At 36.9% G+C, this 144,179-nt stretch overlaps 1 protein-coding gene across 1 annotated transcript; it reads right to left on the reverse strand.

Moving 5' to 3' along the window:
* Nucleotides 1–27,866: 27,866 nt before the first annotated feature.
* Nucleotides 27,867–97,952, reverse strand: LOC131680971 (uncharacterized). The gene is made up of 4 exons (XM_058961678.1): nucleotides 97,127–97,952; nucleotides 60,568–61,748; nucleotides 28,568–28,623; nucleotides 27,867–28,521 (listed from the first exon to the last, which is right to left on the reverse strand). Exons 2-4 carry the CDS (start codon nucleotides 61,450–61,452, stop codon nucleotides 27,867–27,869), a joined length of 1,596 nt encoding a protein of 531 aa, XP_058817661.1. The 5' UTR covers nucleotides 61,453–61,748; nucleotides 97,127–97,952.
* Nucleotides 97,953–144,179: the final 46,227 nt, after the last annotated feature.

Consider the following 144,179-nt stretch of genomic DNA (forward strand, 5'->3'; position numbering starts at 1 on the left):
AAATTATAGCTAGGCTTTAGGCTGTAAAATATCCGAGACATTCTCGATCTAAGAAAAAATGTATTTAGATCGATTAAATTCAAATGTTATAATATAATTGGATTGTAATAACTTGAAGGATGGAATTAGAACATTAGCTTGAAAATTACTTACAGTTAGCGGAACAGATTGTTCAAAAGTTACCTGAAAGAAAAAAAAAATCAAGGTTAATCATAGGATTTGGTTGGTTTTTCGAAAGTTCATAATGAAGCAATATTCAATATAAAACATTTGCACCAGGAATGGTCTATATTAACTATAGACCACATTTTGTCAGAATTTTTGTGGTTCTCTTTGAAAATTTTAGTCAGTCTATTTATTAATTTTTTGTCAATGCGTTCGGCGTATGTTCGAGTTTCGACCTTACCAGTGAGTTCAAATACCATTCGATCAATGCTATTTATCAAATACTAACTAATACCCGCCGCGCGTTGCTGCGACTTTCACCGAAATAGGAGGAAAATACAATTTGTTCCGAAGCGCCATCCATCTGGCGGGCAGATACTCCCCAACCAATAGCACACAAACACGCTCCATAACAAATGCCTACTAATACAAATTTTGACGGCAATCGGTTAAGCCGTGTGTGAGTCCATAAATCATATACATACAAACATTGACTTTTATGTATGTAGATAGCTAGATAGATAAAATTACGGTTGGAGGTGTATTGTTTCTTCTTTCGAACTTCTTTGCACCGTGTATTTTGACTTTGACGCATTTATATCTAGTTTAATCCGCTTTGCTTCAACATCCCGTCGGCTTTATGCTTCACCATTGTCTCAAAGTGTAATTTAGTTCAGTGGCTGTGGTCCAGTAGGATATTCATAACAGTCTACAATCATACTCTGGACAAATGTAACCTAGAGGCCGTGTGGTTAAGGTATATCAGCCAAGAATCTAGTTAACTTCTCTTCCGGTCATCACATTGTATGGGTGTTCTTAGCATGTTTACATGTGCACATGATGGAGGTTTTTAGTGTTTCGGGTTCTCCTCGTCAGTAACTAACACCATCTTGATGCTAGTTAGATAAGTAGAATCCAGCACTAAATTGGTGCTAGTTAGTAACATTTAGTTGGTGTTAGTTACTGACGAGGAGCATCCGAAACTCTTAAAGCTGTACGTTATGTTAGGTCTTGCACAACCCGTAAATTGAAGAAAATCGCCAGTCCCTATAAGGTCGTGTCGCTGTTTTGTTGTTTTTACTGTTTTGCAATCATATTCGCGAAGTACTTGATCCAGCTCTGACAGATCGCAACATACATGTTGTGGTATGTGTGCGTAGATCTATGCGATATTATTACGTGTTATCTGGGTATTTTTTAGCAAAAACATTCAATCGCGAACTGGTTGAATTTTGGAAAAACCGTTTGGAGTTACTCATTCGCTTTTACTCAAATCGCTGACTCTCGAGTGAGAGTTACAGCTGATTAATAGTTATAGGGCTCAGTACCGTCTTTACGCATGGGCACACTGGGGTCCCGGGCTTTTAGGGGCCCCCAACTTAGAATGAATATAGAATCATTCTGAAAGCTATGTTCCAAAAATAGTAGCATTCAATTCTTTATGGGGTAGTAATGGATCAGTTGCTCATATTTGCACATTGCACCTTAACCTATGTATCGTTTTAAGAGCATCAGACAATCAAGCGGAGTGATGGTAGCGGTAGAAATCGAAGTACTGCTTGACCAGGATGGTATTGGACCAATTTAAACGTCATTCCAGCATTTCAAATCAAGTTTCAATCCATTTTGAGCAAAAACAATTAAATGTTTTCTACAATACGTATAGAAAGTTTGAAAGGCACCAAGCAGGAGCGGCAACCAACAAGGTGGCAAAAATTTGCACAAAGATGCTTTACAGAAAGAAGATGTCGAAATTTGGTACACAATCCTTGTTTGGCAAGCGATCCGCGCATGTGGAAAATTTTCATTTCTTCATCACATCAGGCATTGTGAATGGACAAATCTACCTGGAAACCTCTAAAAATGACTCCTGGACTTCTTGAAATCTCATGCTTCCGCAGCCAGATTAGGCATTTTCCATTATACCGTCGTAGTCTGGTACAGTACCAAATAATTTATTTTTGTGCGACGCTCCGTCTAATCAAAAATATTCTAGACCGTCAGGAATCAGAATATTCTGGCTCAAATGGAACGTATCCCGTAGGTAGCCGAGAATTTGTGCCTCACGGCAGCGTGCATTCGACGTGTTTCTTATTTCGACTGTTTTACAGGACTGGTATTGAAATTATTTTTTTTACTTAAATTTTTATTCATTTATGTTTAAGTTTACATTTTGTATAATATTGCAGTCTAAGTGATATATCCTCCAAAAATAATGAAATTTGAACGACATATAAAACAATACCTTTGAGTATTGTACCGACTGGAAGTAAAATTTTCTGTGAATATTTACGGCTTTTTCAGTCAATTTAGCTTGAGCAAACGATTTCTGCAAACACGCAACGACCACAACTGCAAAATTTCTCACTGAACACCAAGACGTCTGTATCCTCGAGGCCGACAAAGGTAACAGAACGGTCATAATGTATAAAAAAGAATATGACAACAAAATGTATACGTTATTGAATGAACCAGCATACCAAACGGTATCCAAAGACCCCACACCTTCCGTCCAAAGACAGAATAACTCGCTCATTACCAGATTGCTCAATCTCAAGCTCATCGACACCAACACATCTATACGCCTAAAATCAAACACAGCTGTATGCCCACGCATATACGGACAACCCAAAGCGCACAAACCCAACTTGCCACTGCGCCCGGTGGTTCCCAATATCACAGCACCGACATATCAACTTGCCAAGTTCATAGTCAGTATACTAAAATCATCATTACACAGTGAGTACAACACACCCGACAGTTTCCAGTTCACCGAGTATATACAACAGGTCACCCTTCCACCTGACTACGTCCTAGTGTCGTTTGATGTGGTCTCTCTGTACACAAACATACCAACAGAGCTGGTCACTAGAGTGGCTCAAAAATGACATTTTTCAGCACAGCACTTTTTGAGTTCCTTTTGTGGTCCCAAATGCCTGTGAAAAGTTTGGGAGCGGTCGGTTGCTTCCCGGGTTTGCGCATTACGTTTAAAGTTTGTATGGGATTTTATATGGGGAAATCAATTATTTTGCATTTACGTTAATAAAGATCGCTATTTCACTCAATATGAAAAACCAGGTTTATAAAACGATAATTCAAACCTTGGTTAACAACTTTGTCGAAACCGGTAACTAGCTACGAGTTTTCAAAAAATAGTTATAACGATTTTAAAACTTATGGTTCAATCCAAATGCAGAAATCAATTATTTCTTCCAACACTGTCAGTACACCACGACACCGATACTTTAAACTTGAACAAATGAGAATATATTCATCGCAGAGACTTGGTACCTGTGAATGAAATGTTCAGAATGAATTGCTGAATAACACAGACGTAGTCAGAAAATGAAAAGAAGAGGGAGGGGGAGGCTTGTGTACTCCCCAGTTCCCTTTTTAGATAGTTTAGTATAACATAAGAAGCACATCTTCACCGCAGGTTTGTACCTTTGAATTAAAAATTAATCTTACGTGTTTGAGTGCTACTATTTAAGGGCTCTACTGTTATCTCATTTAATATGGTACAACGGTTTATAAGTTTTACATATTTTAAAACTCTATTTCTTAGCCGTTCAGAGTCAGAATTTAAAAAAAATGCATATCCTTAGATACCTTGAAGTCACAAGCCACCCCCCCCCCCCCGCTTCTTTTCATTTTCTGACTACGTCTATTTTATTCAGCAATTCATTCTGAACATTTCTTTCAAAGATACCAAGTCTCTGCGATGAATATATTCTCATTTATCTAAGTTTTTAATGTCGATGTCGGTGGTGCAACGGCAGTGTTGGAAAAACTAATCAATTTCTGCATTTGGATTTTACCATAAGTTTTAAAATCGTTATAACTATTTTTTGAAAACTCGTAGCTAGTTACGGTCTTCGGCAAAGCTGTTAACCAAGGTTTGAACTATAGTTTTATGTAGCTGGTTTTTCATTATCAGTGAAATAGGGATCTTTATTAATTAATATGCAAAGTAATTGATTTTCCCATATAAAATCCCATGCAAACTTTGAACGCAATGCGCAAACCCGAGAAGCAACCAACCGCTACCAAATTTTGCACAGGCATTTGGGACCACAAAAGGAAGTCAAAAAGTGCTGTGCCCGCTAGTTTAAATCATTTTGAAGTTTTCCCATACAACCGCGAGCCACTCTACTGGTCACCCATGATATCATCATGGACTGGCGTAACATTAAAATTCACACCAATATTAATTTGGATTTGTTTCTCGAGCTAGTCGAGTTTTGTATTAAAAGCAGTTACTTCAGATTCCGGGAAAAACACTACAAGCAAACGTTCGGCACATCCATGGGCAGCGCCCTATCGCCCATTTTAGCTGATATTATTATGGAAAACTTACTACAAACTTCAATCAAACGACTTCCATTCGCCATTCCGGTAATCCGCAAATATGTTGACGATCTATTCTTGGCGCTCCCCAAAGACAAAGTACAACAAACTCTAGATACTTTTAACGCATACAATCAACATCTACAGTTTACAAAAGAAGAGGAGATCGATAACAAACTTCCGTTCTTAGACACAGTAGTAACTCGACATTCAGACCAAACACTATCTACACGCTGGTACGCAAAACCGATAGCATCAGGACGTCTTCTGAACTACCATTGTTTCCACCCGCTATCGATGAAAATGAACGTCGCTCAACAATTCATTAAAAGAGTGACTGGTCTCACCATGGATAACTGCCCTAACTTGCAGCAAAATATAATCTTTCAACATCTCCGTAGGAACAATTACCCTCATCACTCATCAACAGACTTATATCCCGCAATGCAAAAATATTCTACCCTTCCAATAACTCTCAACAACCGGATAAAAATAAAAATGTATCTAACACAAGAGAACCACCCAACGATAGCAGTCCGTCCACCGACCAGGTTTACAGATCACTGCCATACGTACCATCACTCGGTACATCTATAGCAAGCATTCTAAAACCCGATTACCCAAATGTTAAAATAGCATCAAAACCAATCAGCACCACATCCAAACTAATGCTGAACGTTAAAGACCCCGTAGATCCTCTGTTGCAATCTAATGCCATCTACAGTCTGCCATGTGGGAACTGCCCAATGTACTACATAGGAATGACACGGAATCAGTTCAAAACAAAAACCGACGGCGCAATCACCACCGACGAACAGCTGATCAGTCTCGGTGAGAAAACCGCTCTCATCGAACACGTGATCAAAAACGACCACAATTTTGATCTCACCAAAGCTAAGATCATTGATAAAACCTATCGATCGACGGCTCTACCAATACTTGAAATGTGCCACATCTCAAACACCGCCAACACCGTCAACCATCGCATCGATGTAGATGGTCTCAACACTACCTACACCGGCATCTTACACACACTGAAAACGACCAGCAGTCGAAGGAAAAGAAACACAGAAACCAGTGATGACAGTTGTTTTGGCTCGCAATTGCTATCAACCCCTCCATACGCAATCAGTGGGTCACCATTTTCAAACCAGACGTTGGACCACTTCGTGCACACATAGAGCTCCGTACCGAAGATTTTTTCAGATGACTTTTTCAGCACAGAATTGTCATCTCCACAACCATTTCGGCCAGTGCAAAAACACCCAACATCCCACCGTTGGCAATCAGCGACTACGACAAAAACGACACGATTAAAGTGAGTCACACAGCACTGCAATTTTGTTTTTGTTTCGTACTTTTTCATATATGTTTTTACTATGCTTTACCTGTTCACTCATAATAAACAATTATTTTAGTTTCCCTTGAAAAAGGCCGCCAAACACGGTCGAAACGTCGGGCAGTTTTAAAAACAATACGAATGTAAACAAACAAAGCTTGAATCAGCTACTTGATTGAAAATTAAGTTAAAATCAATACATTCAATTGGAACATAAAAAAAGCTTATAATTTCACACTTCTATTCGTGTTGTATTCAGAGGTGGGAAAATACCGGTTGAGTACCGGTATGGTAAACCAAATTTCTACACATGTTTGTGTTTCTTTTACATTGTGTGCGGTCTTACCGCTGGTTGTGTTTGAACGAGACACGAAAACTAAACCGAGTTTCGTTTACACAGCACCGCGGTTTAGTTTTGATTTTCGTTTACCAGTGCACGAGTATGGGAAGGAAACAGAAGAATAACGAAACCAAACTTCGGTTGTGTTGCGGTTGTGTATTCGGGTTGATGTTTATCGGCTATGGTAGTGCTGCTAGTATTTTTATTAAGAATTCTAAACAAATTACTTTTGGGTTTACAGGTAAACTTCGATATAACGTACATCTCGGTTAAAAAATTGTACGTTATATCGAAGCATGCAAAATGTTCAAAGAATTGTTGTTCGTAGTACTTTATTTTGTAGAATTTTGATAACGCGTAACTAATTTTGAAAATCTTACCTACCTAGCAGTGCGAAACAACTTTTCTAATAAGAAAATTATAGTAGATCCATAAAAAGATGCCATAATCATGTTTTTGCTTATATGAATTAAATTTATTGAAAATATTTTTTTATTTTTATTTTAAAGGTTTTAACCTTAGGGTCATTCGCCTCTTTGTTGGGTTAGAGAAATCTCTTTAGAAAAATCTCTAACACTATGTGCGGGGTTGGGAATTGAACCTAGATGAGCGTACAAGGCAATCGAGTTACCAACTACGCTATCTCTACCTCCGAAAATATTCTCTATTCTGACTCCTTTCCTAATTATTAAATCATTAATTATTGTTTTGTCTGGGCTTGTAAAGTGATTTTAATATTCCCACCGTCTGCGCCTCGTACAATAAAAGCAATTTATGAACTTTAATCATTAGAATAGAGTATAAAGATCCACTTGTATCCACGATTCAAAAATTTCTGAAGATATATTTCAGTCCGCTAACCGATTTCCTAAATACCCCAAACCGGTCGTGAAACGTGCAGTTATCCGTGTAACTACAAATATGACCTCTCATTCTTCTTGTGGCATAGCATGCCGTGGAACTTAAACTCATTCGGCCCAAAGAATCAGATTCCGCAGTTCCGAAACCAACCAACAATGGTCATACAAATATTATCAATTTTAGTTTTCAGTTAGAACTTAGGGGAGACCGGCGCTAGTTGGCTGTGTTTTCAGTTTTCATTTTTTACCGCTTTGATGTACCTAGATTTTGCAAAATAGAAAAAAAATGTTCATTAAAGTGTTTGATACATTGTCTCCATTTTTAGAGACAAAAATATGTGACGCGGAAAAACCGCCAACTTACCCCGGCCCCGGGGTAAGTTGGCGATATGTATAGATACACCATAAAATAAGCAATCAAATGGAGAATCAAATACTTCATGGGTCCTTTTGGAACATGTTGAATGTCTTTTCAAGAAAACTGTATATTAATCGACATTTGCTATTATATTTCAGGCTCAATATCCCGGAATATTGACATTGACGCGTACTCCAAAGCAAATTTTCATAGCAAGCAATAGCAAATTTTCGAAATTCTGCAGGTGACTAGCCGAAGTAAATGTTTCCTGCATTGACAAGATACACAAGAAAAAGATTTTCTTACTTTGGAGTGAATTCCAGAAATAATTTTTGCATCGTAAATAGTACCGCAAACTTGCCCCGCGAGCAGCACCGCCATCACCCTAAATAACACAGTGTTTAAAATTTAGGAAATTTACTAGGTATGCTCGAAAACACAATTTCGCCCAGAACTTCCACAATACAAAATGTTTTGCAACCAAAACACATTGGATAATGGGTTTCACATAACTTGAGGTACATAACGAGAGGCAGTGCTATATGTCTAATAGAAACGGAGAAAAAGGTATTCCGCCAACTTACCCCAACCGCCAACTAGCCTCGGGCTCCCCTACTGATATTGGGCTATTTATTGAGATAAATGGTTGGTTTTAATAAATCACGATCATACGCAAATGAAACTAAAAAAAATCGCTCTCGTAACCTTCAATGAAGTAGCCAATTCCTAACATGCTCATTAGAAGCCCAATTAGTACGTTTTAAGATTGTGTATAACATACTGAATTCTTAAAATAAGGAATACATGCGTAATTGAAGATAAATTTGGACCTGAAAAATAAATTAAAAAATATGTACGTTATATCGAATGACGCTATATCGAGGGTACTTTGTATCGAAGATTACCTGTAATATAAGGTATTTTTTCGGTAATTGAAAAAATGTCTTCAGACATATTTCTGTTCAAATAAATTATGTTCGTGGTCATAAATGGCGTTCCTTAACTCAATATTTCGACCTTTTCATAATGATTTATCATCAGGAAGTTTGCAATATGAGTATGTTTGGTATGGGAAACTGCCCAAAAATCGAAAGTAAAAGGAAATTTAAAGGTCTCCGCTATTTTTATATTTAAGATAGCAGATCAAAATTAAAGATGACGGCATATTCAAGATATTCTGTCATCTAGAATCATGCGACATGGAAATTTTTAATATAGGAAATATGTTGAAAGATCGCAAATTGATGCCTGCCGTCATTTAAAATATGATATGGCGAGCTATATTCAATACTACTGGCATTCAATAACGTTTTAATGGAAAAAAAATCATGAAACAAGGGTATTTTGAAATCAAAAAGTTGTCTAGAGATTTAAAATTGTTATTCGTCGCCAATTTGCATCCCAATATGGTGATATTTTCACGACGATTTAGCATTTAAAAGCATACATATTTGAATAGGAATATAATTCCAAGGAAACGAAACTTGAATTGCGTCATAAATTAGAAATTCAAAATGGCGGAATTATATTAAAAATTATGGCCTATTCATGATGATTTAACAACTAGCATAGTTACAGTATGGACCAATATCCACATTAATGATTGAAGGACGTTTTATATGTTTTGGTGTAATGAGCAGGCAAGTTCGTGATTGGTTACAATGTGAATAATTTTTTTTTCATTCGAATGTTTGCGCAATTTTTTTTAAAATTTGATTGTTCTGCAGTAGATTTGTATACACACATCGACTGGTATCACCGGAAATATTTATTCCTTAAAGAAACTTTGCTTCCAACGGCGGCCTATTAAATGAAAGTATTCTTGCTATTCGTTAGTTGGTTGCTGTTCTCAATTAATTAAGTTTTTTAGCAATTGAATAATTGAGTGGTAGTTTTCTCTTTACTCGAATGTTCGCGACCAAACCTTCTAGAGGACCTCCATAATGTGTCAAAACGATGTACAGTAACAGCAACAATGACCGAAATATGTTTTACCAGTACTCAGTAAATAAGGACCTAATCGTTTAACAGTGAGTTTCCCCCACTTGCGTCTGAGTTGCTTACCATATATGTGAATAACACACACATACACGCAATTGCCTCTGTGCAAGGATATATGTATCAATTCGATGCGCCATACAGTAATAATAAGGATATATGTATAGGTAATGTGACTATGTGCTCGAGATTATTCGAGAATCGCCTAACCAGGACTCTTTGAATGAATGTGAAGTTATTGATTTCATTAATTTAATGGATTTTATTGTTTTTGTTATTTCATTGACTTCGCTGATATCATTGTTTTCATTAATTTCAATTTAAACATTTCGACATTAACGTCAATTTATATGCTCTAGACAATTTAGCCGAATCAAATATATCTACATTTCTCGGTTTCATGCAATTATTCGCCTAGACAAGGTATCGGTTTTTAGTTTGGTGTACGCCATCTTGGTTTTCAGCATTGAAACAAAAATCAATTGTTGAACTGTTAACAACTGCTCAGAATCAGCCAGTTCGATATTGCCCCATCGACTCTCAACAAATTGAACTCAATTAAGTTGTCTATTCGGCAGCACTGCATACGAATTTACTGCTTCTTCTTTTAACCGCAGCACCGTGTATAGAAAAAACCAGGTTCGGTTTTCTAAAGCCGAACCGAAATCGCTGCTAAGAATACATCAACACAAGTAGAAACTCGTGCACACATGTAAACGGTGCTGAGTGACTCGGTTTGGTTTTAGAAACTGAGACCCGGTGGAGATTTTGACTTCGTTTACCGTGTGAACGAAATCAAAACCGAATACGATGTGCATCACTCGTTTACACGTGTGGAGATTTTCACAACCATACCGGTGAATATACGTACCGGTTGGTTTTCTTACCCACCTCTGGTTGTATTACATGTTAATTATTTTACAGCAATATTGGGATAAAAATACATTGAAACGCATTGATTTTTCGATTAATGAAACTGTAATTTTCAATCAACGTGTAAAATTATAATAAAATTCGTCTCGGAACGCACGACAAGTCTTGTGTATTGGAATTTAATTTTACATTTATATTTTTGCCCCAAATATATGCATGAAAATAAATGTAAACTCACAAAATATTTTTTTTTGTGTAGCATTTGCTTTTCGTCTTTGATGAGCTTCGTTGGTAGATGGTCGCATTTCTGTTTGTGGCTGATTCTGAATGAACTCCTGAAATTTGTGGTAGTGAATTATTGCAATAAATTGTGTTGCTCATATTAATAGGTTCGAGTGATTTCGCGGTTTCCCTATGTTCATTTTTTTACGTAACAATGGAGGTATTGAACATTTGTACTTTCGAAAGGTGAAAAGGCTAATTATTGTTAATTAATTTTTTCCTTCTCTTTCCTTATCTTTTTTCCGGTCTCTTTCTGCATGAGTGCCTATCACGGACACCAGATAGGCGAATGTACCATCAAAACCCTAGACTTGCCACTTAACTACCGGTGGCGTCTTTGAGATACTCTTTCTTTGAATATGAAAATACTAATATTACTTATAATGAACTTGTTTGCTATCTTCGCCTCTCAGAAACGTTCACTATAAAAGAAGGCACAAATCTTCTGTCAGAATAGATGAAAAAATCTACCTCACCTACAAATTGTGGATGAAGAGGCACTATTTCAAAGAATCGTTCTACTCCTACAGCGAAAAATGTGAATAGCTAAAATGAATGAACTTCAAATCGTGCACTTAGGTTCGACATAATATAGATTGATTTCAATAGCTGCAATGTTCAATATTGTCATCTGTAAATGTAGTTGAATTATGATTAAAAAAAATGTGGCTTTTTTTTTTAAAGCTGGCAATTGCCTCATTCCAGCTGCATCACATCAGGAATAGTAATAAACTGAGAACAACATTGACGTATTGCTAAATATTTTTACTAGATTGTCATAGTGTAAGGATAGTTATTGAATGAATCGTCGACATTGTAGTGTCGTCGTTTAACCCGCCGTACTCCATCTTTCCTTATTATTGATGGAGACACTCAAACAACGTCTTATAACAATGAAGGTCAGATTATATCATATGAGGAGGGAATAACGCAGCTAGTAGGTCCATTACACTGTACGCAGCTCATCTGAGTTCGAACTCCCACAACCGCATATAGTGTCTTTACCACTTTCGGTTAGATTGGTCAGAAATGCTAATATCTTTTTTTCTATCAAAATCATCTTCCGTTTTTCGACGGAATCTGGACATTTACAATGCCACCTATAGTGATGGGAATCTAAAATTTTCTCTCCATATATTTTGATTCCTACAGTATTTTTAATACTTTCACTGAATGATTTCCTGGGGACCATTTTTTGATCATTCTAATCTACAGCAGTTTAGTTCAATTATAGGGGCCCCTCAGCTCAGTTGTGCCCAGGGGCCCCAAGTGGTCTTAAGACGGCCTTGATAGGACGCCTTAGATTTAGTTGTACCGTGAATAGATTAATATAAATAGAGTGTGGGAGTGTGAGAGAGTCTGTGCAAGGATTTGTGTGTTTGTGGATGGATAGGCGGAGATGAACAAGTTGATCTGATCTCCGTACTCAAAGTAAACACTGTAGATTGTATTGATAATAGTCAAAGCGGGTTTTGACAGGATAAACTAGTTTGTGATTTCGTTCAACGCTTGTGATGATGGCTGAAAACTTTAATCTGACGCAACAAAAAGTTTCGATATTGACACTTGGCAGAACGTTTAATGTTTGATTGAGGGCACTATTCTTTCTGATTTTGACCTTTATCCCTGCATATTGTACGAAACAGAGAGTGGACAGGTTCACTCCTCTAGAGTCGCGTAACTCGTAGGAAAGAGATCCTCTGGCCTTTGGAAAAATCATTTTGCGAGTTAAAACTGACACTGGAGAAGAAGTAGTCGCATTCGAAGTCGGCAGTACAGGATGAAAAAAACCACTTCATTTTTTTACCCCGAGTCCAGAAAGATTGTGACCTGTGTTTCGTTGGTCACAATAAATTCGTGGTCACTGGGCCAGCATCACGTTTCCCATTCGAATGTAGAACCAAAGCTTTGCTTTTCTGTTGCGATTATTCATACAATCGAACGGTTTGTTGAGTGGTATAAAAAACCCCTGAATCATGTAATTCAAAAAATGGCTCGATAGCATTCGCAGGGACATAGTTCCTTTACACTACATACGGTAGCATAAATTCTGAAGTCATCAATCATGGAATGATGAATGCAAATTGCTCACTTCAGCTCACTGCCCACATTCCACAACGGTCACTAAGGTATTCTTCGAATCATTCCTTTCCGTCGAACGACTACTGGCACCCCAATTGTCCGACCGACCAATCGCTGAAAAACTGGGCCACGCTAATAGTCTCCTTTTAAAGAGTTCTTTCCTTCCTGATGCCGATGCCCATTCAAAACCTTTTCAAAACTGCACTGAAGAGCAAGAAAAAAAACTTCATTTGCCTATACCTCAATTTATTGCCCTTCTTGCTCACTGACCGAGAAAAGTGCACTCCACAGAATGACTTTTGAATGGGCCCCGCGGCACACATTCACCAAAAGGGACCTCATCTGTTGATCTTAGGCAAAAAAAACCGGAGGATTGGTACTCCTACTTATCCACATCATCCATCGATGCCACTTAGCTCAGATTTCAATGGTACTCTTCCGCCACCTCTGTTTGTTGATCACGGAAGAAGGTAGCTTATGGAATTTCGGTCGATCAATGCGATGGCAGATCACGGAACTTGACGCCATTTCGCCTCCCGTAGGGCACTCAAACAGACACACACACACCAAACCGGCAATCGACACCTTCCACGAACCTGCGAGTTGTACCTTTAATGTATATAATATGCACTGCTGGCGGGAAGATGCGATGCGATCAACGCTTATTAGCGAAGGTCTGATGCTAACGGTTCCTTAAGCTAGAGCTGGGTCGAACTTATTCCAGGCACCACCGGGAAGAACATTAACGCGTTGAATCGTATTTCGATCCGGCTGGCCCGTCTCGTTTCTTGGCCAGAACGGGCAAAAATTACCGTACGGTTCATCACAGTGATCACTAACGGATGCGATACGGTGTACGGGAGAGCGACGGCGGCGGTGAGATGCTGAGATCACAAACGCACGCAATGCCCAGTCTGGTAACCCGAATAGAAAGCAATCATAAAATTTGATCTTCAAAATATTGTGTTACGATTATTACAATTTTCCCATTGCTTTATGAAGAGTTATTTCAGTAGATTCAAAATTCATGTTACAATTAATTTACACTAAATTTGAATACTTTTAAAAACAAGTGAGATTTCTTAAAAAATGAGTCTTTGTAAACTTTTTATTTATTTTTTTTATTGTAGAGGTTTTAAACTTAGGGTCATTTGCCTCTTTTCGGATAAGAGAAATCTCTTTTGGAACAATCTCTAACTCTATGTGCTGGGTTGGGAATCGAACCCAGGTGAGCTGCGTATAAGGCAATCGATTTACCATCTACGCTGTATCTGTCCTCCAATTTAATTTTTTATATTGTTTTACTGTTAAAATAAATTTAGCAACGTTATTATTGGAGGTTTTTGTATTTTGCATAATATAGGCCTTTAAAGTAAATTGTTTAAAAATCACTGTAGTGTTACTGTGAAAATTATCGTTTTATTATTGTACATTTCTATCAGGGAAGTACCCCGTGTTTGCGTTGGAGGCTCCGATTGATTTGTCATGCGCGTTTTCGATTACTTGTCGCAGTTAAACTCGCAACGACTGTGACGGCAATCGTTATGTGACGAAGGAGTATGATTCGTATCTATTCATCGCAGCTGTGAAATTTTGATTCTACCCGAGCAAACGGAAAGCCCATAATACCCCCATGCTCATGGGGCTTGACATGGGTGTTTGAAATGGGTTCAACCCATGAAAACACCATTACCATGGTCCGTTAGATCCCATATAAAATACCATATGTTGGTGTATTTATAGGTTATTGAGACCATTTTATGGTGTCTTGATGGTTGGGAATTTTAGCACGGACCATGTTTAAGGTCTTTTCAAGGGGCTTTGTGGTGTTTGAACCCATGAGCATTTGCTCGGGTATCCAGTACATATTGTGAAACGGTTAGATCTATCAAGCTAGCGATAATTGGTGTAAATTAAGTGAAAATTTCTCAATGAAAAAATATGTTTCATTGTGTTTGGTTAAAATGTTCCTAAATAAAAAAAGTATTGAGAAAAAGATATACCATATAGTTCAAAATTGTTAACCTTCTTAAAATCTGCAGGTATTAATTTTATCTAATACAACTTGCAGCAATAAACGAACAGTTTCTATTTCTTGATTACAGAAAAGGCAACAACAATCATCTATCAGTGCAAGTCTTTTTATTTGGCAGAATTTTCCGACACCAGATTGATTAACTTTCAAGAGTTTCAGATTCAAACTTTCCAGATACAATCATTTTAGATGGCAATGAATTTCTACTAAAAGGGCTCTGATAAATTTTATACACACTTAATTCTGTTCGGTAATTTTTGCACAACTGAACTGTTAGTGAAATTTTTAAACTGATAGCTCAGCAAAGTGGTTTTAATTTACTAATTTTCAGCGATATATTTTCAGAGTTTCAGCTAAACAAACGTCATTTCTACAGAGATATAGGTAAAAGCTTTGTTTGCTGAATGCTTTGTGGTTGTGCACAACTCGATAAAAGTTGTGAAAAAAGCTGAGATTCGGTAGAATAAAATTAAGTGTGTATTTTGAAGAGAGGTAGAGCCACAATGTCAGTTGATTTTAGGTATTGCAAGATGTCCCTCTATTCGTTAGGTGGAATATTTATTGAGGAAAAAACTGTTTATTAGTTTCGCGAAAGTCACCTTTATCATGTATATCATGTTTCATCGTGTATGACTTGTTATACCAATTTAATTTAAAATGTTCGCTAACACAGGAAATCGAAATTAATTGAAATATGCAAAAATGGTGCATAAATCAATATCTGCATGATTTTACACCCAGGTGTAGGTGTCTCAATACAAAGGCTCAAAGCCGTAGCATGGTCTTCTGGCACCCTTGGCGGAGTCTCAGTTCTGCGCCTCTAGCGACCAACCATTTTTTTAAGATGGTATGATTTCTATAAAAATATGCAGGAGCAAATTTTCGGAAAATCTTCCAAAAGCGACACGTGGAATTGTCTTGCCTATTTCGGGCAGAGCCATCAATATGGATCACCAACAGAACACTATGGTTTTGTGAAATTGTAATTATTAGTTTGCTGCGAATTTGTCTGTGATATCGTTCGAGGTCAGGTGTTTGAAGATGATGAAAGGGGCATTTCAGTAGATCGGATTATTGAGCAGACGATTTGTTGGGATATTCAACATGCCTCAACCATTCAACAATACAAAGAATTTATATGAATATTTGTTCCTTCACCAGAGCCGCCTGATGAACTTTAATTGAGTAAGCAGTCACTGGCGGCTCCAGGGGGTAACACGAGGGGGCACGCTCACCCCCCCCCCCCCTATTCAACCAAAAAGTTTTCCATCCTTAGAGGATTCCTTAAGGAACATATAAAATTATTTCTGTATTTCATTTGACAAAATTTTCGCTACACTCCACTCCACACCAGGAAATGCGTTTCCAAGATTCGAAATTTCATTTTCCAAATTGTGCATCAGACACGTTTTTTCATGAAGGCGTGTCCCTTCTTTACCATCCGGCTGGAGCCGCCTATGAAAGCAGTACAAGAATGGTCCTACTGATTCCTTTTAGGCCCTTAGTAATTGTGCCAATTTTGGTACCAATCGGTTGTGTCTACGGACAATGTTTATATGGAAATTAGTATGAAAAATCGGTCAAAATTGAAAATAAATTCTTAAAAATCAACTCATCAATCAATTCATGAGAACACTATATATTTCCAAAGGTATTTTTCTACTTAACACATTCGTGGAACATTTTAAGTTTGCGAAAATTGGCTGAGAAAAGTTATTAACTAAAGAAGCAGCATGACTTCAAAACAAGTGGAATTTATTATTAATCATAGCAACCCTGTTTGAATAGTTACATCTGCCATACGGGAGCGGTGGGTGGTAAGCCTACTTTACATTTGTATAACGGTGGAGCTCTTCCAACAGGGTTGCTATGATTAATAATAAAATCCACTGGTTTTAAAGTCATGCTGCTTCTTTAGTTAATAGCTTTTCTCAGCGGTTTTTCACAAACTCACAATGTTCCCCACGAATGTGTTCAGTTGAAGAATATCTTTAGAAATGTACAGTGTTCTCATGAATTGATTGATGAGGTGATTTTTTAAGAATTTATTTTCAAGTTTAACCGATTTTCCATACTAATTTTCATATAAACTTTTAAATTTTTGGAGGGTCCGTAGACACAACCGATCGGTACTAAAATTTTCATAATTACTAAGGGCCATAAAAAATCAATAGAGCCTGGTGGAGCTAAAAGTAAAATATTGAGCCAGTCTAATGCATATAAATTAGAGTGACTCATTTAATTAAATATAGCGTAAAGTTAGGGTTGGTATGTGTAGATACTTTCACAAGGGCATTTCTAAACTTCTTTCTTGGGATTTTACGATCCTTTGTCCTCATTGCGGATTTTTGTTTTTTAAAGCGGCGTGTAGAGCAAAAACAGCACTATTGGTACTGTGTAAGTCTACTGACCGAGCAGAGTAAAACTAAATTCGGCCAAAAGTTGTCGAGTCTTTCTTTCGAGACCTCATGAAGTCATTTTTGGACGCTTCCATGTGGATTTGTCCATTAACAGACCCGGATGTGACGAAGAAATGAATATTTTGCCACATCCTCATATCGCTTGCCAAACAAGAATTTCTGGTTGGTTGGCAAAGGTACGTTGCCTTCCATACTTTGTATACGTGGTGTACCAAACGTTTCACTGTTGTTGTTGAAAATAAATTGGAACTTGAAACGAAACGTTGGGTTGACGTTTGAATCGATTCAATAGCTATGTAGTGCCTCGTTTCCAGTCGCTTTGATGCTCTTTAAATATTTTGATCGATGGAATACGGTGCAATGTGCGATTTCGAGTGGACTATTTTTACCCCCAAAATAAATAGTTCTAGTTTGAGTTTTTTTGAAATACAGTCTTTAGAATTATTTTATATTCATCCTAAGTGTAGGCCAAGGCTAGGGGCCCGCAAAAGCCCGGGGCCCTTAGCCTTGGCCCTATGAGCCAATGCTTAAAGGCGGTACTGTCCTTCACCAGCTGCCATTTTTATTTCCGTTAAACTACCAGAAAAATCAGCTTTCAAAAGTTCGTTCATGATAAAATGTCGCTCATTTCAAGTAAACTCCAGTCGGACACCTTGAATTGTATATTTGTAAAATCAGTTGACGCTAGGAGTTTGAAGGAGACGAAGGGAGTTAACTAATGTGTCAATGGCATGTAATGGGAAAAAATGCCATCGAATATTATAAACACCTCGAAAAAACGTCTAAAATATCTGACTCCTGACTCTGACTCCATCCGACATAATTAAGGGTTCGCGCAGAACGATCAAAGTTCAAAACTTTTCACTGTTAAAAAAATACCCTATGAAATGTATAGTAATCTATCTTGGAATGCCATGAAACGTGCCAAAGATTTTTGCCTTACCTAATACACGATTTTTCGAATAAATAAAATCGTTTTGGTTAAAATTATCGGCACGTTGATATCAGTGCTTTTCGAGTATTTGTGGAAATGCAAATGCGGCTTCAATCGTCTTAGCAGCAAGTTCCGGAATTACATTACATCGATTTGCGAGAACCCTTACTCAATTTTATTATAATATTATTGAAATCGGCCCAACCATCCCTGAGAAAAATGAATGAAATTATTTGACATATACATATATGCACACTAGAGTGCCCAGAAAAATGATGAATTTTTGAAAACTCAATCGGCCCCCTGAGTCGATTCCTACTTGTTCCACATTTGAAGCAAAGCGGACAAGTCTAGCTGCCGGACCAACGTGCCTCAAGTTTGTATGGGATTTTTCGACAAGTTACATGGAGAAAAGTTATTAAACTTTTAGTCTGAGTCAGTTTTGCATGAGGCCTAGCAGTGCTTGGTTGTGTATCGGTACTTGATTCCCACGAACTATACATTTTTGTGAGATAATGGTTTGATTTACCTGAATAGTATGTTCAGAAGAATTGTAGTACATAATACGAGTTATGTTTTGGTTATAGAATTTTAGTTTCATCTATGACCGCATAGAGGGCGCTAGCACTAACTTTTCATAGAAGTGAGATAGAGTATCGAGATGTTCGGGAGAATTATATAAAAATACTTGTTCTACAACTTTGTTGAAGACACTTAATCTCTATTTCTTTCCGTTGAAAAGTTAGTGTTGGCGCCCTCTATACGGTAAAATGTGTAACTAAAATTTTCTAACCAAAACATAACTCGTATTACTTACTATAAATCTTGTGAACATACTATTGACCTAAACCTAACCATTATCTCACAAAAATGTATAGTTGGTGGGAATCGAGTACCGATACACAACCATGCACTGCTAGGTCCCATGCAAAACTGACTTAGACATCACATCGTTAAAAGTTTAATAACTTCTTTTGACAAAGCCGGATTCACCAGCAGTCTTCAACAAAGTTGTAGAAAATTAAATGATGTTTCTTATTTTCACTTACAGTGATAATACGATGCATAGAGTGCCGCCTAGCGGCGAAAATGCGAGTTAGTGAGTTTTCTCCATTATAATTGTCGAAAAATCCCATACAAACTTCAGGCACGTTGGTCCGGTAGCTAGGCTTGTTCGCTTTGCTTCAAATGTGGAACAAGTACTCCTGTTGGCACTAGAAATCGACTCAGGTATGGGCCGATAGGGGTCATTTTTTCCTGTCACTCTAATGCACACACACACATTTTCCCATCTCGGAGAAACTGAGTCGAATGGCATAAGAGACTCGGTCCTCCAGGCCTTGGTTAAAAAGTCGACATTCCAAGTAATTCCGTATCCTTTCTATACTGCCCATAAAAACCTAAGAGTCCCATATGGATTTTTGTCGAAAATGAGATATCTGTTGGAATGTATTCTGTATCACCACTGAATCATAATGCACAAATAAGATTATCAGGTTTGTTTAGAAAATATCGAAAAAAATACCAAAACATGGTTTTCCCATCCATAAGCCTCAATGAAAATGTAAATTTTGAACAGCGTTTTTCTCGGCTTCCTGTTTTTCAATATGGGACTCTTATACATATGGTCAAGGCTCCGAAAACGGCAACCACAGGCGAAATTATTTTTTATCAAATTTTGCGTCAAACTGTTTGTTTTCCGTATGTATAGAACCTCTAATATTAAAAAATATGAATAGTGATCCCAGAAAAAAAATTGCATGTCTGTCATTTATGAAAGTTTGTTGATGCTACTTGCATGACCTGTAAGTGACTAAAAACTGTAAGGAGATAAAAAGGTAAACAAAATCCATATTTTCAACTTTTTGCTTCCAACCACATTTTTCTATTGCAGTTCAATTTAAATTTGATGATATTGCTTGAAATTTTTTAATGAATATGGATTATTCAGAATATATTGGCTCAAATGGCACGTTCCCCGTACATAGTCGGGGATTTGTGCCTTAACTTGAAACGTGACAGATCAAAAATTCAAAAAAGTTTTGTGGACCACGCCAACAGCATGCATACAATGTCTAACCTGCATTTTTTCTTACTACTTTGAGTCTACTTTTTGAAACTGTATTGTGAAAATTTTAAAGTTTTATTAATTTTTAAGAAAACACAGTTTATCTTATGTAACGTGACAGATTTTTTCTGCTGTAACGCAATTCTATCAAGTTTGATTCAATTGCGTCAATATTGGTGACCATCTTTGATTCTGATGAAACCTTTTACGTTTCATGTATATGGGAGACTAAGTATTTTTCAATATTAAACAAGCAATTTTAATTCAAGAGTAATATTTAAAAAGGGCGTATGAGATCTTGAATGCACTACTTTCAATATATATTTTTCGAAAATCGCCATTTGAGCAGCAAAACTATATGATAGCTAGTTCTAGGGAATTAATTGTTTTGTGTGAATAATTTTTGGTGAAATTTTTCAAAAAAAAGAAAAGAATTTTAAAAATACAAATATGTTGTTAAAAAAACCAAAAATAAAATGAAAATACAATTACAGAAGAACAATGTTTTTTTTTGCTAACGAAAGCCAGTAAACTGATGAAACTATAATTGCACTATTAGGAAGTTATTGTAACAAAACATTTTTAACTTCAAGTATTCTTCTAATTTTCTTAGTATTTGCCAGTCATAAATATAATTTTCTTATACAATAATAATACTAAATATAATTTCGAAGCAAAATGCTCTTACGATTTTTTTCGAAATATTTTGATTTTTTTTTTCAACAAAAGTATCTAGTAGTGAAAGTACTCCCTTTTAATAAATTGCTCACAAATACCAAATGCAAAAAACATAACACGTTTAAAATTTAATTGCAAATAAAAAAACTTTAAAATATAATTGCATCGTAGAGAAAATAACAATAAAAAGTTTTAACATATTGCAATATTTCTTTTAATTTTGAATTTTCATTTAATTTTTTTCTTTAAATAACTTAGTTATAGAATGTATTTCAAAATGGGTTTTCAATTCAAAATGCTCACGAAAAATTATCCTTCAAAATGCAGATGTTTTCAAGTTATTTTCGATGGATGACAGACGTATCAAAATGACAATAAAGTGAAAACGGTTCATGATAGAAAAAACTTTCTGTGGCATAAAATGTGCGGTTTAGTGACCTTAATAATGTGCAGTTGTGATAGAATATGGTTTTATTGTTTTTGCTGATTTATCTTATGAAATATGCGTAAAAATGTAACGTGACAGACAGAAGCCTTGACCATATGCACACACACATTTTCCCATCTCGGAGAAACTGAGTCGAATGGTATAATAGACTCGGTCCTCCGGGCCTTGGTTTAAAAGTCGACATTCCAAGTAATTCCATATCCTTTCTATATGAGAAAGGCGAAAAGCTTCTGATGTCGTTTTTCATTGACAAACACCAGTGGATTGCATTAGTTTTGCACTTTCTAGCAGAAGTTGGAATGAAACACGTCTAGTGGCCTGCTCTGCTGCTAGAAAATGCAACACCAGTGCAATCCACCACCCCGGGGTTTTTCAATGAAAAACCCGATGAGAATCTCATGTGTAATCGCACTCTTTAACTCTTTACTCCGGAACCGGAATTCCGATCAATATCTATATTAGCCATCTCGGAGAAAAATATGTGCATTTAATTGAGGGTCTTTGACACTTCTTCGAAGCTTCCGGTTCCGTCGTATATACAAGATTTGGGGTCGTTTGGTTAGGACTTGGCGTAGCGGATTGCGTATGGAAAAACCGAGGTTTCAACATTTTCTTTTCACCACAACTTTTCCTGCAGTATGCATCTAATTTAAGCTGCATTGTTTGGTTGAATAAATCGATGGTTACAACGGTCGTATGACTTGTTATCACATCTTGTTTAAATCAAAGATTTTCCAAATCTTGTGTAACAATCAGTCTTCTACCATGTATCGATACTGTTCATCAGTGATGGTAGCGTTAGCTCCAGCTAACTATTTTGTAAAAAAAAATTGGCGGAGGTTGGTTCATAGACATTTCATAGGGTGGTGCTAATATCACAACAATATGCTCGCTCTACGGACAAGTAGAACGTATAAATCATGACGCAGATAATTGAAGTTATCACAAAATTATTTATTCCCATTTTTGTAGTAGTAGTACATTTCACGGACTCCGTCACAAATTTTCTGCAAATATTTCCGATTAGAGCTCAAAAATTTAGTTGGTTCAAAAAGTACAACGACAATTTTTCGCATTCCAATACTGGTAAATTATGCCAGTAGAAAAGTTTGACACTGGACGTTAAAAGTATTCTACTTAAAAATCTAGTTTCCAAATGAAATTAACTGCTGAAGACACAAAGCCTCTATTTTTTATAAGAAATGTATATTCTCCATAATAACGTCTAGGAGGATCGATAAAAAAATAATTTTATCGGTATTATGTACTTCGAAAGTACTAAAATAACAGTTTCAAAATTATGAGATGTTAATTGCAAAAAATTGTTTTTGGGCATTTGTTTTACTTTTCTTCAATTGAAAAGTTTACAACTTGAGAACATGACCTTGTATGGAAAATGTAATTGCACCATTCCATTCAGTACTCAAATGTACCTTCATTTTCAGTTCCACTGGGTGGAAATTTCAATGATTGATAATACATTCCTCAAATGCTCATAAAAACAAACCCTGGTGTACGAAAGACAAACGGAAAGCGCCATTTTCCAATTGTTGAGCTTGAGCTTGTGCGACCATCCCTGGCTGCTAGTCCGTTATTGATCGGGACTAGCTGAAACTGCACATCATCAATTGATGATATTGCCTGGGAGTAACAAACCATCCTTTGTAACCGTTGGTTCCATCGCTTAGGTTTTGTTATAAATATTATTTTTCTGTTAGTCGAACCTTCACGTTTCTTGTACTAAAATTCACAATAACAGTAAGCAGGGTAGCTAAAGGGTGGGTACCGCTGTCACGAGAGTTTGTCATCATTATGAGAGCGTATGGCATATCATGGATGGCGCGAAACTTTTAAAAATAGATTGCGGATAAGGATAAAGGAATTGGAGGGAAATGTAACCTGAAATTCTTATAAAAGGTCCAGCAGTTCTGGCCTCTTTTAATATCAGGCGTCCGTGTGCTGTAGTTTATTTTAACTGGTGAAGTTAAGTGTATAGACCCCCCCCCCCCTTGGGGCGGGAAGTTGGTTTAAATTGTTGCGATTCGTTCAGGTAGTAAAAGTTTTACCCTGTGGAATCGATGGAGTTGTTTAGTATCTTTGCGTTGGAATTTTCTTCACCAGCGCGACCTCAAATTGTCCAGCACACTATTCGGCCCGCAAATCCTGGAGGATTCCGCGCCTAATCCGTAAAGGATTACCGTACGTCATCCGGTGCTGCGCGCCATCGTTTCATACCCTCGGGCAAAGGCCCTAATCGCAAAAGAGGGTCGCCTCTCGGTGTTGGCCATTGCGGATAGCCGCGGTCACGCCGATGCTCGCCAAGGAGGGAAGACGCCTGCCTGCATCCAAGCAAGCAACGCCCGCTGGTCCGTCCATCTGCCTTCTAAATCACCATCGTACCGGGGCCTTCATCCGGCCAGTTTCGCCGACGTCCGCGAGGGGATCTCGCCCGTCGGCATCGTTAGCGTCGCGACGCCCACAAACAGAAGCAGCAACAGTACGGTACGTTGAGTGATAGAGTAGTGTACACGCCACCTTAGAAACAATTGTAAGTAACACCCCACACCCACACAGTACAAATACATGTGTATAAAAAAGTGTAAAAAAAGTGAATGTTCTTAGATCTTTGTTCTTGATCCGCGTTGCCCTTGATTACCCGGTAGCTAGCCGACCCTGCGATACCAGCAATGGAGGTGCTTCTTCCATTACAGCCTTGTTCATCGTTAGGTTACACCTTCAATGTACAACTTCTGGAAATCCCATGTTGTACATTGATCAATACCGGCGCCGATCAGGTCCGAACGTAGATCGCAGTAGGAAAGGGAAGGAATGTTAGTCCGAAACTTGCTTTTACTAGAGGCCGTATATACCACTGCGCAATCGATAAGTGTCTTGGGATAGGGAGATTGTTAGTATAGATAATGATATGTTGGAGTTCGTGCGGGATTTAAGATTTCTTTGGGCATCCGGCCACCAGGAGATTTATTAGGTGCGTAAATTACATTCTAGAATATCGTAAATTTTATGAAAAATTCTGAATTTTTTGTTAATTTTTAATTGGAAAAAGTAAAAAACATGGAAAAGTGAGCTTACCCTATTCACAGGGCTCTAGAGAGCCACGGATCAAAGAACTTTATTATGCATTGTTACTATGTTTTAATTGCCGCAAGGTTCTACTGTATCGATTTTGTTGGTTATTTTCGTCGACGGTAAAACGGCATCGGCGGCAAAACATGATGATGAGTTATGTTCTACCATAGACCATGCGGTAGACTTGGGAGCAACGCCCAACTCCTACTTAGCCGAAGGCAAAGTATTCTTCACACTTCCTTTCGATCATGTCCATATGAGCCTGCCTAGTCCTAGTTTTCCGTTCTAAGTTTATAGCTGATTCGCTAAAGAATACCTATCCGTCTTTCAATTTCATTGCTTTCGTTTGTCTTAGTCTCAAATTTGCCGAAAATAACAACAAAATCGATACAATTTATTATGCATTGTCTAGACAAAGTGCATGTTCGTGCATTTTAAAACATGTTAAAATCTTCAATAACTTTGAAACGAATGAGTATTCTTACATACAGTCTTCAGCAGTATTATGCAGTTTTAATGCCTCCATATTTCTCTGCACTCGTTTTCGCGAAAAGTCACAATGGAAAAAGTAATATTAAAAAGAAACTAAATTTAAGGGGGTTGCCGTAGAAAACGTTATATCAATCGATAACCTTTAGTCCTACAAGTTCAAGTTCTTCAACAAAATTCTTCATATGAGCAGTTCTAAAACTTTGTCGAAGACACTAACTTTCTACCTCTTCAGTGTAAAAAGTTATTTTTTAGTCCGATCATAGTAAGCCATGCTCAATTTTATCAGATTATGGGGAATATTAATACGAACAATTCCTATAAAGACACCCTGTGAATATATTCAATGGTTTGGTCACTAGTGAATTAATTGTTCACGTTTTTGGCGTTTCCGACCACTGTGCATTGTTGACCAGAACCAATCGGGATTGCAAAATGTTCATTGGAACAACATGCTTGGGAATAACATGATGGGCCACATTGTGCAATCTATATTGATCCCTGTATGCTGATCAATACCGACGCCGGCCACGTCCAATTGCAGATCTTCTGGGAAAGGATGAAATGTTAGTCCGATACATGTCGCTGCCAGAGACCGAAGAACCCTCTGAATCTCCACATGTACTAAGGGAAGGGGAGAGTTGTTAGTAAGTGTGTCAAAAGCGTTATCATGTAATAACTGCTCTGGGCAGCCGGTTGCCAAGAACATGGGAAATTCATTCTTTGTCGTGGTATTACGATTTGCCAAACAAGCAACTACGATGGGCAGTGCTTATAGTTTAATAAATCGGTAACGCTCACTTTTCTACCTAGTAACAAATTTTCCGTAGTTCGGTGCTGATTTTACCCGGCGATCGTTTGAATACAACACGGAATCTTATACAAGAGGTATTTGAGGGCGTCATATTTTTGTTTCTTGTGTCAGGTACTTGTACATAGTATATAGTTGGAATTGCACATGTATAAAGGTTTCGTAGTTTCTGAGTGAAGATATAGAATACAGTTAATTCAGATATTATTCCCACAGAAGACAAACCCGCAATAGGAAAAGTTACAAAAAAAATCCCGAATAGAAAAAAAAGAGCGGAAACGAAATGCCTCTACTAAACAATATTGACCGTATTCGCGACAGGGATAGGAACAAATTTCTTCGTGTTGATGTGATGTGAGAAAAATCGATAACTGGCATTCGATCCCTCTAGCGAATAGTCAATTCTCAAACCTCATACCTGACTGAAATCACCACTCCACGACCATGCGTCCTCCCCACGCACATTTAATGCCCCGTGTATTAATTACCTAGTTGGGCAACTACCAAATAAACATAGAAATTAGTCTGCTCAGTCCAAGCAATGTTAGCCCGATTGGTATCACCCGTTGGACATGGTAGCAGGTACCCAGTGGGTCTACTTACCCTATCTTACCGTTCAGGCTGGAGCCTTGTTGTCTCTTGCTGTATGTAGAAGCCGTCTCCACTCCACTTGGTCCATTGCTGCTTGTCGCCAGCCTCGCAGTCTTCAAAGGGTCCGCAGGTCGTCCTCTATCTGGTCGATCCACAGTGTTCGCTGTGCGCCCCGTCTTTTTGTTCTTGTTCTCGTCCGACATTCTTACGACGTGTCCAGCTCACCGCAAGGGTCATATTTTTTCGGCATGCGCGATGGATGGTTCTTCCAGCAGCTGATGCAACTTATGGTTCATTCGCCTGCGCCACGTTCCGTCTTCCATCTGCACATCTTTCGTTCGAAGATTCCAAGGGCGCGTTGGTCCTCCACTAGCATTGTCCAGGTCTCGTGGCCGTAGAGGACCACCGGTCTAATCAGCGTCTTGTACATAATCAACTTCGTTCGGCGGCGGATTTTGTTCCAAAGTAGGCACGATTTCCCGCCAAGATCCGTCTCTGAATTTCCCTGCTGGTATCATGGTCGGCGGTTACCAGTGAGCCCAAATACACGAATTCGTCGACCATCTCGATTTCGTCACCGTCGATCCGAACTCGGGATGGGTGGTTCACATTGTCGTCTCTAGAACCTCTTCCTCTCATGTATTTTGTCTTCGAAGCATTGATGGCAAGTCCAATCCTGCTGGCTTCAGCCTTCAGTCTGATGTACGTTTCCGACATCGCCTCAAAGTTCCGTGCCATTATGCAAATGTCGTCGGCGAAGCCAAGAAGCTGGACGGACTTCCTGAAGATCGTGTCACTTGTGTCTATCCCCGCTCTCCTTATTACACCTTCTAACGCAACGTTGAACAGTAGGCACCTTGCCCCAACCGTCTTCGAGAGTGTCCCTGAAACTCGAACAACGCACATCACCCGATCCATGGTGGCGCGGGAACCCATGAGTCCCGCTTGGTAGTGCCCCTAGAACTCCCTTGTAAATGGTGACAATCGGCGGCAACGAATTTGGGAGAGGACCTTGTAGGCGGCGCTAAGTAGTGTGATCTCGCGGTAGTTGCAGCAATCCAACTTGTCACCCCTTTTGTAAATTGGGCAAACGACACGCTCCATCCACTCCTCCGGAAGAATCTCCTCCTCCCAAATTTTGGCGATTACCCAGTGCAGCGCTCTAGCCAGGGTAGTTGATCTACACCGGCAGCTTTGTTGGTTTCCAGCGGACCGATCTCCTCCTTGACTTCTTGGAGATCAGGAGCCGGCAGCCTATCGTCTTCTGCGCGTGCTCCAAGATCCGTTGCAATACCGCCTTCGTTCTCTGTTGCTTCACCGTTGAGGTGCTCGTCATAGTACTGCTTTCACCTCTCAATCACCTCATACTTGTTCCTAAGAAGGTTGCCGTCTAGTCTAAGTCCCTGCACATATCGGCTTGCGGAACGTAGCCTTTGCGCGAACTGTTCAGCTTCTCGTTGAACTTCCGTGTGTCGTTTACGCGGTACAGTTGTTCCATCGCGTCGCGATCTCGTTCCTCCTGTTGGCGCTTCTTTCTCCGGAGAACCGAGGTTTGCCTGTTCCGTGCTTGTTTGTATCGCTCCACATTCTGTCTCGTTCCGTGCTGCATTATTCTCCTCTATTAACTGCTTACATTCATCATCGAACCAGTCGTTTCCTCAATTCGGAATCGCTGTACCTAGTGCCGCTATAGCAGTACTTCCTATGGCGGAATGGCTCTTCCTCCAGCCATCTTCAAGAGTTGCCGCGCCCAGCTGTTCTTCCGTGAGTAGTGCTGCTTTCAGCTGCTGTGCGTAGTTTTGGGCAATCCCGGCGTTCCGAAGTTGTGCGATGTTGGACCTTGGCGTCCGACTACGGCGAGTGTTGTGCACCGTCGAGAGTTTTGAGCGCATGCATACTGCAACTAGGTAATGGTCCGAATCTATATTCGCACTGCGGTAGGTACGAACGTTGGTGATATCAGAGAAGAATCGCCCGTTGTTTAGAACATGATCGATTTGGTTTTCGGTGCGTTGGTCAGGTGATCTCCAGGTGGCTTTATGGATATCTTTGCGGGGGAAGAAGGTACTTCGGACTAGCATGAAACGGGAGGCTGCGAAGTTCACGCATCGTTGGCCGTTGTCATTCGATACAGTGTGCACACTGTTTGGCCCGATTACCGGTCTAAACATTACCTCCCGTCCTACCTGGACGTTCATATCACCGATGACGATTTTCACGTCCCGTTGCGAACAGCCGTCGTACACCTCCTCCAGCTTCGCGTAGAACGCTTCCTTCTCATCGTTGGGTCTCCCATTGTGTGGCCAGCGTACGCTGATGATGCTGTAGTTGAAGAAGCGGCCTTTGATCCTCAACTTACACATCCTTGCGTTGATCGGAGTCCATCCAATCCGCGTTGACGCATCCTCCCACGCACTACAAAGCCGGTTCCCAGCTCGTTGGTGGTGCCACAGCTCTGGCAGAAAGTAACCGCCCGATACCCGCTTTTCCATACCTTTTGTCCTGTCAAGCAAAGTTTCCAATTGTAGTTCTTATTTCGTCGCGTATGTCTTTGCCGATTGTTCCGATTCGTATTTTCTTCTGCACTGTTCGTAACGGTTAGTTTTCCAGGGCGGCTTGTTGAGCCTTCCCCAACCCCCTGTCTCGCCGGAGGACCATCGTGTCAGCTCTGTTTAGAGTCCTATGCTGACTCGAGGACGATACATCAGCCGCCTCTAACATGGAGAACAGACGCTCGGATGGACTCACCCCCCGAAAAGAGGAGCCCCCTTTCCCCTTCAGCATATGACCATGGTCCCACCGGGGTTAGTTACCCGATCTTTCCTATGGTTACTCGTACCCCAGCTAGCACCGCGAAGAGTTAGGAATAACAGTTACTGGAGAAGAGGCGAAAAGCGCCATTTTTCTCATTGTTTCCGAAAAACAGTATGCGGTTTCATCATATTCTAGTTTGTTTTTTGTCGAACAGTGCAATAATCGCGTCGAATTTTAATCAACACTCGGATTTAGATACTTATTCACGACAGCATTATTCCCGTTTTATAGATGTTTCCAGCTACTTCCCTCAGTAACAGCACTTCCGACAGAAATCACAGAGTGGCAAATTTCAACCATTGCGTAAGTATATGCCTACGCATGGGAATAAATCATATAGCAATTATTTACGATCCATCCAGACGCAACTTCATAACGGAAAGAAGTTCAAATGTGTGTATATTGTGCGATCAACCAGACCATTCGCAGAACGCAATCGATTTTTCCCGGAGAACCGTGAACTAGAACAGAAACGTGCTCTCCCGACCACCCGACTCGCGATCAAGGTATCAATTACATATGTAAGCGGATTATAACCTTGAACCACTGACAGACTGACTGACTGACGGACTGATTATGTTCGTTGCCAATGATGCGCATCTCGCCCACAGTCTCCCGCAAACAAAGTTCAAACACCATCGAACCGAGTTGGAAACCAATGTGTGTCAGGGTGTAATTTATACCATTCTTAGGTATCAGAAATTGGAGTAGAATTTACCGAATATATCTATAACGGAAACCATTGTGCGGTAGGCAACGTGAAACGTGGTTTTGCGAAAGTGTAGACGCGGAATGGATTTAACGATATGCTTGAATCTGGTCTGACCCACATATGAGGTACCTGTTGGCGGGAGTTCTTCGCGCGAGAACTAGGGAGAAGAAGGAAGGCAGACCACAATAACGATCCGGTCGTAAGAGATAATCTCTTGAACTTTCCTGAGTATCGTTTTATCACTGTGTCGGATAGATATTGATTCTATTGTCTGTTGTCCGTATACATGAGCGGATCGGTCCAAATCGAGCAAAAAGTCACTAACTTCCGCTAGTTTACTGTAATCTGTCGGTATGTTCTAAAGATGACGGAATGCAATCCGTTAGGTCAGAAGTTGTCCTGTATGCAAAGTTCGTCGAAACAGAAGGTCATGTTCCGCGATGCTAGGTAAGAAACTACATCAGCAAAAAAACAGAGCTCAGTCCACGATTATGATAATCAGATAAAGCATACCTGAACGGTACTCTATAAGAGCATGTTGCGCGAGTTTCTGCCTGGTATGCAAAGTATAGATATTCTGCTGAAATAAAAACTGCTTTCTTATCTTCCATTGTTATTGTTACTGTTCTGTTCTGATCAATGCCATCTTGCATGCTCAGACTCATCGGGCACCCAATCCTTTCACATGGTACAAAAATTCCCACGATGGACCGCGATCCACGCCACGGAAGCCAACGTCGATTTTTCAGCTGAGAAAAGAGACCAGACCAGCATCATTTTTATTTCTTTCTAATCAAATTATCCACCGTTACGTCTGGCACGGGTTACGGCGGCAGCAGTAATTTTCCTCCTAAATCAGTTTTAATCACAACAGGAAGCTGAAAGGCAGCAATTTCTTATTCACCACTAGCCTGATAGCGAAAAGTTTTATAAACATTTGCATCGTCACTCAGTTAATTGTAAATTGGATGCGGTAGCTGTTGTTGTTGTTGTTGTTGTTGGAAACCCGTTCCGAGATGCGGTCACAGATTCTGCCCTCCAGCTGTAGCCCAACGTCGTCGCCAGTCAGCCAAAGGACCAAGTCGCATCAGCAGCGCGCCCGTCTAGAATTACGTTATTATCGACCGAAGGCAGGCAGGGTCAGCACGAGGCGTCGGTCGTTTAGATTTATTAGTTCAGCGTGTCTTCGGTGCAGAACCAGAACTAGAACCGGTAGTTTCTGACTTGTTTACTGCTTCTCCCGATAGCCCCTGGGGTAACTGTCTGGTAGACGTAGTCTTTACTTTACGTACAATGTTTCTGCTGTGACCGGTAAATGATAACAGTGCAAACTGAGAACGATAGAATGTGAACGGTTTGCTTCCTGACAAGAAATGGTAATCAACCTATCGGGGGTAGGTAGTGATTAGATAAGATTTAGATAATTTTTAAAATTGAGGTTCCAGATTTGTTGTTTCGTGAATTATCTAAGTTGTGGAAAATGGAAGATATGCATGTGTATGATTAATGAGCTCTGGATAGATACAAACTTTGGGCGTCGAGCAAACGTAGGATAATTTTCAATCGGTTGATTCAAATTGTTATCGGAGGTTGGTTTTCCCGGCTTTCTCCTTAAGAGGTTACACCACTGTAGAACTTGAAAAAACAGGCATATTTCAGGATTTTTTCTAGACGCAATAAAGAGATGAATCGAGGGGCCCTATTCTCACAGTCACGTCATCTAGTGACTAGAACAAAATGTCCTTCTAGTCAATAGGTGACGTGACTGTGAGAATAGGGCCCGAGATCTTGTCAACTGCAATTTATAATACTAGTTGTGAAGTACACAAATAATTTTTTCATGTGATTTTATCACAAGATTGCGGCTGTGTAGCCATTTCCCATAGACGCTTCTTTTAGGAAAGAATCTATGGCCGGAAACCTATCTCCGGTAATTTTCAGCCTAGAGCTTAAAACTAAAGTTTTTTTAAGGAGGGAGGATAAGGGTTCTAGCGTAAAAAAATCAGTTTTTTGTCAATTTTTTTTAGAAAGATAGGTAAAGCGAATCAATCGAAACTTTTGTACATTATACTACATCATTTCAATAACATTCTGCAATTTTTTCATGCAAAAATATCAACTAGCGACTCGGTGGTGATGCTTTTTGTGGAACGTCTCTGGAAAGCACGATTTGCTGTGTTATCTGCCATTCAAAAACTACTTGACCGATTTATTTCAAATACATACACAAAATGCATACACATTCTACGTAAAAAATACCTAACCCCTACGTTGAGTTTTTGGGATAATGTTTCAACTAAGGGGGCTTTTGACTCATAAAATTGCGAAATTATTCTTTAAAAACAGCGATTCCGCCATTTTATTAGTAAAAACGTGTTTAATCCACCTAACAGTGTGATGAGACATTTCTTATCACTCTTCGGATATTATATCGTTTGAGAGCATTTAGAACTTGATGTTTCGCGATGTTTTTGATAACACATACTACATGGGATAGTGGCAGGACTCAGAGAATCGCTCAAATCAGCATAGGACAACATCAGTGCTAGAAATCTCAAACCAAATGAATGGGAAAGCGAAAAAATGGCCCATAAAATAGACATACCAACGAATTATTGTTAATGCTCTGTTAATAAAATATCTATATTGTGATGGGAAAACTGAATTTTCCTAAAGGGGCTATATATTGTACTGAAACAAAAAAACAATTTTTTTTGAATCGATTTGAAGTTTATGCTTTACTCAAATTTCCAACGCGACTGAGAACTAAGAAATCAACGCGTTTTCTTGAAAAGGGCGATACTAGCAGTGATACCATTCAAAGAAAATCAACGGTGAATATTTCCAGACTTGGTTTTATTTCCTATTTAAGAACTATTGTGTTTTTTTACATCCTAGATTGCATGATTCAGTGATCGAAACCCAAAACTTCATAAAGTATTTGAAATTATTAAATTAAAATTTGTTTTTGCTATTGAAATTGACAAAATAATAGTATCGCCTCTTTGGCGATTGTTTAATTTTTCGGTTCCACCTATCAGTATTGAAGTATCGCCCTTACGTTTTTTTACAATAACTACCGTTTTACACCACCGATTTCGTCCGTGTTTTTTCAATAGAGATCATTGTTACTATTTACAGCTGGTATCAGCTTGATAATCCTAAAAATACGAAAATAACAGTTTCGCCTCTAAACTGCTAGCAAAAAAATTATCGCCCTGTTTGTTTGCATGGAGTGTGGAGGGCGAAACTTTAAATAAACAAACAAAAATACAGTTTCGCCCGTTGTATTTTTTGCTGTAGTTTAAGAAAGCAATATCGTAGAATCCAAATTTTTAGGTTAATTTGTTGCGTTTCAAAGCCCTCATTCGCATGTATGAAAAAAGCCCTATGTTTACATTTGTAAGTATCGCCCTATTCACAAAAAAGCGTTGAAATGAAATCGCAGCTCCTGATATCACGCTATCTCTGAAGTGGAAAATATCTCCCACACGGAGAATCTTATTTTTACAGAAGAAAGAACATTTGTTTGCATAGTTTCAAATTTTACTTCGACATCGACTTTTTCTAAAAGTGACTTCCCAGTAGTATCCTTGATTTGAATTATTATCGCTAATCCTAATGCCAAAGAACAAATAAAAACCTCACGAAAACGAACCGTTTGGGAAAATCATCATCATTACTGGAATTTTCATTTTCACGAAGCTTTTCGATAACCTCCGTCACTTGCGTTAATGCACTGGGTGCACAGTGCTCCGAAAATCTAGCGAAATCGTCTTAGGGCACCAGCGGGTCTGTAAAGAAAACTAAAAATTAATTTCTATTCCATAATTTTCAGTTCAGCAATTCGAGAGATCGTGCTCACCGCAAGCCATGAAAAATAGACGTTGTGAAGCGATGGTCACTATTTATTAAAAAATCACGGTCAAATAAAAAATAAAACTATTAAAAATTTCAAATAGTTAATAATTTTCACAAACTTATTAGGAAAAATTGTTTAATAAGCTTTCGTAATATTGTGTAGGAAAAAAGCTGAAAATTTGAAAAGAAATCTGAGGATTATGATTGATTACAGAACTCTGGAATTTTCTATTGGAATGTTTTCAGGCAGGAATTTGATATTGATGCTATTAGACAACTGTAAAATCAAGACCAATAGATCAGTTACATATCAGGACCCCATTCCGACAATTTATCAAAAGTCTTCATGACGTTTACAACAACAGGTTATCAATCTACGGATCAGATAATTGTTATTGTAATATTGAATAAAATCAGTCTGCATCAATAAATTTTCAACATCAATCCAATATTTTTTTTGGGTGTGGTGGGGGGGAGGGTTGTATGGTGTACCCCAAAACCTTCTCTTGGCTACGCCGTTGCTTGGAGTTATTTATTTCGCTTTTCATTTCCCGATATGTTTCAGATCGATCCGATGGTTATAAGTTAGAAATATTGCAGTCAGAAGGTTCGCACAAATGAACATTTTAGTACTGATAAGTTATTAAGTTCCTTCCAGACAACTTGGAAGTGTTCCGTGATTATTTCTAGCGGTTGTAGATAGTAAAATGAAATACAAAATTCGTTTTATCGAAATAATGTTTGGCTTATTTCAATAGATTATTACTATACTGAACAATAAATAGGCGACAAAGAGTAATCCACAAACAACAAGCCATAACTTTTAAAGTATTCAAAATAGATATTTGAAGTCCTCAGTAAAGTTATTCGCAAAAGTAAGTGCTACAAATTGCTGAAGGCATCATTTCGATATAATCACTTCCAAGAAAATTTGTGAAAATATCTCACTCATAGGGGGATTAATCAGCAAAAGCACAATACCAAAAGAAAGGGCATATTACCTCCATTAAATTCTCCGAAGATACTATTGACCTAAAATAAGCCGTTTTGGCGTTAATAATAGATTACATGTTTTTGGTCATATTTCTGGCAATGGAAAATGATAAAAATCTATCGTCCGCATTTAATGTTAAATATCTCTTTTGATAATACTCCGATTTCAACAATCTATAGCTTGTTCGAAAGGTATTCGTTAAAGCTGTCTAAAAACATATAAATTGTTAATCTATATTGTCAATTTCGGCAGATAATTTAAAAAAACTGCAAAAAACGCCATTTTTACGCATTCAAACATTCATATCTTGGAAACTAAACATCAGTATCAAAAGCAAATTAATAGCGTTCATACTGTTTTTTAGTTCTTTCATTTAAAATTGGTTTGGATAAGATCGGTTCAGCCATTGCTGAGAAACACGATTGAGAATTTGTCCGTTACATACACACACAGACAAACACACACACACACACAGACATTGTCCCAAATCGTCGAGCTGAGTCGATTGGTATATAAGACTCGGCCCTCCGGGCCTCGGAAAAAATCTTGAAAGTTTGAGCGAATTCTATACATTTCTTTTATAAGAAATGTAAAAAACCCCTTATTCAAAAATTATCTCAAAAACTCCACGTAGGGTTTAGGCATTTTTTAAATAGAATGTGTATTCAAAATTTGAAATAACTCGGTCAAGTACTTTTTGAATGGCAGATAATACCACAAATCGTGTTTTTCCAGAGACGTTCCACAAAAAGCTTCATCACAAAGTCGCTTGTAGATATTTTTGCATGAAAAAATTACAGAATGTTATTGAAATAATGTAGCGTAATGTACAAAAGTTTCGATCAATTCGATTCACCCATCTTTCTAAAAAACAGTTTTTTTTTACGCTGAAACACTTACCCCCCTTAATTTTTTATAACAAAAGCAAACGACTTACGTAGGATTTTTTTCGACATTTTGGTTTTTTTTCGCGAAATGGCGCTCTTTTAATGAAATACCGCTGAAAATGTCATAAAAACGGCACAAAATTATTGATTAATAAAAATTTACCAACAAAAAAATCCGGAAAATTTTGGAATTTTTAATATTTTCGATAGTTTTGAGTATTTTTGGGACCTTTGAAGATTTTAAAAACCAAGTTGAAAATTTCGAGATATTTAAAAAAAAGAGGATGTGAAGGGTAACGAAAATTTTAAAATTTTGAGAGTTTTGAACATTTTGAGAATTTTGATAATTTCGGGTTTTTGGGCAATTTAGAACTATGGGAATTTGGGGAGGTTTTGGAATAATAAGTATTTCGAAAACTTTAAATTGCAAAATAAATAAGGAAATTTTGAAAAGTTTTGAAATTTTGAAAATTTAGCGAATACTAAGAGTTTTGAATATCTAAAAATTGGAAAACTATGAAAATTTCCAGAATCACAAAAATTAATAATAATTTTAAAATTATCGCGAATTCTTCAATTTTGTAATGAGAATTTTGATAATTTGTGAGAATTTTGAGACTTTAAAGTTTTAAGTAGTTCTAGGCGGAGTATTTTGAGAATTTCGAAAATAAAATAAAATTTTGAGAATTGTAAGGATCTTGAGAATTATTGAGGATTTGGGGAATTTTGAGGATTCTTCGAATTTCGAGATTTTTTAAAGTTTTAAAAAAATTCGAGATTCTCGTACATTTTTGAAAGTTATTAAAGTTTTAAAAATATTGAAAGCCTTGTATATTTTGAGTTAGAACTGTTTTGAAAGCTTGAATTATTTGGACAATTCGTTATTATGAATATTATAGGAATCTTGAAGAATATAAAATATTAAAAAAAATTGAAGACTTGAGAATTTCGATAGTTTTTAGAATTTGGACAATTCAGGGAATTGGATAACTAAGCAAATTTGAAACAAGATTTTTTGAGAACCTTTCGAATTTTTCGTAGCGAATTTTTTTTTAAATTTTTAAGAATGGATAGAATTTTGGGAAGTTTGAAAATATTGAGAATTTTAAAATTTGTGACTATTTTGAAAATTTAACGATTACATATAATTAAAAGAAATTTTGAGAATTTGAAAATCCTGAATATTTTGATAATTTCAAAAGTTTTCGAGCATTTCGATGATTTCCATGACATATGGACTGTTTGGACAATTTGGAGTAGTATGAGACTTATTTGTTTTGAAAATTCTGAGAACTGTAAAAATATTGTGTGAAATTATTTAAAAGATTCTAAAATTATGAGAATTTTGAGCATCCTGAGAAATTTTATCTTTTTCGGAATTTTAGGAGTCCAAAGAATTTTGAAAATCACAAGTATTAAAAAAATATTGAATATATTGCGAATTTAGAAGTTGTTTTGAAAAAAAACAGAATTTTTTGAGGCTTTCGAATGTTTAAACTTGACTTTAATTTTAAAAATTAATGAGAATTTCTGAGGATTTAGGGAATGTTGTTTTGTTTTGAAATTAAATACGAATGTTGATAATCTTAAAATTCAAATAATTTTGCTAATTTTTAAAATTCGGACAATTTCCATTGGGAATTTTGCTTTAAATTTGATAATTTTTAATTTTGATAGTTTTGTGACTTCAGAACTTTTTGGATCCCGCGAAATTATGAAAGTTGGAAAATTCTCATAATCTGAAGAATTTTGGGAAATACGAGAAATATAAAAATTTTCAATACAATGCAATTTTTGAATTTTTTTTGGAATTTTAAAAGTTTGGAATATTTTTGCGAAGAGGCGGCCGTAAGGTTGAAAGTTTGGAACTTTAAATATCGTCCAAAATTTTGAGACTTTTAGGAATTTTAGAGAATTTTTTGCCTATCCCAATTTTAAGAATTGCGAGAGATTTGAAAAATTTGGATAACTTTGAGGATCGGAGTTTTTTAAGAATTTTAGGACGACAAAAATCTAAAATTTTTAAACGTTTTAAAATTTTGAGGGTTTTCAATATTTTGAGAATGAGAATCCCGAGAAATTTTCAAATTTTAATGCTTCCCGAATTCTAGGAATAACCAAAATATAAATAAAGTTTATGGTGAGAATTTTGAATACGTTTGAGAGCTTTGGGGCTTTTAAAAGTTTAAAGAAAAGTTAGGCTGAGTATTTAGGGAATTTCAAAAAGATCGAAAATTTTGGGAATTTGAAGGATTTTTAGAATTATTGAGCAGCTTTGCGAGAGTTATAATTTGTTTTATGAAATTCGAGAAATATTTAGAATTTTAAAATTAGTAATTTTTTAAAAAAATATTGAGAATTTTAAAGGTGAATAGTTTGTGTTTTGTGGGATTAAACCTTTTTTTTCGATTTTGGGTGAAAGATTACTTATTTTTAGTGGGGGTTCGCTATATTGGATCGGCCATTTTGAATTTTGAAAAACTGACTTTAGATTCGTAAAAAGCGTATGCCTAAAACCCACAATTCCATGTAATTCTTACAAAATATTCTACCACGAACAGTGGCTTAGCCAGGGGGGGGGGGTTTTGGGGGTTAAAACCCCCCCAAACCAAAATTAATTGGATTGAAAAAAAAATAATTGATACTGACGAATTTAATTTAATATTCCACAAAATATTTTTGGAAAAATATTCTCTGATCACTACATTGAGAACTGTGTTTAAAGCGTCATGAGAACTTTTGGAAAATTGTGGGAAGGGGATCTTGAAACTTATCTCTTAGCCAAAATCCCATAGTTGTCAAATTACTTCAATGTAAAATAAAATAACTGTCTGAATTATTATGAGCTCATTTTTGGAAAGATGCTTCAAAATATGGCTTAGAGACAATTTTTCGAATGGGAATCTAAATTTGAATAGGTTGTTTACCGAAAACTTACATACATTTCAACATTTGCTGAAAATGTACTTTTTTAGATTGTGTAGAGTTTAGACAACAATTCAATATGGTTAACAACAAGAATAACATTTCAGAAACTAGTTGAAAGCTGATGTAATTATGTCTCTAGCAGGTCAGGATCGGTTTTATGAGCATTGGATTTTTGTTGTATTGTCAACTATATGAATAGCCTCTTAGCAGGATGCAATGAATAGCGTACTAAAATTTCGTGTGCTACGTACTAGTACTGCAAGTTGTGAGGTTGACTAATGAAGAAAAGTAAAATTAATGCTCGATAAATTTTTAACGGTCACGATCACATTCATTCGAAGCTGTCAAATTTCGATGTTAAGTAACATTGAAGAATTTCAAAACGTAAAACTGTTCATCTGCGGATAGAATAATTTTGACGGTTAATACTCCTAGAAGTAATTATAGAGAAGAATTACTCTTCAAGCAAATTTGAGTCGAGACTTAATGTCTCCAGAAAAGTTTTCGAAAGTGCTATTTTAAACAACTTTGTCAAAGACATAAATATCCCACATATTCAGAGTATCGAAATATAGTAGTAGAAAACCTTTAGAACAAGCTATTCTGAAATTACTGTATTTGATAAATCTTTTCTGCGGTAATTAAATAATAAATTCACATTGCGTTCAAGGTGCCTTTGAAGCTTACAAAAAAAATAAGGGAACTGGATTTAAAACAAATAATTCCCAGGGATTAAAAGGACTCAAAAACACAAAGAGTGATTCCATTTTTAGGAGCTAGCATCAATTCGGCGCTGGCTTAGTCCGCCCACCAAGTTAGTGTCGGATTCTGATGAGATGAAGTCGAAACGCAAGTTTCAGTTCCATCCATCCATAATTTAGTTATAGGTTTTGTGTTCTCAACTCGCAATGATTGTTTCAAACAATTTTATCCGTAGCGCAGAAAAAAATAGTTTTCACCTAAATTTTTCTTCACTAAGGAGAAATATAGCAGGCTCAGTCCATTTAAATCCCTATATGTTGAATTCATGTAGCCTTCATATTTTCAACAAAATTGTTTGAAATGACATTATCAAAAACTTTGCTGAAGGCACCATGTCTCTTAATATTTTTGAAAAATTAATTCACCATAATTACCTCTATGAGAATTAATCACTAAAATTTCTATATCAAAGCAGGCGCTGTTTTATGTTGATAACTTCCCGAAGTTGTCAAACCTTCAAAGTCTAGGATTATTATATTAGGTGATCTTGAACGTTGAATTTTTTTTAGATCATTTATCCCACTTTAAAAGATCGCAATTTTTGACTTCAATGACATTTTATACAAGAAAATAATCTATAGAGGTTTGAAAACTGTTCCATGTTGATCCTTCTTGTTTGTAGACTGGAATGACATCTGTTAGACTACTTATGTTTTTGAGTTTTCAATAATTTATCAAACTCATATTAAATTTTAGCATTTTTTCAAAAAATTTGCGATTCTCATCAAAACCCCCTCCAAATCAAATTTCTGGCTACGCCACTGACCACGAATAATTCATCGAAAGGGTTCTCAAAACTTCTAACGTGTTTAAAGCATGATTTTTCAAAACTGTGTGCAATACCATTTGAAAACAGTTCAATTTAAGGAATTCATATTTTGACCTCTCGAAAGAAAACTTGTTTTTATTGGAAGAATGACCTATACAATCTGCAAATTCTTTGTATTCACTATTTTTAGTAAAGTATAAAAAGGGCTAAAAATTTGACCACCATTACGTCAAATTTGAAGTTTTTTGCCTGTTCTTAGCTCATTCCTCCAATAAATTTAGTTTACCTTAGAGCCTTATTATTAGTTTTGTGTTTCAGATCGATCCTGCGGCAGTAGACTGTACGCAGTTTTGGAATTCCACACGCACCCCCTTTTCGTCTTAACAAAAATTAAATGAAGACGAAATATAAGCGTTTTAAACCCAAAAATCCTTTCCTTCTATGTTTTTTTATTGGCTCCCAAAAAATTTCAAATTTTGCTTCAATTTTGCACCTCCTCTTTATAGGGGAGAGGGGGTAAGGTATTTTCGGTGAAAAAAATTATTGGGATATTCACCGAAACGTACACGCCGCACCAATTGCTTCCTATATGCCGCTGTGAGGTTGTCAGTAAGTTTTTGGTGTAACTAGCACTTGTATTTGCTATTTGCGCTTGAAATTAAGTAATGTAGCGGTAATAATAAGCCCCCCCCCATTTTGGTTTAAACGCAAGGACAGCTTTTAAAACAGAATTTGATTGATTAGTTTATCTAATTTAACCAATTTTATCAATTCTATAATCTAAAAGGAATTTTTGAATTATACTGATCGTGGTGTATTTGTTACAATTTGTAGCTGGTATAATCAACCTGCACAAAACGTTGCATAACGCAGGGCTGTTTTTGGAACAAAATGTGTTATAATTCAGCCCTTCGTTGTGCAAACTCGCGGTATTATGACAGATGGGTTAAGCGCGGTGCTTCATGGAGCGCGGCCGTTCCTGAAATGCGCTTATATTGTCCCTAAATTTTTTTTTGGCTACACCAAGAGTGTTAGTTTATTGAGTCAATTTTCATACAATAATGCAACTTTTGAGCAATGTTTTTCTAAAATTTTACTGCAAAATATTGGAAATTTGGCAAGTTACAGTGAATATTCGGGAGGCACCTCGAAGAAATTCGGTGTACACCACAACTCAAAATATCATGGACCAATTATTTTCAAAAAAGTTTTCGATCAGGCGCTTCTGGAGATTTACGGTCGCTCGCTCAGTTTGTATATTTCTTGATGAACTTCAAAAGTTTAAAAAATCTGGAGAGTTTTGACATTTTTGAAAGTTTGACATTTTAAAATTTTTGAATATTAGAATATTTTGAGAACTTCGATGACTTTGAGAGTTTGAACTTTGTGGACAATTCGGAGAATATGGAGTATTATTAAAATTTTGAGAAGCTTCATTTGAAAATGAATAGGAATGTTTTAGATTTTAAATAATTTTGTTAATTTTGAATTTTATTAATTTCAAGAGATTTATTAGATTCAGATCCGGCGAAATTATAAAAGCTTCGGGATATACGAGAGTTATAATAGTTTTGAACACAATTCGAATATTGATTTTTTTAAATGTTCTTTGAGAAGAGGCGAATGCCGCTAAGGTTAAAAAATTGAAACTTTGAATATTTTCGATAATTTTGAGACTTTTGGTACTTCAGAAAATTTTGAATATCGAGTATTTTCAAAATCATGGCGTGGAGAATTTCGGGCTTGTCCCAAATGACAACTAGGAGAATTATGAGAATTTTGAAAATATGGAGGATCGTAGGAATTGTGAGCATTTAAAAAAAATTTAAAAGATTTTAAAGCTTTGAGGATGTTGAACTATTTTAGATTTTGGTGAATTTTAGAAATCTCGAGAAATCTGAAAATTAAAAAAAAATCAAAATGTTAAGAATTACTAAAATTGAAATAAATTTGAAAATATCCCGAATTTTTAAATTTGTTGGTGAAAATTTTGAATATTTTTGAGAACTTTGAGACTTTCAAAACTTTTAAAAAATTCTAGGCGGAGGATTAAAAAAATGACTTTTTTGAGAATGTAAAGGATCTTAACAATTACTAAAGATCTAGGAATATTTTGTGGATTTTTTCGAATAGCGAGAATTTTACAAATATTAATAAATTGGAGAAATTGAGAATATTTAGGGGAGGAGGAGGGCTAAGGGTTGCAGAGTTAAAAAAAAAACACTTTTTTTGCATTTTTTAGAAATATGGGTGAATTGAACTTTTGTGCATTATAATGTATCACTTCCCTAACATTCTGTAATTTTTTCATGCAAAAATATCGCCAAGCAACTCGATGACGGGGCCTTTTGAAGAACATGTCTGGAAAACATGATTTGTGGTGTTAACTGGCATTCAAAGACTACTTAATCGATTTATTTCAAACTTTGCATACACGTACATTGTAAAAAATGACGTTGAGTATTTGGGATAATTTTTTGATTAAGGAGGTTACACCGCAAATCGTGTGTTTTTCAGACATGTTTCTCAAAAAACTACGTCATCGAGTCGTTTGGCGATATTTTTGCATGAAAAAAATACAGAATGTTAGGGAAATGATACATTAAAATGCACAAAAGTTTTGGTCAATTCACTTCACCCAAATTTCTAAAAAAATCGAATAAGTGTTTTTTTCACGCTGAAACCCTTACTCCTCGCTTAAAAATTTGAAGCATTTCGAGAATTTAGAATAATTTTGAAAATTGGTGAAATTTCGGAATTATTGAATACTTTTAACATTTTAAAAATTTAAACAATTCGTGGAAATTTGAGTTTTGTGAATATTTGTATCCTGAAAAATAAAACATGTTAAAAAAAATTGAAAACTTAAGAATTTTGATAGTTTTAAGAATTTGGACTATTCGGGAATATTAATTTTTTTTAAATTTTAAACATTTTGAGAATTTTGATAACTATCATTATAATTATTCGAATTAAAAGAATTGTGCAAATTTTAAGAATGTGAAGAATTTCGAGAAATTTGAAAATATTGAGTATTTTCAGATTTTTGACAATTTCGGAAATTCGAAAATCCTAAAAATTGTGAATATTCTCGAAATTCTGAATATTATTGAGGATGTTGAGAAGTTTTCGAGCAAAAAATTTTGGGTGCTTCAAAAATATTGAAAATCGTGACACTTTTTAGAATTTTAAAAGGTTCTAAAATCTTGGGAATTTTAAGAATTTCGAGAGTTTTGAGCATCCAGAGAAATTTAATCATTTTAGGAATTTTAGGAGCCTGAAAATTGTTGGAAATCTCGAGTATTATAAAAACTTTAAAATGTTGCGAATTTTGAACTTGAGACGTTTGAATGTTTTGGAACCCTTGAATATTTTAAATATTCCTGGGAATCTTGAGGGCTTTGTGCTTGCCAAGGATTATAAAAAATTGAAAATGTTGCGAATTTTGAACTTGTTCCAAATTTTGAAAATAGATTTTTTGAGGCTTTTGAATGTTTTAGAACCTTTGAATATTTTAAATATTCCTGTAAATCTTGAGGGTTTAGGGCATGCTAAGGATTATTCAAATTTTGAGAATTTCAATTTTTTGAGAATTTCGAGAAATTGAAATTGTTGATTTTAAGTAATTCGAGAATTTTGAATATTTCGAGAAATTCTAATACTTCGAGAATATTGGAAATTTGGAATTTTGATAATTTTGAGAAATTTTAATATTTTGAGAACTTCGATGACTTCGAGAGTTTGAACTATTTGGACAATTCAGAAAATTTTAAGCATTATCAACATTTTGAAAAGTTTGATTTTTTTCTGCTCGAAAAAAGAAATACGAATGTTGAGATTATTAAAAAATATTAAAATTTAAATAGTTATTATTTTGAGAATTAGAACAATTTTTACGGAGAATTTTGAATTTTTTAGTGATCATCATTTTGAGAGGTTTTTCGGATCCTGCGAAATTATAAAAATTTGAGAATTCCAACAACCAGAAGAATTTTGGGAAATACAAGAATAATAAAAGTTTTGAACACAATTCGAAGCTCGAATTTTTTGGAAATTTAAGAATTTTGAATATTTTTGAGAAGATCCTAAGGATAAAAACTTAGTTCTTTAAATATCTTCGATAATTTTGAGGCTTTTGAAAACTAGTATTTTCAAAATCATGATTTTGTGATCCATTATCAAAAATTAAAAGTGGATTAAAACAGGTTTTGATATTTTTTAACTGTGGCTTGATTTATTATCGCTATACATATTTGGTTACAAGTCTCGTTTTAGGTATCAAACATTTTCGTTCTAGAGGCCTACAAATCCCCAACCCTTTCGTTACAACAAAATGTAACGAAGCCCACACGCATAAAATTAGCATCTCATTAATAAGTCAACTACCACACCGATTGGACCGTAACCTTGCCCAGAAGCGACGTAAAGCTCCACATCAGCATTTCAACATTCCTTGGAGTAGAAGATCAATTTATTCATCAACTATCCAGGCATATTGGCGCCGATAGCGATGTTGCAATCACCATCCCGTAACTGGTTCTGGGGATGAAACTGTTTTCCAGGAATCAAAGCAGGCACCGACGACAGTAACTAGCACTACACTACACACTGATGATGCGGCACGCGCCTTATCAATTGACCGACGACGCCGGGAGGCAGAAACTGGATTCCTGCAGGGGGGGAGGGGGGTCGGGAGCGGAGGTGGTATCTGTTTGCCTTCTGGACACTAAACGATCGAAGTTTCTCGCTACCGATGGTAATTAGCTATTTCAATCGAGTTTTATGCGAAAGGAAGAAGCGGACGTGTGATGGGGTGAGCGTAAAATGATGCTGATTCTCAGCAGGGAGCAAATTAGTGTATACAAAAATTGTTCATAGAGGGCACAATTACAAGCTTGAGGCGTTCGAATTATTCGTATCATTAGCTAGCAGACTGATTTAGTCTGGTTGAAAACTACAACAAGGTCAATTTTTATCGGAAGAACACAAACAGAAGAGACATGGTCGTAGTAAAGCATTTTTTATTTTTATCATAGAGGTTGTAATCTTAGGGTCATTCGCCTCTTTTTTTTTGGGTTAGAAAAATCTCTGAAAAAATCTCTAATCATATGTGCGGGGTTGGGAATTGCACACAGGTTTGGTTCGTATAAGGCAATTGATTCACCAACTACGATATGCCCGCCATCAATAGTACAGCTACGAAAATTACGAAGGAGAGTTTGGAAAAATTGTAGATTTATCGTAATTTCCTAGAATAAAATTTTGTTAGCAAAAGGACATATTTAAAAAAATACTCAATGAACGTCAAATTAACCCAAACGCCAAAAATACAGCAAGAAGCTTTCATTCTCTGATGATATGAGTATCAAAACGCAAATCAGCCATGTTGGTTTTAAAAATGACAGCTATCAATGTTGTTTACTAGTTACTACACTGATAAAATTCGTTATATTGAATTCATAGATTTGATATATGATTTTTTGTAATTTGTAGCAACACATGAAAATTTTTGGGAGGTAAATCAAAATAAATGTATAAAGTGCAATTCTTTGGCAAAATTCATAGATTAAGAATGTACCCGTATAAATTGCAGGCTTACATATTTATCGTCACTTTTCTCCCACGGATACAATCACTCGCGGTACATGCTTCAACGGCATCTTCTAATGCAGCAGATGTTCGGATTAGCCCCATTTCGGTGCAAATGGTGGCCGTGATTAACATCACTTGACTTGTGGTCAAGCCGATAGATGTCATTTTTTAATGTTCCCGTTTGCTCCGAGCCGTTTCCCTGTACATATTAGCGGTCTTTTGCCCGGCAGTGCAGTTCCACGAACCCGCAATAATGCGGTTCCGTGAGGTGAGCCTATCATTGCCGGGCCGGACCGACTTCAGCTAGCAGGAAACTGGCGAGGGAGGATCGAGAGGAATCTTTTGACGTGATGGTGTGGTTTTTCGCAAATGAGAACGATGATGTGCTGGCTGGAGTGGTGGCCAGCGATTTAAGTAATGTGCGAACATACATAGTTCCATAACAATTGTGGTTGGCCTTTCGTTGGGGGAAGATCCGGAAAAAAAATAATTGAAATTATATGGTCGTCATTGTTCAAACGAACCATTTTTTGCACTTTCACTCGTTATGCACGGAAACGTCTTGTCTAATTGAATGGTGCGTAATTCCATCTGCATTTGTTTACTTTGGCGTTTATTTTCAGCCCCCAAAACAACGCCTGCTGATCTGTTTGTTGTTGACCGTTTCCGTTATGCAATGTAACAGTATATCACGGATTGACAAATTGGTCACAATTCACTGATCGAATGAACGGATGTTTGACCGTGCAAGAGTTCCGTTGGAAAGTTTGACAAACCGGACCTGCCTAAATTGTAGCCAATTCACAGAATAATTGCTCGATACAATGTAATAAATTGACGATCCCCGCTCTCTCTCTTGTTTGTAGCAAAAAACATTTCAACAATCACGCGCCGAAAAAAAAACAGTTTTTGTGGATACCGATGTTTTGTCGGCTCACGTAGCAATCCACCAGATTAAAAATCCTAGAAATCGCATATGAATTGATAAAACGGTTCATACAACAAAACGGCATCTCGTTCTCAGAATCTAACCATGGTGATAATGACGCTGTTGCCGGATAATCATTTCTCGTCGGCTTGCCGCACTGTTACTCGGAGCGAGAGAAGATTCAGCCGGAACCCAACTAAAAACAAACACACACACACACACACTGTCCGTAACGTGTGCGGTAACGGTGACGCTTGCGATTTGACCGATTGTTGGACTGAAAATTGAATTACAGTGCAATTATGATAATTAGCACACGGGGATCGTATTCTAACGCTTTGGTTTGCTGCTGCTCTTGCCGCTTTACCGGCTGCGGCAGAGGCATGGAAGTAGATTTTAATTGATGCTGTTTTCTTGGTTCGTTTGCTTGGTGATTTGTGCCTTTTGGGAGGATTCGCACAAATTTAGCAATAACTGCCACACCATCGAACGCATTGATGCATTTTTTTGGAACTATGCCAATGGCAGGAACTAGAGCGGAATGTTTCGCGGGAAGTTTTGCACTGCCACAATCAATCCGTTATGAATCACTAACTCTGCTGCATAAATCCCTAGCCGTATGGTATTCTGACAATGTAAAAATAATGCTCGCAGATCGATGGTGTTATGAATTGTCTTCTCAGTATACCGGCCTTGGTGCACAATCCACTGAATAAATGTTCCGTCCGTGTCGCCTTCAAACACCTAGCCTCAACTGATTGCACTTGCACGTCACGAATATTTAGATCAAGAATGAATTCGCTCGATGAAATCATAAAATCTTGGAAGTATTTTCACTGTTGACATTTTTTAATATCCAGCCTACGATATCAGAGAATTTTATCTCTCCAGTACTAAGTTGATTCTCAGTATATCAACAGTAATAACAATAACAACTACAACAACAAAGATGGCGAGTGCAATAAGAACAGGAACCGCAATAAGTACAACAATAACAATAATCACAACTACAACCAAAATAGAAACAACAACAATAGCAACAAAAACAACAGCTACAAGTCCAATAATACCACCAACAACTTCAATAGAAACAGGCACAACATAAACAATAACGACCACAACGGAAACAGAAACAACAACATTAACAGCAGTAACAACAACAGCAACAACAACAACAACAATAATCACAGAATAAGCAACAGAAAAAGCAACAACAACTACAACAGAAATAACAACAACCACAACGAAAACAGAAACAGCAGTTACAGCAACCACAACAACAGAAACAGCATTTGCAATAGAAACAACAATGGTCTTAACAACAATCACCATAACAATCAACATCATTGTTCATTTTGCTCCTGTGAACGTTCGTGTTTTCGCCAATTTTAACGCACTTCTCAGAGGCAAACCAAGACAAGCATGACGCAGCTGGTAACAGTACAATAGTTTTAAACAATATTTTTACGAATAACGAATCACAACCAACTTCTTCGAAAGCCACTGAAATTTTGGTTTACTGTCAAAATTTTAATAGAATGAGGAGCGCCGTAAAGATGAACGAAATCCATAAGAATATATTAGGCTCCTCATTTTCGATAATTCTAGGTACCGAAACAAGTTGGAGTGAGGATGTAAAAAGTGAAGAGGTTTTTGGTAGTGACTATAATGTGTTTAGAGATGATCGTGATTTACGACTAACCCAAAGAATGTCAGGCGGAGGAGTTCTCATCGCAGTTTCATCTATATTTAATTCCGATCTTATTGTCTCACCAAAATTCAAAGAATTTGAACATGTATGGGTTAAAGCACATATCGCTGATGAAATCCACATTTTTGTCTCAGTGTACTTTCCACCGGATCTGCAAATCAACATATGAGATTTTCTCAAGCAGCTGAAGAAATATTCTCTAATTTTCCTGCAGAATTTAAAGTTCATATTTATGGTGATTTTAATCAGCGCAACTTAGATTTTATTCCTGACTCTGAAAATGAGAGCATTCTACTTCCTGTCGTTGGTGAAAACGAAACATTACAATATATGTTTGAGAAAATTGCATTGCTAGGACTCAATCAAATAAACCATATAAAAAATTAACACAATCGTTATTTAGATCTGCTATTAACAAACATTAAGGAAATTTCTGTGTTGATGAATCTCATTCACACAGCAATAGAATTCTCTATTTTTGTGCACAAGAATCATAATTTCATTGATTGTGACTTCGAGGACGTCTTCGATTATAGAAAAGCAAATTATGAAAATATTAATTATAAATTAGGCAGTGCTAATTGGCAGTCCGTTATAAGGAATCAAGAGAACGTTGAATGTGCAGTGGAGATCTTTTATAATATTTTATGGCAAATAATACAGGAGGAAGTTCCATATTATATTATATTATATTATATTATATTATATTATATTATATTATATTATATTATATTATATTATATTATATTATATTATATTATATTATATTATATTATATTATATTATATTATATTATATTATATTATATTATATTATATTATATTATATTATATTATATTATATTATATTATATTATATTATATTATATTATATTATATTATATTATATTATATTATATTATATTATATTATATTATATTATATTATATTATATTATATTATATTATATTATATTATATTATATTATATTATATTATATTATATTATATTATATTATATTATATTATATTATATTATATTATATTATATTATATTATATTATATTATATTATATTATACTATATTATATTATGCAAATGATTTATGGGGTGGGGAGGGTGCATCAGGGCATCATTGAAGTTGCAACTGGACAATGAAGTGGAAGCCAATCGGAGTCAAGGAGGAAAAGTGTTCGTCGTTCGCGACAGATAAATTTCTCTCCAACAGTTGTAAACAATTTGACGCGCTCTTCTTCAAACAAACCATCCCGTGGAAAGCATGACATGTATCGCAAAACTCGTTATTCAATCTGTTGGATCATATTGTTGGAAGGAGACACTTTGATTCCCGCGGATACTGAGTAGGTGCGATTGCCTACGGGTCTGCCACCCCCCTTTTGGCCCTTTGTACTGCGGTATGCTGAATTCAGAATGGTAACGAAATTTGAGCGTACTTCTAAGTGGAGCCGCATGCAGAGCAAGACTCAAGCTAGCCCAGTTAAGCTCAGCCGGAAACGAATTGGAATTCTGGCTGGTTCCAGTTCGCATTCCGGCTCCAGTGACACAACCGATTCTAGTTAGAATCGGTTGTGTCACTGGAGCCGGAATACGAACTAGAACCAGCTAGAATTCCAGTTCATTTCCGGCTGAACTTTACTGGGAGGATGGTGGCTACCCACATACATACATACATACAATAATACAGGAGGAAGTTCCACTCACGAAAAAACGACGAAATCATGCATCCAAAAATCCAGTTTGGTTCAACAAGGAAATTATTAATTTGAAAAATCGGAAGCAAAAAGCTCACAAAATTTACAGAAAACACAATAATCAGGATAATTTGGAAAAATACCTTAACATTCGTGACCAACTAACTTTGGCTATTTCTTCGGCACTGTATATAATACAAAAACTGAAAATGAGATCAAGTCATGCCCAAAAAACTTTTTTGATTACATCAAAACTAAGTTGAATTCATGCAACTTCCCATCAAAAATGTCTTTAGATGGGAAAGAGGGTGAAACTTCAAAGGATATTTGTAATCTCTTCGCAACATTTTTTCAAGAAACTTATTCTAACTATTCAGACAATGATCGTGACTTTGAATATTTTTCTTGTTTTCCTGATTATTCAAGGGATGTTGGTGTCAGTCACATTAATGTTCAAGATATCTTGTCTGGTCTCAATGATATAGATGCCACTAAAGGCTCAGGACCTGATGGAATTCCACCTGCTTTCATAAAGAATTTAGCAACTGAGCTTACGTCACCTTTATTCTGGCTGTTCCATAAGTCACTAGAATCTGGTATTTTCCCAAAAGATTGGAAAAAATCTTTTTTAATACCTATTTATAAATCGGGTAAAAAATCTGATATTCGCAATTATCGTGGAATTGCCATTCTGTCCTGCTTTCCCAAACTTTTCGAATCCGTCATAAATAAAACCATTTTCAACCAAGTCAAACATAAAATAACAAATTCACAACATGGGTTTTTTAAAGGCCGTTCAACTAGTACAAACCTTTTAGAATTTGTTGATTACTCGTTAAATGCCGTGGATAAAGGAAATCATATAGAAGCTCGTTACACTGACTTCAGCAAAGCTTTCGATAAGCTCGACATTCCCATGTTAATATTCAAACTTGAAAAATTGGGAATCGAGATGAGACTCCTCAATTGGATTAAGTCGTATTTAACAGATCGTCAGCAAATAGTAAAATTCTATGAGATGAAATCTGATATAATTAAAGTTACTTCGGGGGTTCCTCACGGTTCACACTTAGGATCTCTTATTTTCATTTTATATGTCAACGACATCTCTCTTATTTTAAAAAAACATTAAAATTCTCATATATGCGGATGATATGAAGCTATTTTTTAAAAATTAAAAATAATAATGACTATAATGTTTTTCACAATGAAACAAATCTTTTATACATGGTGTTGTAAATGTTTACTGGAATTAAATGTTAAAAAATGTAATCTCATGACTTTTAGCAGAAAACAAATAACGGCTTCCGTGTCAATTACATTAGGTGATCAAACCGTTCAGAAATGCGATAAAATAAGAGATTTAGGAGTTATCTAAGATAAAAAATTAAAATTTGTGGAATATTACAACACAATTGTTCATAGAGCTAGTAATATGCTTAATTTTATAAAACGCTTCGGATATCACTTTCAAGATCCTTACACAATTAAAACTCTTTACGTAGCATATGTTCGGTCTATTTTAGAATATTGTAGTATTGTTTGGTCACCATTCATAAAAAAACACGAAGTGAGAATTGAGTCAATCCAAAAACAGTTTCTATTATATGCACTACGCAAGTTAAGATGGACAGTATTCCCTCTTCCATCTTATGAAGCACGTTGTATGTTGATAGATATTCAAACATTGAAAGAACGTCGGGACTATGCTATGATCTCGTTTCTAAACCATATCGTCATGCAGCGTATTGACTCATCTTACATATTGTCAAAATTAAATTTATATGCTCCTACCTGTCAATTACGCAATAGAAATTCGTTCGCGATAGGTCATCACCGTGCAGACTATGCTAAATTCGGACCACTAAACCAGATGATGGCTGTGTATAACAAGCATTGTGAAAGTATTGACCTTACCATGCCCCGAACATGTTTAAAACAGTTTTTCAACTCTTTACGGCATCATAGTACATAGAAATAGTATACAGGATAGTATATAAGCAATTAATATTTGTATAATGTAGTCTACATTTGATTGACGAAATAAATAAATAAATAAATAAATAAAATCGTTCAGTATGAAATATAGGGACACTTGCAGAGCCGTCTTAAGACCACTCGGGGCCCCTGGGCACAACTGAACCGAGGGGCCCCTGTAATTGAACAGGTAGAAACTGATATAGAGTGGGATGATCTAGATCTAGGGGATCGCATCAGGAAACCATCCATTATTTTTCAAATTTAGGCCAAATCATTCAACCATGTGAAAGTATTAAATATACTGTAGGAATCAGAATATATGGAGAAAAATTTTAGATTTCGATCACAATAGTTGGCATTGTAAATGTCCATGTACCGCCGGAAAACGGAAGATGATTTTGATAGATCTTTAAAATATATTAACATGTCTGACCAATCTAATCGAAAGCGGCAAAGGGCCTAACACACTATATGCGCTTGTGGCAGTTCGGACTCAGGTGAGCTGCGTACAGTGTAATGGACTTACCAGCTGGGCCATTCCCTATCCGTATAATCCGACCTTTATAGTTGTAGGACGTTGTTTGAGGCTAAAGAGTACAACCGTCAATAATGGGGAATGATGTAGTGAAAAAATGAAAATTACATTTGAAGTAAACAACATTGCGACGTATTTTGCTATCTAATAATGAAATTTTACATGTTTTGACATGTGATTTAAAATGTTGTGTCTCTTCTCATGTAGAACTCGGTTGAATGAAGGTAGAGAATTGTGAACAAAGCGCATTTTCACATGTTGTAAATTCAAGTGAATTGAGACGCTCCTTGTACGTGCATCTTTCGATATGTTAATATTTTTAAGTGTGTACAATGTCGACAATTCATTCAATAATCGTTTCCTTACACTATGGTAATCTAGGAAAAATATTAAGTAATATGCCAATAAAATTCAACGTTAATAGATGAAGACTACGAGATTTACAAAAGCTACATTGATTCGAACAATGTTGTTCTCAATTTCTTGCTGTTTCTGAATTGATGCAGCTTGAGAAAGTCAATCGCCAGGATTAAAAAAAAACCCATTTTTTCAATCATCATTCAACTACATTAACAGATGACAATATTGAACATTGCAGGCATTGAAATCAATCAATATTATGTCGAATCTAAGTGCGCGATTCGAAGTTCATTCATTTTGCATATTCGCATTTTATTGGTACGTGAACAATCGAAATTACTCGAACCTATTAATATGAGCAACACAATTCATTTCAATAATTCACTACCACAACTTATAGGAAGTCGTTCATAATCAGCCACAAACAGAAAGGCAACCATCTACCAACGAAGCCCATCAGAGACGAAAAGCAAATGCTACCGTAAACCGGGGTGACTTTGATCATCCGGATGACTTTGATCACTCGAAACTTTTTTCGTAGATCGCTTATTAAACCAGAATAGTCTACCGAATAATTCTAATTTAAAATAATTTTTACTCTAAACTTATAAAATACTGATTTGTTATAATTTTTGAGTATATTGTTCGGTTTCTGGGCACAAAAACTACAAAAAACCGAAATTTGACTTTACTATATTTTTACGAAGCTTCGTAAAGTGTCTATTTTTTATAAAATAAATAAATCTCAGATGTGAGCAAGAGTAATAAATTACAAGTTTTTATTTTCCTGTAGAGTGGGATGTGCCAAATTTACTTTTACTAGTTGGCAATTATTTCAAGTTATTTTACGCTATAATTCGCAACATTTTTTCATTGTTCAATATTCCAACGTGTTGAAATGGATGAAATCATTTTTGGAAAAATAACTATAAGCGGACAATTTTAGGTAAAACCATCCAATCTTGTTCTCCATACATCAGTACATGGTTTAAAAATACTAAACTTAAAAAAAATGTGTTGCGTCTAAAAATATGTAATCATTACTTCGAAAAGTGATCAATGTCACCCCGGTTTACGGTACCATAATATGATAATCATCGGCGAAATCATACGTCGCAAACCCAAGCTCATTAAGTTTCAACAAGCCATCGGCGACAAGGTTTCATAGAAGTGGTGACAGTACACCACCTTGAGGACATCCGCAGACACTCAGTTTCCATATCTCTACTTGTCTTAACGATCAGCAGAGATGTCGGTTGCTAAGTATTGCGTGTATCCAGTTCGTGATATACGAAGGTACTCCATGAGTCCGTGCTGCTTCCAAAATGAATTCGAAAGTCACTTGGGGACTCAATCGTCGGAAGACACCCAAGAAACGTAGTCGCCAATCCCTCACCGTAGAGGTCCCAGTTCGTAGATTTGGGATTACGATATGTGACGATATCTAGTGAGACGTTTAAATGATCAAAGACGATGTACTTATGATCAGATAACGACGGTTCTAGCTCGTTTGGTACGAGCCAGTTTGCCAACTCATGCGTAATACCATCAGAGCAGAGAGTTACATTTTAACATTTCGCAATCTTATGTCGACATTACGTTTCACGAGCAAAATGTCTACTTCAATTCTGAAATTCAATTTGGCCACCCTGTTTATGTTTACGTTATGCCCAGGGAATATAATTTATACGTGCGCGATACTCGTGTTTATATTATTTATTCGGTGCGTTTTAAACATAATCTCCGTCGTTGTCTTTTTTTAATTCTGCATGACTCAGGTGTTTCTTCCGATTTGGCAATTGAGTGCAATAGATATCCTGGAGCGAATCTAGTTTTTCCACACTGCCATCAAGAAAATACAGCTCGCTCCGTGAGCCTAAAAATAAATGAAGGCAACTACCAGTTACGCTTAATAGTCCCTCCACCAAATGCGTCGTGTTAAATCTGCAGTGAAATTCATCTTCCAGGAATATCGGCGAATACCGGGCAAAGGTAGGTTTTTACTAAACGGCACCGATACTGATATCAAAAGTTCTTATGCTGTTTTTGCTTGACTCCAAAAATGAGTCAGATTCTAGTCCTAACCGCTGTCAGTTCATACGTTTTGGCAGCAGTTTGAAAATTATCTCAATTTTGCCTTAAGGTTGGACAGAGAAAGGGTAAAATTCGCAAACAAAAAACCGGTTTTTTTCCACACCGTATGTCAGATCTTCATAAAAATCAATCAGCAGTACTGTAACAACATTCTACATACGCTGATTGATTTTTATGAAGATCTGACATACGGTGTGGAAAAAAACTGCTTTTTTCGTTTGCGAATTTTGCGCATTCTCTGTCCAACCTTAAATGAAAGCCACATCAATGTTGTTTCTGGTAAGATTTGGTTCTGGGGATGTATCTACAGTCTCCATTCACCGGACATTGTGATTCCAATGACGAAGTGAAGCTTCGAAATAGGCTAACATTGTTTTATTTTCACAGAAAATTTGAACTAATATTGGTTAATAACATTGATCAGGAGGGTTGTTCGTGCGTGTGCAATTGAGTCTCGAAGTTCAACTATTCAACATGCGAATACCATTCCAGAGTATCGAATATAACTGCACAAATATTCACTATTGCACCTCTACCATTGCAAGCGCGACCTGATAAATATACAGGTTACTTACAATACTTGTTTAAGGTAATTGCTCTCTTTGAAAATGCCCACTAACAGCGCTGCTAGCCTGCTACCATAAAATATTTTCTGTAATTTTAGATCCCTCGGGCGCAAAGCTGATCTGATTCGGCAGTAGAACATCTCCATAACTCTGGCGATTGAATGTTGGTGTAATAAGTAGAGTAAAATTTGTTTTAGTCAAGGTCGACAACGGGTTTCTCAAATTATGGAAACGGTCATCCAAATTGGTACTACCAACATGACAGGATAAGTTTAAACAAGACCATCGCGGCTCGTCATATTTATGACAATACGGGCTGACCTCAAACCGAAGAAGCAAGTTTTGACACATAGCAAAATACATAGCAACATTATTATGGACAACCAAGCCCAGCTGGGTCTACTTGGCTACATACTATGGAATCCGACCGAGGATATCTGCAGAATTAGGTGCTCTCGCATCACCTGCTTAATTGTATCTAGATAACTAATTGCGGGAAAATATGTATGTGCGTATGTATGCGTGTATTTACATCATAAGGGCAGCCACAGTACTACATTCCGTCGTGGACAAACATGCCTAACCATCCATTGCGCTCAAGTTTTATGGTTTATTCAGCAAACGAATAGGTGAGCCTGATACAATTTTTTCTATCCTAAAAATTTTCTGACAAGAAACAATATTTCAAATTTTAATCAAATTTGGAGCACTCACTTTTATCCCTGTAGTGTTAGATAATGAACCAAATGCACATGCAGATGCACATTGGAGTGGCTCGCTATATGTATTTTTCAACACAGCACTCTAATGCTTTTTTGGATGGCAGTGCACCGGTACAATGGAGTGCACTGTTTTTGCACTTTCTAGTAGAAGTGTCAATGGAACATACCTAGTTTCCTGCACTTCTGCTAGAGAGTGCAAAACCAGTGCACTCCACTACATCGGTGCACATCAATCGAAAAGCTCATAAGTTCCTTTTGTTATCCCAAATGATTGCAAATTTCGGGGGCGATTTACTGCTTCATGATTTCCCGCATCATATTCAAAGTTTATATGTAAATAATTATGTATAACAGTAACTTTCGATAAAGCCATCCGTTGTAACACAGAGTAAGGCTGGTAGTACAACATAAAGCTAAGCGGAATTATTACTTGTATGTTATAAAAATTTTAGACGGTTTGGATAAGTGGAGACTTACTGAATGGCGACTTGTTTCTTTTTAGATGATTGTTTGCCATATAATACTGGGATACTCTTATCGATTGAAGTTTTCAAAAAATTACAGCGGTAATAATTAATAAAAGTTTTCATCGTTATGCACTAATGGACCTTTAATGTTAAACCTAACTCATATTCTTATTTTCGATTCTGAGTTGAAATTTTGTTCGCTAGAAAAGTTTTGTTTTTGAAGTTCTGCACGAAACCCCATCATGCTATATATTGTAAATAGAATAAAAAATGCACTTTTATGAAACTACGTTAATATATTATCTAGGTGATTTATTTGCTTAGCAAAATTAGTTTCGTATTTTCTTCAATGATTGTGCCTTGTTTCAGGATCGATATTCATCTGAGCATAACCGATCTCACACCTTCCATCACAAACTATGAATATCCGGCAGTGTCACCCTTGTGGGGGACCAATGCTCTACCAGGATGTTTTGGTTTCCGGTGCCTTTTTACATATTGTCGTCACAGCTCATACGTTTTGAGTCCAGCATGCCTTCTATGACGACTATCTAACTTATAAGGCTATTTGCTCTCAGTGGACTGTCTATATTACCAAAGATGTTTGCCAGGACTATTCTAAATTTTTATCCAGAGCATCGAGCAATAAACCTATTAAACTATAATTTTGCTTTAAATTTTCCGAAATCATAAAATTAATAAATTCATTAGCTATAACAACTGTTTAGGAGCTAAATTAACAAAACAATTGATTGAAATTGGTTTTCAATTTCAACTCGCACCAATCTTGAAATCAACAATTATATTAGTTGATAGAGCTATTCAATGAGCTGATTCAGATGATGTGTGTCTTTGCTAACTGACAGCATCACATTTTCAACTAGATGATTTAGTTGTTTCAGCAATTGTTTTGTTCATTCAAAAACAAAAATGAAAGTTTAGAAAAATCAACAATCGTTTAGCTGTACCAAATTTTAACCAATCGATTTCAGAAATTCGACTAATATATTAGTTGCTATGCGATCGGTAGCGTTTCCGTGCAAGCTAGATTGCTTGAGCGAAAAGGCCTTTTCAGTGTTGTGCAAAACTTCGTGAAGCAGTGATCGTGGATTTCCCACAATGAATAGTACTCGTTCATCTTAGTATTATCAACCAACCTTTGAAAACAACGGGGACAATATTGCGATTTTCTTTATGTTTCCGCCAAAACAAAGAAATCAACAAGAAACAGTTATTTTAATTTTGTGGGCATTGTCTGAAGATCCAAAGAAATTACTTCTTTCAGTCTTTTCGTGGTAAACAAACAAGATGAGTGAGTCGTAGAAGCAAGCAATACGGTGGCTATTGATTTCCGATCTTTTCGTATAAGACCGATTATTCGAAAAGTGAAACACTTTGTGAAGCTTAGAGTTTGGGGTCACCCACTAATTACGTATGGGCACATAAGAGGAGCGGGAGTTTGAAAATATCGTGCTATGTCTTATCTCAGAGGGATGGAAAAATTTGTCTTCTCTTACATATCATATAACAGGTATAAAAAATGCAATCAATATGAAAATTATTCTTTTCCTGTGAAATTAATATATTTTTAAAACCCGCAAAGAAAGATATTAGATTAGTTAATGAATTTGAGCTTCGTCTCATCAGAATCCGACACTTGCTTAGTGCCAGAGATAAGCTTGTGTCTTCGTTTTGGAGCTAACGTCGATCCGGTGCTAAGTTAGTTCTGGCACTGAGTTTCTAGCGGATTCTAATGAGACGAAGTTGAAATGCAATTTCCATAATTAATTTAGTTACAGTTTTTTTTGCACTTCACCTGCAAAAGTGGTTTCGTTCCGTTTTCTTCTTAGTGGAGAAACATGAGTTTTTAACTACAATTTTCTCCTCAGCGAAAGATCTAGCATAATACAAAAGTCAGGATGCACCATCTTGAAGATATATCGATGCAGATTATTTTTTTTGATCTGGCTAATTTTTATTTGTAGGTTTTATTAAAATTTTATATATGCGAAATAATTCTGAAAATAGTTTGTGAATGATTAATATCTAGTTTCTTGTTGGAAATAATCTTCTAGTTACTGTTAAAAATTGATTTTTTTTAGAAATTTTAGTTTAAAGGTCAAAACAGTTTTCTCAGCTTGAACTATTTTAATAGAATTTTCTACTTTTTTAGCAGAAGCACATTCAATACTTCACATTTTCTATCCGTTTTGCGTTTTCGGAACACATGAATTATCACTTAACCGTCGCTTCTTTCTTAAGATTCTTTTAAAAAGTCGGTCTTTATTTTAAATTATAAAATAACCAGACAACGTAAATCAATTATCGCGCAGAATAAATGAGGACAGTTTGAATGTGATAAAAATATCGAGTTAGGATTGACATTATTTTTCTTCACTTGAAATGAAAATGCTCAGCTCTTAATACCTTCCCGCCACATCAACGTCATTCTATCAACTCGGTGTAGTGCCGATCCGCCGATAATCATCTTCACCCTCACCTCTATGCCTGGATTACCTGGCACTGAAAATATAGAACTTTGAAGAGGAGTTCTGAGAGCAATCTGATGGTCTGGCCAATACTGAAGGTTGGTCAGTTCGTTATGTCTTGGTCGTTCTTCATGAAACTTTAAGTTTAATATTGATCTTTATCCTGGGCTCGCTATCCACTCGTTTTCTCCCATATCTCAGATAATTTTATTATTCCGATAGTGCATTCAAACCACTTGTCTTTTCCAAGCATAATATATGTGTCTTACAAAAAGTAGATTTTAATATAATATCTTCACTAGTTTTATTTCAATTTAAAAATTTCATACTTGAAACTGTGGAAAGATCAACCCAAATTTTTTCTACAACCCTCCAGAACAGAAATATCAAATATTAGATATGACTCTTTTCGCTTTGCATGAAATTTGGCATATGTTTCGCATTTGAAACATAATGTACATTTCACCGGTCGACAGACCCTCGTGTCCCAATACTAGCTAAAATAAAATAAACAAACTATTGCGCGCTTCCCACCAACCTGGACTCCGCACTTTCAAAGTTCGAGTGATCAAACTGCTACTGAAAACTGCGAGCTGTCAAAACACATGTATTTCAAGTGATAGAGATGGTACTTTGATAGACAGGCCAGTAGAACTAACAAGTGAGAAGAATTTAATAGAAAAATAGTAAGTGCGCAGTTCGGTTAGAATTCAGTTTTTAGTGCCACAAGCAATATCATGAAAATTTTCAGCTTTAATAGGAGCACGTACCCTCCGAGCCTGTTCCTGTGGTTGCCAGTGGTCTTTACACTTCCTAAGCATTGTTGGAACCTAGAGCGCACTGCCGAGCAGGGTTGCCACTATTTTTCAAAGAAAATCTGGCAGTTCAACTAAAAATGTCTGGCAAGATCTGGCACTTGACAGCGATCTCAAAGTCATCGAAATTTGGCATACATTTTAGTTTTCATACAACCTGTGTCAATAGATTTTTGTAAAATTTGGGACATTATTACCCAAATTTCCAAAATGTGTGTGTAGTTGCTTCTAAATCTTAAAAATCTGGCAGAATGAGAGGTTTGTCTTTTTGTCTGGAAGCTGCTAAAAACTCTGACTGTGCCAGATAAATCAGGCATGATGGCATCCCTGCTGCTAGATAGAGACTGACCCAGAACAGAGAGTAGCTGAACTTTGTTTACCGCTAATTTGTCCAAGTGCCCAATCCATCGAAATGCGATCCGTATACCCGTAAAATTACAACTGTAAGTGAAGGCTTTAAAACAACTGCTACCCTCACTCAATTGCTTCCGCGTTTATTTTTCGCAGCAGCAGCAGGAGGCAGATTTCACTCGCCTACATAAAAATCGACGACCGTCTGCAATTTTTAAACGACTACCAACAACACCGAAGCGAAGCCATGACATTGTTTTGGGGCCTGCATCATCTGGTGGCAATATTCCAACCCATAAAACCCCCCGGCCCATTCAGGGTACCCGCACCTACCTTATCTTTACTGCTGTTGCTTCCTGGTGTGGTCACGTTCGCAACGGACGCGGCCGCGGCTGCCATGTTGCTGGTACTGCTGGCGAGGCTAGAACTGGTGTAGGGCGCAGCGACCGGTGACGACGAGGACACCGGCGACGTTGAAGCCGGCGTGTTAGTCACGGTAAATTTGTTCACATTGGTGGCGGTTAAACTACCGGAATCCTGAGTTTTGTGGATGTTGTTATTGCTGCTATTGGGACCGCCGCCGCCGCTTGTACTGTGCGATCCCGGTTTGTTGGCTCCCTTGTTTTTGTTTTTGTTGCTGCCCTTGTGCAGTAGTCGCCGAGGAGTGCTGCTCCGAATCGGAGATGCGCTGGTCGTGGGTTCATCCGTTCGGACACGTTCGGCTTCCGTTGAACCGGAAAATCCAAACGAACTGGCTGCGGTTGTGGATGACACACTAACCGTTCGCAGCGGGGTCGTGCGTCCTTCCGCATCCGGAAAATCTTTAACTACTTCTTCGGGTTGTTTCGGTTCTTCCACCTTTTTCGTCACTTCGATAATTTCCGCCTGTTCCGGAGTTGTGGCATTCGTTTCCTCCACAGGTTGCTCAACGGGACTTTCGTCGGACGGCACATCTTCGGTATCCCGCTTCCGTCGCCAGTTTTTACCGAACGTTTGCGACTGTAGATCACTCAGAAGTTTGGCGTACTGAGGGTTATTCATGAACAGCTGATCGATCGACAGGAAATCGTACCCATCGTCGTTAGTTTTCAGCTCCCGATCGTCCTGGGTGTCTATCGCATCGTCACCGTGCGAACTCACCAAACTGTCACCGAACTGCAGGCAAAGCAGCAGCAGCAGCACTATCACTGCCGTTGGTAACCGCATTCTCGTGATCATCCGTCGATCGCCAGAGGGGAGGAATTGAAGTTGTCACCGTCGCGCACGGGGTACTTACAACAATTGTCTTTATTTGCGTTTCCGTTGCGGCTTAGCGCCGGTGGGAAATGAAAGAAAGGGGAAAGCGCGGACAGAGTTGCGTCAGTTCGAGGTACAGCGAGAGAGAGAGACAGAGAATAAATGATCTTTTATTTTAAAAATATGCCTTCTAAAATAAAAGATTCGATAGGTAGTTGTAGGAGTTTTTTTGGAACGCTCGGTTAGATCATTTTGAGCCGCGCTGCTCCGAACTGCGTCTGAAAGTGAGAAGAAAGTATGGCGATTAGTCGAGTTGAAACTCTACAATGAAGAAAGTCAAATTTTCTCATGGAATACAATAGACGGCGCTGGGAATGTGGCGCGGGGGAAATTGTTTGACACCCGCGTAGACTGTCGCTGGCCAGGAAGTGCGAAGATGATTGTTTTGCTTTTCAGGTTGGAATGTTCGCTTTTTTTCGCACTGGCTAACTGTGAGCTATGAATGACTGGTTTACTTGGATGTTCGGGGCATGGAACGTTTAGACAATGTTTTTCGCGACCAGTGGTTACGTGGATGGGACGTACTCATCATGGCATTTGATGACGGGATTGTGGTTTCCGTTTCGCAAATTGTATATTATTACAATAACAGACGAAATAACACAAATCAGTAAGATCTAAATGTTTTTTCCTGTAGTGCGGGAAATGTTTCGCGAAATTACTTCAATCATGAGTGAAGTAGCGTCGGTTCGCTTTTGAATGAAACAAATGGAACTGAAAGAGAAATTTGGAGTGGTCTGCACAAATTGGTGACTTTTGCGCGAATTGAGACTTTCAACTATCACTCGATCACTAGATGATACAAGCATCTTATCATCAGTACCGTGTTTACGCATAAGCAAACTGCTAGAAGCAGGGGCCCGCCAACTAGGTTTTGATCTCTAATCATTCTAGCTATCTGCACTGAAAGCGCTAAGTAAACTACAAAAAAAGGCGCTCTTAGTCTTTTTCTCACAAAGAAAACAAATGGATGTGCGATGTCAGATACACAAAAGGGGTGAAATAGAGTACAATTCAATTCAATAAACATCTAATGTTAAAATACAGTTTATGGCAATGAAATAGAAAGAAGTATCTAAAGAATATATTTGAAACATAATCTGAAAATTCTCGTCTGGTATCCATAGAATTGATATTGTAGTAAGGGAAGGAATTGAGAATACTGCATTCCTTTGGTGTCGTGTGCTACCGGTACGGATAGTATAAATTAATTGAAATTTCCAAAGCAGAAAACAATACAGCATGTTCCGGAGTTACAAGTTGAAGAGTGGGGTCACGCATGAATTTCCCATATAAATCGGAATTAGCATGGTATCTAAAAGACGCAAAACTTCATAAAATGTGTTCGAAAATGTTTGGATTTATAGGTTCAGCTCACTGATGCTCAATCAAATCCACGTTGACCACATTGGACAACTTCGGCGGAACTGGAAGCTTCGGGAAAGTGGTTATGTTCCTGAGTTAAATTCATATCTGCTTCTCAGAAATGCCTAACGCGAGTTTCACAAAATGAGTCTCAAATGAAAGCTACAATATTCCTATTGAATGCTATTAAATTTTCTTTGAATCGGAATTCTGGTTCCTGTGTTACGGGTTGAAGTATGCGGCCACATGCGAAATTTCCATATAATCCGGTAATTAATGTATATAATGATGTAAGAATAATTAAAATGAGTTACAAATAGCTTGAAATTGTTGGCCGACAAAATAAACTTCCCTAATAGGTCTGTAAAACCCGTGAAAAATTTGATTTGAAATGATTTTGAGTTTGAAAACTACTTTAAAATTGAAACTAAGTTAAAATTTATTTATCGCATTTTTCTGTCAAACTAGCGGGATTTAAATTCATGATTTCAGGATCTTTGTCACGATTTTAGATTTTTTTGTCACGAGTTGTGTAATTTGTGTTCATGATTTCAGGATCTAAGTCACGATGTTTGTAACTGCTGTTCATGTTATCGTAATATTTTGTTTTAGAACTTACTTCCAAATTTGAAACAAAGAATAATATGACTAATGTTCATGATATCAGCAGTTTTACCATGGTATTCGTAAATTCTCTTCGTCTAATTGTGATCTATTACTCTCTGGTTACTATCGGTTTTTTTTATTCGAAATAACGTGACAATATGAACTGGATCATAAAAATGTGGCTGATTCGCGATATCTGTGAATTATATCACGCACACTATTTGGAATTCTCAGCGCAGCTTTCGTTTTATATCCAGACATCACCATTAACCTTATCAAACGAATAACGATGTTCGAGGTCCTAATAGTTTGTTTTTATATCGAATGCTCGTGTCTATTACTATGGTCGCTAGCAGCTGGACATTTCATAAAACCGGGCATGGAATAAAAATGATTCCACGAATAATTCTCCAAATTTTGTGAGAGCTCACAGGAAAATATCATTATCATGTTGCATGAAATTGTAAATAATTAGCGATATCTTGGGTGTATAAATATGATTAAAAATAAGATTTTGTCTATTAAGGATGTAACTAGGATAAAAAGAATAACTGTTGGGATCAATGGGTTTGTGGTGTCGATGCTAGAAATAAAGAAGTAAACAAACCGATATTCAATCTTGTGGCATCTAAATACATCTATATACTTGGAGCTAACATATGTGTCAAAAATTTCTGATCACTTGAAAAACAGTGGATAAACAGGGGAGATATACCGAACTTAAATAGCGCTGCAACTACTTTTGAGGCTTGAAGCTTAAAGTAAATCGTGATGTCGTGTTGCGTTTGGCTACTACGTCACATGATAAATGCATTTAATGTTTGTTTTTTTTTCGTAGCCCTGTCTTATTGTTCAGATGAAAACAACAATCCTTTCGAATAGAGCTACATCTCCGAACTGCAAGCAGTTTAGTCTAAAATACAGTAGGATTCCGTTTTTGGCAACAATTTTTTTTTCAGTTGCCAAAACTGGAACCGTGCCAAAAATGGAACCTTACCTTAAAAGCTTTCATTTTCAATTTGTGACATCATAAATGTTACAAGAACATTAATTATATAAGAATATGTGAAGTGGAATGAAATAATAGAAAAAATCAACAAATTTAACTTTATTCGCTATACCCGCCCCCATAAAATATAGTAAATATGACTCCTATGTTTGGAAATAAAGTCAAAAGCGATATCCATTATTACAACAAAATGATTTTTGAGCATTTTTCAAAGGATTTACTATGAACAAAAATAATGCTGCCAAAAACGGATCTTTTTTGTTGCCAAAAATGGAGCATGCCAAAAATGGAACGCGCCAAAAACGGAATCTTACTGTAGTGTTCCTCCAGTACGTTTTATGTTTTATGTTTTATGTTTTATGTTTTATGTTTTATGTTTTATGTTTTATGTTTTATGTTTTATGTTTTATGTTTTATGTTTTATGTTTTATGTTTTATGTTTTATGTTTTATGTTTTATGTTTTATGTTTTATGTTTTATGTTTTATGTTTTATGTTTTATGTTTTATGTTTTATGTTTTATGTTTTATGTTTTATGTTTTATGTTTTATGTTTTATGTTTTATGTTTTATGTTTTATGTTTTATGTTTTATGTTTTATGTTTTATGTTTTATGTTTTATGTTTTATGTTTTATGTTTTATGTTTTATGTTTTATGTTTTATGTTTTATGTTTTATGTTTTATGTTTTATGTTTTATGTTTTATGTTTTATGTTTTATGTTTTATGTTTTATGTTTTATGTTTTATGTTTTGTTTTATGTTTTATGTTTTATGTTTTATGTTTTATGTTTTATGTTTTATGTTTTATGTTTTATGTTTTGTTTTATGTTTTATGTTTTATGTTTTATGTTTTATGTTTTATGTTTTATGTTTTATGTTTTATGTTTTATGTTTTATGTTTTATGTTTTATGTTTTATGTTTTATGTTTTATGTTTTATGTTTTATGTTTTATGTTTTATGTTTTATGTTTTATGTTTTATGTTTTATGTTTTATGTTTTATGTTTTATGTTTTATGTTTTATGTTTTATGTTTTATGTTTTATGTTTTATGTTTTATGTTTTATGTTTTATGTTTTATGTTTTATGTTTTATGTTTTATGTTTTATGTTTTATGTTTTATGTTTTATGTTTTATGTTTTATGTTTTATGTTTTATGTTTTATGTTTTATGTTTTATGTTTTAAGCGGCGCCGGCCTGGGCCAAAAGTTGATTGCAAAAAAAGGAAAGGAAGGAATGTTAGCTCGACGTTTGCTATTGCTAGAGCCCGTACATACTACCCAGGTGAAACATACCCCATTGCACAACCATACTATGCGATAGAGACAGCTTCCAATAGCGAGCTTGAAACAACATGATACAAAGCATCTTATCTTAACAGTTATTTCTCCTTGCAAATACGCACAGTTTCCTTATAAAGAAGCGATCATTACATCTGTCATAAATAAATTTTTCGTTTCCACTATGTGCTCCAGTCATAATATTTCATATCTTCTGCATGTCACTCCCAGGCCCGTAGTGTGTGATTGGCGCCAGATTTACGTTAGTGTGCCATTTGCAGGTAGATTCAAAATTATTATCCAAAAGTCGAACTGAAAAAGAAAGCTAATATGAACACCCAAGGGACGTAAAACTGAGACTCCACTAAAGGTAGCACAAGACCACGCCAAGGCTCTGTCAGGCTCATTCAGGTTTATTTAGATATCCCCATGGGGATCGTCAGAGTTGAACTCTCCCCGGGCCATTAAAGCAAACTGATTTGTCGTGGATAATAGTTTAGCTCTCTTTCTTATTTCTGGAAAAAGCGTGCTTAACGCGTCTTTTCAGAGAACGCTTCAGATTATTTGGGTGATTTTTGTACGTTGAGCAGGGTAATAGGTGATGTATGCTCTCCCCGCGATAGACACAGTGTCGTCGAACAAGACGTAAACAGGCAAAGGAATCCAAATAAAATTCACCCCACATTTCGACCTTTAAACAGCTAATCCCGTGCATAGTGATCCACACATGAAAAACTCAAATCGGTAATCACACCGTCGATCTCAACTTTGTAGGTGGGTATGTAGGCGCGGTAACCAGTAACGCCAATTGCTTTCATTAGACAGGTTATCACAAATCTCAGAAATACTCTTGGGATATCTGCTACTGCTACTATCTTTGATTCGAAAGCTCATCAGATATGTTCGAATGGTGTTCAATATGTATGATTTTAAACGCGGAGACTTCGATAATGTGTTCGGCATTCGGGAAGATACGGGTTATATTCCCCAGTAGATCGTCTGCTCAGTAAACCGATCTGCTTCTACTGTCTCTCGGAAAATACTCCGTCCGTCACCTTTAAACACCGCAAGGATGATATTACAGACACGTTTGCAGCGAACTTATATGGAACATTTCACAAAATTGTTGTGTACTGTTAGTACCTGATATTGTAGGCTTTACCCGAAACTGGCTGGGAAATTTCTGTTTCTCGCATAGCTTGCGAAAGATTTTCTGAAAATCAGTTGCAGTCTGTATTTTTTAAAGTGTTGTCATTTTCTACTTCGAAATTGAATATAAATTGATCGAAATTTCTCTGACCGATGTGTTAGTTCTGCCAAATTTTGTATCGGTGTGTTGTGTTTTTTGTACACATTATGTAAGGGAAAAATAATCTTGGGAGTCTGCAACGGGCCTATTACGGTACGACGAGTGTCGATCTTGGGCAAATAGCTGCCCATCCAATCTATTCGGAACAAGCAATTTAACCATATCAAAAATAATGTACTGATAATGTTCAGTACTAGAGACGATTTTAAAGTGATACAACATACAGCACGCTTTCGAAAGTCAGCATTTTCGTATATATGGATGATGATTTAATCGAGGTAAGACTGCACGATCCGGCGCCACTTACCTCTGATCTCGTAACTAAATAACTCATGTACATATTTCAGATGCTTGATGCAGTATATCAGCAGTTTTAAGCATAACTGTTGTTTAAAAAAACTAATTTAAAAATACCGGTAAGCAGAAATTTGAATGCACAATAGTAGAAAAACAAATATTTTCATGACAAGCAAAGCTGCCGTATATTTTTCCAAAAGCGACTTCCAAACAGTATTTAAAATGACTTATTATTGATTATTAGGTTGATAGTAAGATGAATTTTCCATGCATATTGGTTACTCAAATTTAGAGCATTCCACAAGTGTGCTGGGAAGAGGCATATTGGATCGATTCGATTAAAAGTGTGCTGGAATCTGCGCTCGTTTCAAAAGTTTAATGTTTTGTCACCGGGAGACATATCAAGTGCTAAAAAATACGTCATGGTGAATAGCGAGGAAATATCTAGAAACAAGATTATTTTTACAGAAGACTAACTAGTAAAAGGAAAAGCTTCAAATATTCTAAAAAAACTAATTAGAAGTAGTAAACAAACTGATGATATGAAATAATTTTGAGCGGCCTAAAATAAGCATCAACTGTTTCGCATTGTTTAATGTTATCCTAACGACTGAAAACTGGTTATTACAAGTGAATATGACGAATGGCAAGACATTATGTTACTAATTAAATATAAGAAATTAGAATCTGTAAGATTCAAGAAATTTAGAAGAGTGCACTGTTTTTATTAGCTCTTATTCCTACTGTTTGGAAGCAGGTCAGCAAAGAGACTTTCAGTTCTCGATTCCACCAAGAACGAAAGCCCACGCAAAGTTTCTACACATTCCCACCACAGAAATGAACGTGGTGAACGGTGACTGTTGTAAACCGTAACGTTGAATGTAAGAAATTAACGGCAACTTGGCAGAACTTTTACGCCTCGGAAATTAGGTCATAAACCAGTCAATTACTTTAACGAGTACTTCGGCTTGACAGAACTGTCTCGTGGCTCGCACAGATTTACGACCATCTCGTTACTTTGCAACGGAGAGATTCCATAACGTACCGGCGGCCAAACTGAAAAGTTCGCGGATAGTGTGTTAAAACTTTAATGATCTGTCGGAGGTGATGAGTTAGTTAATATATGGAAAGATAAAACACTCGCAAGATGAGGCAAATATTGCGTTGAGCGAAAGGGTAAAAGTATTTAAGTATATTGTAAAACCTCTCGAATTGCCTTCTTTATGTTCCCATTCTTCCTCGTTTCCATCTCCCGTGGTCTTCGTCAGTCAGCATAGTTTCACAGGAAATGCATAATCTAACGGAGAAATTGCTTGAAATTTAGAGCGCAAGTTGTTGTACCTGTGTGTTTTTTTTGCGGTAGCCCACCTCTAACCTCTAAGTATGGGATTGTTCCGAGCGCTATTTCGACAGATTTAATGAGCTGATTTGAATACTCAAGTCTCTCAGCACTGGGTCGGAAGCTACCTTTTTGATAAAATATTTATGAGGGAATTTTCATAAACTAGTGAAATTTTTTTCCGGGATAAATTTCTTCAACAAGTACAGCAAGTTTGAGTTGACCGGAGAAAGTGTTCGGGACAAAATAATTAAATGTACTGAACAGGTGATAGTGGTTATTGAAATTGTTTGATTTACTATTAACCTGAAAAATTATATATGCCAATAATGGGAAACATCTCAAATTCCCTTCCTGGTGCATAGTGCTCGAGAAAAGTGGAATCTATTCCACACTGAGGACGATAATGATGACGATGATAATAATAATACGATATACAAACAATCCAACGTCCATCTCATTGAAGCGTTAGCCTAATTAACACCTGTTCGAATTGTGCGAAATCCCGCTTCCGAATTGAGCGGGAAACCCGTTGCAATCCAATTCCAATCGGTTCGATTCGAAGCTCCACTCACTATCCGCGCCCTCTCCGCTGCCTTTCGTCGCACGTCTTACCGTCCCTTGCGTTATATATATCTGAACTGTTTGCCATTCGGAAGTTCGGATTTTTATGCGCGAATCACGCCGCTACCACCTACCTGGTTAGCCAGCCGCTATCTGGCGCGGTATTTCGTTATTATGACTAGATACTTCCACTTTCATTACGACGGCCTTTCGCGGCTACTGCCGCGTCTAGATACCTGCTCGTTAAAGGGAGGCTAAGACTATGCGAGTTACTCCGTCTGTTGGTTCTGTTTTTTTTCGTCGGATTTTTTTTTCGGTTTGACCCATTTTTCCAACTACCGGTTGCACCGTTGGCAAGGTGGTTTATGATTTTTCTGAAAATAATCGCATCATAAGCATAGGCAAGCTTGAATTTGATTCGAAACGGCTTCGGTTAGTGGGGATTAGTTTGTTTTTTCGATGCTGGGAAAAATCTGAAACTGCTTTGGCACACTGAAACAGATACTGTTTTATGACTGGGTTTAGCATCTGTAGCCTAGGAAAGTGATTTGAAAGGAATGGCAGTGAAAATGATGAATGTTAATGTGCGACGCACTTTTTCGTTAAACAACTTAGTTACCAATTATAATTAAGTAGGTTCGTTGTTTTCGGCTAAGTCAGTCTTTCGTGAAGGAACAAATGTTAGATGAGTTTTTCTATAAATGTAGATAAATGTGCTAATTTTTTCGCATGACTTAAATTGAGGCGCAAAAGTGTTGGAACAAATGTGAACGTTAACACTAATATGTGTTGTGTGTGTGTGTTAACCTTCCAAATCCCACTGGCCGGCAGCGGTATTATGAAAAAAAGTTTTCTGCATATGGTCCAATCACTTCAAGCAAATAACTTAATCTCGGGATGTAGTAGGTGTTAGCTCTACCGATCTTCCAATGACCCATTTCAGAATGACTGAGAGCTAGTCGTAATGCGTGTATCATTATTATACCAGTATTACAATTAAACTTTCAATTCCTTGCCACGATTGCGTGTTCATATTATAAAACAATAAGTTTGGAATAAGTGGTCTAAACATGTTTGGAAATTACAATTACGTGTCTTAGCAAGAGCCTTCTCATTCAGCAAATGTCGTTGAAAGCTGGTGATGGTCTCCTAGGTTTCCAAATCATAATCCGTTGGATTATTTTGTTTGATCAAGCCTAATATGGTTCAACTCAAAACAGCAAATTGGCGAAATTTTGACGGAAGCCCATTAAAAACTACGATACTGCTAGAGATTATTAAAAAGGGGAAAGTTAAGAAAATGTTAGAGCCATAGTACTCAAGTGGGAGCAAGGATTTTCAATATACAGATGGGAAAATTAAACTGTTGTAACAGCATTTAATTAGCAAGGGACTGGAAGTATTAAAAGCCATTGTACTCAATAAATAGCAAGAAATTGAAGGATGAAAGTTGGGAAAAGCGTGGAATAGTGTCATATGAGCAAGCTTAGAGTTTTTTTTATTTCGATTATAGAGGTTTTAACCTAAAGGTCATTCGCCTCTTCGGGTTAGAAAAATCTCTTATGAAAAATTTCTAACCCTATGTGCGGGGTCGGGACTCGAACTCAGGTGCGCTGCGTACTAGGCAATCGATTTACCAACTACGCTACGCCCACCCCAAGCTTAGAGTTTCCTGGTGACTTAAGCTTTTGTCTTCTACCGCAGGAGTCAGGATGTTTTGGCATTTGAAATGTGAATCACCTGAGTCTGCGGCATGTCCGGACGAGCGTGAAGTAACTTTGTACTTTATGTTGTTGCAACTAGTAATAACTAGTTTCACATCAAACATTGCATTGTCCCGAGCCGAATGTTATGTGCAGAGGAAATTAAGCTCTTTACAATCAGCAGTCAATTATATCATTTGAAGTAATTGCTTGATTATACTTTAAATTACACTACACTATGCTTTCAAATTTATCTCTTAGTTTGGCCACACTTCTGAATCTTTTCTGCGTGTTGGATACAGAAAGATTGTAATGATTGTGGTAAAGTATCCGAAAAAATGGCAATAATATATATCACCGTATTTCTGAATCACGTATCCTAGCACAAGTGATTTTACAGTAAATCAACATTAATGGATTCGTAAGCTTAAAAAAGCTACCCGAGTAGAATGGTATCATACAATAACGTTAGGCCATTACAAATCTTTTTGCCTTTCTCATATAAAGAAAGGCTACGCAATCACCGAAAAAATCTTTTTAGCCAAGGCACGGAGGGTCGAGTGTCATATACCATTCGATTCAGTTCGTCGAGATCGAAAAATGTCTGTGTGTGTGTATGTGGGTGTGTGTCATTTAAACTCACAATTTTCGCAGAGATGGCTGAACCGATTTTCACAAACATAGTTTCATCTGAAAGGTATAACGCTCCCATAAGCTGCTATTGAGTTTTGAGTTGATCCAACTTTCGGTTCCGGAGTTACGAGTTGAAGAGTGCGGTCACACAGCAAATTCCCATATAAACTGGTAACATCGTAATGTCCGAATGATGTAATACATATCAAAAAGGATCGCACATTATTTGGATTTGCGGGTATAGATCTATAATGATCAATCAAAGCAGCTTTCACCACATTGGCCACCTATGACGATTCTTGATGACCCCGGGGAACTCGCAAGGTTCCTAAGGTAATATCACACCTTTTCCTCTGCGAATTCTCTACCGATTTTTACAAACTTGGCTTCAAATGAAAGATACCGTAATACCATTGACTGCTGCTGAATTTCATTCGGTTCACTGGAATTTCCCATATAAATCGGCACAATCGTAATACTTTAATGGCTAAAAACTATTGAAATGCTTACCAAATTACTTCGATACGCACGTCTAGATCACTGATTAACGATCAAACATTCTTTGAATATATTATCCACTGTCGACGGTTCCGGAAGTTCCGGATTCCTGGCATATTCCACAATTAAAGTCACATCGGTTCTTCGGTGATGAGTGAACCGATTTTCTCAAACCAAGTCTCAAATGGAAGGCAAAATATGCAGTTGAATATTGCGTTGCCACCCTTCCCCCTTAACATTACACCTCCCTCTTTCATTACTCTCCGTCCCTTGGACCACCCTCATACCGCATTTGCTTCATCCACCCCGTACACCGAAATAAGATGAAGGATTTCTGACGCATCCTCCACTCCCACTCTACTAATCCCCCACATCCTCCACTTCGAAACCCATTACACCAACATTTAAAAATATAATCACTTGATGATAACATGGAACTCATGCTGATTATGCTAAATAATATTATACTTCTTTATTTAAAGTGAGTTAGCATCTACTTTCGTGGTAGTCGTGGAATTCGTGCTAAGAATAATAAGAATGTTTGTAATTTCCACAATTGTATTGTACAAAACCTAATGAATCATAGTATGGATAAATGAGAAAGGCACAATTGCCCTACTAGGTGAATTAAAACATGTTTTTTCCTAGATTCCTAGAAAGGATATGCAATCAATGTGAAAGTCTACTTTTTAACCGAGGCCCGGAGGGCCGAATCTTACATATCATTCAATTCAGCTCGTCGTGATCGGAAAATGTATGTATGTACTCACTCAGTTTTCTTTTATTTTCTTTTCTGGCTGAACCGAACCGCCCAAACTTGATTTTAAATGAAAGGTATAACGCTCCCATAAGCTGCTATTGAATTTTTTTTTATCGATCGTACATCTGGTTCCGGAGTTACGGGTTGAAGAGTGCGCTACCCAGCAGATTCCCATATAAAATGGTAACACCATGATGTCCAAATGGTGTAATACACATTAAAAAGGGTGCAACATAGCTCGGGTTTACAGGTCTAGGTCACTAACGATCATTTTAGGCCTTTTTTCATTTTAAGCTTTGACCACATTGGTCAACTATGACGGTTCTTGATGCCCCCAGGTACTTTCCAAGATCGTAATGTCATACCTTTTTTCAGCAAATTATTTACCGATTTTTACAAACTTGGTTTCAAATGAAAGATACAATACTCTCATGGACTGTCATTGAATTTCGTTCATATCTGGCGTTTGGTTCCGGATTTACAGGTTGTTTATTGCGGCCACATAGGAAGTTCCCATGTAAACTGATACAATAGTAATACTTCAAATGTTAAAAATCCATTGCTATTTCGTCGCTGTTGTGCTATCTTATGACAAGCGCCATTTAGCACTTTTCGAGAAAAACGATTTTCAAAGTTTGAGATTGAATATCCTAAAATTTATAAATGCTAGAAGCTTTTCAGAGAAGACATTCGATGCTTCTATCTTTTCTGAAGTAATCTCTCGATTTGTGTGAAGATCGGTTGACTACACTTACAGTTTTTGCGTAAAATGTAAACCAAAGTCGCTCGCATACGTGTCATAAGTCTGTATTCATGATAAAATATGTATGACGTGTCACAAATGTGCACAGCAGATTTCATATAAAAATGAATTATAACTGATTCGTAAAATTATGCGTTATAGATCACTATGTCCAATATTATTCTTTTCCATGCGATAGCAGCAATATCAGGTTGCAAAATGATAGTATTGGAACACAAAGTTTTCCCATTTTTCCTCCTTTATTCAGGAAAAACAATAAACAAAAGTTGGTTTCATTGACAATTTAGAGACAATGTCTATCATACAATGTTATTGTTGACAGGTGACTAGACCAAACAAATATTCTTCTTGCATAATCCATCACTACATTTCGGCATACTTTCCAAAACAAGTGGAAATCTTAAAAGGAAATTTGTTCAATAATCTTGAATATATAAGCCAACCATTCCCAGAAAAAAACTATGGTAGGAAAAGTTTTGCTCCCGAGACAAGAACCTAGCTAATGCTTATGGTTGATCTGCATAGGAATTACCTATGTCATCAGAGACATCTGTTGGCTTTGCTATAAGCTTTTCGGCTTATAGCAAGCCAACAAACTAAGAATGTTGTCTCTTTTTTCTTTGTCATAAGATAGCACAACTCGATCACTCGAGAAATTGGCGCTTGTCATAATCGTGTTTCGCTATATCTCAGTAACCCAGCAGAATTTCAAAATTCTGAAAACGCGACTTTATGGAGATTTTAAAATTTAGTAACATGGCATATCTAACTCAGTTCACCCCAAAATGGCGTTTGTCATAAGATAGCACAACAGCGACGATTTGCAAGTATAGATCAGATCATTTCATGATGATTTTCATAGATACAGGAGCCTTAGTTCACAAAATCAAAATATTCTGGATATATTCTCTTGAACTATATCATGAAATTCAAAATTTTATTCATGAATTTATTCAATTCTCGTGAACTATTTCATGATCTCTAATATATTAGGTACCAATATCCGTTCTCGTGAAATAGTTCACGAAATATAATTCATGTATTTGTGAACTAATGATACCTAGTATAAGTCACAACTCACGTTCATTTTTATGAAATAGTTCACGAAGTCATAATATATTAGCCATGTATTCGTGAATTGGTTCATGATGCCTAGTACATGATTTTCAATCTATTATGCGTACTGGTGATATTTAGAAGATATCGCTAATCATTTACAATTTCATGCAACATGATAATGAAATTTTCCCGGAAACTATTTCACAAAATTTGGAGAATTATTCGTGGAATCATTTTTATTCCATGCACTATTTTATGAGGTGTCCAGCTGCTACGACCATAGTAATAGACACGAGCATTAGATATAAAAAAATATTAGGATCTTGAAAATCGATATTCTTTTGATAAGGTTCGTGGTGATGTCTGGATAGAAAACGAAAAGAAACGATGAGAATCCCAAATATTTTTACCATTTTTTTTTGTTAACCATTTTTGTTAACGACCTATTGAGTTAATTTGTCAACAGTTTTTTCGGCATTTAATTAGCAAGGGACTGGAAGGTGAAGTATATTTTTCAATATTTAGAGCCATAGTACTCAAGGGAGAGCAAGGTGTTGAAAGGAGAAAGTTTAGAAAAGCGTGGAAGGATCATATATGCAAGCTTAGAGCTCACCGGCGACTTAACCCTTTGTCTGCTACCGTAGTGGTCAGGGTCTTTTGGCATTAGAAATGCGAATCACCTGAGTCTACGGCATGTCCGAACAAGCGTAGAGTAACTTGTTACTTCATGCTGTCGGAACCGACAAAAAGTTAAGTCACGGTAAACTTCCACACTAAGCATTTGCGACGTTGAAACTCATTGAATGAGCCAGTTTTGTTTGTTCCCTCACCAATTGCCTGCCTGAGTGATTTTATTTTATCGACTATTGTGACTGTGTGGAAGTTTACCGTGACTTAACTTTTTGTCGGTTCCGACAGCATGAAGTAACAAGTTACTCTACGCTTGTTCGGACATGCCGTAGACTCAGGTGATTCGCATTTCTAATGCCAAAAGACCCTGACCACTACGGTAGCAGACAAAGGTTTAAGTCGCCGGTGAGCTCTAAGCTTGCATATATGATCCTTCCACGCTTTTCTAAACTTTCTCCTTTCAACACCTTGCTCTCCCTTGAGTACTATGGCTCTAAATATTGAAAAATATACTTCACCTTCCAGTCCCTTGCTAATTAAATGCCGAAAAAACTGTTGACAAAAAAAAATCCCAAATAGTGTGCGTGATAAAATTCACAGAAGAATATATCGCGAATCAGTCACATTTTCATGATCCAGTCCATATTTGTTACTTGCCGGACCAGAGGGCTTATATTGCCCCTAGTCCCTGGTCAAGCCACGGGGACCGTTTAGGGTGGGCTCCGAAGGCCTCTTTTCTTGGCTAGCTCGAGCTTGAGGCACGGAGGCTTCAGGGTCGGCTCAATGTCACTCTATCCCAATTAGAAGATAAACACGGTCTTTTCATTTTTTTCAATTATTTATTGTAACTTACAATTTTTGTGTGTGAGTGTAGGTGTATACAAGGCCGGCCGGCGAACGCTGGGACGAAGCGGGAAACGGTCGTCTGCTGTTGCGATGGCTACGACGACGGGATGCTGCTGCGATGGTCTGCTGTTGGTGTGGCGATGCTACACGTGGGCTGTTGGGTGGCTGGGTCCGATGTGACCAGCGATGCCACTTTCTGGCGGGCGCGTCGATAGCGATCACTGCGGTTGATCTTCGGCGACAGGGCGGCGATTCAAGGGCACTCTGGCACCTCGTGGCTGGACTCAGCTACCTGCTGGTGACTCGGAGGTCTCGGTGGAACCTCGTAGCTGGTTCAGTGTGCTCATGGGCACTTTTGACGGGCTTTTAGCGATGACGGTGCCACTATCGACGACGGGCCGTTCAGGGACACCACGCTCCGGACTATACGCCACTCCGATGGCTTGAGGATCGAATTTAATGGGTCCTGCAAGCGGATAATATTGACGAGGGAGGGAAATCTTATAGGCTGACTACTGGGAAAGCTCTTATTTTCATTTCATACCTGATTCCTTCTAGGCGTTTGTTTAATTAACCTTGTATCACTCCTCTATTAACTTTACTATTCATTTTTATTTCAATATTTCCAATGGTTTATCTACTTTCTTTGGGGGGGGGGGGGGTATCGGACCCCGCCAAAAAGTTTCAACTTGTTAACAAATTTTAAATTAGTTTCAATTTCAAAGTAGTTTTCAAATTCAAAATCATTTCAAACCAAATTTTTCACTGGTTTTACAAAGCTGCTAGGTAAGTTTCTTCTGGAGGAACTTTTCCTTTGTGGGGTGGGGGGTGGTGAATTGATGAGGGAAGGATGGTGTGTGATGGGGGGATAGACCGGGATTAGGTTGACGATGTTCAGAGTGATTGCATAACCTTTCTATATGAGAAAGGCAAAATAATAAGGTGAACTTATGAATATATGACATCACTTGTTTTACTTAAACGATCATAACAAAAGAACAAAACACACCAGGGCTTCTAAATTTCGAGAAACATCGCTGCTTAAGCTTCAAAACAAATGCTAAACATTTGGTGCAGTTTGTTTGAGTAGAAAAACAAATTATTCTGAACAATTAGGGTGTACGTATAAATGTGGGACACTCTATATTTTCCCATAGCAATAGCACCAATGTCAAAAACTTCAAGAAAAGTGGGCGGAGGTCTACAATTGACCAAATGATATGAAATTTGGCAACTGAGCTTACTTTGCTACTTGTCACAATAGGAGGCCTTTGAGATTTCAAAAATGAGTGTTTATTGCAATGCCCTAATGCGGTTGCGAGGGTAGCCAAGGGGGGTGGGGTTAATGAAAGGTGGAGGTGTTAGGGTAAGTGGTGGGGGGGCGACACTGCGCCCAACTGCATATTTTACCTTAACCGATGCGCAATTGTTGGTCACACACATAGGGGAACTGGGGGTAATATGGACATATTAAGGATATACTGAAATTTAACATAGTAATAGCATGGATTTGTCAACATGTAATACTCTATGTTGTAGCTCCATTTGTTGCCTTTCGAGTGCCCAGAGGGATAATGTTACAAAAATCAGTAAGTATCATTTTTTAAAGAACTAGAAATCGAAAAAATATCTGCTATTTTTCCAGGCTGCGGGTGAAACGGACATATAGTGGGGGTAAGACGGACATGTTGCAGAAATGATGATCATAACACAAAATATTACAATTAATTATATCTAACGGATATTTTGAATAGATTGTGATTCTCCTTAAAATATATGATCATTTCGACATGAAAAATAACGTTTTGGAGTCCGATTTAGAGTTGAAGCAAATGATGTATTTTCTAATATCGTGTTTACCGTTGGTATAAAGAGAGCTATTCAATCAGTTCCAAAGATCACTATTAATTACTTATATTAAACTGGAAAGTTAAATATTAAATGTGTAATTGGTAACATCAGTTCCTCGATTACACACAGCCAGAGTGTGGGGATCTGCACAAAGTTGTTTACCTTTGCCAGGTTCTAGGAATTTCGTGTTTAGCCTCGGTCACATTAACGTACATCTTGCCGTCTATTGCTTGTGAGAGTTCAGCTAGCTGGAGGTTAACCACGTTTGACTGCTAGAATTTCGTTTCTATGCGCGAGACATTCTTATAAGGATGAATCAATAGAATTAATCATGACTGTCCATCTTGCCCCACCAGTACACATATTTTTTAAACGTTTGCACTTATTCACGCATAAATCAATTTACCTGATATTTTTCACGAAGATGTCTCTTAAGAGTCACTTTATCGAAGTAAAGTAAAAAATCCGCGAAAAAATTGATTTTTTCCTCGATAAATCTTAAAATTGGAAACTTCAAAATTACATCAGCACGAAGCTGCGCTACCGATTATCAATGTTTGCTTAAATTGTACACGTTTAGCAATATTCAAGGCCTTCTGAGTGTTTCATAATTCAAGGTTACCCATAATGATAGAGTACATATATAATACAATTTAAGTTTTAATGTTATATGCCTAAAATAACCATGTGTCCGTCTTACCCCACCTGTCCGTCTTGCCCACAGTTCCCCTACACACAGAAATACACACATACGAATACACCCGTTTTCCAACCTCAACGAAGTGAGTAGAATGATGTAAGAGTGTCGGCCAATAATTTCAAGCAATTTGTAACTCACTTTAATTTTTTTTGCATCATTTTTACATATATTGATTGCCGGCTTATATGGGAATTTCGCATATAGCCGCATACTTCGACCTGTAACACAGAAACCAGAACTCCGATTCAAAGGAAATTTAATGGCATTCAATAGGGATTTTCTAGCTTTCATTTGAGACTAATTTTGTGAAAATCGAGCTGATGTGAATTCAATTCAGGAACACTTTCCCGAAGCTTCCAGTTCCGCCGAAGTTGTTCAATATGGTCCGCGTGGATTTGATTGGGCATCAGTGAGCTGAAGCTATAAATCCAAGCAATTTAGAAGATATTTTATGAAGTTTTGCATCTATTAGATAACATGCTGATTCAGATTTATATTGGAATTTCATGCGTGACCCCACTCTACAACCTGTAACTCCGGAACCGGAAGTCGGAACGAAATGAAATTTAATAGCAGCCTATGGAAACGTTGTACCTTTCATTTGAGATTAAGTATAAAAAATCGGTTCAGCCATCTCTGAGTAATCGATGTGCATATTGTTGGTCACATACATACACACGCACACACACATACGCACACACGCACAGACATTTGCCTAACTTGACGAACTGAGTTGAATGGTATATGAGACTCAGCCCTCCGGGCCTCGGTTAAAAATTCGGTTTTCAGAGTGATTGAATAGCCTTTCTATAGGAGAAAGGCAAAAAAGATTTCACGAACAGTAGAACTTTCATTAATTGATATCGTAAATCAATCGAACTAGCAAAGTTCGTAAGATAATGTTGGTTGATTTTTGCAAACTTGGTTTCAAATGATAAATACAATACACTCATTGACTACTATTGAATTTCATTCAGATCTGACTTTTGATTCCGGAGTTACTACGGTTACATAGAAATACCTCGTTTAAACCGAAACAAGGTACCGGGCATATTCCAGAGTTAAAGTCATATTGGTTATTCGGTGATGACTGAAGCCATTTTCACCTACTAGACCTCTCTCACATTCTCTTTTACAGTTATAATCCCTTTCCTCTCCCATTGCATTCCAAAATATGTTAACACGAAGACAACATGTAACATATGCTGATTTATCCACTTCAATATTATAAGGACGTCATCATCTACATGTTGTTCATCAGGTTCGTGGCAGTCGTGCTCTTGCAAATATGTGCAAAGTATACCAAGAATGTAATAAACATTTTCGCAATCATATTGAATATAACCACCTATTAGATAAATGAGAAAGCCATAATTTCACCATTAGGTGGATTAAAACAGGTTTATTTTTTATTAAAGTTGAGTAGAGGCTAAAATGAATTAGGGATCGTCAACCCTACAGTCAATTTGATACGCACGAAATATGATACTAGCTCGAATATTTGTTTGAATGCCTTGAATGTATTCAAATTTTTGATCATATATTGGGTAATAAAAATGACAAATCAATTCATTTATTCAGTTCGGGTAGGAATTCATTAAACACTATTCGATAGGAGAGTATAAACGGCGGACAACATACCGATCACATAATCTGCATAATCGTGTTTGGTTGAAATTTCGCAACTAGTTGATGATCAAACTTTCATCAACAGAAGAAAGTTTGACCATTAAATAATATAGACAGTCTTGACAAATGTTCGATGATTTAAAATAACTTTCCCTTGATGTTGCTTTCTTGATCAAATTATCCCACGAATAACCATCCATCCCACGAACTGACATCAGAATTAAGTGGATATGGTTCCGGTTTGCAAAAAAAAACCGATTCCGTCATTATTGTTTTCAGTCAGCTGTGATGAAATAAGGGGCGATCATCCTTTCGAGTGAATTATTTCCGGTTATGTACGCTCGGTGGGAAATAATAATCACTGGCTAGTCTTGCTGTTCATCACTTTCAATCAAAAATATTGATAGAGTTTTTCGCAGAATTATGATCACGCTAAAACAACCATTAACCATCGTTTATTTCAAACAAAAAAAACATGTGCTTTCCTTTGAAGTACAAGTTTGTCACACCTCGTTACCACCCACCATCGGAGAAAGAAAAAATATCCACCACAATACGGAAAAGCACTGAAATTAGGTATAGCTAATGTAGCACCCATGCAACGATCGTCGGAACGTTTCGTTAAATTGCTCTCAAGGTTATAAACCTTTGGGCATTTTTTCGTTGTTGTTCGTGTTTACGTGTGTGTGTGGAGAAACGATCAAGCTGAACTGCGACGAATCTGATTCAATCGAGATGTGATGTGTGTAATGTACTTGGTACGTAAAGTATGCTTCGAAGAAGTGCGGCTCGGGGGCATTAAAAATCGCTTCTTTAATGATCCAGTCCATTTTATTCGTCGGATAGGTTACGGTTAGGTAAGTGTCGTTAAACTTTCATCTTCCGCTGTTTGCTTTATAGGCGATGTATGACAGGAATGTTTGATTGGATGAAAGTGGCTCGTTTGTCCATCGGTTGTTGGGTTTTACAATTCAAGAACTGAAAAGCGAGTGACGGCTGAGATTTTTTATTTACACGTATATGTGTTTTATGAGGAAATTAACCTCACCTTTACCGGAAATAAAACAAAAGATTTCCAATCATAAGATTCGAGGTCGCGAGACTGAACACCGATTACTGGAGTAGGACAACTGCAAAGGTCCAAACAAAAAGCCTGACCTCAACTCGACGTACCGGGCAAGTAAAACGAGGGAAATAGCACCCGTCCCGATTTCTCCGGTTCTAAAAAAGGCACCTCGCTAAATACACGCTTAAAATAATGAAACAAAATTGAACAATCTCGCACAAATCGCAATTTTAGAACCGATTTCTCCGCGGAAAGAAAAAAAAACTTTAAACCTCGGTGCTTAGCCGTGCACTATCGGAACGAAACCCGGCTGAGCTTCCCATCTCCTGACCCCCTCCCGCCCAGCAACCCATTTTTCGAGGCCAAACTAATTTGTTCAGCTAAAACTAAATGAGAAGCTATCATTTCTTCATCGAACATGATTCTTTTCATCCTTCCCGCATTTTAGCGCGGGCGCGCTTCCGAGCGAGGAACAGCTCTCCAAAAACGTCGGAATTATGCCCAAAAGCGGTACACAAAGGCACACACAGAGATCTAGGCAAAAAATACGAGAGGTTCTCGTGTATGGTCGCCGTGCGAAAGCGTGAGTGCACTCAATTTTCCACCGAATTAAGTCACTTTCGTGTGTACGATGGGTATGGTTCGAGGTGGTTCGGGTGGAAACGATTTTAGGCTGCAGGCAGAGACGGGAACGGGGATCTCCTAATGTGTTTGCCGTACATAATGCGCGTTTGTCAAAACGATCGGCAGCCACGGGAAAGTCGTTGAGTCGTACAACGTCGACGATTTCTGTATAATTTCAAATAAAGAAAAGCGGTTTTTTTGCGAAGAATTTCGCCTTTATCAAATATTAAGAGTAAAGTGCTAAGAAGTATTTTTACAAAACGAGAGCGTTGCGATCATTGATGATACTTTGAACATTAATTACTTTCTCTCAACTGAACTAACTGTTGATGTGGTTAAACATAAACATGAATATATCCTTGGACAGCCAAGAATATATGTTTCAACTTCGTCTCATCAGTACGAGGCAAATCGACTTGGTCACCAGATCGAAACATCGAAACAAAACAAGAAATTTTGCTTACTGGATAAGATCATAGCGTAATCGTAACCTGTTACGCTTTGCTACATCACTACCAAAGTGGGAAATTGTATTAAAACCATCCTGTAGACAAGCCGGTCTGCCAGATACTGACGAGACGAACTTGCAAATTGAAATCCTTCACTTAATAAAGGTGTATCCGGTATGTTACCCGATACGCTCAAAATGGTTTAAATCCAATTTTATCATTGGAGGATATTTGCAATTATTAACAAGAATGGCACCTTTAAAATGTATCGAAATAAAAATATGCTTTTTGAAACAGTAACCTCGACCTTTCCGTTGAGAGCAATCCCGCTAAACTCTATCATCAACCGGTGGAATACCGTCTCGTACTTCCAGATAAAAACCGATCGTAAAACAAATGATGAAAGAAAGGAACGCAAACCGCCCCGTTCTGTTTTAAGCCAAACAGTGTGATTTGAACGCTAGATACGCCTGTGTACGGCTAGAAGGCGAAGCAAGAATTCAACATGATTTAAGAATCCCGGGCTTGAGTTTAAGTCGGTTGGTATTAGATTCGTTGTGTTTTATTTTTCTTCGTGAATGCGATCCTTTGCTGCTGGTTGATTTGTGATTTGATCGTTGGGGAAAACCAGCGGGTTTAGCCAGTGCTGGATCATGTCGATAAGGCATCTTGCTATATTTTGTAGTGTTATTCTTTCAAGTGGTGTTATGTGGAGTTCATGCAGAAGGAATATGATGAGCAAGAGTGTAAATTTTATCGAACCAAAACGGTGAATTTGAAATTGAGTTACAACGATTAGGACGGAAGTTTTCTGAAATGCATGACAAAGTTAGTTCTTTTTTATGGTACGTTCATTTGGCATGACTACAACAATGGAGCGATCATATTCTTGAGTATTGTCAGTATCATAACCGGAATGAAGTAGAATACGCTTTAGACTCAAATTTTTTTTATATTCTCGTAAGCCAGCCATATAATTATCGTTGTTGACAGGAAAGGAATTGATTCCGTGACTGTATTCGTTTGGCAATCCTAACATCGTCTATGTCTCTGAGCAGAAACAATTATTTGAATACTTCGTATCAGCAAACAATCCAAATTAGTTATGGAATTTGCGTTTCGATTTCGTCTCATCAGAATCCGATAAACGAGATAATGTAAAAATCTATCAAAACATGCCTTTCCTGGTTTTTACGTCCTAAAATCTGCTAAACTTACTTGTTAACAAACGAAATCCTCAATAATGAAAATTGCAACCTTTGGAAATACAATATGTAAAAACCTGTTTTAATCCATCTAGTGGTGCCATTGTGCCTTTCTCATTTGTCCAAACTATGATTCCATGGCTGGTTATGTTCAATGTAGTGGTGGAAATGTATATTGAATATTACACATACATACAATGGATTGACAGCCACGAACTTGAGATGCTATGTGTGAACGCTGAAACACTTGATACCAGAGGCGGACCCAGGAGGCGGGTCCGAGGATCAGGCCCCCGCCGAAAATTTTCAACTTGTTAAGATATTTTAAACTAGTTTCAATTTTAAACTAGTTTCAACCTCAAAATCATTTCAAACAAAATTTTCCTTCGGTTTTCAATAAATGCGGTTATTGCGTATTACGTAATGTGTTCATTTCGAAATTGAAATTTCAAACCCAATAGGAAATTTTATTCTGGATTTGATTGGCCATAGATTGATTTTATATATAATATTAGCTGAATAATAATTTCGGCCAGGTTTTTCAATCAAATACACTTCGCGCTGCGTAACGCTCACGTTTTTGCTCAAAAGCGTCATCTTCTGGTGGAGAGCTGATTTATCAAACGATGCATGCATTATTTCTTCGCCCAAAAGCATGGCGTGTACCAACTGCTCGAATATCGTTAATGATTCTGATCGTATTACCTGTCGTGGTGTAAAAACGACAGGTTTTCAGTTGTAGCTTTAGTTTGTTTAATCGTAATCGTGATTGCCATAAATTGAGTTATGCATATATTCAAGAAAAATCATCCAAAAGAAATTGATTTTTTATAAACTGAGTGATAAGTTATCAAAAGATCCAATGATATGTAGTACACCAAATCGACATTTTCTTACAATTGTTTTTAGAATAGATTTACATTCAATCAAGCTGGTTTGAAAACTTCAATTTTTTCGTTGCTTTCAAGAAAACGATTCACTTGCAATGTATTCAACCGATCTTAAGAATATTTGAGAGATTAATACAGGATAGATTGAAGCATAAATTGTCTTCTCTGAATTGTTTCCACCATTTATAAGTTTTAAGATATACAATCTCCAAATTTTAAACATCGTTTTTATTGAAATGTGCTAAGTAGCGCTTGTCATAAGATAACACAACAGCGCGAATTGTGAAGTGCGTAGTACAATATACGAGCGCTAGCAATGGCAAGTTTCGGATAAACATTCTTTCCCTCCTGCTGCGATCTACGTTTGGACCTGGCCGGCGCCGGTATTGATCAACAAAAAACTTGGGATTGAAAAGTCTTCAGTAACTAACATCAACTTAATTCTAGTGAGAGAAGTCTAAGCCAGCATCAAATTGGTGCCAGTAAGACACCAAAATCCGAAAAGTCACACGTCTTGCGTGAACGCTTCAACAACTGGCTGGTACCGAGTGATGTCTCTGTAGTTCGCAACGCAAGCAATTTTTTGTCCCATTTAGTCTGTCCCATTTAGAGATTTCCAACGAAAGAGTTTTCGTATCAAATGTAAAGTATGTGAAATTTGGGAACATGTATCCGCCGGTTGATGCCAATCGAGCTGACATTTCTTCAGACTGAGAAAACTGATTTATTTGTTTGTTTAGTGTGTATTTGACCACCTAGGAAACGAATCCACTGGGTCGTTAATGCGCATGGAGAATACGCATGGTTTTATCTGAGTGAATGATGACTTTTGAATTATGTATGAAGGTTGAAAATTGACAATTCGCAAGAACAATTTAAAACCAATTATAAATTTGCGGCAATCATTTCAGCACGTGGATCAAATGTTTTATTGACATATTTAATGGCTTACTTTTAGTCCATTGAATGGTCAGTCCGTTATACTGAGCTAAGAATAAGTACGTACTAGTTAGAGACGGGATGTGTTTGATTCGTGCAATATCGTTTACGAACGTTGCATCGATATTTTTTTTCTGTTTCGCGTCTTCATTGTAATATAGCAACGTTTACTCGAACGAGGTGGAAAATTTCAAATAACGGGATAATACATAAAAAGGACCGTTTATAAATTCTGCCACACTATTAGGGGGAAGAGCTTTGACAAATAGTGACATAAATGGGATGGGGAGAACGTCATGTGATTTGACGCAATCGACCGTTTGACTCACGATTGCACGATGTATATAGGAAATTCCATAGAACATGGACAGTTTTGTGTGCAGCTGCAGTATTGTGCTCCTCCAAATAAACCGAAATCGTTTGGTTCTTGTTAGACCAAGGGGATAAAGAGCGTGGTAATATGAGAGAAAGTTAGTTAGTATTGGGCCATCTTTGCGTGACATAATTTATGAAAGTTCCACAATACCACTTTTAAACTCATTGTTTATGATCCATTTTATATTGTTGACAACACTCCCGACATTTGGTTGCTCGGCGTCCAAATTATTTTCGAAGAAACAAACTCTCGATAAACGATTACCCACAGTTTAAACGCCTTCACATCTAGAACATTTACGTATCCTACAGTCAATAAACTATTAAAAAAATTTATGCTCGAAAATATATTCTCAGTCGCATCGCTTGCTTCAGGCGAATCCTGACTAAAAACCCATCCACCACCCAATCCGTGGTATTTATGAGAGTGTCACTGAGTCGGGGCCTTTCGTTAAGTAAGTACCACATCAACACTTCCTTTCTCGTATCCCAAGTTACGGTAAAGATGGTCGTGGTCCGCAATGGTGGTTCTCAGGCGAAATTCTCGCTTGGACTGGATCGATTGTTATTCCAAAACAATGCTCCTCAAGTATTCTGGGTGGAAATGAGAGTCATCAGTCTGCAATCTACGAAGTATACCGTGCTTACTAGGGTGACAATAAAACGACCAGTTTTGAAATCACTAATCTACACCTCCTAGCGTCGTTCCAAATCATGAAAAAATGACACCGTCCAAATTTGAGCGAAATCGGTTAACCCTAACCCCTCCCCCAAAGAGCTTAAAGTTTGTATGGGATTTTTTGGCCAAAATGTATGGGGAAACACTCGCAGTTCACAAAATCGCCGCTAGAGGTCGCTGTAAACTTCCGATCACCGACCAAGGAAGGAGTTAAGCTTTTGAAGATATGCTGAACCAGTTTGTCGAAGACTGCAAGACAATCCAACCAACCGTTAAATAGTTATTAACGTTTAAAGTTGGATACTGCTGCTTAACATTCGCAAAGGGCGTACTCCGCTTATCTCATGTATGTGAACCACGAGTGCAGGTGGGACAAAGTTAGGAAACACTCATATATCTCTGAAACGATGAGAGATAGAAAGCTATGATGTTCCACAAAGTTGTAGAGGAATAAAAGCACTTTTGGTTTCACTGGAAAGTTTCAGGATTTCTCCGCAAGGTGGCGGTAGTGAGCCAAGCAATTTAAAGGGAATACTCCTATCTGTAAAACGGTAAGAGATGGAGCATTTGGATGTTCTACAAAGTTGTAGAGAAGCAAAAAATATTTTCTTTTCTCATTTGAAAAATGCAGAATTCTACCACATGGTGGCGTCAGTGATCAAAATTAATTCAAGGTAATACTCCTATCCATACAATGGTAAGAGCTAGTGCAATCTGATGTTCTGCAAAGATATACAGTATTTCAAAGGCTTTCGTGTCTAGTTATTAAAATTGGAATAAGGACGCATATATACTGTGTGTATGAAGCTTAAGGGGTTACAAACCTTTTTTTTATTTTTCAAAAAATCGATTTTTTTATTACTTTATCTGAAAGTACAACTCCTTGAGAATATTTTTCCAAATTTTATAGAGATCCGAGAAATAGATCGAAAGTTACAGCGCTTCCAAGCGTGGTAATTTTAAACTCGCGCAAGCAGTGGTAATTTTAAACTCGATTATCTCGAAATACCGATTTTAAAAAAAATGGTTTTCCCGTGATCACGATTCCTGAAATACCACTCAACCGATTGTCTTTATTTTTTTTAAATTGATCGTAATTAATTTTTTTCATACCTTAACAATTCCTTTTTTATGTTTGTTTTGTAGATGAGAATTTTTTAATACAATTTTAAAAGCGTAAAACAGCGATTTATTAGGAAAAACGTTCACGAATGCAGGAAAAATGTTGAAATGTAGTCTCCGGTTATTCAACTAGGTCGACTAATAGAAACCGACTAAAATTACAATTATTTTGTTCAAGATGTGTAGTTCGGTGCACGAAATTAACGGTAACCAATCACGAACTGGTTTTAGTTGGGTGTTGTAAAATCCGTTTTTTTCGGCTCGGTGCATGAAGTTAGCAGTAAAGAATCACGAACTGGTTACGAGCGGGTGTTTAAAATCCGGTTTTTCGTCGTGCATGCTACTCTCTATCAGAAATGAAAAAAAATCCTCTGCTAGTAGTAGGTAACGACACAAATTGAATCATCCACCAGCCGTGTACAGTTCACAAATATTTTTTCCCGGTATTGTACAGCCCTTCGAGAACCCTGTACGCTCTAAACAGCACTACACAAAAAATTGAAATAAAACTGTAGCGGACCTACATTTAAAATTTCTCATCATTTCAGTGTCCGGTTGGTGCATCATATTGAAGGCTCTTACCGAGATGAGCTGAAACTTTTCCCCATTTCCAAGTAGTTTTTTTCGAAAGATTTTTCAAAACATGTTTTCGTTATTAATGCATGTCATACATACCTCAAAATTTTACACAACATTGTTGAACTTATTTTCGACAAATTCCGAAAATTTATTAATTCCATGCAGTATGATATGAAAAGATATGAGCGTTCCAAACCTTACACGACTTTCATCCCGAAATTTTGAAAAGGGCCCGTATATTGAATGATAAGTCGTTAGCCACGACAAAAATGGAACAGCACTTCATAGTTCCGCGGCGGCACAATTTTCGAAAAAATACACTTTTATTGGATTATTTTGGAGTCCTAGAAATAATGTCACTGTTGAGTTACTTAGTACTTTGGAATGGACAGGGCTCCAGAATGTAAATTTAACAGGAATTTTATCTTTTTGCTAAAATTAAATGATTTAGCCTTACAATATGTTTGGCAAAGTTGTTGTACTTTACAAGCCCTTTATTTTGCTTTAAACATAAGCTAGGGTGGTTCTAACTTTAGCAATATTTAAAATGAAACTTTTAAACGGTTCGAGATAGAACTTGACTATTATCGATGAAGTTGTAGAACAACACATTTTAGCCAAATTTGCTGAAAACGCGCAAGCCCTAGCTTTTATACTTTCCATTGCCCGACAAATCCAAATGTAAGCTGTAAGGTGTTCCTTAAAAACGGTTTTATTTCTATAAAAAGTTTTCATTTTACACTAAAGTACCCTATGGACAGGGGTACAAGATTATTTTAAGGTGCATAATTTTCTTTAAAACTCCAACTACCAAAAATTTGTCGTTTGAAAGGTATGAGAACTTTTTTATAAAAAAAATATAACTTTTTCATATAGCATTATCTTCGATTAGGACACTTAACATTAAATACCGATGTTGCCATATGATATAGCATGCTTTGTAGTATAGATCGCAAAAAATGGCAAATACAATATTTTTTACGTCTTGCAATATTTACTCATAAAAGAGTTTATTTTTAGTAAAAAGTATATATAACTTTCTAACAAGAGATGCTAGGGGTTCGGTACATTGAGACAAAATGCTCTCCTTCAAAATATCTGAAAGTTTTTCTTATGTGATCCTTATGAAAAATTAAAACTGCAAAAGTTATATAAAGAAAACCATTTGTTAAGAAACATCCTATTTTTTTTGGTAAATTTCTTGTAAAATGGAAAATACATGACATAGAGTTCCAGTGTCTTCGACCAAGTTTTTTAAAATTTTATTTTCTACGAAGCTCTATCTCGAACCATTTAAAAGTTAATTTTAAGATTTTAAAAAATAAGAACCACCTACATTAAAACGCTAGGTTCTATTATTCAAAAGATATAAGAACTTATAATATCAAAAATAGAATTTTTTTAATCAACTTTATGAACTTTTAGAAAATAACGTATTCGTTATTTTTTGCTCAATTATAACTCTAGCAATGACCTTAGTGATACTTGAAAAAGAATTATTATTTGTTTGCCCCATTGAGTGATATTTTTATTGTTGGCGAAAAAGTGCTTATAATTCATCAGCAAAAATAGTTAGATATAATAGTTGCCATGAAACAGATATAAATAGTTGCCATGAAACAAGTTATTTTCCTTAAAACAAACTTAAAGTTGTCTGTAGACTACTTCACTTTTAAATCAATACCGCAAAAGTTATTTGACTAATACTGTTTTTCTGATAAACGCTAAGAAACACTCTAACCTTCAATTTTAAAATAAAAGTATAAGTTATAAAATAAAAAGTATGATAGGTAGAGCTCACATGTCTTCAGCAAACTTTTCCAAGATTTGTCGTTCTACAACTTCGTTGAAGGTTATTTGGCTCTAGCTGGAATAATTAAAAAGTTATTTTTTTGATCTTGGTACAATTACCCTATCTGTTTTTTAACAAAAAGAAGAAACCCACAAACTACGAAAACTTCTCCAAAGACTTATTAAGGCTAAGTTGTTTAGATTTAGAAAAATCTCAAAATTCCTGCTAAATTTACATTCTGGACCACTGTGGAATGGTAATTCTTATTTCTATTGAGTATTGATTTGAATTGTTCAGTTTGGAAGCTTTGTGTGGTATCAGATACGACGAAAGATTGACCTTCGGGTCTTCAAATGGGCGTAGTATCCTTTGCCTACTACCAAAATATCAGTCCTGTTCTCGTATAACCAATATCATTTGAATTGGGTTCGCAGCACATGGCACGCCTTGAGGCGACCAACGAGCACCGACGACAACAACATACACTATATTTCTCCGGCGATAGCGAGCAACATGCGCGATGAACCGCATAAAATACCCAGCTGTCGAGACGATTCACCCATTCTAGAAGACCTGAAAAAACAAAATTCAAATATCTGGTGATGTGGTGATCTGGTGGGTAGGTAGCGCAATTGGCATGCACGCTTTGCTTATTTGCAAAAAAGGAGGATGCTGAATATAATAGAAGCACAGCGCGAATTGGATTGTAGCCTACTTAGGTATTTATTCTAGCACAATATAGTACTTAAGCCCTGTAGTCCGCGTAAGAAAACAGAATATATTTCGAGCAGCCTATTTCTAAGTTATAAGTGAGACCAGATTTGATGAAAAAGTCACTAATTGGCATTCGAATGACCCTAGTAGTTCTCACCTATCACCAAATTATCAGCCCTGTAATCGTGCAATCAATGCCAGTCCAGCTGGATTCACAGCGCATTGTGTACGCTTCTTCTGCGAGAGGCAATAAACAAGCATTGGCACGCGGCACTATACACGACATCTCTGAGACAAGAGCGCCCTTAAAGTTAGTCAACAGTTAGTTAAAAAAATTAGAAATGCTATATAAATGAATGCAACAGGAGAAATATAAATGGTGTTACGAAGAAATTTAAGAATATAAGTTTTATCATAGCATGATAGCCTTAAGAAAACTTTGTAACATGTTATGTATAATAAAAGAATCTCTGCACAAGAAATAGGAGTAAAAATTCGAAAAAAATAGAAAACATTCAAAAGGTGTATTAAAATATATTCATACTCTATGCTGTTTGCACCACTAAGCCGCCTAAATTCTATTTTTACAACGAGACACGAAAGCCTTTGAAATACTATATAGCTTCGCATAACATCAGATTGCACTATCTCTTGCCATTGTATGGATAGGAGTATTACCTTGAATTAATTTTGATCACTGGCACCACCATGTAATAGAATTCTGCATTATTCAAATGAGAAAAGAAAATATTTTTTGCTACTCTACAACTTTGTAGAACATTCAAATGCATGGAGCATTCACCGTTATACAAATAGGAGTATTCCCTTTAAATTGCTTGGCTCACTACCGCCACCTTGCGGAGAAATCCTGAAACTTTCCAGTGAAACCAAAAGTCCTTTTATTCCTCTACAACTTTGTGGAACATCATAGCTTTCTATCTCTCATCGTTTCAGAGATATATGAGTTTTTCCTAACTTTGTCCCACCTGCACTCGTGGTTCACATACATGAGATAAGCGGAGTACGCCCTTTGCGAATGTTAAGCAGCAGTATCCAACTTTAAACGTTAATGACTCTTTAACGGTTGGTTGGATTGTCTTGCAGTCTTCGACAAACTTGTTCAGCATATCTTCAAAAGCTTAACTCCTTCCTAGGTCAGTGAGCGGAAGTTTACAGCGACCTCTAGCGGCGATTTTGTGAACTGCGAGTGTTTCCCCATACATTTTGGCCAAAAATCCCATACAAACTTTAAGCTCTTTGGGGGAGGGGTTAGGGTTAACCGATTTCGCTCAAATTTGGACAGTGTCATTTTTTCATGATTTGGAACGACGCTAAGGGGTGTAGGCTGCGAAATTTGTTTTTTCATATAAATCATTGTCACCCTAGTGCTTACGCAACGCAACGCATTTAGTCTGTCCCATTTAGATTTTTATTAAACTTAGAAAACCAGCAGTAGTTTTTTTTCAATTTTAAGAACCTTAATAAGGTTCGTTATTTATTCTTCTATCCCATTTACATTTGAGAAAAATTCGTTAGTGTGTATCTGGAAATGGAATACACACCTAGAAAAAATAGTGTAAATTTACGTCACGGTGTATTTATTAGAACAATTTTATGCAAAAAAATTCAGCATCTCCGAAACTTCGGAATATGAAAGAATGGGCTTTCCCCTTTCATTTGAAACTAAGATCAAAATAATCCGTCGGGGGGTCCAGAGCAACTTTTTTTTTGAAGTTTTTTTCATAACAATATAGGTTTTACTACTGGAGATAGTTCATATTTCTGTCCCTAGATGGCGCTTTATACATTCGAACAACACTAAAAGTGAGGATTTGATAGAAAATTTAATTGTCTACAAGTTTGTAGACCACTAAAAATTGATCTGAAATCATCCGAAAAAATTGTTTAAGATTTTAACAAAGTTATATCTAAGATAGTTTCACACGAGGCTTAGTGGTTTGGAAATATTTTTTCTCGCACTTATTACAATACCAAAAAAATAATTGGGTTTAGTACCATGAAAATATTAGACGGGATTCATAACGTTGACAATTCTAATTGAACTTCTGAAAATAAGGATGTTTGGCAGAGTCAGAAAACTATTTGTGCTTTTGGTTTGTAATCTTTCCCGATAGGTTCGAAGGGACTACCATTCATCGGAAGGTATTGCTTGGTTACAAGGGTTTGCTTACATTTATGTTTTAGAAAGGACCATATGTCGTATAATTTAGGTTATGATCGCTTAAGTCAGCTATTATAATTCCGTTCAAGACGAAATGTTGGGACACACCGTTTCTAATTTAACGCAAACCACAGCAGTAACTGTCCAAATTAGTGGTTTGCGTGAAACGATTTATTCAAATTTTCTCCGCAAAGCATATTGTGGCAGTTGGATTTTATGGCCATTTCCTATCAATTATGCGAGATATCGTTACTAAATTGATCCTAGATTATGCGATATGCATTACCCTTGAAAACAAAATATGATTTGAGTACAACAATAACCTTATATACATAGAAGTCCTCGAATATATCCCAAAAAAAATTATCTTGATCCAAAAACTCAAAGTTTTTTGTTCACTGTTTGTCACATTAAGTTATTTTGAAAACGGATAATCACACGGAAAACCCCGCAATCACAAAAAATGAATATTGCAATTTTTGATTTTTGTCTTGACTGTTTCAACTAAAAATTGTTGATTCAACTAACTGTCCTGTTGATTTTCGCATCATCAATTGGCTGAATAAATTAGTTGTTTTTGAAAGCTGTCAGTTTTCAGAAAATAAAGACAGCAAAAAGGAAACAAAAATTTGCAAATTTTATTTAACCATTTCTTTAGTTGAAAAGGATACGTCAGTTTTCTCGCTATGTTCATTTTGTAAAATTTTTGAGGCTAACATAAAAGAGCTTGATTTTGAAGTTTAGATTAATAAACCAGTTATAATACTTAGAAGTGCCTACCTAATTTAGTGATATATATGTGAATTTATGGAAGTATTTTTATATAATACATCAGGTAGACAACAAATTGCATGATTCGACTGATGTTCGAACGTGAGCAAATCTTCTGGAACCAGGTGTGTATGTTTCATGTGTTTTTACAAATCAGCCATCCAATTTTCTCACATGTTAACAAATGTTAGATATTAGAATAGGACATTAGTCTCCATCAGTAAATTGATCTGTATATTCTATCATTGCATAAATAATTGTTCCATACAAATAGAGAATCTAGTGGAACATGGAACCATAATTCGTATAGAAAGTCAATGCTATATATTTTTTTATAAAATAGAATTAATGTAAACGTATTGGCGCTGAACAGTGTTAATATTTATATTTCCTAGTGATGCAACGCGTTTGGATAAATCAAACCATTGATATGATAGCAATAAACTTCTTCGAAGATAATTTGGCTTTTTATTACTGGGTAACAAATCCTCCTTATAATTAACAAAATCGTTAGCTGTTACAACTGGTTGGGATATTTTTCAATAATACAATTGATTGAAACAACCATCTTGGTTTTTAGTTTCAACACGCACCAATCTTGAAATCAACAATTATATTAGTTGTTACAACTGGTTGGGAATTATTCCAATATTACAATTGACTGAAACAACCATCTCGGTTTTCAGTTTCAACTCGCACCAATCTTGAAATCGACAATTATATTAGTTGTTACAGCTATTTGATGAGCTGATTCGGATGGTGTGTGTCTTTGCTAACTGACAGCATCGCATTTTCAACTAGATGATTTAGTTGTTTCAGCAACTGTTTTGTTCATTCAAAAACAAAAATGAAAGTTTAGAAAAATCAACAATCGTTTAGCTGTACCAAATTTTAATCAATCGATTTCAGAAATTCGACTAATATATTAGTTACTATGCGATCGGAGCGTTTTTAACCAAGCGTTGCAATGAAATCCGCGAAATATTGCAATGGTGCGTTAAAAGTTTTATTGAGTTTGTTCAAATATAAAGGTTGAAGTTCAGGACAAGTCAATTTTATACGAAGATGCTAACAAAGTAGTAGATTCATGTAAGAATAGTTATCAGTCATCCCTGAGAACAATCGAAAAAATGAGAAAGAAGGCATACATAATTGAAAAAGCTGTTTCTGCGGGAGGAATCACTTACCATCACGAAAAAGAAAATTAATATCATACTAGTTTGGTCAACACTTATATAAAACTTCTCATCCCAAAAATATGAATGGTGCCCTGTATCAGGAAATTATAATTTTCAGCTAAAAGATGAGACTTTCCACGCTCTCAAATTCCGCTGAATTCACTATTGAACTAAACACTACTATTTGGCAAATAAAAAAAGTGCTTGTGAATTGACAAACCACTAGGTATTCTGCGAAACTAACTTAGACTTAGAATTCGTTAGAATATTAAACTACTTTTCGGGATAATTTCAAATCGGTTTTTAGTTCGTAACAAAGTTGTAGACAATTAAATAATCTATCAGATTCTTACTTTTAGTGTTGTTCGAATGTCTAAAGCACCATCTAGGGGCAGAAATATGAACTAGTTCCATTGTAAAACCTATGTTTTCACGAAAAAAAACTTCAAAAAAAAAAGTTGCTCTAGACCCCCCGACGGATTATTTTGATTTTGGTTTCAAATGAAAGGGGAAAGCCCATTCTTTCATATCCTGAAGTTTCAGAGATGCTGAATTTTTTTGCATAAAGTTGTTAAAAAAAGACACCGTGACGTCTCCTGACCCTGACATATACGAGCGTCAAAAATGACTTAGTTTTACGTTTGATTTTAATTTTACATGACGTTTAATTTCGTAAATCATGTAAAATTACTCTACATACAGCGTTTGTTCTGAATGGTAGGAAGTGTAATTTTATGTCATTGCGCATGTAAAGTATATGTATCATGTAAAATTAAACGGTACACGGTAATGTTTCGTCATTTCGTGAATTACGAGTTGTTGAATTGTGCATGTTTGCAATTACGTCAACGATAAAATTCAGATTTTTTTGGTGTGTACTTATCTGGATTTATTTTATATTTTATCGTAACTTATTCTATAAAGCAGATCAATATTTCAGCGCCCTCTACGGTTGGAGCACTTGGCAGGGTGCCAACTCGGCCAACCGAACGCTATGGACCTGTTTGTAATGTGTTGCTCTTCAAGCAAAGTCTTTAACTAGATGACTAGACGACTATTTTCCTCATTACGGATAAATTATAACTATTCTTAGCAGTGAATAAGCAGATAATTGAATTAGTTATGGAATTTGTGTTTCGACTTCGTCTCATCAGAATCCGATACTGACTTAGTTAACGGACTAAGCTAACGCCGGATTGACGCTAGCTCCAAAAAACGGAGACACAATTTGTGTTCCTAAGCAAACCCCCAGCCAAGCGTGATGTCCTGCAAGAAGGAAGCTCGAAAAATCCGGCGCTAGCTTAGTCCGTTAACTAAGTTAGTGTCGGATTCTGATGAGACGAAGTAGAAACGCATATTCCAAAACTAATTTAGTTACAGGTTTTGTGCTCTTCATGCGTGAAGGTTTTGAACAATCTTATCCTTAATGGAGAAAAAAATAGTTTTTACCAAAATTGTTCTCCACTAAGAAATATAGCATAAAAAATCGAATTGATTTACAAACTATGCAGATATTTGTAGATAGAAGATCCAGTTAAAAGGTTGAGCATCGCTGATCTAATAAACTATAAACTAGCAACATTTTAGATTTCGTCTCAATATTGTTTTCTAATAAAATAAAAATGTAAAAATTACTGTTGGCAGTCCATGAAAGCAAAATTTCAAAGTTTTTTTCAACGTCCATCGTTCCTGATAATTTACACCAAACTCTGCCAATTTATAATATTCATAATAAAAATCGCATCTTTGCTCGAGAAGAGGCACGATTGATCTACCAGTGCACATTTCCTTTCCCATATTGAACAACCATCCTCCCCTAGAATCCGACACTGTTTTATCGACAAGATCGCGAGCAGTAAATTGCCCATTCATGCTAGAATCAGCAGGCAATTGAACTCTGACCCTGCGGCCTACGCGCACTTTTCAACTCAAACGATGCGATCGCGATCGGTTAGTTCACCCATTCGAGGTTACCATCTTCGCTTGGCCAGCAACAATGTAAACAGGTCTGCAAATCATAAAATCATCTTAAGCACATACGTTCCTGCTGACGATCTGAGCAACGCGCTGCCAGTAGAATTTTATTAATCCCACACTCTTATATATAACTATAGGAAGGAATCAGTCGGCCTACTGCTGCTATGATATACGACCCGCGACCACCGCCACCGAGTTGTTGTTCTATTCACTCACTTTTTTAATTCCTAGATTGCTGCTCTCGAAGAAGAAGAAATATGCTTTCTTAACTCCGCTCCGCTGCCTGGCTGCCAATCCGAGCTCCGTGGCTGCTAGTAGTAGGCGGTCGATGGGATCTGGGATTCTTTACACTCTATTGTTTTCCTGTTCACTTTTTATTTTGCGCAACGGGGAATTAAACAAGGCGAGGAAATGCCGAGCTCCTCTTTCCTAATGGCTTGTATCGAACAACGTTTTCCTATGTTAAGCAGGAATTCCAATTAGCATAGAACACTGCAACACATGAGCTGCACAACCGAGACCGTGGCCCACACTTGCAAACACATACACAAACACACAGAATTGATTCGAGCTGGTCTGGCCGAAGAAACGTTACTTTTTTCCCTCTCTGATTGCTGATACTGTTGGGTACTTCCTATCGCGCTAATCCCTCTGGTTCTGCACTTAGTTGATGGGTTTGATTTCGTCAGATCGACACGGAAACGGCAAATTTCTACCTAATTTTTCACTGTATCCTTTCGGTTTTCGGTCACTTTCGGAATGGTTTTCCCACACTTTTATTTCACTTTGAATATTTGTTGAGTTAGAGAAAACGTTACAATTCACAGTCACCAAGGGGCACTTTTTCGCGAAAGTATCAACGGACACCGAACAGATCACATAGGAAAATTTCGGGGGTGCTAAACGCGCATGCTCACAGGTCGACCTCAGACGGAAAACTGATCGCTGCACCGTACGATTGAGCCGATCTAGCGGATTTTTTCGGTTTTGGCTTTGGCTTAGGAGGAGACGCTCGTGGCGCTTAGCTTTGCTCGAACGAATGAACTCGCCTAGGTACCTCCGTCAGTCAGTCAGCCAGCCAGCCATGGGATGGGAAAATGAATCCAACCGCGCAGAAAGAAAGCACAGAGAAAAGTGTAGGTATCCAGCCAGCGCGGCCTACCGAATAGACTTCGCAACCGACCGCGCGAAAGAGCGAAGAGAAATGCATTAGATGACCGGAGACGATTAACAACCAGCCCGCTCAGTTGTGTATCGCATTTCTCCACAGCATAACTTCATCCGCCCATGGGGATCATCGCATTGCATTGCAGGCGATGATGGTGATGATGATGATGGTGTTGCTCTATGAAGTGAAATGAATCGTCATTGAGCATGATACGCTCAACTTTATGCTCTATGCTATTGTGCAATGCAGCTGATTGTACGACGGCTTCCAGTTTTTCCGATCTCAAGCTTCAACTGGAGCCGAGATTTTTTTGGAGAGATTCAGTTCACTGAACATAGGCTTTGCAAAATTCATTACAGAATGGAACAGTATAGTGGTAGGAATACTGGATTAGAACGAGGCGGTTACGTTGCAATGTTCTCCGATTTGCTCTGATCCATGTACTATAGCGATGGGCCCTTATTTGGAGTTAAGTTCGAAGCAATACAATATTTAACGATTGCTTCTCCCATTTTGTTTTAAAATTTTCCCTTGTTTCTTCCATATAGGTGTGAGGATTTCAAATACAATTGGTTTTAATAGATCAGAACCGCATTCGTATTTGTCGCTCAAGCTAATATTGATAATAGACCTTTCTCGTCCGACCTAACCCCCTTTTTTCCTATTTTTATTCAAAATTTTTAAAAATATATCCGTTGAAATGAGACTTTTCAGAGCTATCGTGATTTTTTAAAGATTTTTTTTTTAAATTTGAAAAATGCAAGAATGTTGAGTATTTTTTTCACCTTTGCAAGAATGGTGCGACTCAAAATGTGTGTTTGGGCAACACTGTTTTGTTTATTTTAGCTTGAGTTCCTGGCAACGCGGCAAATGAAGTGGTGAGTCGCGGTACAAAGTTCATTGGTTATGTATACAAACTAAAGTGAACCTCTCGGTGGAGAACATTGCATGATAATGTTTAACCTCACTTTTTTGACAGTTCAGAGAGATTGTTTACATGGTCTTGGATGTTTTGTTGATTCGATCACAGTATGAGAAACTTGGTTTGGTTCGCTACCAAATATTAACACTTTCCAAACAAGCTCGCTCAGCTGTAATTTTTTATTTGATGTCGGCATCATACATCGTTCCGTTAAATTTAACATTTTTACTTTTCTTGTACATGATTCATTGAAGAAGTAAGGAATTTCTAGCCAAACATTTGAAAAAGGCCTACTGCCAAATGCAAATTAATCGAATTTTCATGTTCTCTATTAAAATCCTGGGACAGAACCTGTGGATAGATGTTTTCTTTTTCTTTTTTTCTGTTCATTTTATCTCTTGTCTTGCATAGCCACTCTTTCTTCCTCACATATTTTAAATGGACAGGCTACATTTGACAGTTCCCTCTGACAGCATTTGACGGTTCCCTTTGGCTGCATTTGACAGATCCCCCTGGCTGCAATTGACATTAGGTTCCACACGCCCCGTCCCAGTTAAAAACTATCTATCTGGCCATGTACATAAACATAACGCAATAATGGATTATGAAGAATTTTGATAATGATTTTATAACAAATTATAAAAGGGCCCGGCTGATATAAAAGTCCTAACTAGCAATACACTTATTATAAAATGATTATAAATGATTATTGTAACTGATTCCAAAAGGATTATAAAGGCAGTGAAATACGTACTCAATGAATTAAGGGGAGTGTCTGATGTAAACAATATGCACAATTAAACTAAATAAAACAGTATTAAATTTTTTAAATAGAATTATAATGAATTCGACCCAAACTTCTTTTGCCTTTTTCTCAAGGTTTCCGTTTGGCAGTTAGACCCTTTTCAAATGTTTCAAATGTTTGGGTAGAATTTAGATTATTTTATCGTTGTTGCGATCAATTTCATTTGGTTTGTTTTGTTCACAATGTTAGTCGCAGAGCATTTTGGTGATCTATGGCAATTGATGATCTTTACACCCCATACTAGGTCCGCTCCTGTTGCAGCTGTTTCGCCCCGTCCGGCACCGAGTCAACCAATGGTCCAGCCTGCGCCGCACTCATCTGTCGCTATGTCAATGGCAGGGACTTGGATTAAAGACTAAAATGTCAGCTACGGCTGGTGATGTTACTGCAATCGGTTTGCCTTCGGCCACGTTGGACATTCGGCTAACGGGAATATTCAGCGATTCCGATTCGAAGGAAGCAGCGCCGGCAGGACGAAGGTTTCAACGAGGGGCTCAGGCATAAGTAGTAGAGTCCTTGCACTTACTGCGTGTCGAGTGAACAATTCCGACGAAACTACTGCCGCTGCTCGCCAAGTTTGAATACCGTAATAAGTGCGACATCAGCGGTATAGTTCCAGGAATAGTCGAGAAGAGTGCCAGGACTGACTTGCCGAGAGCTACAAGATTAAATAGCAGGGCGTTTTTAAAGTGACCATAGTATAACCTAGAGGCTTTTGGGCAGATGATTTATTCAGCAGAATAAAATAGTAAAATTACCCAAAACATAAGAGCTGGCTGCCGAAGTGAATCCACACACATCATCACCTACAGAGGCAAGCAATATTGAAACGCAGCGAAATTCCTCACAATGAATTGATCTCGTCAGATGAAATTCCAGGAAATACAATTTTCATAGCATAATTTATCCGACCGAAGTTGTAGTCCTCAGTCGAGAGAGACTGATAGAGTAGCAGCAGCTAGGAATTTTCTTTCGAAAGCTAGCAGCGGTTTCGCGTATCCTGCGCTAAGTAGAGAGCGTTAAGACAGATCTCCGAAGCATGCCTAGTTATTTTCTACCAATTTGACCAAGACAGCAGATGAAAGATAGCTTTATTGCGGTGCCAAAATGATGGCAACTCGGGATATAATATAAATTTACATATAATTTCTCCTCCCTGATATTCTTCCAGAATGTATAATGCTCTGCATTCTTATCACTCCTATCAAATCCTTCTTACTCCTTATCGTCAGTGCCGAGCGCTGTTTTGCATTTGCCGGCTAAATCAACGACAATGCGATAATCGTCAATCGACGAAACTTTTGCTGTAATGGAACTTGAACACGAATAATAAAAAATTGTTCGATTTGAAAGCGATAACCTTGTTGTCCTCATGTTTGCAGCTATCATACGCTGGCAGGCATTCTGACCAATGGAAACGTTCTTCGATATGGGCATTGAACGAACAAAATCATTTCAACAACTTATCATCGACCGAATTCGTTACCTATACAGTTCAGGTAAACTTCACCACCTAAAATGAGTAATCAATCGGATCATCTTGTTAGGACTTAACCCACGAGCAAACAAACAAATGTGTACAAATCCTTATCCATCATCCAGAAAGCAATCGTTTAATAGCCCAATACTTGATCTTGCGATTCAGCATATGTCACCGGGTATTACATCCAGCGCCGATTGGTCAATGTATGCACAAAGAGCATCGAAAGTATTCAAGTAATGAAAATTTTAAAAGTCCATATAAACAAGTTTTAGGTAAATAAGCACACTGAACTGTCAGAAAAGTGAGGTTATACATTTTCATACAATGCTTTATGTTTTGACAGGTATATGAATGAATCATTTCAGCATCAGTGATGCCAGGTCCATTTAAACAATAGCCTGCAGTAAAAATATAAAAGTCTGCAGATTCCCGATCAGAATGAAATAACAAGTTTATAACAGAATGCAATTGTCGCAACATACTGTGTTATAAATTTGGTCTCGTTAGTAGTTAAAATAACAGAAAATTATAACAAGTTACAGAGCGAGATATAGTTTTGAAATCTTTTTGTTATGTGTTTCTGATCGGGTTGCTACAAAAATCTTCAATAAATTTGACATAGAAATGTAGTATGTATATATTTTAAATGATCAAAAATGTTGAAAGCAGGTGTATAAATTGGCTGGCATAGGCTTTGTTCTGCTAAATATTTGTAATCTGCAAAAGATCTTCAGTGAAAATGCACTAATATATATACAGATCTGGCATCCTTTTAGTATTCCCCACAGGAAATTCATCCAAATGGTGTAAAAATACGGAGAAGCAAGGCAAGATAGGTATTCAGAATATGGGGTTAAATGGGCAGCTTGCACTATTTTTGATTTTTTCAATAGTTAGAGGTACCAAATCATCGCGGCAATAGGCAGTAACGAATTGGGAATAAAAAAGGAAGCATCCTATCATATAAAAAATTTTGACGAGAAAGGTCTATTGTAGGGGAATTGTGGGAAAAACCGACACCCCATAACTTTCCCTAGAAATCAAATTTTTATTCATTTCATAATGACACATTATTATTAGTACGTTTATGTACAGCATTTGAAGGAAAATTTGATTTACGTTAGTACGCCGAATGTCATAAAAATAAACAAAACATACGACGGTAACGTTCATACTCTACTGGATGTTAAATTTTTTGGTAGATTTTAAGGTTTTAACCGAATAAAAGCTATTGTTTTATTCGATTAATACCTTTTAAATTTGCTAAAGTGCTTTTTTAAAAAATGTGCCCTGTTGGGGTAAAACCGACACGCTGTTAGGACGGTTGTGTTTACTTGCGATTCATTACAAAATGCTGGGGATCTTTGTGACACTTGAATTACACTATTAGCACACTATAGTAATAGCAGAATTACACAGAAATACTTTTATTCTGTTTATTTCTTGTCTATAATTGGAATTTTTGCTTATCTGATTCTATCGAAGCTTTTGCTATTTGAAGACTTTTTTTTCAATAGGTCCAATCTACAAAAAAGAGCCTCTCTTTGTTTACTTACTCTTCCGCGAATTACTCGGTCACCTTTCTGATTTCCCTTTAACTGTTTACATAATAAGCTAGTACAATCCTAGGCCTTTCGATACATACTAATAAATGTTTAAAAAGTTTTATTGTTTTGCAGAAATAATCGAAAGAGAAAGCGAAAAAAGAGGGCTCTCATTTGCAGATTGGACCTAATGAAAAAAAGTCTTCATTTCTGCAAAAAGCTCATCAAACCGAATTTCTTGTGTTCTCTTGGTTTGTCATGGACGAACCTTATCACAATGAGAAAATGATCTTTTGTATACCCCGGAAAAAATCAAGTCTGAAAAACGAGTTTAATCCACCTAACAGTGTGATCAGACAATTCTTATAACACTTATCCCTCTCTTCGGATATTATTTACAACATGATATTTTGCAAGGTTTTTGATAACATGAGACAGTGGTAGACCTCAGAGAAACGTTCAAGTGAACATCTTCGGATATTATGTCGATCAAATTAGCATGGGACATCATCTTTGCGAGTAATGTCGAAAGTCAAATCAATATAAAGGTAAAACGAAAAAAATGACCTTTAACCCTTTCATGCCCAACTTTTTTCTAGTGCATGTAGGGTTTCAAAACTATTTTTCATTGAAAACGGTGGGATCAAGAAACACGAAAAGCTTTTTTTTCATAAAGATAGGTGCTTCCCTTGCAGTGCTAGAAGCTGCTCAATTTTTACCTTCTAATGCTCAATGCAATTTTTCTAGAATATATACAATAGTCCAATTGTGTGGAAAAGGTACCCAAAGATAGTCTAAATTGATATGTTTTATCAGTTTTCAAAAATATTGCAACATAACGACGATACATTAAAAATTAATTTTCCGTCATCAACATAAATTGTCCCTGGCAGCACTGATACATCGGAATCCAATCAGACTAATTGCAATAACTTCAGTTCTAGAGCTGATCCTTGCAACTGTTAATACTCAAATGAAAGGCAATAGTCACATTTATTAGCCTTACTTGTTTTTGTGAAGAAATCTTGCCTCAAACAAAAGTTATAGCTTTTTAAAAACGTTGTTGTCCACAAACAACATGGGCATGAATGGGTTAAAATAGGCCAACTATCTACTTAATACTAATGCTTTGTGAATAAAATATTTAAGGAAAAACTGAATTTTCATTTAGGGACTAGGTATGCGTGCTGGCCCAAAAAATGAAAAAAAAATGTTGCGTATACTTGAAGTATATATCATTAATAGCGTTTATTAAAATTTTCATGGCGATTTAAGAACTTGAACTGAAATTGCAGCTCTTGAAAACACGCTACCTCAACGAGATTATTTCGATATCGAATTTTTCTGAAAGTGACCTCATAGTGAGCAACATATTTCGACTCACAATAGGCAGTGGTTGTAAAAAGGATTTTGATTTGAACCATCATCACTAATCATAATGGTTAAGCCACAGAGAACAGATGTTCATCTTCAGAATTCAACTTGTGTAAAAATCTCTAACGGTTTCGAAGGTTAAATTCCAACTATCTAAACCAGGTGCGCAGGTGTTTTTTCGGTGACTGAATTCGACTGAATTGACAGCGGTCAAACCATTCTGCAACCCGTTCGGACTTCTGAGTGGATTCAGTATGGAATCCAGCTCAAATGCATCAACCGATTGAGTCGGAATCGGTTGTTTCCTTGAAACCAGAATCCATTCAGGATTCTGAACCGGAATGGATTTGATAATTGGGATAGGTTGGTGTGGTGGCGCTAGTGTTTTATCGTATATATATATATATATATATATATATATATATATATATATATATATATATATATATATATATATATATATATATATATATATATATATATATATATATATATATATATATATATATATATATATATATATATATATATATATATATATATATATATATATATATATTAGGGTGGGGCATTGTTATATGGAAAAATGTAATCATAGCCACATCAACCGAGCACAGCACTTTTTTGGTTCTTTTTGGGGTCCCAAACAACTGTGCAAAATTTGGGGTCGATTGGTGTTGACCCGGCGTAGCGCATTGCGATTGAAATTTGTATAGAGATTAGTATGGGAAAACCTACATTTTTGCATTTTTAATTCTACAGACTACAATTCTTCCTGTTGTATGCCAACAAATAGATAGAAGTATAGTCCAGGATATGCTGAACAACTTTGCCGAAGGATGTATGGTGTTAGAATGTCTCTAAGCCAAGTTATAGCTGTTCAAAGTTCGATACATCGAATTAAATGCCAAAAATCATTTTTATTGCCAACACTGCCGGTGTACCAATGGTATTTCATATAGCATTCCAAAATAACATTATATATTTTAGTTTTACCACATTGATATGTTTGGATGAATTATTCAAAAGCCTTATCCCAATTTCATGAGCGTAGGTAGTTGAGCAATGGGGCGTAGTGGGGGGGGGGGGGACTTTAATATGTAGAAATTCGAACTGAAATGTTGTCGAGTTGGAATGTTCAGATGAATTATTTCAAAACAATTACACAATGTCCTACGCATAATAGTAACGATGAAATAAAACATACTGTATCCCTTTGCCTTGACTTTTATCAACAGAAGTTACGTTACAGACTGAATCGAATAATGTCGAGTTGTTATGTCAGAGGATTGCATTGATTATGTTTCAGTTTAATAGGCACTATGATTGATGGGATGCTCATTTCGATTCTGTTAGATCACCTGAAGCAAAAACTGTTGTAGGCATCTGGTGGATTTCATGTTGAAATCCAGAAATTAGCTTCACGTCTCGTGATCGAACAGCATAGAAATGAGCATGCTATCAAATCATAATGCGTATTAAACCGAAATATAATCCTCTGACATATCAAATCGACATCAGTTGATTCAGTCTGCAACGTAACTTCTATTGATAAAAGTCAAGGCAAAGGGATACAGTATGTTTTATTTCATCGTTACTATTATGCGTAGGACATTGTGTAATTGTTTTGAAATTATTCATCTGAACGTTCCAACTCGACAACATTTCAGTTCGAATTTCTACATATGAAAGCCTCCCCCCCATCCCCCCTCACTACGACCTATTGCTCAACTACCTACGCTCATGAAATTGAGCTAAGACTTTTGAATAATTCATCCAAACTTATCAATGTGGTAAAACTAAAATATATAATGTTATTTTGGAATGCTATATGAAATACCATTGGTACACCCGCAGTGTTGGCAATAAAAATGATTTTTGGCATTTAATTCGATGTATCGAACTTTGAACAGCCATAACATGGCTTAGAGATATTCTAACACCATACATCCTTCGGCAAAGTTGTTCAGCATATCCTGGACTACACTTCTATCTATTTGTTTGCATACAACAGGAAGAATTGTAGTCTGTAGAATTAAAAATGCAAAAATGTAGGTTTTCCCATATTAATCTCCATACAAATTTCAAACGCAATGCGCTACGCCGGGTCAACACCAATCGACCCCAAATTTTGCACAGTTGTTTGGGACCCCAAAAGGAACCAAAAAAGTGCTGTGCTGAAAAAACGATCATTTTGCCCCATCCTAATATATATATATATATATATATATATATATATATATATATATATATATATATATATATATATATATATATATATATATATATATATATATATATATATATATATATATATATATATATATATATATATATATATATATATATATATATATATATATATATATATATATATATATATATATATATATATATATATATATATATTCAAATGTTTACACACATTTTATTAATATATTTGTTCGATCATGGATGTCTGTTCTCTGTGGTTAAGCCTTTGATAATATTCAGACAAGTACTTAGTAATATTCAGACCTGACTGAGTATACTAAAAACTTTAACACTCGGAATACCAAGGGGGTAAAAAGTTACGCGGACTACCAAGGGGGTCTAAAAAAATGGGAACGCTTACTTTGACCGGTCATATCTCCGCCGTTACATAATCGATTTTAAATCTGTCTTCACCAATAGAAAGATATGTCTTTTGTGAATACTTCATATTAAAAAAATGGAAGAATAGAGTTGTCTACCGTAAGTTACAGTAAAAAGAGTATAACAAAGTCAGTGAGAAAAAAAATGGGAACGCTTCTTTGACTTGCCATATCTTAGCTGTTTGCTCACCAATTTTAATTCTTTCTTCACCATTGGATAGGTATATCTTTTATAAAAACAGTGAACAAAGAATGATGGAAATCAAATTTGTATATCTGAAGTAATTGTAAAAACAGTAATTGAGAGTCAGTACAGACGAAATGACTGTTTCTGTTCAAACAATCGTATCACGACCGTTTGTCAACCAATTTCAATTTTCCTTACACCAATGCAATCCTTAGAGCTTCTAGACTTGTAATATATGCAATAAATAGTAGATTTTCAAAAATTACTATACTTTTTCGAGTTTTTAGGAGATAGGATTTTTACAATGTACGTAGCATACGGTTGATTGAAATTCTTTGCGACTTGTTAGATTTACGGTTTGAAAATTACCTGTTTACTCAATAGTTCTACATATTATACATGGATATTATTATATCAAAATGTTTGCACGGACGTGGAGAAACACATTATTGTATGTAAGTTACTAAATAATAGAGTGTGTTAGGACGATTCAGTAAATACGAAGAAGTTCAGAATTTTAAAATATTCGTCATATAACTTTAAATTTGAAGCGATGACCTATACATTTTAATACACCAGTCGATTGTAATTCATGGCGGCTACAATTTCTGAAAAAATATATTTTCTCAAAAAAATAGCCAAAAGTACGTAGAAGTACAGAAATTCCATTTAGTTGGCAAATAACGTCGAGTTCAAAGTGATGGCCTATACCTTTTTATTTACCAATCGATTATAATTGATTTTGGTTACAATTTCTGGAAGAACGATTTTTATATTTTCTCAAAAATAGACAAAAGTACGTAGAACTACAGTAATTTCATTTAGTTGACAAATAACTTCAAGTATTCAAAGCTATCACCTATTCCATTTATACACCAATCGATTGTAATTGATTTTGGCTACAATTTCTGAAAGAACATATTTTTATATTTTCTAAAAAATTAGCCAAAACTACGTATAAGCACAGAAATTTCATTTAGTGGGTAAATAACGTCGAATTTTAAGGGATGATTTATACTTTTTTATACACCAATCGATTGTAATTAATGGTGGCTACAATTTCTGAAAGAACACATTTTTATATTTTCTCAAAAAATAGACAAAATACGTAGAAGTACGGAAATTTGATTTAGTTGGCAAGTAAGGTCAAATTCAAAGTGATGACTACACTTTTATATATACCAATCGATTGTAATTGATTTCGGCTACAATTGTTACAAGATAAACTTTTTATATTTTCTTAAAAAAACGACAAAAATACGTAGAAGTACAGAAATTTCGTTTGATTGACAAATAACTGCAAATTAAAAGGGATGACCTACACTATTTATACACCAATCTATTGTAATTGATGGCGGCTACAATTTCTGATAGAACAATTGTTTATATTTTCTCAAAAAATAGCCAAAAATACGTAGAAGTACGGAAATTTGTAGTTATGTGCCAATCAGACGAAATTTCTGTACTTCTACGTATTTTTGTCGTTTTTTTGGGAAAATATGAAAAGTTTCTCTTGCAACAATTGTAGCCGAAAGCAATTACAATCGATTGGTATATACATAAAAGTGTAGGCCATCACTTTGAATTTGACCTTATTTGCCAACTACATCAAATTTCCGTACTTCTACGTATTTTGTCTATTTTTTGAGAAAATATAAAAATGTGTTCTTTCAAAAATTGTAGCCGCCATCAATTACAATCGATTGGTGTATAAAAAAGTATAAATCATCCCTTAGAATTCGTCGTTATTTGCCCACTAAATGAAATTTCTGTACTTGTACGTATTTTTGGCTATTTTTTGAGATAATATAAAAATTTGTTCTTTAAGAAATTGTAGCCAAAATCAATTACAATCGATTGGTGTATAAATGGAATAGGTGATAGCTTTGCATACTTGAAGCTATTTGTCAACTAAATGAAATTACTGTAGTTCTACGTACTTTTGTCTATTTTTTGAGAAAATATAAAAATTGTTCTTCCAGAAATTGTAACCAAAATCAATTATAATCGATTGGTATATAAAAAGGTATAGGCCATCGCTTTGAATTCAACATTTTTTGCCAACTAAATGAAATTTCTGTACTTCTACGTACTTTTGGCTATTTTTTGAGAAAATATAAAAATGTGTTTTTTCAGAAATTGTAGCCGCCATCAATTACAATCGACTGGTGTATTAAAATGTATAGGTCATCGCTTCAAATTTAAAGTTATATCACGAATATTTTAAAATTCTGAACTTCTTCGTATTTACTGAATCGTCCTAACACACTCTATTATTTAGTAACTTACATACAATAATGTGTTTCTCCACGTCCGTGCAAACATTTTGATATAATAATATCCATGTATAATATGTAGAACTATTGAGTAAACAGGTAATTTTCAAACCGTAAAACTAACAAGTCGCAAAGAATTTCAATCAACCGTATGCTACGTACATTGTAAAAATCCTATCTCCTAAAAACTCGAAAAAGTATAGTAATTTTTGAAAATCTACTATTTATTGCATATATTACAAGTCTAGAAGCTCTAAGGATTGCATTGGTGTAAGGAAAATTGAAATTGGTTGACAAACGGTCGTGATACGATTGTTTGAACAGAAAAAGTCATTTCGTCTGTACTGACTCTCAATTACTGTTTTTACAATTACTTCAGATATACAAATTTGATTTCCATCATTCTTTGTTCACTATTTTTATAAAAGATTTACCTATCCAATGGTGAAGAAAGAATTAAAATTGGTGAGCAAACAGCTAAGATATGGCAAGTCAAAGAAGCGTTCCCATTTTTTTCTCACTGACTTTGTTATACTTTTTTTACTGTAACTTACGGTAGACAACTCCATTCTTCTATTTTTTTTAATTCGACGTGTTCACAAAAGACATACCTTTATATTGGTGAAGACAGATTTAAAATCGATTATGTAACAGCTGAGATATGACCGGTCAAAGTAAGCGTTCCCATTTTTTTAGACCCCCTTGGTATTCCGAGTGTTAATAGTGTTTTTCTCTAAACCACATTTTTTGCAGTGGCCGAAAATATAGCATAAATAAAACACAAATAAATATTTTTTTATCGTTCTGAAATTTTCACAATGTATTCGAAATTGCTTTTTCCAGCGGCATACGTAGGTTTTCATTTTTTTGCATTTTTTTTTAAATAAGCAATTTTGTATCAATTTTTATGAAATGTTCAGCGTTTTTCTATTGAAAAGAATGCCATTTTGCGAAAAATCAAAATATCGTCTTTCTATCGTTCTAGGGAATCGAAAAAACTTTTGTTTTTGACTTCTAGGTCGAAAATAACGGAAGATAGATTCGTGGACCTTTTCCAAAAGAACTAGTCTGTGTGAAAATGTTGTCCAGCCACAATATTGTGTTGAAAAATTAGTTTTTGTACATCAAAACTAGTATTATAAATCGCATTTTACGGGATCTCGATTTATCTTTACATTGCATTAAGTAAAATTTCCGAAATATGCCTATGTTCTCGTGCTCTACAGTGGTGTAACCACTTAATAAAATCTTTTTTAGCCCTCAAAAGGGCAATGGGTCTCACAGGCCCAGCTATTTACAGTTTTCTAGTTTCGATGGACTTTTAAATTGAAATACAAATGATCGAGCATTTTCGGGTTTTCGATTTTCTCGCTGATAAAACGCCAAAAAAGAGGCTTTTGATTTCATTGAGTCTTAGGAGCGAAGTTTCTTTAGGTCACAATTTTAGCTTGCCTTTTTGAGAGTTAGAGAAAATAATGCAATTTTCTAATCTTTGTTGATTCGCTACATATATAAACCTTTGACGAGGTGTCCTGCTATACAAGATCGTAAAAATCGAGTTTTTTACTTATAGCGATAGATAAATCACAACAATATATGTAAATTTCTTAAGATTCTAACAAACATTTTAACCATTTCTGTGTCACGTTAGTATCACAAAAGACTGCGGAAAAATGGGTACGGTACGGCAAACAAAAGGTATGCTTACTTATGTAAATTGGAAATTTTGTTGTTTCACTGATATCAACCGTAACTACCAGCTGCACTTTTCCAGTAACGAAATATTCCTTTACACCACCATTTTGTGAAGTTTTTCAAGTAAAATATTTATTTTAGCTATGCAAATGTGTATATGTTTCTTCCCCTTTCAAAACATCTCGAGAGCAAGCCTCTTTTTTGTCTCCCAAAGCAGTCCATCTCCTTAATTGTGCCTATTAATTTAGGGCATTTTTTTAACATATATTACCCAAACAATGGAACGAATGGAAGAAGCTTCGCCAAATTTTGAAAGAAACTATGAAATTATTCAATTAATCAGCTATCAAAAATGGTGTGGATCAATGCAAAAGACAAAAGATATCCTCAAAAATGATCCCCAAGTAGTCAGTATTCGAAGAAGTTTCTTGTGGACGAGTTTATAACGACTTTGTTTCCACTTACTTGAAGGTCATAAGATCGATCCGATGGTCCTAAGTAAGAAAAATTGCAGTCAAAAGGTTCGCGCAAATGAACATTTTTGCACTGATAAGTTATCAAGTTCCTTCCAGACAACTTGGAATTGTTCGGTGATGATTTCTAGCGATTGTAGATAGAAGAATGAAATACAAAATTCGTTTTATCGAAATAATGTTTGGCATATTTAAATGGATTATTACTATATTGAACAATAAATAGGCAACAAAGGGTAATTCACTAACAAGCCATAACTGTTAAAGTATTCAAAATAGATATTTCATGTCTTCAGTAAAGTTATTCACAAAAGTAAGAGCTACAAATTTACTGAAGACATCATTTCAATACAATCGCTTCCAAGAAAATTTATGAAAACATCTCTCTCGTAGGGGGATTAATCAGCAAAAGCACAATACCAAAAGATGATCCACTTAATTTTGCCGAATTTTTGTTGGCTGGGGGTTTGCTGAGACTCTCGGATGATGGTAGTTCGGTGAAGTTTTGTTGAGTTTCGAATATCAAATTTCGATATGTACAGATGAACCTGCCCAGAGGCCGTATGGTATCCGGCCTAGAATTGAGCCACTGGAGTCCTGCTCCCATGTCGTAGGAGGCGTCTGAAAGTAGGAGACCCTAAGTCAAGGTGTAGTTCCGTGCCGAGGACTTAATGGCTGGAGGGGCTAAAATATGCCAGTCGCGCACGGAGCATTTTGGGTTTTGCCATCACTGATGTGTTATGCGAATTTCTGACACAGTGGACCATTAATTTTCTTCGCAAATCATAGGAATCAAACGATCGTGTCCCATTTAAACCTGATATGGCTCGCTATATGCGTTAACATCCCAACTCGCTTGGTGTCCTCTAGTTGTTGTGTAATTTATGTTGGAGATGAAATGTACAGTTCTGTAATCAACAATGGTTAGAATAGCACAAATCAATCAATATATATATATATATATATATATATATATATATATATATATATATATATATATATATATATATATATATATATATATATATATATATATATATATATATATATATATATATATATATATATATATATATATATATATATATATATATATATATATATATATATATATATATATATATATATATATATATATATTGTTCAGCATATCTACCGCATAACGAGTCATCTCCTTCTGATGATTTCAAAAGCTTTGTATCATATTGTAGCAGAAATGGGCTTCCGCTTCTTATCGGTAGTGATGCGAATGCTCATCACATCATTTGGGGCAGCTCAGACATCAATCTGAGAGGCTCTGTACTGATGGAGTACATAAGTAGTACAAATCTCCATATTCTGAATGTGGGAAACCGACCAACTTTTGCGAGGTCTGGAAGGGAGGAAGGGTTAGACATAACACTTTGCTCTGATAGAATTTTGCATGAACTGGGAAATTGGCAGGTTCCAAATGAAACTGAACCGTCTCTATCCGATCATAAATATATATTTTTCGATCATTTTGATGTCACCTTCAATGTGGTAACATATCGTAATCCTAAATCTACAAACTGGGACCTCTTTTTGGAAAACTTGGCGACTAAATTTCCTGGATATTTTCCAACAATTAGTCAACTAGACGACTTAGATGACGTCGTGGATACGCCAAACTCATTCATATTAGCATCCTACGAAGAAGCTTGTCCACTTCGTACTGTTAAATCGACTAGGGGAACCCCTTGGTGGAGAGCTGAGCTTGAAAGAATGAAGAAAGTTATGAGAAGAGCTTGGAACCGGCGTCAGCGTGATGACTCCAGGACTTTCAGGTCAGCTCATAGTGCATATAAGAAATGTCTTAGATCTGCAGAACGGGCTGGCTGGCAAAACCTATACACTAATGTCTCTAGTCTGAACGAGGCTAGCAGATTAAATAAAATTCTCTCCAAATCGAATGATTTTCAGATGAACTCCTTACAAACCAGAGATGGTGTTTATGTGACGGACGAAAAAGATGTTCTTAATTGACTCTTCGACATACACTTTCCAGGTTGTATCGATCCGGAGTTGAACAATGTTCACAGATCTCATTCTGGTGATTCGGACTCGTGGGCGTTAGCACGCACATTGGTTTCCACTGAATCGGTCAAGTGGGCAGTTGACAGCTTTGCTCCATACAAATCACCCGGAAAAGATGGAATACTTCCCGTGCTACTGCAAAATGGATTTGATATTCTTAAACATGTCTTGAAAAAGATTTTGCTTTCCAGTCTTGCTACCGGGTATATCCCGAAAGCATGGCGAGAAATAACTGTTAGATTTATTCCCAAATTCCCCAAGCTATGAAGAAGCCAAGAGTTTTAGGCCTATCAGCTTAACTTCTTTTCTTCTGAAAGCTTTGGAACGGATAATCGATCATCACATCAGGAACGTTAGTTTAGTTGAATATCCACTGCACAAAAGGCAACATGCATATCAGTGTGGGAAATCTACGATCACTCTGCTTCACGATGTTGTTTACAACATTGAGAAAGCCTTCTCGCTCAAGCAATCTAGCCTGGGTGTATTCCTATATATTGAGGGTGCTTTTGACAATGTGTCCTTCCAGTCTATTCTGGAAGCGACGCGCGGTCATGGGATACCTGCATGTATCTCGGGTTGAATAAACGCAATGCTTAGTAACCGCATACTTTGCTCGTCACTGCGACAGGCGGAGATACGGAAGTTGAGTATTTGCGGTGGTCCTCAGGGCGGCGTTCTGTCACCTTTTTTTATGGAACTTGGTAGCTGACGGCTTGTTGAAGAAACTCAATGAGCTTGGATTTCCAACCTACGGGTATACTGACGATTACCAAATTCTAATTACTGGATTTTGCATCGGAACAATCTTTGACTTAATGCAACAGGCATTAAGAGCTGTCGAACAGTGGTGTCGACAAGTTAAACTATCAGTTAACCCAAGCAAAACTTCAATGGTTCTTTTCACGAAGAAGCGAATAACAACCGGGGTTCGTTCCTTGCAGTTCTTTGATTTTGAGCTACTGTGTGCAGATTAAGTCAAATACGTTGGAGTCATATTGGATTCCAAACTGAATTGGTCTGCTCACATTGAGGTCAGAGTCAAGAAAGCGTGCATGGCCTTCGGGCAGTGCAGACGAACTTTCGGAAAGACCTGGGGTCTCAAACCTAAATACATCTATTGGACTTACACGACAATTGTACGTCCAATACTGTCATACGGATGCCTTGTGTGGTGGCAGAGGGGAGAGGTGGTGACAGTCCAGTCAAAGCTAAACCATCTGCAAAGAATGGCGCTCATGGCGTTGACTGGTGCTTTCAGCACGACTCCGACTGCTGCTCTTGAGGCACTTCTAAATATCAAACCATTACACATACACCTCAAACAAGAAGCACTATCATGTGCATACAGACTGCAGGTTACTGAGCTTTGGAACAGTAATCATGTTGATCTTGCTACCAGTCATACACGATTGTGGTCACAAATGGTTACATGGGGTGAAGATATTCTTGCTCCCAGCGATATTACACTCACTTGTAGTTTTCCTTACAGGCCATTCTATGTGAAGATTCCCTCTCGAGAGGAATGGTTGTCTGGCTTTATGGAAAGACAACAACAAACGCAAGTGGTCTGTTACACTGACGGTTCTCTGATGAAGGGACGTGCTGGTGCTGGTGTCTACTGTCGTGAAATGAGATTGGAACAATCTCACTCACTAGGTACATACTGTACTGTATTCCAAATAGAAATCTTTACGATTATGTGCGAGGTGCAATCGGCCCTTGAACTGAGTTTGTCCGGCAGAGTTATAAACGTCCACTCCGATAGTCAGGCTGCAATCAAGGCCCTTAGCTCAGACAAATCCCGGTCCAAGCTAGTGATCGCGTGCCGAACCCAAATCGAAGAACTAAGCATTGTCAACACTATCTATCTTGTCTGGGTGCCCGGACATTGCGGTATTACTGGAAATGAATGGGCTGACGAATTGGCCAGGGCAGGTTCAGCGATTGACTTCGTTGGTCCTGAGCCCGCGCTGCCAATTTCCACAGGTTGGATAAGGGAAAAAATAAGGTCCTGGGCTTCGTCCGAGCACCGCAATTATTGGAGAAATCTACAAACGTGTCGCCAAACAAAGGCGTTTCTAGAACAACCATGCCCAGTGGTTTCGAAAAATCTCTTACATTTTTCGAAGCTCCACTGCGGCATGCTGACCAGGTCTTTAACCGGCCACTGCAAACTCAATTATCACATGGCAACTATTCAGCGCGCTGAGTCTTTTTCATGTGATCTTTGTGAATCCGACTACGGAACCTCATATCATCTGATATGCAACTGTCCAGCGGTAGCGCAATTGCGATTTCGAGTCTTCAGCCGTCCTTATATAGACGAAACCATGTTTGGACGACTGAAACTCAGAGACATACTAAAGTTTCTTATCCAATGTGGTAAAGAGCTTTAGGCTTATTCGCAGGCAAGTTGAACTACTTGTGAGTTTAACTTACCTGTTGTTTATTTTTTTTGTGCTGTTATTTTTCCCACCCTTCCAATTCTACTTCCCCACACCTCCTTGTCACCTCCACACACGGCAAGGCACAAATTCCCGACTATGTACGGGGAACGTGCCATTTGAGCCAATAAATTCTGATTCCTGATTCCTGATTCAATGTCGGTTCTTCTAGTTGATATAATTTATACAAACCAGGGTATCCCAAAAGTATGAACAAGAATCATACCGAAAACTAAACATGTCCAGGGAAAACCTACAGTAACCCAATTAAAAATTACAATGTAATGCTATGCACATTTTTGCGCGATTTAGTTTTCTGAAAACACTCATAGTTTCAGAAAAATGGTCACAATTTTCATAAATCGTTTAGTTTTGAGCCAAAAAAACAGTGTTTCAATTAATTTCATTTAAATAATGCTAGAAAGTTTTTGGAAGTAATTAACATTTTGGGTGTAAATCCGACGTGGAGTGACCCACACATAGTAAATGTAATGAAATCATAGTTATTTGTTCTACCAGCCTGCCGAAATCCAGAAAGGGGTGCAAAGAGCAGTGCTTCTCCTCTAGTTCATCTAAAATAGTTTTGCAATTTGCTTCCAATCGTCGTTTTTAGTGCTTGATTGCTCTCTTTTTACCAGACAGCTTTACTACCTATGATCGCAAGTCAATCCCAGAAAGATAGGAAATCCCATATAGAAAAAGGGACAAATATGCGATCATGGGCAGTTTATGACGCTGTCATAATTTTATGGGCGTCCTTCGCTTAAAAGCCCCACACCAAGCAGACGTTCCGATCGTTTCCGCCTGCTTTGATTCGGTGCGCGATTTGAATGATTTGAGATCCAGTAACATATAAACGTTGCATTCAGTCTGAACTTTAACTTCGCACCATAACAATCGATGCGCCAGAGGCCAGAGGTTAAACGTTTCGTTCCCAATAACCGCGGCCCGTCGCACAGTGGGGCGAAACTGAAAAAAGACGGTCAAAAGTCTTTCCTGAGTTTCACAGATGTTTTCATGCTTTTATGTCTTCAGGAAAGTTTCCTAGGACTACATCCCACATCTTTTAGGATAAGCACCTTAATTTTTCTTAAGGTGCAAGTGTAACCTAAAAAAAATTTTTTTTAGCTCGGCAACCAAAAATTTTTTTTTGCGCGGAATCTTGTAGAGCAATTTATTTTGAACAACTTTGAAGAACATGTCTGCCATCTATATATTTTTCCTTAAGAGATATGTACGTTGCACCTTAAAATCAATTTTTCAACTTTCTCTTCTACAACTTAATTTTTTCTACATTTGTATATTCTAGAAAGTTTTAGACACCGTCAAAACACACAACTTTTCTGAAGACTCCAATGATGTATAACATGTGTATCGGGATTTAAATCGATTTTTCTTTAAAAAATACTCTTTTTCATTACAAAATTTCTCAAAATTGTGAAACTTTGTGAACCAAAACTCAGCATGATTAGATTCGTCATGTTATGTAGTATTTGTAGGCGAAGTATAACAATCCGGACTTTTCGGGTTTTTTAGTTTTCCTGCATTTTTATACTGTATAATGTATGGATATTTCGCAGTATCTATAGAGCGGGCGTTAGTAAATCAACACGTCATAATACAGAATACTACACTCAATGCAAAATATATCTTCTAGTATCAACAATCAACATGTAAAAACAATGAAAGTGTATGAAGCACTTATTATACTTTAGAAGTATTTTATATTGAACTAGCCAATACCCGCCGCGTGTTGCTGTGACTTTCAACGAAATAGGAGTAAACACAATTTGTTCCGAAGCGCCATGGCAGATAATCCCCAACCAATAGCACACAAACACGCTTCATAACAAATATCTACTACGTATAAATTTTTAGGGCAATTGGTTAAGCCTTTTGGGAGTCCATAAATCACATACATACAAACATTGACTTTTATATATATAGAAGAAGATGCCTAAAACGATTAATCTTGGAAAGATTACATAATTTTGGTATTATCCCTCTCATTCTTCGTTCCAGTTACTCAAAAATCCACATAACGCAAGCTCTGAGAGTGATTCAGAATGATATTTGCTTTGATGTGTGTTTTCTTTTATTTTCAATAATTCACAATAAAATATTCATATTACTAATGCAATAAATAATTGGATTACTGTTAAGCGTGTAATGTTCCCGCGTAAAAAGCAATTTGGTCGTCCTTCTAATGTATAATTAGTGCTTCATACACTTTCATTGTTTTTACATGTTGATTGTTGATAATAGAAGGAATATTTTTCATTGAGTTTAGTATTCTGTATTATGACGTGTTGATTTACTAACGCCCGCTCTATAGATACTGTGAAATATCCATGCATTATACAGTATAAAAATGTAGGAAAACTAAAAAACCCGAAAAGTCCGGATTGTTATACTTCGCTTACATTTACTACATAACATGGCGAATTTAATCATGCTGAGTTTTGGTTCACAAAGTTTCACAATTTTGAGAAATTTTATAATGAAGAAGAGTATTTTTTAAAGAAAAATCGATTTATACCCCGATACACATGTCACACATCATTGGAGTCTTCAGAAAAGTTGTGTGTTTCGACGGTATCTAAAACTTTCTAGAATATACAAATGTAGAAAAAATTAAGTTGTAGAAGAGAATGTTGAAAAATTGATTTTAAGGTGCAACGTACATATCACTTAAGGAAAAATATATAGATGGCAAATATGTTCTTCAAAGTTGTTCAAAATAAATTGCTCTACAAGATTCCGTGCAAAAAAAAATTTTTGGTTGCCGAGCTAAAAAAAATTTTTTTTAGGTGACACTTGCACCTTAAGAAAAATTAAGGTGCTTATCCTAAAAGATGTGGGATGTAGTTCTAGGAAACTTTCCTGAAGACATCAAATCATGAAAACATCTGTGAAACTCAGGAAAGACTTTTGACCGTCTTTTTTCAGTTTCGCCCCACTGTGCGTCGGCGGCATCGCCGACTGTTGAACCGAAAAACGCGTCCGCTCGGATGGATCTATTTCGCGAACTGTTAGACTGTACGGCAGTCTGGGCTCACTAGTGGACCCCGTCCACAAACGGCTGGTGTTATTGATCTTGATAAATTATTAGATGTAATTCAGGGCCAAGCCTGCCGGATCGGATCGCATCACATCACAACCACCGCATCGAGGGTCGTTCGTTCGGTTGTTTGGTTGGGCATGTTTTTCATTGCTTTATTTATCCCACCAATCCGGCAGGAGGAAGAAGCAAAACATTGAGAGGGGGGGTGCGAGGAGGTAAGTCGGTGATAAATCCGAACAATAACATCGGCGCGCTTGGCACGAAGAAAAACTTTTACTAGGTAGGTCGGAAGGGACTTGTCTTGTCCGTAATGACCAAATAGAAAGGCGCACGGAAGGCATTAATGCACTAACGCTGTTCGGATTTGATTCGATCGTGAAAATGCAATTGCTGAAATCGGCATCAAAGAAAAGTGGAAAATTAAAGCAAAAAATCATCTAAATGTTTTTTTGCTATCACGAAAAAGGTACACTTATTGTACCGTAATTGACCATTTGGGTTTGGGCCTTTAACTCTGGAAGGGCTCACCTACTTTCTCGGAGTAAATTGTCGAAAGATTAGGTCATCGATAAAAACTTTTATAAAACTTTTTAACTTTGACAATGGTTCATCAATTTGCTATGTAACTGCAACTGTTTGGACACGATGCCCAACTGTATCTCGGAGGACTGGAACTTTCTCTCGATCATCATAGTACAGCTATTATTTAATGTTTCGATATTACTATTACGAGTAGTTTTGTTTACATCCTCGATTAAATCTCTTCACTCCAAGTGTCGTGTTATAGTCATTCATCACACTGCTGCTCACAGTTATAAAAGACTGAATTGAACTTGTTGAGGATGCCACTTGGGTGGCTGTATTAAAATAAATTTCATTCATTAACCATTTAAATTACGAGTTCATCTAACCCGACATTATTATATTTATCTTTGCTGAATAACGCATTCTGCGTGAATCTAACGAATTGGGTAGCAATAAAACAAATGCCAGTAATCAGACAGGCTAATAAAAAAAATCAATTCGCTTTTAAGCGTGGGAGACCGGAAGTTAATGACTCTGGCTACGGCCATCATCAGCTGGCATTTGCAGAACTGTGGCACAGTCATAAATCTATCCGTTGGTCATCATAAGCTAAAATTGCCAGCCATATACTGCGAAAGAAAGATGCGAAACTTTCCACCACGACTGGGATGATTTTCCTCTCTATCTCGCTATCACCACTGCACTGGGTACTTACTTGTTAGCATCTAAAACCATCTCCTCATTGCGAGATCCATGGTCCATGGTCAGTCGTCGGCGGCAAAAGAGTGAAGGTTAATCGATTAAGCCACGAGATCTAGAGCCGCACGGTTTTTTTTTATTTCTGCACCCATCTCAACCATTCCATTCTCTCACGTGCCAAATCGAGTGGAAAAATGAGCTACAATACCGCATTACATCGCAATCCGTGTGATGATACCCGCTTCCGCGCCACACTGTGTCACGAATGGCGGACACTTTCCATCAGCTAAACAATTGCAATTCTTTCAGCCGAAACGGGCATCACTGCCGAAATCAGCTGGAGCGATATCGCTTGGACATGGGGTATAGCTTATCCACCCCCGAGAACATCCCCGTCGAGAGGCTGCGGGCAGGAAACGCGGAACAAAAGGTGATCGTCATAACAACGGCGTGGTGGATCGTAATCAGTACTTTTACTTTTCCCTGATCTCGACTGGATAATTTTATTGAAGGTGAATTTGATCTGATTTTTACGGCCAAGGCGCATCGCGGCAAGCTGCGCGTGAAAGTTGGGATCATTTTATGGGGCTTTCGCGAGACACTCTCCTGGCCAGGGCCTTCGAGAGTCGCATCGGGCTTCGGGGCTTAAAATACTATAGATAACTTCTAATTTGAATGTCGATTAGGGTAATTGAACGGATTCAACCTTACATATCAAACCATTTTTTATACAAATCGTTTATTTGATATGGCTGAATGCGTTAGCTTACCGGAACCTTGGAATTTTTATGAATTTAAAAGATGGAAAAAATAAAAATAAATATACGAATGAAGGGTGCGTAGATAATTATTGCGATGGCTTGAACCTTAATTTTTCTCATACTTAATCTAAATTACCCAGAATTTGCCCAGTTTGTCTTTATAGTGTATTGTTTACATCCGCTAAGTTTAGCAGGCATTAGTGAGTTTCCGGTCGAAATAGAAGAAAATCAACAAACAGTTCGCCAGAGTTTTTTGACCCACTTGCAAAAGTTCTGGATTGTCGCATCGCGTCGTAGGAACAAAGATCGATATACATCATTTAACCGTCTTAAAGGTACTCCTAAGGTTCCAGCAACGGATGACAGTGGAACACAGGAATCAGAAATTAGTAGCGTCTGGCTCTAATAGCAATCGTCTTTTCATCATTTCCTGATGGGAAGGATTGGAAATGACATCGCAGTAATATTTGGAAAGGAAGTGGCGTGTTTTTGAGCTCGTGCTGTCTATTAAAAGTTTTTCCTCTTTTTCAGAGAGAAAAGTGATTGTGGCCGTCTTAAGAGGAACCTTCTGAAGAGAAGCAAGCAGTGCAGTGGATTTCCTCATCAGACAGCTCTCTATCTGAGGGAAGCAGAGAAGCTTCACTTTTCAAGTGATTCAAATACGGAGGACCGATATCCTACCTGATAGCGACACAGCAGCGAAGTGATTTGGAAGCAAAGCAGGAAGTTGGGCGGTAACTCAAGAGGAGACGAGAAGCTATTTTGAAATTAATTTGAGGATCGTCATAGCAAAACTATAAGTATCGTTTTCCCATTATTTTTAATCTTATATTTGTGTTTAAATTTTGTTGCTTTTTTGATTTATTAAAAAAGAATGGTGGATAAAAATTTTCTTTAGCGAATGGTCAAAATTTAGAATCTAGAATTAGAAAATATCCTTTATCAGCCAAAGGTCCTTTTTCTGTTTATTTCAGAAAAAAGGAAAAACCGATTAATGTTCTCCTTATTTCTAATTATTTTTTCCGATTGTGATGAAGCTAATTTATTAGTCACATCAAAACTTTTTGCTAATATATACCGTGTTTATATTCCATGCGATCTCGTTGAGATTGATGGGGTAATTTTTAATGAACCTGTTGATTGTAATGATATTATTAATTTTGGTACAGGAGCTTTTAAAAACAAAAACATTTCTTCCGTTCAAATATTACAAAGTAAACGTCTATATAAAAAATCAAACGAAGATATTAATCAAAATTTTATTCCTTCTAATGCAGTACGTGTCACTTTTGAGGGTTCTGCCCTTCGTGATTTCCTGTATGTAAATAAAGTAATTTTTAATGTTCGAATTTTCACGCCTAAGATGATGTATTGCGAACGTTGTCAACTTTTTGGACATACAGAAAAAAATTGTTCTAATAAATAATCTAATGTGGTAATTGTAGTGGTGATCATAGCACATCTTCGTGTAAAAAAATCACAGAAAATTGTATTTATTGTCAGGGTAAACATACCAAACTAAATGAATGTCCTTCATACAAAGATTGCAAAACCAAATATCATCAAAAAACATTAAATAGAAGTAAATATTCATATGCTGAATTATTAAAATCTTCTGCATCAATAATTACAACAGAAACTTCATTCGATATTTTTGAAGACATTGAAGATTTAACTGTTCCTTCTGACTCTCAACTTGGTTGTAGTTATCATCCTCCTCCAATTAAAAGAAGAAGGAATAATTTACGATATAAAACAAAAGAAAACTCTGAAACTATCTTTAATAATCGAAATTCACTCAAACCAACTTCTGAAATTCCAGGTTTTCAAAAAATTAATACCGAGGAAAAATCTACTGATTCATCACACAACCCTTCAAAATCTATTATTAGTGAAATAATTGAAAATATTTCAAATTTTTTAGGTTTAAGTGACTTTTGGAAAAACTTTACTATAAAAATTGTTCCCTTTATAACATCACTTCTTAGTAAAATTAATTCATTTTTGCCTCCCCTTGTTCAACTATTATCAAATTTTTAATGGCTGACAACTTATCAAAAAATAATTTGAAATTTCTTCAATGGAACAGTAGAAGCATCTTACCAAAGATTGATAGACTAAAAGCATTAATTGTAAATAATAATATAGATATATTTTGTATCTGTGAAACTTGGTTAAACGAATCGATTTTTTTTCGTATTTCTGATTTCAATATTTTTAGGAAAGACCGGAATGATTCATATGGTGGTGTTATGATTGGAATTCGTCAAAATATTGAGTATTCTACTTTAAATCTTCTTAAATCTAATTCCATTGAATGTGTAGGCTTATCAATTAAATTAAATAAAATCAAATATTCCATTTTATCTATTTATATTCCACCAAATGGTAATTTTTCATCTTCTGAATTCGATAGAATAATAGCTAATGTTCCTGAACCATATTTTATTCTTGGCGATTTCAGCGCTCATGGTTCTTCCTGGGGATGTGAAAGAGACAACGGTAGAGGTGTTTTTCTTTTAGATATTATTGATGAGTTCAGTTTAGCTATATTAAATGATGGCTCACCAACTAGAATTGCAGTCCCTCCAGCAACAAATTCGGCTGTTGATTTAACCTTATGTTCAAGAAACTTGAGTCTAAATTGTTCTTGGAATGTAGTTGAAGATTTGAATGCTAGTGACCATTTACCAATTCTAATAAATTTTCAATTTTCTTCTATTTTATACAATTCTGTAGAATACATAACAACAGATTTAACTTCATCGACACTCTGCCCACAGATCACTACTTCATCGTTTCGGACAGCCTCAGCTCTATCGAGGCTCTTCGTGCGGTGAAGCCAAAAAAGCAACTCCCGTATTTTCTGGGATGATACAGGAGTCCTTGTGTACGTTATCTGAAAAATCTTATCAGATTACCTTTGTTTGGGTCCCCTCTCATTGTTCTATCCCGGGCAATGAAAAGGCCGACTCATTAGCAAAGGTGGGCGCATTAAATGGTGACATATACGAAAGACCAATCTGCTTCAACGAATTTTTTAGTATTTGTCGTCAGAGGACGCTCAACAGTTGGCAAACCTCGTGGAGCAATGGGGAACTTGGACGATGGCTACATTCGATTATCCCCAAGGTATCAACGAAGCCTTGGTTCGGGGGGATGGATGTGGGTCGGGATTTTATTCGCGTAATGTCCCGACTTATGTCCAATCACTACACCATGGATGCGCATTTGCGGCGTATTGGGCCTGCGGAGAGTAGTCTGTGCGCTTGTGACGAGGGCTATCACGACATCGAACACGTTGTCTGGGTATGCGCCGGGTATTGTGACGCCAGGTCTCAGTTAAAGGAATCCCTTCGGGCCCGAGGTAGACCACCCAATGTACCAGTCCGAGATATGCTGGCAACTCGTGATTTCCCCTATATGTCCCTTATGTATATCTTCATAAAAACGATAAATATCCCAATTTAGCCCCTCTCTTTTATTTCTCGTTTTTAGAGTTTCCTCCTGCCTTGTGGAACCGATCAGCTCCAGAGTGCCACTATGTAACCGCCGTCGCCCTTACCACTACGCCTGCATAGAAGGAAACTGAAGCGAGAGCGACTCGAGGTCCGATGACTTTTGAAGGATTCCCCGCGGGTCCGAAGAATACCATCCGCCAATCCGGTACTCGACGACTTACTAGACTGAGGCGCAAATTTGTTTCGCTGATCCCCCTCCCCCCCCCCCCGTTCGAGCGAAAGTTGCAAGTTTTGCTCTTCTTTCCCTGTCTTTCCCCTGTCCTTGATACAACTGCTGCTACACTGATGCGGAAATAAGCCACCCTCTGAATATCTTGACCAAGCATAAGTTTTAGTTAAAAAATTCAAATTAGTATTCTGTATTCCTAGTTTTAAGATAGCTATAATTTTTACTCTTTATTGAAACTCTTGTCCTCCATCTTGTAAATAGAATTGAATCCCTAGTTTTAAGATTTCTGTGAAGTTTCTCATAAATATTTGTTCCCTCTTTTGTGTACTAAACTATATTGTTAGTTTTAAGATAACCGTAAAATATTTCGTAAAATACTATTACTCCCCCTCTTGTATATCAAAGTGAATCCCTTGTTTTAAATTTTTTCATAAAAAAAATCTTTTGGCCCTCTCTTGTATATTGAATCTTATTTCTAGTCTTAAGATAGCTGTAAACTTTTTTTTCCTTTGTAAAAAAAACTATTTCAACATTGTAACCTCCTAGTTTTAAGATATCCAAAATGTAAAAACATAAGCATTCGGCACCGCCAAGCTAACGTATTTGTGCCTATCAAATAAACGAAATGAATAAAAACAAATTTAACTAAAAATATTGATCGGTCAAAATTTTAAAATTTAATATCTACAGACATAAATTCGATAGATCGTTAGGTACTCTTGATAACTATAAATGGTTTTGCGACACTATACTACAATGTTTACTACAAGCTCAAACTAAAAAAGCTATACGCAAAAAAAATAGAAAAAATCCTACATTTTGGTGGGATACAGAATGTTCCACTCTTCTAGAATCTAAATCTTTGGCACACAAACAATTTCGTTCAACTGGTTTACAAAAAGATTATCTATACTATCGCATGTTTACACGGAAAACAAAATTAAAGAAACGTGTTTATTGGAGAAATTTTATTAATAATTTAGATAGAAACAGTTCAATGTCCACATTATGGTCCACTGCTAGGAGACTTCGTAATTCTAACCCTTCTGATACATCAAATTCTGAATACTCTGAAGATTGGATTGATCAATTTGCTTCAAAGGTTTTTCCCGATTTTGTTCCTAACAATTCCCAAACATTTTTGCAAACATCTCCCAGTCCTTTTCCTCATCTGGGTTCTCCTCTTTCACTAGAGGAAATAAATTTTGCTTTGAATTCATGTAAAAATACTTCCCCTGGTTTAGAGAAAATAAAATTTATCGTTCTTTCTAATTTACCTGATATTGGTAAAATTCATTTACAAAATTTATTAAACCTTTTCATAACACAAAATATTCTTCCGCATGATTGGCGCGAAATTAAGGTAGTGAGTATTCTAAAACCAGGTAAGAATCCGTCATTAGTTGATAGTAGACGTCCCATTAGTTTAATATCATGTATACGCAAATTATTAGAAAGAGCTATTTTCAATCGATTAGAAATATGGGCAGAACGAGAGAACATATTGTCTAATTCCCAATATGGTTTCAGAAAAGGAATAAGTACTAGAGATTGTACAGCTCTTCTGGAATCTCAAATTCAATTATGTTTCAATCAGAAACAAGATATGGTTACAACATTTTTAGACATTTCAGGAGCTTATGATTCAGTATTGATTAATATACTTTCCCAAAAAATGTTAGTATAGTAAGCTTACTTGGAGAAAACATATTGATTACCTTATTAAAACTTGTAATAGGAGAGTAAATTTACTGGCACGTGGTGGGGTGCCTCTCCTTCTGATTTAATAATTCTTTATAAAACAACTATTTTATCAGTTTTGGAATATGGTTGCTATACCTTTGGATCAGCTACTAATACACATCAAAATCGCTGCTTAAGAATATGTTTGGGTTTAATGCAATCAACACATACTAAATCTATTGAAGTTATTTCTTCTGTTCTTCCTTTAAAACTTAGATTTCATGAACTAAATTGTAGGTTTTTAACTCAATGTTTTTCTACTACTCATCCAATTGTTCTTATTCTTGATTCATTATTTGAAATCAATTCCTATAGCAGAATTTTAATGCCTTACATATCTTGTATCACAGAAGAAATAGTTAAATCACCTCCTCATATTTATTGTTCTTTCAATATTAATGTTCATTGTACAAAACCTATAATAGATACTTCTTTAACCCTTTCTTGCCCAACTTTTTTCTTGTGTATACAGGGATTCAAAACTATTTTTCCTTGAAAATGGTTGGGTCAAGAAACACGAAAAACCTTTTTCGATAACGATAGGTGCTTTCATCGCAGTACTAGAAGCTGCGCAAGTTTTACCTTCCAGTGCTCCTTAGAATTTTCCTAGAATTTTAACAATAGTCTAATTACTTGGAAAATGTAGTCGAAGACGGTCAAAATTGATAGGTTTTATCAGTTTTCAAAAATATTGCAAAATAACGAAGATATATCAAAATTTCATTTTTCATCTTCAACGTAAACTTTCACTGGCAGCACTGCTCCATCGGAAGTCAGTCAGGTTAATTGTAATAACGTCAGTTTTAGAGCTAATATTTGTAACTTCTACTGCTCAAATGAAAGATAATAATCACATTTATTAGCCTTACTTGTTTTTAGGAGCAATTCTTGTCTAAATCAAAAGTTAGAGCTGCTTAAAAACGTTGTTGTCCACAAACAACATGGGCATGGATGGGTTAATTACTCAACTAACCAATATTCCTTCACGTCATTTATTACAATTTGCCAAACTACTTTTTAATCAAAAATTTGTAAATATTCATGATAAATATCTCTTTTTTACTGACGGATCTATGATTGATGAAAAATCAGGTTTCGGTATTTATAACAATGAAATCACACATTTTTTTCGCTTACATTTACCATGCTCTATTTTTATAACGGAATTAACAGCTTTATTCTTCGTATGCACAATAATACGAACCATAGAACCGCAAACTTATCATATATGTACAGATAGTCTAAGTTCTTTATTAGCATTGGATTGTCAAAATTCTAACAACAAAACTCATCATTTGATATGGTTAATTCGAGGTGTAATTAATAAACTGAGTACAGAAGGTTTTCCAAATACTTTTTTTTTGGGTACCAGCCCATTGTGGAATATATGGAAATGAACAAGCAGATAGGTTGGCTAAATTAGGAGCGTTAAAAGGTGTTTTTTTATGATCGTGATATTCAAGGTAATGAATACTTTTTTTTGATACGTCGAAAAATTAATATGCATTGGCAAGAATCCTGAGATTCAAGTGAAATTGGTCGTTTATGTCACTCTATTTTACCAACTATTAGTCGTATACCTTGGTTTTATAAACTAAACGTTGGAAGATTATTTATACGAACTTTTTCTCGTTTAATGTCAAATCATTATTCATGCAGAAGTTACCTTTAGCGTATTAATATTATTGAAACTAATTTATGTGAATGTTCAGAATCATATGAAGATATTGACCATATCATTTTACATTGTCCTAGACTCTTTGAAACAAGACAACATTTTCTCTCTTCTCTTTCTGCTACAGTGAGACAAATTTTCCATTCTGTAAGAGATGTATTAAGTAATAGAGACTTTGTTATCTTTAAAATTATATTTGAATTCCTTTTAAAATCTAACATCAAACTTTGATACTTCATATATTTAAATATCTTTACAGGTACACAATGGATAACTGACGATGAATTACTTATCATGAAAATTATATAATCAAGTCAGTTGAGATGAAGTACGGCTCCGTTATGGTTTTTCTTTAACCGAGTGAGCTAAAATAATTTAAGAATTTATTATATTTACATATTTTTGAAAAGATAAGTAGGTTTTTTATGCCTTTTTGAGAAGATATTCAAATGAAATTTCACTCAAAGGGGCTTTTTCCTACTTCTAAAAAAATCAAAGAGTAATAATAAATGAAGGATTGGCAAAGTGATAAGGTTAGGGGTAAGGAAAATAACGACACAGAACAATTAAAGCAGACCATTCGAAGGAATTCTGAACGATCTGCAGGTGCTACATTAGCAGTAATAAAACTTCCAACCCCCGGAGGGATTTAGAATTTTTCTTTAAGCAGTGAGCGGATATATCAACCTCCCCGAGGGGATATTGAGATAACAGAACGATAACACCCCCGATGAGATATTGTCATTCAAATACGGCTGAAACTATAGCTGTTTACCACACTGGGTTAGCATATCCTTCAGTATCAGCTCTCTGTACATAGGTTCATCTATGTATGGAGAACCAAAAATCCGGATACGTAATTGCATTACTACAGGGCAGTTGCATATCAAATGATATGCTGTACCGTAATCGGATTCACAAAGATCACATGAATAATACTCAGCGCGCTGAGTAGTAGCCATGTGATAATTGAGTTTGCAGGCTACGCCAATGGTTGGCATGTTCGGATGCAGCCCTAGAGCTAATCTTGTGCTTTATCCAACTTATCGACAGTGGTTGAACCGGTTCTGAACCAAAGAAGCTAATCGCAGCGCCAGCTCTAGTCCACCCATTCATTTCCAGCAAAGTATTTGAAAGGCTAAGTTCTTCGATTTGAGTTCGACATGCGACTGTCAGAGCAAAAATAGATTCTTTTACCGCAAATTCCCTGTTGAAGTGCTGATTGCACACCACACAGAATCGCAAAACTAGTGAGGCGTTCAAATTTAAAGGGATTATTTTTAACCCTTTATGGGCAGCTAGGGCCGAAGGTGGTGGCTAGCGGGTTTCATACGGGACGAAGCTATGGCGCCTTAAACGTAGATTCATGGCCAAACGTAGATTCATGAAATGATAAGTCCTGCGTTTAAGATGTACTTCCACCGGTTGCCAGACGAATACCTGTAATTATTGCGTGTGACTTTGAATGTATAAGTCTAATTGTTAGCCCTACAGTGATGGTCTGTGAGTGGAAGATGTGAGTTTAAGCGGTACATATCTGTTTGAGTCGGCCTGGGTGTTTACTAATTGCGTAATAATGTGTGCATGGTTTTTCGAGAGTTGTACTACTAGAGCTGTGGAGCTAGGGTCTCGGAAGGGTACCCCGTCAGAGTCACTCGCTACAATTGCAGACGGAACGGGAAATATCACCCTCTAAAATTCTGCTCAAGGTCAATTGCAGCGGGCCGTGATTCTGAATGTGATATCATTGTACAGTTCAGATATGTGCGGGCATAGGGACTTCACGATCGTATGTATCATCGCAAGAGGCTCGAGCGTTTGTGCGTTAACATGTTCCATTGCGTGGTCGTTTATATGTCACGTGTGCTAGCGTGTATGTGCGATGTATAAACTCGATTTTTTAACCGTGTGTCCAATCGCATATTCGCATGTGTTCTTGGACGATCGCGTGCGGACCGTGAATCTGATACTTAATCTTCGGTCTACTCTAGAAGAGAGTGAGTTCTTCCATATCACTAGAGTTCCCGGTCATGTCGGCATGGAACGTGTTGTCTAGTGGATCTGTGTCATTTTTGGATCTGTAACCGATTCATGATCTCGCGAACACTGGCGTTTGTAGGTTCACTCTTGGAACGGCATTTGTAAATTTATAAGTGCTAAAGCGTTCACCGTGTCACCGGTTTGATTTCATGTTTGCGAGATCGCGGGCGTAGATATGTGTGGATGATCGCGAAGGGCTCGAGCGTTTGTATGGAGGAGTTGTCATTTTTTTTATTAGTCCAACGGAAAGCATGAGTCTATGCTGCTAGGACCGAGGGTTGAGATTTCCGGGCGTAAGTATGCGTAGGTGATTGCAATTGCATGTTCGCGTTTGTGTTATCGCGAAGGCCACGAGCGTTTGTACGTTTGGAATGGGAGAGATTGTGAGTGTATATGAGAAAATATGCAATTAATTGTGCTAGTGCGTGTTAGTATGAATCTAGTTTAGGAAATGGTTATGAAAGGTATCAAAACATGCCTAATAAAAAAGATGCAAATGGATTAACTAGAAGAATATAAATTGACCGATATTATATTTGGTGTCTATACATGAGTAGTGGAAAAGTAAACTAATAGAAGCACTACAAAAACAGACTGATAAAATAAAAGAAAAGAACTCATGTGGCGCGCAATCAAACTACTTTAACTCGTCTAAATGCCAGCAAATGATGTATATTTCCCATTAACGACAATTGAATGCTGTTAGAATATATTCATGCTATGCGGACCGGGAATGAATGATTCACGCGCGTCTACAAATTTATCGAACAATCCGATTCTCCCCAATGAATAGAATCGAATGCTTGAATTGAACTATGGAAAGAAATGACCAACGAATCCTAGGAAGGACTACCCACTAATCTATCAGATAGTTCTTCAACCTTTCACTGACGCCGCTGTCACAAATACTCAGACGAACGCATGCACAAGTAGACATACGACTAGCGCATAACAATTGTACACTAGTACTAAAAAATGAGTCTACGTGATTTATGAACGGCTCCTAGTAAAATTTGTGATTCTATGGTACTCTTGAAGATCTTGTTAAAACTTAGGATGCACTTGCAGTATGCTATCAAATTAGAAGTTCTACTTGGGATACTGAATCCATTCAGCATTCCGAACCAGATCCGGAATAGGTATGACGTGTACTTGGGATAAATAAAAAATGAATAAAATAAAATGAAATAAAACCAGTAAAAATATTAAATTAGCAAGACAAAAACTAGAAGAATGGAAAAGAACAGATAGAAAAACACGAAAAATAGACAGCCAATAAGAATTTAAATAAACAAAAATTAAAGAAAAGTATAACAAAAAAAAATATTGAAAAAGTTGAGCGGAAAAAATATTGAAAAGGAGAAAAAGAAAGAGCAGGAAAGAAAAAATAAAACGAAAATAAGGGGAAAAAGGAAAGGAGGATAACAAAAAGATAAATGAAACAAGAACAAGGAGCAAAGAAAAAAAAGATTCAGCGGAGATAAACGAAAAAGGAAAGAAAGGAATGGAAGGAAAAAAGAGTAAAGAGAAAGAAATAAAAAAAACTATGAAAGAAAACATAGGAAAGAAAGAAAATAATAACAAGGCACAAAAGAGGTTAAAACGAAAAATGCAAATTGCTCAAAATGCTTGTTTTCGCAATAAAAAAGAAACGGAACAAATGAAGGAAAAACTACAAAAGTAAATGGTAAAACACAAATAGAAACTATAAATAGAAATGTATGAGTAGGTTGAAAAAGATGAGAATCTGAAACGGCAAGAGGGAGAATAATAGAAAATGAACCGAAAAAACTGGATTTAGAGGAACGACACGTGGAAAAGGAAAGGTAAGAAACGAAAATAATACAAAAGGAAGACGAGGACAAAAAAGGAATGAAAAAAAAACAAAGTTTAGAAGACGAAAAAAAGGAAAAAATAAAAGACGAAGTAGAAAATAATGAAGAAAAAGATAGGAAGACTTACCAAACAAAAAAAAATTGAATCACAACAAGATTTTTTTTTCCTTTCTGCTTTGAAAAATAGAAAGGGAATACAAAAGCATTAGCAGTAATAAAAATAATCAAAAGGATAAAAATAAAGATGTAGGAAACAAAAATAAAGAAACATCAAAGCTAAACTAAAGAAAGAAACTAAAATAGAGATATAAAAGTGATATGGAGGAAAAATAAAAGAAAAAGGTCAAAAACAAAAAGTCATGAGAGAAACCAAAACGAAGAAAAATAACGAAACTGAAGAGAAGAAAAAAGGAAAGAAAAGGTTGAACATAGAACAAAAATAGTAATAAAACATAACGCAGAAAAGAAGAAATTATTGATAAAAAATAAAACAGAGAAGAGAAAGAGACAAAATAATTCAACGAAAAAGAAACAAGTGATAAGATAATAAGAAAATGATGGAAAAAAGTTTAATCTCATTTCATGACAATAGACACCAGCACTGGCTCGGCTCTTCAATAAAGAACCGTCAGTATAACAAACTACGTATTCTTCAAGTTGTCGTTCCATCCAGCCGGACAGCCATTCCTCACGAAGAGGAATTCTCACATTGAAAGTTACAACTACATGTGAGTGTAAGGTCACCGGGAGCAAGTCTATACTCATCCCAAGTAACCATTTGGGGCCACAGTCTTGTATGGCTAGTTGCACGATCTATTGGGTTACTGTTTCCGAGCCCAGTAACCTTAAGATGGTATGCACAAGAAAGTGCTTCTAGGTAGAAATGTGAACCAGCTTTAATGTAAAACCTAAGGATTCAAACAAAAAACTTTAAAATAATAAGTTGTTCTAGACCCCCCGACCGATTATTTTGTTTTTAGTTCCAAATAAATGGGAAAAGTCCATTTTTGCATATCCTCAAGCTTTACAGATGCTGATTTACAGATTTTTTTTAACAAAGTATTTCGATCGTGGCAAATAACTCGATCGGCGATCGGGCCAGTACAATCGCCGACACTGTGCAGTACGAATGACTGAGCAAGTGGGTACGCTTCCAGGCCGCAGCTACAGCTAACAGCAACTCTCGTAATGGGAGACAATTTGACATGTACCTAATTAACTTGTGAATGAAAGGAAACTAGCTGTTGCTTATTTTACTACAAATCCGAAACGATACGAGCCGCTCACGCACGACTATGCGATCGATGTGTGGCCACACCGGGCAGTCGTCGCTGTTTCGTCTATACATTCAGCGAATTGGAATGAAAGGTGTTCTCATTTTCTTTTAACGATTCAGGAAAATTAACTTCTCTTTTATGGTTAGTGAAGCAAGTGCGGAGCAAATTGGATTAGAAACCAGCGCCGGGGAGCAAAAATGCTTTGATGATATTATTATTAGTGACTGACGGCGGTGGCCGGTTGGCCGCGGTGGGAAAATATGCAGATCGACTCGGTTCGTTCGAGATTTATGGCTTAATCGTTGCTCTGAGGAAGTGACCGTCAAGTTCGTCAATCTCGGAATAACGATGGTGCTGCGTGATAAATTTTCCACGTCGAGGAGCACGAAACTTGCTCCGCAAAATGTGAGGTAAATCTTCAGGCACCTGATATAAAATTCTTCAGATTCGTTCGCTGATGGAGGCTCTCATGACCAGCAGACATGAGGTAATGTGTTATCTAAAGACTCGATAATTATGTTGATTACGCCGAAAGCAACAATAAATGTATTCGCGTGTAGTTTTCATTCAACTGGCTAATGATAATGGAGGGAGTAGCAGCCGATGTGATACGCGCAGATACCTGCCAGTTTAAAGGTTAGATCAGCGAGAGGCAGAGATTTCCCTTTCCATTTAAACGCCGCAGTAATCGGCCTCGATAATGGGATCTGATGGAGTTTCAGTAATAGCCGTAACGGCATGTTCGTCTGAAATGGAAAGTTTTGAGTAACTTTCAGTTCCTGTGATATCACTATTGTTACATCTCACCCAAGACAGTTATCCTGGGCGTACGGCCGGTGCAACCGTGAAGATTAGGACAATAAAATGAATAAGCCAGGCATTTCGAAACCAATCAAATCTAAAACGAAAGTAGATAGACTTCAAGCGAAAGAAAAAAAATCGGATAATTTGCAACACATTGACTGAAGGTTAACATCGGTATCGCACCCTGCAATCCGGCGGCGGCGTCTCAACCACAAATCGCTGCTCTCACAGTCTGATTACGGTCTAAATTGCGCCAAAATGATCAGCGCACTTAAATCGACTACCTCGTCGCCGACTGACTGTTTGATGACTGCTGCCTAGAAACTGGTCCCGGAGAGAGAAGCATTTTCCAGCTAATGTACCCAGTGAATTATTTCGAGCACAAAATGAAAGGAAAATTGCAACCGACTGTTTGAGGCCGCCACCGCCGCCAACCTGCCTTGCTGCTGGTACTTTCGCACCTCTGCCTGCCTGCCGATTTTGTTATCAAACTTTTGATATAATAAAAGGTGAGGCGATTCCGAGTGATTAATTGGAAAGAAAAGTGAAAACTCTAATGAAATTAGCCGAAAATTGGTTATCTCTTGCGCGTACGCGTTCAGGGATGATGAGGATCAGCCGCGCCGCCATCATCCACACCAAGCAGGCGTCAAAACCGGATGGCATTCGCCCGAGCATGAGCAGGTCGTTGTATGATAGCTTACCGATAAAAGCTGCTGGAAAGTGCGTCACAATTCGTTGGTCTTAAAGTGGTTGGATGATGAGCAGAAGGGTAATTTCGTTGTTGGACGCTTTCTGAGAAGGAGTGGAGCTTTTTATTTTTTTGCTTTTTTATATTAATTTCATTTGTATGATTACAGTACTGCAGCGAAAATTTGGTTATATCAGTTAATAACTGTTGCTAATCACAGGTAGATGCTAATTGGTAGTTTCATTATGCCTTGGAAAGTTCGAGTTTTCCGGTAAACAGTGCACTTTGTTAATTATGCTGCTCAGGTTGTTCAACTTTTGTTTTTACCTCTGCGTTTTTTATGTAACGGACGTAGTGATAGCGGATGCGGATCTATCCAGAACCAAAATTTGATCAACCGTGTTAAAGGAGAAATGATCAAAATAGAATTGGCCTAATTTTAATTTGAAACTTGTTGCTTACTGAATCCCGGTTCCGGTACTGGACTAACATTGAGGCTTTACGTAATCCTAAGAATGGATACAACTCGGAATCGAAATACGTAGCCTATGTCGGAAATTTGCATGAACAGCATTCCTAATTTTGAATTTTTTGAAGCAAGTATATACTCACCATTTGGGGGCACAACCTTGAGTGGCTAGTGGCATGCTACTGTGGGAGTATTACCTAGGAAAGCTAATCTATTTATTGCGACAGTATTCAAAAAAACCTTTTTTAATTCACCTAGTGGTACAATTGTGCCTTTCTCACTTCACCAAACTATGATTTTGTTATGTTTCATCATGCTGGTTTTGTTCAATAAAATTGTAAAAAGATCTATTTCATTTTTTTTGTGCACCGTGCACCTATATACAATGGCTCGAAAACCACGAACTTGATAAACTAAATGTCTACACTGAAACACTTGAAACAAAAATATCATACTTAATTAGCCTAATTAGCATTATTGCCAAACGGGGTAAATTGCGACAGTGGACTAACTAACAATGTTTACAATTTAGCATTATAGCTGCCAAAAGTTAGCATATGGTAACAGATAATCATGTACTGCCAGTCATTAGTTTCTATTTTTTGTAGCGCGACAGAGTAATTTTCTGTATTTCGAGATTTTTAAAGACAAGGGAAGCTAGATTGTCATGCTTTGCTCCACTTCAATGGTAACAGCATATCATTTGTATCTCTTAGGTACAGGTCGAGTATACAAAAGCAAATGATACTGTTCAGCAATTCCATGAAATAAAGTTATACGATCTCTTAGAATTCTGCAATATTTGGTATAATCGTTCCTTACCGAAAAGTATTAGATACATATTTTTTTATTTCGTCATTAGGGTGTCGCTTTCCACGTTAGACGGGTTTAAAAAATCGTCATTTTTCAAAAGTTGATTTTTTTAAAAATTCATAACTTTTGAAACACTGAACCGATTTTCATAGGTTATAGATCAAATGAAAGGAATTTAAGTGTAGTTTCAAGAAAAAAATACTAACTTTTAAAAATATTGAGTCTTGTACGAACAAAATATGCATTAAGTGATTTCTTGATTATCACTTCGATGGTCCTTGAATACTCCATACTTTTATATTTTTATTTGAAAGATCATTCAATTTTGCACAACATCTACATATTTTTGAACCAGATCTAGAGGTTTCGGAGATATAATTTTTTGAAAATAAATTTGCATGGAACCGATGTAACCGCGTGGTAGTTCAACATACACTTCCAGCGAGTCACAGCAGCTGTGAATGAAGAAATCTATGATTTACTTACAAAGCTGGGTGCAACATTCGTTTCAACCTGGGGGCTGTCCATTAACCATGTAGAAAAACATTCAGACATTGCAGATCCTGCCCTCCCCGCGCGTTCAAAAATTTTTTACCGAGCGCCCACTTTGGCTAGATTGGGAGTGTTGCTCGGATTTGAAAAAAGAGTATTCAACCTATTTGCTGAGACAAAGGACATGGCTGGTATGACTAGCAGATAGTTTTTGGGTAGGTAGGGAATTTCTACCTGTATTTCGGGTTTGTATCAATAGCTTTTGTCGCAAGCAAGTTGAAGAGATGGGTAAATTTTGCTTTTGCTGGTACTACATCACTAAACGTAGGTTCGAATATATTACATAAAACCAGGAATGTTTTGAAAGAAATTATCAGTTAGAAAACAGAGTTTCCTACAACAGCAGTTCAATTGAAGAATCTCTTAAAATGAAACGTAAGTTTTCCGTTTGTGGTATTTGGATGTTGAGTACACGTATCAGAAAACTCACCAATAAATTGTACGGTTGTGCAATGGAAAAAATAGATGAGAGCGGTTCCTTCATTTGTTTTCGTTGCTACAATAAACTGTATGAATCAAATGATCCCGAGACCGAATCCGTTGCAGGACCATCGAGAATCGCTGTTCCAGGCACACTATCGAAAATATGATATGATTGTTTTTTAAATTTCGATTCTTTTCTTCAAACTACTAACACGAACTCTTGTTCTTTGAAACCTTTTTTCAGAGTCTTTCGAAACATTGACCGCCATTGCAGGATCTTCCGGATTCGTTCCATTTTCCTACCAAGGTAAATAATAAAAAAGAAATCATTTGTATGATTTTTTTCTGATAATCAATCTATCATATGTATTTTCAGAGTCGTTAGAAGCACCCAGTTCTGAATCGATCGTTACCACTTACAACGCACCTTTGTCGGACGTTAATGAAATTCTTACACAACTTAAGGAGAAATATAAAGAAACAAGAGACAGCAATGAGCGATACGGATTTTAATTACACTTCCCAACAGTTGGACTACATTTTGAATTATGCACGAAAAAAGCATCGCAGCAGGAGAAGGGAATAATAGTTGTACCTGAAAAGAGTTTAAGCTCTGCGGCAATACGAAGAGAAACGATAACATGTGTTACGAATTTTTATAATAGTGACGATGTAAGCCGCGTCTGTGCATGAAAAAGGGATTATTTAATATCTAACAATGAAGAAGGCAAAATTTACGTACAGAGAAGATTAGTTTTGTGTAACTTGCAGGAGGCGTATTCTATCTTCAAAAATACTTATCCTTATATTAAAATAAGATTTTCCATGTTCGCTATATGATCCTTTTAAACCCACCTGGATATTTACATAAGTGGAATTTCTAACCAAAGATGACGCCCGGTAAAAATATTTTGAACGCGAGGGTCTTATTTATTTATTAACAGATTAAGGCCGAAGTGGCCTGTGCCGTATACAAAAGATTCCTCCATTCCACTCGGTCCATGGCCGCGTGTCGCCAGCCACGCAGTCTGCGAAGGGTCCGCAAATCGTCTTCCACCTGGTCGATCCATCGTGCTCGCTGCGCGCCACGTCTTCTTGTACCGGTCGGATTGCAACTGAGAACCGTTTTCACCGGGCTATTGTCCGACATTCTGGCTACGTGCCCGGCCCACCGTAGTCGTCCGATTTTCGCGATATGACAGATGGGCGGCTCCCCCAACAGCTGATGCAACACATGGTTCATTCGCCGTCTCCATGTGCCGTCTTCCATCTGCACTCCACCGTAGATGGTACGCAGCACTTTCCGTTCGAAGACACCAAGTGCGCGTTGGTCCTCCACGAGCATGGTCCAGGTCTCGTGCCCGTAGGGAACTACCGGTCTAATCAGCGTCTTGTAGATGGTCAACTTCGTACGACGGCGAACTCTGTTCGACCGAAGTGTCTTGCGGAGGCCAAAGTAAGCACGATTTCCTGCCACGATGCGTCTACGAATCTCTCTGCTGGTATCATTGTCGGCGGTCACCAGTGAGCCCAAGTACACGAACTCTTCAACCACCTCGATTTCGACGCCACCGATGCAAACTCGAAGCGGGCGGTTCTCATTCTCTTCTCGTGAACCTCTTCCTATCATGTACTTTGTCTTCGACGTGTTGATGGCAAGTCCGACGCGCTTGGCTTCTCTTTTCAGTCTGATGTAGGCTTCCTCCATCTTCTCAAAGTTTCGTGCAATAATATCAACGTCATCGGCGAAGCCAAGTAGCTGAACGGACTTTGTGAAAATCGTACCACTCGTGCCGATCCCTGCTCTTCTTATTACACCTTCCAGCGCGATGTTGAATAACAGACACGAGAGACCATCACCTTGCCGTAACCCTCTGCGTGATTCGAAGGGACTCGAGAGCGTCCCTGAGACACGTAATACGGACATCACACGATCCATCGTCGCCTTCACTAATCGCGTCAGTTTGTCCGGGAATCCGTACTCGTGCATAATCTGCCATAGCTGATCTCGATCGATAGTGTCGTATGCGGCTTTGAAGTCGATGAACAAATGATGTGTTTTGTAGATTAGTGATCTGGACCAATAATTTCAAGCAATTTAGAACTCATCTCAATTAGTTTTTACATCATTTAGATATAATAATTATACCGGTTTATATAGGAATTTAGCAGTCAAGATGGGTTTGATTGAGCACCAGTGAGCTGAAGCTATGTATCCAAGCAATATAGAACACATTTTATGAAGTTTTGCACCAACGGCATTACTTCCATTTCGAAGGAAGGCGTGACCTCAAATTTTGTTAACATAAAAAAATCTCAACGACTTCGGCTGGGATTGAACCGAGACCAACTGGTGCGAGTGGCGGTCACGCTTACCACTCAACCAGCGGTCCGGTCTATTGCATGTCAGAATCTGTAAAATCTGCACCGTACGTTGCGATGTTTGTTTACATTAAATAAATAATACGTTTCTCGACAAACATATGATTACGGCTTAAAAGCCAACTGTTAAAATTCTCTTTGAAAGAGAATTCCGGACAAACCGTTACTGGGTAAACATAGTTCATGGCAGTTAATGAAAGAGAAAATTTTTCTCATTTGTTTACTACCAACATCTGTGATTGGTGAGTAACGGTTTGTTCGGAATTTCCTTTCAAAATTTTGAAAGGAATTTTGACAGTTGGCTTTTAAGCCGTAATCAAATATTTGTCGTCATTCGTTATCGAGCACTCAGTCGAGATAGACGTCTTTTGTTGTTGGTCCGTACACTTTATAGCAACAAGTAGTGCTAATCCGCGTTCAAGGTTATTCGCACACTCTACGCCTAGTCGAGGTTTCAGTATTTTTCCCTTCTTTTGTGTTTCTGTTTCTAATTACCGTTAACCAGTTAGTGACCAGTGAAGCAGCGTTCTTCTAGTAAGCCGTTTGGATACCGTTACATACACAAGTTAAGTATTAGTTTGCGTTTCCCCTTCTTGGTTCTCTTACCAACGTGCACCGGGACATAAGGCCCGTGCAAAAATGACTTCCCCTGACGGCGGTTCATCTCAAGGTGAGATGGACGTCGAAACAAAATCGGTTCCCCGGCTCAAAGTATATCTAAGCTCGGCCACCGGGCCATTCGTGAGCTTCTTTCGGACCAAAGAAAAAAGTGTTTGAATCTGTTGCAGATTTCTCGAGTTCTGACGGATCAGTATTCGGCCGTGACAGAAATATCGAAAATTCGCCCTGATAAGCTTCGGCTGGTTAACAGCTTAGCTCAGGCAAACGATATTGCTGGCTACGAGCCCTTTACGAAGGAGTACAGGGTGTATATTCCAGCTAACAGGGTTGAATTCAGTGGGGTCGTTTCAGATTCGAGTCTGAATTGCGAGGACCTGCTAAAATATGAGACTGACTATTTCAAAGACCCCATGCTTAAGCCAGTGAAGATACTGGAATGCAAACGTTTGCATTCAGCATCAGTCGCAGCTGACGGCAAGAAAATATACGTCAACTCAGACTCTTATCGGGTGACCTTCGCCGGCTCTGCCCTACCCAACTACCTCCTCTTTGACAAGGTTCGTCTACCTGTTCGCCTCTTTGTGCCGCGGGTCATGAACTGTACTAATTGCAAACAACTGGGACACACAGCCTCCCATTGTAGCAATAAAACCCGTTGTGGAAAATGCGGTGGGAATCATGCGGATGATTTCTGTGGCAGAGATGTCGAAAAGTGTCTCTACTGTGGGGGAAACCCACATGATCTACCTTCATGTCCCGCGTACAAACAGCGCGAGGAGAATCTTAAGCGTTCCCTTCAGAGACGCTCTAAGCGATCTTTTGCAGAAATGCCTAAGATAGCTACGCCACCTGTCTCTACGAACATCTATGCCAACTTGTCTACTGACGAGGGCGACTGTGATGAACCCCAGCAGAGAACATCTTCTGCTGTGCCTAGAAGCAATAGAAAAAGGAGGAACATTTCCTCTCCCAAGCTTCGTCGTAAAGGCCAGAAGGTGTCTCTTCATGGCCCCCCTAAAATAACTACTCAAGGAAGTACTGGTGCAAAACCGAAGCAAGTCGCTCCTGGTCTCAGTAACCTGAGCTCAGCACTTCCAGGAACATCAAAAACCCCAAGTATTCCCATATCTCAGCTAGAGAAAGAAAACAGCGCTGGCTTAATAAATTTCTCTGACATTGTGGACCGGATTCTTACAGCTTTAAATATTTCTGACCCCCTTAAAAGCATCTTGATAAGCTTTCTCCCCGCAGTAAAAACATTCTTGATGCAGTTCACTGCGAAATGGCCCCTCCTTTCAGCGATTGTATCCTTCGATGGCTAATTCATCGAACGAGGTCACGGATTTAATCACTGTTCTACAGTGGAATTGCAGAAGCATTATCCCGAAAATCGATTCGTTTAAAATCTTACTAAATAATTTGAAATGCGATGCATTTGCCCTATGCGAGACATGGCTCACTTCAGAAGTAATCCTACACTTCCACGATTTTAATATTATTCGCTTGGATCGAGAAGACTTTTACGGAGGAGTACTTTTGGGGATCCAAAAATTCTTATTCTTTCAATCGAACCGACCTCCCCTCGACACCAGGCATTGAAGTTGTCGCTTGCCAAACCAGAATTAAAGGCAAAGATCTTTGCATTGCTTCCACCTACATCCCCCTAGAGCCTCAGTTAGCCACCGACGGCTTTGCGATATTGCGGAACTCCTCCCCGCACCGAGGCTAGTTTTAGGTGACCTCAATTCCCACGGTACGGCATGGGGTTGTCTTCATGACGATAATCGATCTACCCTACTCCATGAGCTTTGTGACAAAAGCCAAATGTCAAAATTCACTTTGAAGAGAAATACTGGATAAACCGTTTTTACCCAAGCACGGTGCATAGCAGCTAACGACAGACAAACCATTTCTCTTTTGTTTTCTATCAACGGCTGTGCTGGGTGATTAACGGTTCGTCCGAATTTTCCCACCGAAGTGAATTTTGGCAGTTGGCTTTTGAGTCCTAATCATGTGTTTGTCGAGAGTTGTCCTTAGAGTGAACTCATGAATCCGCCTTTGTCGAGCGCGGGAAACACTTTCAGCTACTCGTCTGCAGATGGCGAGCTGAGTATGTAGTGAATTGTGCATAAGTCAAACGTAACTTTTCACTATCGAACAACACTCTAGTATTAGTTTTTTCGATTTTTGTTACCGCGCGACCTAAAATCAACAAATCACGAATGAATTGAGCGTCAAGTCAACGAGACAAACTATATTCCACCCAAAAAACCAAACTTGCCCCGAAAACCAATTCAAAATTATTGACACAAAAAAAAACAAACTTAATGACATCAGTGTTGCCACTTTCTCCTTTTAATTTTAGAACTAAAGGTTGTCCACGAATTTATTGCCCTACGTAGAAAGTGTGCTAAAAATTTATTCGTTATGCAAATCAAGATAAATATTTAAAAACAGTTTTGAACAGCACTCATAAACTTTTGCGCAGTAGTATCTGTTACTTCCCTCCCAACTTTCATTGTATTTTTATTTCCTTTTTAGGAATATCTGATCTTGTTAGCTGCTGTTTACGGTAAATCTGCCCTACTTTTTTATTCCTCTTTCTTAGCTAAGAAACTATTCAAATAATGCAATGTATCTAAGGAAATCAAATTATAAACAAGGAAAAATACAATTAGCTGGACATTTAGTGCGAATGCCGGAAGAGAGATCACCGATGGAATTTTAATACTCACGTCGACAATATCTGCAAGAAAATCGCTATTAATGATTTAGCTAGAACTATGCCGAGCAACGCTGGGTCAAACAGTAGCAAGAAGCGGATATTATAATTCTAGAACTCAATAATTTTCACGAAACCATCGATTACAGTAGACCACTCAAATTTATAACAGAGTCAGCAAGTCTAAACTTTCACTCGATTCCAGCAAAGATCCTATTTGAAGATTTACCAGATATTTTCCCATGCAATCGACCCTGACACGGAAGATTTAATAGTTTTGCATCTTCCAACCGGCAGCGTGTTCTCCCAGCAGTGCAACCGTTACCGATGCATGGAACCTGATTCGTTGTTGTTCGGTGGTAAATACAGTCCATATGCTGTTGCCAAGGTCTAAACAACATGCCATCTTCGCTGGTAAAGGCACACACAAAGCCACTGCAGCCGACACGTGTACTACAAGAAGAAAAAAACCGCCCGGCGATGTGGAACTAACCTTGTGACACACAGAAGTAGTTGAAAGGTTCCAATTTTCCGTTGAAAATCACAACAAATACGGGAACCACCTTGAAAGTACCCGGCCAAAGCGAAGAAAAATGAAGGGAAAAATGTAAATTACAGTCTCGGTACTGCTGCCGCCACTGCCGGGTTCGTGAAGATTCCCACGGGCAACCTACGGACGGTGCAAAGCGAGCGAGCTCTATGAAGTGACGATAAGCGCAACCGATGTAAACACGGTCTTGAGTGAACCGTCACTCCGTCACCGTCGTCGTCGTTCCCGTAGGCAAATCTCTAGCAATCACATGACGATCGAGGTTAAATCCTCCACCACCGGCTGGCGGTGCAGCGAGCATGTTAATGAGAGCGATGTGCAGCGGCAGGGAAAAATGATGCTGCAGGCGGAACTGACACGGTCCCATGGCATTTAGTTTCCTAATCTCGTTTCTCCACATTCGACAACGACGACGACGACGACGATGAGGATGGTTCGTGGTGGGCTAATCATCGTTGAAATAAATAACCTATTCAAGCGTAACGTTTCAATGTCACCGGGTTAAATGGAGGGGTTCTGTCTGCTTCCGGCATCTGGAATAGATTGAACCGTGTTTCTAATGCGATCATCCGGCGACGATCGAGCTTGATACTATGGGGGGCTTTCGTGGGTGGCTGTTACAAATTGTCAGTAGAAGACATTCTAGCAGTTGGTAGCAAAACCAGTTGGAATTACCTGATCAAAAATTCTTCTATTAAAACATAAGGTAGATTCGTAAAACTTACCACCGGACAACGCCTCCCCCTCGAGGGTGCAAGCAGATGAATCGTGATTGAATAATACGGACAGCAATAGCTAATAAATTCGATTGTTCGTCCCGTGAAGATCGTTCTCAATCGTTCTCGGGTTCCGTTAGGACTGTTGTTGGTCC

Source organism: Topomyia yanbarensis, chromosome 2 (genome assembly GCF_030247195.1).
Source record: "Topomyia yanbarensis strain Yona2022 chromosome 2, ASM3024719v1, whole genome shotgun sequence".
In the NCBI taxonomy this organism is placed as follows: domain Eukaryota; kingdom Metazoa; phylum Arthropoda; class Insecta; order Diptera; family Culicidae; genus Topomyia; species Topomyia yanbarensis.

Excerpts from the sequence above, each read along its gene's own strand:
- LOC131680971 (XM_058961678.1), bottom strand. The coding sequence starts at position 61,452 with ATGATCACGAGAATGCGGTTACCAACGGCAGTGATAGTGCTGCTGCTG. Across the intron at positions 28,624-60,567 it reads GCAACAGCAGTAAAGATAAG|TGCGTGGGAGGATGCGTCAA; the intron begins GTAGGTGCGGGT and ends CCGGCTTTGTAG. Across the intron at positions 28,522-28,567 it reads TCCGATCAACGCAAGGATGT|CGTACGCTGGCCACACAATG; the intron begins GTAAGTTGAGGA and ends CAGCATCATCAG.